At 41.6% G+C, this 144,179-nt stretch overlaps 3 protein-coding genes across 3 annotated transcripts; 2 read left to right on the forward strand and 1 right to left on the reverse strand.

Annotated features, from left to right (window-relative positions):
* The first annotated feature begins 22,091 nt into the window (after positions 1-22,091).
* Positions 22,092-82,224, forward strand: LOC148021886 (uncharacterized). The gene is made up of 4 exons (XM_087697405.1): positions 22,092-22,497; positions 80,983-81,032; positions 81,158-81,210; positions 81,304-82,224. Exons 1-4 carry the CDS (start codon positions 22,259-22,261, stop codon positions 81,772-81,774), a joined length of 813 nt encoding a protein of 270 aa, XP_087553531.1. The 5' UTR covers positions 22,092-22,258; the 3' UTR covers positions 81,775-82,224.
* On the reverse strand, positions 73,045-74,170 carry LOC148021887 (uncharacterized). Its single transcript, XM_087698064.1, has 2 exons — positions 73,626-74,170; positions 73,045-73,120 (listed from the first exon to the last, which is right to left on the reverse strand). Exons 1-2 carry the CDS (start codon positions 74,168-74,170, stop codon positions 73,045-73,047), a joined length of 621 nt encoding a protein of 206 aa, XP_087554190.1.
* Positions 82,225-140,120: 57,896 nt separating the features above from the next.
* Positions 140,121-143,099, forward strand: LOC148021888 (putative cysteine protease RD19B). The gene is made up of 4 exons (XM_087697406.1): positions 140,121-140,675; positions 141,590-141,709; positions 141,903-142,149; positions 142,588-143,099. The coding sequence occupies exons 1-4, from the start codon at positions 140,175-140,177 to the stop codon at positions 142,860-142,862; spliced, it is 1,143 nt and encodes a 380-aa protein (XP_087553532.1). The 5' UTR covers positions 140,121-140,174; the 3' UTR covers positions 142,863-143,099.
* Positions 143,100-144,179: the final 1,080 nt, after the last annotated feature.

The raw sequence follows: 144,179 nt of genomic DNA on the forward strand, positions 1-144,179 counted from the left end.
GGACACATTTTGTACTGCTATGTGTACAAATATGCTCAAGAATGGGCTAAAATTGTCTAATGTAGAGGGTACACTCATGATAAAGGATATTAATAGGAAGAATGTGGATGTTTCTCATACTTATCACGCTTTGACTGTTCGAGCTCGCCATGATAGTAAGAGCAAGAATGACCGCCATGGTAGAGACTCGCAGAAATTTCATTCTAAGTCCCGTGGGCAATCTCGCAGTAAGTCCCATGGACGTAAGTCCGATTTGACATGCCAGTATTTTGGGAAAGCATGACATATCAAGCCATAGTGCCATAAAATGTACAATGACAAGCACAAGGAAAAGTGTAGGACAAGTCTGATGATCGCAGCATTATCCCTGTTAAGTCTAGTGTTAAGATCAAAGAGATCAATATAGTACAACAACCTAACTCTAATGATGATTACATACTTGCCACTTCTTCTTTGGATGAGTCACAGCTGTCTGATGCTTTGCTTGGTTTTACTCAGTGTTAGTTAATGGATTCAGGGGCTTCCTTTCATGTGACCCCTCATAGCAAGTGGTCTCACTCCTCTCGTAGTATGACTGCATCTATCCATTTGGGGAATGACTTGGCATTGCAGATAGTTGGTATTGGTGATATTCGAGTGTAGTTTGGTTTAGGTAGTATGTTCACTTTGCATAATGTTTGACATGTACTGGCTCTCACAAAGAGTCTTATCTCTACTGGCACACTAGATGATGAGGGTTACTTTGTTTCCTCTGGGGATTCTTCTTGGAAGATCACATGTGAGAACTTTTTTCTGGCACATGGTGCCAATTCTAGCACTTTATACCCCTTAGTTATATCTAGATCCATAGATCATGTTTTGTATGTGGCTACAGTTCCATGTGTATCTCTTTGGCATCATCGCCTTGAATGGCACATGTCCTTAAAGGGAATGAAAATGCTTACTCATTTACAGTATCTTCGACCCCTTGACTATAAGTGTTTTGAGTCATGTGATCATTGTTTGTATGGCTGGCAGACACGTAGTATGCATATGAAGTCTAGCACTCTATGCATGGATGAGCCTTTGGCTCTTGCTCATTATTCTAATGTCTATGGACCTATGCCCTATTAGGCATTAGGAGAGGTGCAAAGTACTTTGTCACATTCATTGATGATTACTCACATAAGGTCTGCACATATCCCATAAAGCTGAAATCTGATGTTTTGTCTACCTTTCAACGTTGGCTTGCAATGATTAAGAACCAATCTAGGTATAGGCTGAAATGCCTATGGTCAAACAATGGGGGTGAGTATGCTTCTAAAGCCTTTGAGCAGTTTTGCGATGAAAGGAGTATTAAGCGTCAGTTGACTGCCCCGTACATCCCACCCCAAAGTGGTATGGCTAAGTGCATGAATAGGATAATGGAGGAAAGGGTCCATACTGTGCTTAGCCAGGCAAGCTTACCATAGTAGTTTTGGGCTAAGGTAGTGACTACTTCCGTACACTTGATCAATCAATCTCATTGCAATTCTATTAACTTTCAGGTTGAAGAGGAGGTGTGGTCTGGGAAACCTCCCTCATATGATCATTTGTGTGTCTTTAGTTGTGAGGTTTTCTGCCATGTACCCAAGGACAAGCACACAAAGCTGGATCCTAACTTCATGAAATGCATCTTTCTTGGTTATGGGGATGCAGGTGAGATGGGCTATCACCTATGGGATCCACGGGCTCAAAAAGTCATCTATGGCCATGATGTAGTTTTCCATAAGAGGAAAAGATCCATAAGCAGCCTAAGCAGATAGTCGAGATACTTAGGATTATCTTTCAGGAGGAGCCTCTTTCTCTCTACAGCCAACAAGACAGCATGCAGTAGTAGCTGATGCTCTAGTAGCCCATGAACATGATGTTACCTACCTTGAGATGCTCTGCTAGAGCTAGACATCCTCCTGAGCGATTTGAGCCCTTTGTTGATTATGTGATAGTGACAGATGTAGGTGAGCCTCTTACTTATGATAAGGCCATGTACTGTGTTGATAGTCACTCTTGGTAGAGGGCCATACAGTCAGAGTGACTCTTTACAAAAAAAATCATACAAAAATCGTACATGGGAGTTGGTTCCTTTGCTTGGTGAAAAGTGTGCATTGCCATGCAAGTGGGTATACAAGTTGAAGAGCACCCCTAGACACCCTAAGCCTACCTATAAGGCCAAATTAGTTGCTAAAGGTTTTAAACATGAGCATGGTGTTGACTTCAAGTCTTTTCTCTTATAGTTAAGATGACTAGTGGTACTAGCATTGGTTGCTTAGTTAGATCTGGACCTTTATCAAATGGATGTTAAGACAGCTTTCTTACATGGGGACTTGCATGAGGAGATTTATATACAGTAGCCTAAGGGCTTTGAGGAAAAAGACAGGGAACACCTAGTATACAAATTGAGAAAAAGCCTTTATGGCCTTAAGCAAGCACCTAGGAAATGGTACCACAAGTTTGATGCAATTATGCATTCACAAGGCTATACATGCAGTGATATGGATTCGTGTTTATACAAGAAAAAAACTCATAATGGTAGCCTTTTGATTTTGGCACTCTATGTGGATTACATATTAATTGCTGTGAGAGCTCCTAATGAGCTAGAAGCTCTGAAAAGTCAGCTCAAGAAGAGCTTTGAGATAAAAGACATGGGACATGCCTCACGTATTCTTGGGATGTGCATTATGTGTGACCACCCTCAAGGATTTCTTTACTTGTCACAAAAGGAGCATATCCAGAAGGTCCTTAAGCGGTTTCATATGCAGGATGTTAAGCCTATTGGTTGTCTTTTGCCTTCTTATGTGAAGATGAGCCAAGTTGATTGTCCGTAGTCCTTTGTCCGCAGTCCGATGAGCAAAAGGCAGAGATGGCCAAGATTCCTTATGCATCCATAGTGGGAATTTTGATGTATGCCATGATAGCCACTTGTCCTAGCATAGCTTTTGCAGTGAGAGTTGTGGCACGCTATATGGCTACACCTAGCAGACGGAATTGGGATGCCATCAAGGGTATTATGAGGTACCTAAAGGGCACAACAAATATGTGCATATGTTATGGTGGCCAGGATACATGAGTCATGGGGTACACTAACTCAAATTATGAAGGACATGCAGACAATAGGAAATCCACCTTCGGCTATGTATTTACCTTTGCTAGGGGTGTCACTTCTTGGATGTCTAGGGTGTAGAAATGTACAACACTCTCTACCACAAAGGCCGAGTATATTGCAGCCACATTAAGGCTTGCAAGAAGGCTCTCTTGTTAGGTCATTTGGTGGCAGATCTTGGTATGATTGATGTGGTTGCTATACTACATTCAGATTCTATGAGTGCTATCCAATTAGGCAAGAATCAGGTCTTCCATGTGAAGACCTGATTCTTGGTTGCTATACTACATTCAGATTCTATGAGTGCTATTCAATTAGCCAAGAATCAGGTCTTCCATGTGAAGAATCGGGTCTTCCATGTGAAGACAAAGCACATTGAGATGTCGTACCACTTTATCAGAGAGGTCATTGAGGACAAGTCTATTGATCTTGTCAAGATCTCAACTAACCAAAATTCTACAGATTTGCTCACAAAAAGTCTCTCAACAGACCATTTTGCCTTCCTTAGGAAGTTGATGGGCATTGGATGAGATGACCTCTATTCCTCATCCTGTTGTACTCTATGTATACATTATACTTTGTCACTTTTTTTTTCCTTATTTCCTCTTCATTCGAGGCACATTTGTCTTTAAGTGGGAGGTTGTTGGGGGTAAAGGTGCATGTGCCTAGCCGCCCGTGTATTACTACATTGACAATTGCACCTACACATTGCAACAAGCGACAGGCGCCCATCTTTGTCACTTCAGTCTTTATTCTTTCAGTGACATTTGAATAAAGGGAAAGCCAGTCACACATTGTGATTGTTGGAGCTCCCACCTCTCTCTCTCTCTCTCTCTCTCTCTCTCTCTCTCTCTCTCTCTCTCTCTCTCTCTCTCTCTCTCTCTCTCTCTCTCTCTCTCTCCATCCACCATAGCTCACATCTCTCTTGATTCCACTTGCTCATGCTTCCACTTGGGCTTCTCCCTTCAAGGTTTGAAAGGTATGCCTAGGTTCAAATCAATCAAGTTGTTCAATATTTTACCAAATCAACAGTCAAAATAATACAATAGTATAGATGTATGAGATGTGGATTTAAAGAGGGGCTTTAGGCAGACATATAAGATGTCTATGAGAGCAAAAATGAATATTTTAGACTCCAAAGTGGTCCATGGTACAAAACGGTCAAGGCACAAGAGATGAAGCATTTTGAAGATTGAGATGCAGCAAAGCGCAAAGTCGAGTCTACAAATAATGAAGAAGTGTCCAACCACTTGGGCATTGATTCCACATATTTGGAGCACAATTTGAGGCCACAAGACTTTAATTTGTGGAGAAATATAATACGAGCAGCCTAAGAGGTTGAAAATTGGCCAATATTTGAAGGGGTGTGGACCAATTTTAATGGGACATGGGCCAAGGCTAAAGGGGTGCTTCAATTTAGGCAATTATTGATGAGAGAATTGTGGAGAGAGAGGAAAGCATGCAAAAAACATGGCGCTGTCATTTTGAGCTTTTGATGATCATCTCACGCAAAATCTTCATTATCTCTTGCATCATCATGTGATGGATGAAATGAAGCCTCCTTGCTTTCCTCTATGCACTCATGTAAGTTTCATGGACTGATTTGAAAAAATGGAAATATTGAGTTTTTAGTCTTTCCCTCTCCTCCCTCAAAATAGTGTTTCTCTCTTGTCCCTTTCCTCTTACATAATGGCAATTCTTATGAGAGAAGGGGGATGGGTAAAAGAAAGGGAGAGATGAGATTTATATCAAAGAAATGGTTTGTGGCATATTATTGGTCTATACGGAGGGCTCCTCAAGCACATTAGTAGCCATGGTAAGTGCTGGCAACCTTGGAAACCATTCGACATCTCGTTTGTGCTACAATGTGTGAATTGAAAAACTATTTTAAAAGTATATAAAGGAAGTTATGAAGATAAGTATCAACACTTAGCATTGGTTATTCTAAGTTTTTTTAATGAATAAAATAGCCAAAATTTAATAAAATTAACCAAAAAAATTTCAAAAAACTAATAAATAGGAGAACACTAAGAATGGTCTAATAAAACCTAGAAATGCAAAAATATTACACTTTCTTTTTAATTTTTTTTAAAAATTAAGATTTTTAAGTGTGAAACATGTATATTTGTAGCATGGGGTTGGCCCTAATATCATGCGTAGTGATCTAAATGGAAGAATATATTAAATTTTGATTCAGAATGTTGAGAATGCTATTTTTTTGTTTGTATATTATATTTAGGGAAATTTTGTGTGAAATATATACCCAAAAATAGCATAAGTGAGGAACACTTGGTGCTTTTGGGATGTGTACAATATCGATAATACGTGGTTGAAAATCATTAAATGATATAAAGGCTTGTTTGCTACACCCACTTCTTATTTTCTCACATAAAAAATGCTTGTGCACTCTCATAAACACTATGCATTGAAGGATTTTTATGCACATATCAGTTTATAGCAATTGGTTCCTATATATGATCGAGTGGGTTAGAAGATCCAATCCAATTAGTCTTAAGGGTTCAAAAGGATTTCTAGTGAGGATTAATAGAGAGTAAGTATTACGTTTGTGCTAAAAGACAAGGAATGGAGGGGTCAAATCCCTAATCGGGTAGATCACTCATATTTAGAGGTTGCAGCAATCAATTGAGCAGATGTATTTATGACATTTGCATGATGTATTAGACACCTTCAGTGTGGGTACTCTTGCTTCGAGTTCGAGGGAGGTAGTTAGGAGATTGGACTACAATGCAATGTGTTAAGATTTAGAGAGAGAGTTCCTAGTCTATTGCTAGTCACTCATGGCTGCAAGGCCATGGAGCAATGGTCTTGCAAGGTTCATTATTGAGCTTGATTGTGTGTGAGCTATTGTCAAGCCCATTTTAGGTCCTTATAAGTGGTGTGTTTACCAAGATTCCTTTAGGATTCCCAAAGAGGGCCTAAAACTTAGTTCTTGAGTATATGACTCTTTGTACAACAATGAAGAAAGAGCTATTAGGGTAAGAACATGAGCGTAGGGTAGAGATCTCTCGAATTAATGAAACTAATATGAGGAATGACTAAGAAAATGTATAGAATTTTTTTGCAAATACTCCTTGGACTGTACTACTTTTGTATCCCTTAAAGTTAGGGGGCTTACAATCCCTCGTTGTAAGAGCAGTCCTAGTACTACATACAAAGGTGATAGTTTACCCTTAAAACCTAAAGCTAGGCAATCTACTCCTTTGAGGACTAGCCGAAGTGGTGGATCGACCCCACCATCTAGTGTGCCATTAGTAGCACCATAGTTTTCCATCCTAAGTCTACTCCTATATTCATAGGGATGGCACAAGCACCCTTAATACCTCCTCAAGCAATTAAAATTCTAGCTAGCATGGTGACTCTACCCACTTTAGGGTACCCATTGCCTATTTTTTGTGAAAGTCCAAAGAAAGATACAAAATTACATATCAAAGACTTCCAATAACTTATATTTAATTGTCAAGTCAATGAGGAAGCACGTCATTTGATGTTCTTCAGTATGACTTTGAAGGGAAATGGATCCCAATGGTACTACCAACTTGCCGCAAATTTGATTGCCACTATGCAAGCATTCTACATTATGTTTCATAGGGAGTTCTCTCTTGAAAAGGAAAGTCGATATTGGCTACGTGTCCCAAATGAGACTCTCAATAAGAATCTGACTAGAGCATGAAAGCATATGTTCAAAAGCTACATAAAGTTTTTTGTTGTTTGGGTAACACTATCCAGTTATCCCCTATCGCTTAGCTATAATTCTTCTTGAGAGGGTTGGATTTCATGATCCAACTATACTTGAGTAACACTGCACTTAATGATTTAGATGCAACAACATAGAAACTGAGGGTGTTGAGTCAAAAATTTAGGTTGTCCATGTAGTAAGAGGGCAAGCTCTCTCAATGATTGGAATGGTGCCAAATGTAGTACTAGCAAGATATAACTCAATATTTGCACTACCTAATAATACTATGGGTCAAAGTCAAGGGATTCTAAATCAAGGGTTGCCTCAATTACCCACTCTTGTGTTGAGATGGCAAACTCAACACGTGCGGACATTGATGATGGACCGCCTGGCTAGATGAGTCCGCACATTTACACTTAGCATGTTGGTGGTCATTATGACACTCACATGGCCACTAACTTATCACTTATTATATTTAGTTTGTTACACCTACCTACAATTGGCAAAGATATAACGCTAGTCGATTAGTGTAGTCGGTTATGCACTGTTTGACTTAGAAGGCCACTTTCCTTTATGTTGTATCTTATCTATACTACTTTGTGTACATTGTATAGTGTGTGGAAGAAGAAGAAGAAATCAGCAAGAAAACGTTTTGGCCTCCATCTCTCTTCTTGTGTTCTTGAGTGAGCTTCCTCTTGTGTATACAGTGTGTGTTTGGCGCAGCACCTCAAGCAAGTCCCCCCACCACGCGATTCTTGACATGGTATCAGAGCCGCGCCACTGAGAGAGGCTAATTTCGAAGGCTGAAGTGAAGGAGAAGAAGCAAGTCTCAAGCAAGTAAGCAATGGGTAAGAAGCTCTCCCATTCTTCCACTCTCTCTCTTGGATAGTGCCACTGGAGTCACCGAAAGCAGGGTCAAGCAAAAATCTCAGATTGCTATGAGATTTGGTATGCGAGCAGATCACTGTATATTTTGCAGACAAGCTCTTTAGGACTTATCCGTAGTTATTTTGGGCGTCTAAGGCCGTTTCAGGCCCCGTTTTAGAGCCGCAAGGTTGTGAGCATCAGTTTTAGGGTACACTGTGATTTTGGTTGTATTGACTGGAAGTGGGTGCACAGGTTACAGATTGCGAATCTGTAATTTTCAAGGTGTTTGTAGGAAGCAAACATAAATTTTATCTGCAAATAGGTTGCAGATTACATGCATTATTGAGCAATCAGTGAAAAAGGTTACTTGGTGTATTGTTGTGCACGTGTTGTGAAAGATTGCAGAAGACCAGCTTGTTGTGTTGTATCCTTGTTTGTGATAATGGCTGAGAACAGTGGAAATCCCATTATTGAGAAGCTCGACAAGAACAACTACCCTTCATGGAAGTTCCGTGTGATGAACTTTCTCATTAGAAAGGGCCTTTGTGAGTTTGTCTCAGGTGAAGAAAAGGAGCCAGAGCTGGGTATCCCTCCGACTGCAGATGAGTTAAAAGCATGGAAAGAGTGGAATGCGAAAGACAAAAATATGATGTACCAGCTATCTGCAGTCATTGATAATACTATGCTGGGACATATTAGGAATGCAAAAACTTCACATGCAGCTTGGACAATTTTTGAGATCATGTTTTCAGTAAATACAAAGGCATGAAAGATTCAACTCAAGCAAGAGTTGAATGCCTTGAAGAAAGGGAAAATATCTGTCCATGAGTATGTGTTGAAGGTGAGGAGCATTGCAGATGCTTTAGCAGCGATTGATGCAATGCCGGATGATGATGATTTGGTTTCATCCACTCTGAGTGGCCTTAACAATGAAAAGGCATGGAAATCATTTGTTACTTCAATATACGTACGGAAGCCATTTCTAGATTTTGATGAGCTGATCTCTCTCATGATTACTAAAGAGATCAATATGCAGGGTGATTTGTCTGAAAGAAATGGTGAACAGGTCCAAGCATTTTACTCGAGTTCAGGAAGGGGACGTGGTAGATCCTCTTCGAGAGGCCGTGGTATGGGACATGCTGGCGATAACCAACAAAATAGGTTCAATCAGCAATTTGGTGAAATGCAGGTTTCAGGAGGCCAAGGAAACTTTAGAGGCAGGGGGAGCCCTAGAGGAAGAGGTGGATGGCATAATAGAGGTTCTAGAAATTATGCTATTGTTTGCCATTATTGTGGCAAAATAGGCCATGTTGCAGCCCATTGCTATGCAAAGAAGGATTATATTCGCAGTGGTAAATTGTAGCAAGAAAACTATGCATCATCTTCACGACAAAATGAAGACAAAAATGAGTGTCTGTTTGTTATGTAGCATATGATGAATGCAGTTATAGGAAAGGGACACATGATGATGTATGTTATGTCGATTCACGTGCATCTAATCATATGACCAATCATGTTGAATGGTTTGGAGAGATGCAAGACTTACAAAATCCCCAAGTTATGTGCAGACGGGTGATGACTCATGCCACCCAATTTTACACATTGGAAAGGTTCCCTTGTCCTTGTATGATGGCTAGACAAAGAGTCTGACAGATGTATTACATGTGCCATCAATTACAAAGAATCTAGTGTCTATTGGCCAAATGGTAGAGCAGGGGCTGCAGGTCCGATTCAATGCAAAAGGTTGTTTTGTAGAAGACTTTAATGATAAGTGTAGGTTGGTCGCAAAAGGAAGTAGAGTTAGTTGAATGTTCACTTTAGATGTTGGAATTCCTGCAATGGATGCTGCTATGTATGCTGAAGGAAAAGGAATAGTTGCAGATATTGAAATATGGCATAAACGTATTGGACATGCAAATGTGCAAAGGCTGAAATTAATGTAGTCTAGAGGATTGGTTACAGGGTTGCCTTCATTTAGAGTTGCAGAATTGTATAAAGTCTGTGAAGCATGCCAATTTGGTAAGCATGCAAGACTACCCTTCTTGCATGACAAAGAAGTGAGTAAAAAAATACTTGATGTGGTGCATACAGATGTTTGGGAGCCTACACAAAATGTATCTCTTGGTAGTAGCAAATACTTTGTCACATTTATTGATGACTGTTCAAGGAAGTTATGGGTATAGTTCATGAAGGAAAAAAGTGATGTGTTTGAGCACTTCAAATCTTTTAAGGCAGCTGTTGAAACAGAACAGGCTTAAAAGTAGAGTGCTTGAGATCAAATGGAGGGGGAGAGTACCTCTCTAGTGAGTTCAATGGCTTCTTGAGGACTCATGGGATAAAGAGGCAATTTACTTGCAAGTATACCCCACAGCAAAATGGTGTTGCAGAAAGAAAAAACAGTCATATTGCAGAAGTTGCAGGGGCATTAATGGCTGAAAAGAATATGCCCAAATATTTTTGGTCTGAGGCTGTCCATACTACTATCTATATTATGAACAGAACTATGCTCAAACATATGGCATAGATTATGAAGAGACATTCAGTCCAGTTGCTAGGATGGCAACTGTTAGATGTGTGATTGCCTTGGTAGCAGCCAAAGGTTGGAGTTTGCAGCAAATGGATGTTAAGAATGCCTTCTTGCATGGTGAATTGTAAGAAGAAGTGTATATGGAGCAGCCAACAAGTTATGAGGATTTAGAGCATCCCACATATGTGTGCAGGTTAAAGAAGGCTCTCTATGGGCTGAAGCAAGCACCTAAAGCATGGTCTGACAAGATTGGAGAGTATCTTGTCAATATTGGATTTTGTATTTCTAATGCTGATCACTCACTTTATGTGAGAAAGGGAGATGCAAGTTTGGTCATCATAGTCATCGATGTGGATGACTTGATTATTACAAGTGACAGTGACAATGGGATTGCTGAAGTCAAGGACTTCTTGAAGAAGAAGTTTGAGATGAAGGATTTGGGTGAGCTGAGATACTTTCTTGGTATTGAGGTGATCAGATGTGATGAGGCTATATGGCTATCCCAAAGGCAATATGGCTTGGATATGTTATCCAAGTATGGTATGACAGCATGTAAGCCTCTTTCAGTACCATTGGAGCAAAATGTGAAGTTGATGTAAAAAAAAAAAATATACACAGCGCAGCGAACAAAATCTGAAAAAGAGATAGAGAGTAAACAATAAATAAAAGGAGAATCAGTAAATTCTTTAGCTCCAAACAACTGATACAAAGATGGCTCTATCCACCCATGCACTTCCACAATGTGAAGCTTAGATGGCGATCTAGACAGAAGATAGGTGAAGAGCTTAAAGCTAGCTGGAACAACAACTTTGATTGGGTGAAAGATGAATGATGGATGGCTATGAAGGGGTTTAGCTTTTATGGAAGACCGTTAGGTCGGCCTGACCGACCTACCATATAAGCCTCCACTAGTCGGCCAGGGAATATTCCCTTTACCATAGGGCTGAGGGCGCTGCCCCCGGATTCCCGCCAGGGGGGACGCTGGGCCCCCTGGGATCCCCCAGCCAAGAGCCGCTTCCGTGGCCCCCGGACCCTAAAATAGGGGCCCCTTTTAACTCCCTTACCCGCAACTCGATGCAATGCACCTCGAGTTGCTACCAGCTTAACCACTCCATCTAACCCAAAGATTAGACCCACAATGGTCACCTTTTTTCCATCCAGTCACATAGACCTCATCTGATATACAAGTCAGGACTCAACCAATGTCCGGGCTCACATTTGGCTTCTCCTCATAATGGAGGCCTTACAACCTTGAGCATCATGGATCATTGGTGGCACCTAATGAGGGTGGGGCATTGATCATATCTAACACCCCCCCTCAATGTCCACCCATAGGTGAACTATCTCCTTGGCCCAATGCCAAGTCTCTGAAGATGAACTTGAAGCAGATCCTTCGTAAGTGCTTTGGTGAAGATATCTTCTCCATTCTCCTCTGTTGGACAGTAGACCAGTTCCACTATCCCATCCTCCATCAAATCACACAATAGTGATACTAGATCTCTATATCTTTGGTGCGTGCATGAAACATTGGATTTTTGGCAATGGTGATGCAACTCTGATTGTCACATCTCAGCAAGTTGGTTCTTCATCCTGCACTCCCATATGCCATAGAATCCTTCTCAACCATACTGCTTCACATGCAGCAAAACAAGCTGCCTTGTACTCTGCTTCGGTAGAAGACAATGCCATTGTTGGCTGCTTCTTACTAATCCAAGAGAAAATTCCTGAACCCAAAGAGAAACAATAACCAGAAACTGACTTCCTAGAATCACTGTCTCCTGCCCAATCTGAGTCACAGTTCCCCACAAGAGAAGTTACAAAACTGTATGTGATACCATAGTCAAGCTTTTCCTTCAAGTATTTGAGCACCCGCATCCCAGCCTTCCAATGACTCTCATGAGATTTGTTTGAGAACCTGCTCAAAACACCAACAGCAAAACTGATATCTGGTCTAGTGTTACACAAGTAGATCAGACTGCCGACCAACCTCCTGTACCTCCCAATGTCTGCTAGTGCTGATGTATCCTCGACGGATAACTTTACATTCACCTCCATAGGTGTAGCTATCTCCTTGCACTCGGTCATGCCAAATGCCTTCAAGATCTCCCATGCATACTTCTTCTGAGAGATGAAGATCTTTCCTAGCTCTTGCCAGACTTCAATCCCTAAACAATAGTACAGCAAGCCCAAGTCTGTCATTTCAAACTCAGAACTCAAAGCCTTTCGAGTTTGGTTGATCATATCTTCATAGTCACCTGTGATAAGAAGGTCGTCCATATATAGGACAATCACTACAAACTTTTTACCATCCCTGTAAACATACAAATTAGCATCTGAGGCACATCTTTTGAAGTTTAGGTTTAAAAAGAACTTATCTATCCGCTGGTACCATGCTCTGGGGGCTTGTTTCAGCCCATACAATGCCTTCTTCAGCTTACACACTTTGTTCTCAGAATGGGGGGCCTCAAACCCTGGTGGCTGAGCCACATACACCTCCTCCTTGAGGTCACCATTTAAGAACGTTGACTTAACATCCATTTGGTACATTGGCCACTTCTTATGGGTAGCCACTGTAAGTACCGTGTGAATATGGTCATTCTGGCAGTTGGGGAAAATGACTCTTGAAAATCAAACCCTTCAACTTGTGAAAATCCTTGGGCAACCAGCCTAGCTTTGTACTCTTCTAAGATACCATTAGTCTTGTATTTTACCTTCTAGATCCACTTGGTGCCAATAACCTTCCACTTTGCTGGTCGATCCACTAGCTCCCAAGTGTCATTCTTCATTATGCTGTCATAATCTACTTGCATAGCAGCCTTCCATGATGGATCTGCAAGTGCTTCTTCTAAGTCAGTTGGCTCCTTTACTTCTCTCATAATCTCAACCATCAAGGCCATATTGACTATGTGAGCAGAAGCCCTCCTTTGCTCCTCTATTCTCTGAGACCTCCTTGGTCCATCTGCCTTCTCCTCAACAGATGCAGGCATATGATTATTGTGGTCATAGAGCTGCTTCACCCAGCGCGGCAATGGCTTTTCCGGTGGGGTGATGTCAGGTTGGTGAACTTTTTCCTCATCATCTGAAGATGATGCTTCCTCCTTCTTAAGGATAGGGACAGCTCTCGGGATAGGTTCATAGTGGACTACTTCTTCACTTGATGATAAAGTGGAAGAACTTGCATTCTCCTCCTCCACTGTATGCGGCTCCTCCTTGAACACCACATCACGGCTCGCGAAGATCTTCTTTGCCTCTTGGTCATATAATTTGTAAGCCTTCTGCTCATCACTATAACCTAAGAAGATACATTTTCTGCTTTTTGGTTTTAACTTGTTTCTCTTCTCATCTGGAACATGTGCATAACATTCACATCCAAAAATTCTGAAGTGTGAGACAGATGGTTTCTTACCTGTGTAAGCCTCATGAGGTGTTTTTCCCTTGAGAGCCTTTGTGTAGCTCCAATTTAGAATGTAGACTGCACTATTAATAGCTTCAGCCCAAAAATGGTTAGACAATCCCTTGCCCTTTAGCATGCATCTCGCCATCTCCACAATGGTGCGATCCCTGCGTTCCACAACACCGTTCTGTTGCTAAGGTGTGTGAGGCGTCATCAATTGACACTTGATCCCTTTGCTCTTGCAAAAGTCTTCAAACTCCTTTGAGTTGAACTCACCACCACCATCTGTTCTAAATTTCTTCACACTTTTCCCTGTTTCATTCTCAACAAGTTTTAGCCATTCTTTAAACTTACCAAAAGCTTGAGCCTTATCATGAAGGAAGTACATCCACATCTTCCTATTGTAGTCATTGACAATCAACATAAAATAAGAAGATCCCACCAAGGCCTGTGTAGGCATCTTACCACACAAGTCAGCATGCACCAACTCTAGAGGAGCCTGTGATCTATTCTTGCTTTCTTGTGGAAATGCCTTTCTCTGTTGCTTGCCCATCATACAAGCTTCACATGGTTCCTTCAATTCAGTTATTGTAGGTAGGTGAGCAACCATACCTTGCTTTTGCATCTCCTTCAACACTGCAAATCCGATGTGTCCAAACCTTTCATGCCAAAGCTTACTTGTGCCCACTCCAGCGGTGGCTGTAAGAGCACTTAGCTCATACAGGTTGTTCCTTCTTTCTCCTTTGCCAACAATTGTGCCAGCACTATCACGAATTTCTGCACCTGTCTTCTTGAACCTCAGTTCATGACCAAGATCAGTTATGGCAGCAATAGATTCTCCTGATTTCGGGAACATACAACACATTTGAAAGCTTTTTGACTTCACCATTTGTAGTAACAAAAGAAATAGTACCTGTGCCTACATCAGGGCATTTAGCATCATTTTCAACCGTTACAGTGATGGATTCTTGTAGAGGCTGCATAGAACTGTATAGACCTTTCTTGTTGGTCATGTGATGGGAGGCCCCACTATCCAACACCCATGAGTCAGTGGTAGATTCTTCTTGCGCCGAGGAGTACACTTCCTCAATGGTCCCCATGAATAATTCCAACTCTGCTTCAGCCGTATTGGCTGTCTCTTTCCCTTTACTTTTAAAGGTACCATTCTTTTCATCTACCTTCTTGACACGACAATTTGCGATTGAATGTCCTTTCTTCTTGCAGTAGAAGCACTCTCCTTGAAACTTCTTCTTGCCGCCCTTCTTCTTTTTGTCACCATCATTTTTGGTGGGGAAACCACCTTTGCCTTTTGCATTGGCAAAGAATGCAGCATCTCCATTGTTGCTTCCTTCTCGGCTTTCAACCTCAACTCCTCCTCCATCAATAATGCACAAAACTCCTCAAAAGTCAAAGCTTGAGGTCTCACCTGAGTATTAAGGACAGTCACTAGTCCAGTCACTAGTCCATCAAACTTTTGTGGACAAATCCGAAGACACCTTCGAGCTAGCTCTTCGCTAGTCTTTTGTATCCCAGCGCCAGCCATGTGGTCACGCAGATTCTTAATTCGAGTGATGAATGCTTCAACCATCTCTCCTTCAGTAAACTTCTCCGCTGCTAGTTGATTCTCCAAGTTTTGAATCCTAGTTTGGTTTCGTGTTTCATACTGACTCCTTAGTACATTCCAAGCCTCTGACGCTTTGGTTGTATGCTAAATCAAAGTCAAAACACTGTCAAAACAGCTTGTAACTAAGGCACGCAATGCATCTGCATTCCTTCGTTTCCAAGCTCGTAGAAGATCTGCATTCGAAGGAATCATCACACTAGAATTTGATGGTCGGGGTAGGCTATGGTTCTGCGTCAATCCCTAGCACAGACTCTCCAGAAGCTCATAAGAATCAAGGATAGTTGTAATTTTGAACTTCCACAAGGTGTAGTTTGTACCATCTAACTTGCCTTCGCTGAAGGTTGGTGGATGAATCCTCAGTGTTTGAATAGCCGGTACAGTAGCACCACCTCCTACACCGCTTCCTGATGCGCCAGAACCACTTCCGGAAGTTGACATAGTTTCTCTTTGCTGTTGAAGCCTTTGCCTCTTGCACACTCTCCGATCTCTAGAGCCCCCTGGGCTCTGATTCCATGTAAAAAAAAAACTTACACAGTGCAACGAACAGAATCTGAGAAAGAGATAGAGAGTACACAAAAGATAAGAGAAGAATTAGTAAATTCTTTAGCTCCAAACAACTGATATAAAGATGGCTCTGTCCACCCGTGCGCTTCCATTGTGTGAAGTTTAGATGGCGATCTAGACAGAAGATAGGTGAAGAGCTTAAGGCTAGTTGGAACAACAACTCTGACTGGGTGAAAGATGAATGATGGATGGCTGTGAAGGGGTTTAGCTTTTATAGTCCGCGAAGGCCATTAGGTCGGCCTAACCGACCTACCATATAAGCCTCCACTAGTTGGCCAAGGAATATTTTCTTTACCATAGGGCTGGGGGCGCTGCCCCCAAACCCTCGCCAGGGGGACTGTTGGCCCCCCTGGGACCCCCCAGCTAGGGGCTGCTTCCGTGGCCCCCGGACCCCAAAATAGGGGCCCCTTTTAACTCCCTTAACCCGCAACTTGATGCAATGCGCCTCGAGTTGCTACCAGCTTAACCACTCCATCTAACCCAAAGATTAGACCCATAACAGTCACCTTTTTGCCATCCGGTCACAGAGACCTCATCTAATATACAAGTCAGGACTCTCAACCAATGTCGGGGCTCACATTTGGCTTCTCCTCATAATGGGGGCCTTACAACATTGAGCACCATGGATCATTGGTGGCACCTAATGAGGGTGGGGCATTGATCATATCTAACAATTGAGTGCTGACATTGGGGATGAGATAGAAGACCCTACTATGTTCAAGAGGATAGTGGAGAGTTTGATTTACATGACTATCACAAGGCCAGACTTGAGCTATGTTGTTGGTCTTGTCAGTCAGTTTATGCAAATGCCTAGAAAGCCTCATTTGGATGAAATTAGACGTATATTGAGGTATGTGAAGTCCACTTTACATTATGGACTTTTTTATGAGGCAGGTAAGGACGTACATGTCTTTGGATACACAGATGCAGATTGGGCTAGTAGCATGTCAGACAGAAGATCTACAAGTGCATTCATGTTTTCCCTTGGTAGTGCAGCAATTACATGGAGCAGCAAAAAGCAACCTACAGTTGCTTTATCGAGTACAGAGGCTGAGTACACAAAGGTGCTGCTTTGGCAACATGTGAGGTGGTATGGTTGCAAAAGCTATTAGGTGATTTGGATGTGCAGGGAGATGGTCCAGTTGTCATTCATTGTGACAACATGAGCAGCATACACCTAGCTAGGAATCCAGTGTTCCATGCTAGGACAAAACACATTGAGATGCACTACCACTTAATATCTTTATAAAAATTTGACAATGAGCTTTAAGAAAGCCATCAAAATTGCAAGGAATTATTGAATGTTTAGTAGATTTTAGTGAGCCTAAGGAAGAGTAGACTAACATCAATGATTATTGTGAAATTTAAAGTTATGTAAGATTGATACGCCCTCAATTCTATCATAGTATGCATCTATTATGCATTATCTATCCATAGGTAACTCGACAAAAGCTCTTTCTAAATCTAAGAAGAGAAATATTAAGCAAGTAGCACTTCACTTTTCCATTACAGGTGGTATCTTGCACAAAAGGGGAGTGGATGAGGTGTATCATCATTGTGTGGTGCTTGATGAGATACCATTCATTTTAGAGGAATGCCATGATTCAATATGCATGGGTCATTTTATTAGATAGCTTACTGCCAAGAAGGCTTTACGTGCTGGATATTGGTGGTCGATGGTTTTCCAGGATGCTTTTGAGTATGTAATGCATTGTGATATCTGTTAGCCACACAATTCCAGGGAAAATCATACAAGGCCAGTAAACCCATTCTATTGACCTTGCTCTTTGAAATGTGGGGCATTGATTTCGTTGGACCTATACATTCTTCATCTACCATGCAAAAGCATTATATCATTGTGGTGATAGACCACTTTATGAAGTGGTCTAAAGCTCACATTATGATGAAGAATAATGCCAAGGAGACAGCTAATTTCATTTTGAAGCAGATGGTTTGGTGTTTTGATCCACCTAATGATCTCGTGTCTTATCATGGGACACATTTCTTGAATAAAGAGATTGAGGCTTTGATGAAAGCTCAAAAGATTAAACACAATAAGACTACACCTTATAACCTCAAAGCAAATGGACTAGTAGAGAGTACCAATAAGCACCTTGTGCACATTTTATCCGACTGTATCCGAAGGCAAGTGTCATTGTGATAAAAGGTTGTATGTAGCGGTTTGGGCTTATAATATGACATTCAAAAGAGCTACAAGCCAGACCCCTTTCAAATTAGTATATGGGAAAGAGTGTGCTTTGCCTTTAGATATTGACTTGCCTAGAGTAAGGTTCACTCTAAATCATTCTTCAAATGATGAGGAAGCATTTCAAGAAAGGTTCACTTCCCTTGTATATCTTGATGAGACCAAATTGCAAGCCTTGTTACATTAGGAAGTGGGAAAGAAATGGATGTAAGTGCTTCATGACCTTTGTGTTAAGAAGTATAAATCTACCAATGGTCAATTGGTCTTATATTATGATGCCTATCGTGAGTTATTTCCAGGAAAGTTAGAACCCAAGTGGGATGGCCCTTATAAGATTGTTCGCATAGGAAAAAATGGTGCTACAACCCTTTTCGTAGTTTTGCAAGGGGTAGAGTTCAAGACTAAACTTCAATAAGTTGAAGCCCATTATGTGTAAGGGCTGATGTTAAAGACTTGGTGCCTTTGCAGGTCTTTCAAGATCCAGCTCAAACTTGCAGAGAGTACCAAGATTGCTAGATGGGAAAAGTTTTTACTTTCTGAAGCATCCATATTTAAGCTACATGACCACCAATGCAAAGTTGTTTGGTGGAGTAAGGGTTGTTGCATTACTGAGTGGCAAGATGGATCTTTCACATGGGACATTCGAGTCTATTGCCACCATTGCCATCGAGTTCTTACTAGCATTCCCATTAAGCTTTACTAAGGAAGGAGGGATTGTACCCATTTTACATCCCCTCTCTAGGTTAGACTTTGATGATCATAAGTACAAGTGAATTGATTGTTATGGTGGGTTGCATCAATGAAGCCTTGATTTATACATTATATATTGATGGAGCTTCTTGAGGACTTGCTAAATATGCGAGTGTAGGGGTTATCATTAAAGACCTCATCATCATCAAGTGGTTTAAAAAATGGAAGTGTATTAGGCACTACTTTTACTAATAATATAGCAAAATACAAGGCCTTGCTTACGAGGCTAAATCTAGCCAGACATGGTGATATTTGTCAATTATTGGTGAAAGGTGACTCGTAGTTGGTGATTAACCAATTGAATGGGACCTATACTATAAGGGATCCCATTCTGCAAATGTACCATTGTGCACTCTTGGATATACTTGAGATCTTTGCAAGAGTGACTTGCCAATTGATTTCCCATCAATGGAATCGCTTTGCAAACTCCTTTGCTAATTATGCCTTCATTGAAGATATATTTCTCAAATGTGTTCTAAAGGGGTTTTTACAAGTGTTTTGCTAATATCAATCCGCGCTATTATGGTGACTACTTGATGACATGTCTTGCTTTGGCCACCGATGTGGTTAGTGTGGGTTATGAGCCAAGTTGTGATCGATCATCTTCATATTCTTTCATGGATGCATCGGGTAGTTCAACAACATATTCATTGTACATCCCTTGCCATTTATGTAGGAATTTAGTCAACAATTTGACATATTTAGTATAGGGCATGAGTAAGCCATCCCTTTATCTAGGTTCTGTGCTTCAATAGGCCTTATGTGGGGACCAAGGTTTTAGTTTCAGTAATAGTAGGTTGCTAAACGATGGGCTTTATGGAATGATGTGCTTTATGATTATAGTTCATTAGGCTAAGAGGGCCATTTTGTTTTCTTTCTTGGTGCGAGTGCTTCCATTGTCAAGGAAGGTGTGTTGTGCATCAACCTGGATGCTTCTTCAATGCTGGGTGTCTCTATCACCTTGTCCCTCATTGGTTATTGAATTTTGTTTTGTAAGACGAGGGTTTGAATCACTTGTGTATGTCTTTCCATGGATGTGAGACTAAGACTTAGGCTAGGGTTTGAGTGTCCTTGTCGAGTGAGATGCCTCATTTACTAGGTTTTTACTTGATGGTACTCATAAGATGACTTTGGGTGTCAAGCCTATCATGTTGCTAATCAATAGGGGACTGCCTATCTTTTGTAGGATAGCTAGTCTAGTAGGAGTGTTTAGTTCAATTCTTTGTCATGATAAAGTCCCCTAGTGAGTGAGGGGTTGGGGCTTTGAGTATGGCTATGGGGGCTGATATTTGTTCCAACTCCAATCATGTGGTAAAAGAAAAGAGTAGTGCTAGAAGATAGTTGTTGCCTCGTGAGGGCTTGGTACGTTCATGAGTTCAAGTCAGACTAGGGCCCATGCCCTTTCTTCCTTGAGATGAGACCTAGCTATGGGATTATAAGAAAAAAGAGAAGAGAAAATGAAAAAATTTGGGTGCCACCTTGCAAGTTTTGGTAGGTTCTTGGGTTTGAGCCACACCCAAGACCGATACCTTAATCTCCTAGGGGCACTACAGTGCAAAATGACCGACATGCCATCCCCACTAAAGAAGAGAGAGAATATATATACTATTGGACTGATGAACAAATTTCTAAAAGAAAAAATGGGATTAGTGTGTCATTAGTGGATACTAAGTGGTAGGGAGTTGGCTTGGGCCTCTTACTTGTGCTGGTGAGCCTTACGCAAGGTTAGGTTGTTCCCTAAGTGGCTTTGTGGCTAGGTTGGGTTGTCACCTAGGTCAACTTGTGAGTGTTGAATGGTAGAGCCAGTTATTGAGTGTCATTTCCTTGGAGAGACCCTTCTCTATTGGTCCTTGCTTTGACCATAGGATCCATGGCTATAGGGTTGAGTGTTTATTCTTTTCTATGTTATATTATTTTATTTTTACCTATTAGATGTACTTTCACATGTTATGTTTTCTTGGCAAGATTTTCATTGATTTGATGGGCTAGGTCACCTTATCCTATGGTCACTAATGAGAGGTGGATTTAAAGAGGTGCCTGTTGGGATTTTGGACAATTTTAGGCAGCTCCTCAAGGTTTTTGTGAGTGGAAATGGAGATTTTACTCTCCAAACTAGTCCGTGGTGTAAAGCAGTCAAGGCATAAGAGACAGAGCATTTTGAAGTTTGAGATGCAACAAAGCACAAATTCTAGTCTACAAATAATGAAGAAGTGTCTAGCCATCACTTGGGTATTAATTCCATGCATTTGGGGTGAAAGCTGAGACTTCAAGACCTTATTTTGCAGAGGAATACAGTTTGAGCAGCCTAAGAAGCTGAAAATTGGCCAAGATTTGAAGGGAAGTGGAACAATTTCAATGGGACACGGGCCAAGGTTGAAGGGGTACTTCAATTTAGGCACTGCGCACACACACACACACACACACACACACACACACACACACACACACACACACACACACACACACACACATATATATATATATATATATATATATATATATATATATATATATATATATATATATATATATATATATATAGAGAGAGAGAGAGAGAGAGAGAGAGAGAGAGAGAGAGAGAGAGAGAGAGAGAGAGAAGCATGTAGGAAACATGGCACCATCATTTTAGGCTTTTGATGACCATCTGGCATAATCTTCATAATCTCTTACATGTGAATGGAAATGTTGATTTTCTAGTATTTCTCTCTCCTCCCTTTCCTCTTGCATAATGGCAATTCTTATGAGGGAAGGGGGATTGATGAAAGAAAGGGAGAGGTGAGAGTTATGTGAAAGAAATAGTTTGTGGCATGTTGTTGGTCTCTGTGGAGGGCTCCTCAAGTGTGTTAGTGGTTGTGATAAGCATTAGCAGCCTTAAGAACAACTCGACATCTCATTTGTGCCACATCATGTACCCAATCAAAGGATACATGACTTAGTTTTTATAACAAATAAAATCCAATTGAAAATTTGTTTTAAAGGCATATAAAGAAAGGTATGAAGATAATTATCAACACTTAACATTTCTATGAATAAAATGGCCAAAAATTAAGAAAAATAACAAATAATTTAAAAATAAAGAATAATTATCTAAATAGAAAAACACTAAGAATGGTCTAGTAAATCTAGAAATGTAAAAATATCACACTTTCTTTTAGATTTTTAGAAAATTAAGGTTTGTAAGCGCGAACATGCATATTACTAGCACACGGGGTTGGCCAAAATGCCATGCATAGTGATCTAAATGGAAGAACATGCTAAATTCCGATGAAGAATACTAAGAATGTTATTTTCTTATTTGCATATCATGTCTAGGTGATATATGTGTGAAATATGTATCCAAGTAGCACAAGTCTCCTGACATGGAAGGACGCCCCTGCACCCTCCAAACCGACAGCCTAACGGAGTTCCGAATCTGCGCCTGACGGAACATCCTGACGTATTCAGAATCGTGCCGGACCTGGTTGGATTTCCGCCCATGTGTCTGTGCTAGCGCCCGTACTCGTGTATTCAAATGTGGTCGCATAAGCTTGCGTCCGTTTCTAGCAAGCTTATGCGACCGAGGCTTCAGGCTGCAGCACTCTTGTCATCGTCATCTGCACCACCGCCATTGTCATCGTCATCATCGTCGTCGTCATCACCACCACCACCATCAGTGAAGCCCGGCAGCCAGCCTCCTCAACAAGAAATGGATTTCTTCAAGGCAGCTGACATACTCTTTTCAGAGCAAACTGGCAAGAGGAAGAAGTTCGGGTATGTCCTTATTTAAGTCTCTGGTATATAAAGGTCAAGTAAGGTATCCATGTGTGCTGCACCTGAAGAGATGCGCAAATCTTTATTACAACTGTTCAATAGAGATTTGTACAAGAATCGGCTCTGAGAGCCCAAGCTCTGACCAATACTTAAGAGTCCTCAAAGTCGGTTAATCGTCCTATCCAGGACAGCCCTTCATTCTGTCTCGATCTACCTCAAAGAATCTTCACATCAATCAAGCCATGAACACTTGGCTCGAGTCGGTCTCGTGCACACTTCAACACGTGGTTAGACTTGGTTGCTGCTCTTTGCAACTTGACATGTACAGAAGAAGAAGATGCGTGCCTGTTGATTGCCACGATGCACCACCATGATGATCTCATAAGTTGCCATCAATCCATTTTTATCCATGCCTTGGAGTTCGTCCAACCAACAGGTCAATTTGCAGTCGATACCTTAGTTCATCGTGTCTTTTTTATATTATAAAACTAGTCGTTTCTTCCTTTGTGAAAATTAGTCGACTAATGTATTGTTGTCACGCTACCATCACTTAAAGATGCCTTTGCACAAAATATCGACGTGCTTGTAGGATCTACAAGGAATAAACTTGCTATCCATTGTTAGCAGTCTTGTGTGTCATGCACAGTCATCTCCTGCTTGTGAGCCTTAGTTTGAGTTAGGTGGGGACATTAGGACTTCTGACACTCCGTCTGTCACGTCTTTTGACAGAGGAGGCAGCTCTTGCTAAAGCATGCATTTTTTTTTTTTTCATTCCAATTTAGGAGTGTTCACATTGGTTGGTTATTTTCCAGCTCAATACATTTCTTTTTTAGTGAATCTGGACTCCGTTCACACTGGCCAGGATGGGGGTGACCAACATTTATGATGGTGACCAGCATTTATTGGATTATTTTATTCATGTTGATCAGTTGGCCAGCATTTATGGCTCCTCCAAGTAGCAATTGGTGAGGTTTTGGCAAATTAGCTATTTATAGCTGTGCCTCTTTGTTGGCTGGTCATAAACACTTGCAGGTTTCAGCATACTCCGATGTACACAGATTCTTCTCCATCTTTTTGTGTTGCCTTCCATCATTAGCTTGATCCGGTGCCCTCATTGGCACATTGGGCTGCGTGCAGGGACTGATAAGTCCTCTTTTCTATTCAGCTTTCATTCAGTTCATTGTAAATTTTCTCCTTCCATTCTCTTATTTCATTGCTTGACCTTCCCCCCTCTCTTCTCTCCCTCTCCCTCTCCCTCTCCCTCCATTCATTCCTCTCTCTCTCTCTCTCTCTCTCTCTCTCTCTCTCTCTCTCTCCATGTTCATGTTTCCTCTTCTATTGCGCATTCTCACATGTTGTCATTACCAAAGTGAGGACTCCGAGGTTCTATGAAGAGAAGGCCACACTTAGCTTGTTGTTTGGAGCAGATTTGTCCCTAAGAACATATATTTTTTGACTTGTTTGGGCCTTCTGTGAAGTGTATGGGGCAACTACAACTTCCTTTTATAGGGTATAGTTGGCTTACCCTCTGTTCAGACATCTTGACACCAAAACACAAATTTCTAGTATGCTTGCAGGTTCTTTTGAAGAGTTACGGACCATCCAGTTTGACAGGTTTGATGAGTCAGATGCGCAGATTATCCAGTTTTCACCCATAGGCAGTCACATTAGTCAGGTGGTCCTAAGAGTGATGTGAAGATCGACATTCAGAGCCGCATTCACACTCTAATAGGTTGAGAAGATTGGAGCAACCGTCTCCCTTTCGGCTTCTCTACATCTTTTTCACAAGGCCTCTACTATTGGTCCATGATGGCTCCATCTTTTCAAGTGCTAGTGCTTCCTTCTTTTCCCAAAGGAGATCAACGATGGTGCCAACTACTTCCTGTAGTCCTACAAAGTGGAGTGTATCCTTGACATCTTTGACTTATGAGACTTTGTTACTACCCCAAGTAGCCCTTTGGGATTGACTCAATCCTAGAGCATGATCTTTCTCTTTATAAATCTGCATGATTCTATCCTTGTACATGTGTGCAAACTTTGGATCACAACAGAGGTTTGGACGAAGCTTTCTCCTCTCTACCATCAGAAGACTTTTGCCCACCATATTACCATTTCAGTTGATGATTTCCTTTCTATGTAGGATCATATTAACAAGACGGAGGACATGCGAGATGAGCTTGCATCCCTTGGCAAGACGGTTTCATGAGAAGACATGGCAATGATTCTTATTACTCAGTTGCCATTTCCCAAGTATGATGCTTGCTATACTAGCTTGCTTACCTCTAGGGTTCGAGAGACTCTTCTATGGGAAGAGCTAGCTCCGCTTGTTTTGTAGCACAAAGAGTGACTCAAGGAGATTGGTACTAGTGGATCTAGCCTTACTAAGGCTTTTACTACAAGTTCGGGATGGGGCAACAAGAAGGATAAGAAGGCCAAGAACAAGAAAAAGAAGCATGTTAAACATTTAGAGTCTTCCTTAGGCTTTGACACAGATTCAAAGAAGCCTAAATGCTCACACTGTGGAAAGGGTGTGGAGATATGCTAGGGTTTGTAAAAGAAAACATTGACAATGACCATGATTGAAACACAGAACTCAAACACAAATGCAAAAACACAAAAATACAATAGGCAAACACAAAAACTAACACAAATAGAGAAGAAAGATAACTTTGAAGTGAATGAATAAATGCTGAAAATGAAGGAAAGAGTGTACAAGATGCTCAAGGGTCCTGTGGGAGTGGGATAAGAGAGATGCCAATGTGTGACATGATACATCCATTGGAGAGGGATCGTGAGAGTTGTAGCCACAAGTTTGCGATGAGGGTGAAAGTGGAAGGATAGTAGGCTAGAAACCAAAACGTAGCACCTTGTGGGGCTGAAACTCGTAAATGTAGCAATGTAACAACTTGAAGATGATGATGGCTGATCATTGGAGGTTAGAAAGCTGGGCGATAGTAGAGGAAGGTGTAGACGATGATGATTGGGCATGCATTGAATTGAACACAAGCTGTAGCATGCATTGGAAGTGGCCAGATAGCAGGGTGGTAGTAGTGGACAGGGTGCCAGGGGTTGGTGATGACATGGCAGTAGCCACGATGGGCTAGACTTCCACTAAAGGGAGATCTAATGGTTGAAACTTGCAAGACAAGGAATGAGGCTGAGTGATAGATAGCTTGTGTATTTATAGGTGAGTGTATTTATAGGTGAGTGGATCCTCCCAAATTAGTGTTTGGCTTATGGGACACAAACACTCTCTAGTATCGTGTGTCGTTTAATAAAAGTTTGGGTAAGTTTCATGTTTTGGGGTTGTTTTAAAGAGCTGATCAGTTTATGATGCAATTTCTAGCCCAACACCCTCCTCTCACGCCCAAAACTAGAACTAGAAAGGGATTACAAGTATAAGGCTCTAGCCCATAATCACCCTGATGCATCCCACCTTAAAATAGTTAGGGCATCGGACAAAGTTTGCATGTTGGTTGCTCAATACCCTACCAAGACTATAGAGGTGATGGTCATCTTACATTGAGAGCTCAAAGGTTACCGCAAAGAGGCCAAGGCATTGGACAAAGGGTGCTCGACGTGTGCCCAGTGGCCTACCAAGACTTGCAAAGGCAGATGGAACCACTTTGAACCTTTTTTTTTGATCAACCCCAGACGATTGATTGTTGTTCTCCCTTCCCTCCCATCCCATGTGGCACTCCCTCTCCATAAATCCAATGGCACCCTCCTGTGGGCCCCACTCTAGATAAGGATGATAGCAACCCCTAACTAGTTCTTACCGGTTTTGTAGGGGCTTAGTTGGTGCTCGTTCTCGACTTTGTGATTGGCATGGTCGGTTTTGAGCGGGGAGTAGTCAATATTTACCTTGCTTTCTTTTGTCCTTAATGTTCCATGTTTATTTCTTTCAATTTTGATGATCCACCCAAAAGCATTTGCTGAAATCGCAAACTAAAGAAAGGTAGATTTGACAGCCCTTATCCGGAATAGCCAAAGAAGAATCAGCCATCTAGGTATGCAGAACATACTCGTACTTGAATTCTTGTGTTGACCAAGGGGCATAGGCAAGCTTAGATCTCAACCTCAAGAGAGGGTTCCATGCTAGTTGAGAAGTGCTAGGGTAGTAGTCCACCATGTAGATGGATCTAATGGATGAGGAAGAAAGACCTAACACTCTCCAGTTGGAAGAGCAGGGGAAGAGTCAGCTACCAAGGCAAGTGGGATATGCTTGTACTCGATTTCGAGAGATGGCTCCAATGTAAAGAGATGCTCGTCTACAGAATACAAACACAATTGTATGACAAATGTGCAAATTGATAAAGAAATAGAGTTAGGGTTAGGGTTAACACAGGGATAGTGAACATAGAAAATAATGAAACTGAATAGTGAATGAATAGGAGACAATGCTCACTATGCAAGGTGAAAACATACCCGTGAACTCCTGTGTCTCAAGGACTAGGGTAGAGAGTATGAGCAAAAGAGTGTGTTGTATTCTAATAGATCCCGAGACGTAGCAGGCAACCTTCAAATGTGTTTGGTAGTAGCAAACATAGCCTGTGTAGGCTGGATCAGTGTGACAGACGAGCAGCAATGTGCAGAATCTGCAAATGCAGATGATGCTGATGATGTGGCAGCTCTATGGAATGGCCGAACAGAAAAATGCAAGCCAGCAGAAGTTGACAGGAGGATGCGCCGCAGTAGGGACTGCAAATCACAGTAGTTTTGCTGACATCAGCACAGGGCATTAGCTAAGAAGACTGTACAGTAGCTTTAGTTGATCAGTAGACAGCAAATGCAGGCTGTGATAGTTTCTGGCGGCAGTCACCTGGTTGGACAGCAGTCTTGAAGTTGATGATCAGTCCTGAACAGCAGCAGATGGCTGGACAGCAGGTGCCAAATGGTAGACAGCAATGGTGGACAGCTCTTGCTCTCGCTGAGGTATCCTCTGCATATGGGGCGTGGATAGTAGTGAGAAGGCACCTTCAAGGTGCAAAAATGAGATTGAGGTTGAATGGAGGGTGGCTTGTCTATTTATAGAAAGTTTGGGTCCTCCCAAATAGGGTTTGTACTTATGGGACATAGACACTCTTAATAGAAAGTTTGGGTCCTCCCAAATAGGGCTTGTATTTATAGGACAGAGATACTCTTTAGAAACACATTTCTTTGTAACAAAAAGGTTTAATTCATTAATTAAGCATGTTTTGGGGCTGTTTTAAAGAAGCTAACGCATTTTTAGCTCAACCCCTCTTAGGCCCAAAACTAGAACGGCAAAGGGACTGCACTAATCCAAGCTCGTATCTTTTTGTTTTTGCCTAGGTGTCCCACCCCAAAGCAGTTAGGGCATTGGGCAAAGGGTGCATGTTGGCTGCCTAGTGACCTATCGAGATTACAAAGGCGATGGTTATTTTACCAAGGGAGCCCAAGTGGTCACCTAGAGAGGCCACGACATCAGACAAAGAGTGCTCATCGATTGCCCAGTGGCCTACCAAGACCTACAAAGGCGGATGGAACTACCATGGACTTTTTTTTTTTTTGAATGGCTTCTAACCTTGATTTGATTTAGCACTACGTATGGGTTTTGAAGCAGGTTTCATCCTATTGAGTAATCTGTGCCCCAAGGGGAGAATAAAAGGATGGTCAGATCCAAGACCATCATAAAATAGACAAGCTATCTTGGCCACCACTGGGTATTGATGAAGAAGAAATTTATGGAGAATATATGTGTCAGAAGTGATGTAGCAATGGAAGCATAAACAACATCCTGAAATAAACTGCCGAAACACAAGACGAGAAAGAATGAATGAATGAACACAAATACAGATGAGAACTCTGATGTATGCTTGGGAAACGGAATCCATATCGAACACGAGACAGCAACATACAACAGTGAGTCACTGGCTGTGTGGGCACCCTGACATTGGCTTCTCTCTCCCCTGAAGAATCCACAAGTGACTGAAGTACACAAAGAGGAGGAGGAGCTCAACAATATATAGGCATAAAATGGGGGAGCAATAAATGCAGTTGGCTAGCATTAAATGCTCCCCAGCCCTAAAAAGGGCACTAGAAAATGCTAGAAAAATACTACGTGAAATGCCGCAGCCTCTGCAGCACAGACTTATACCTGAGCTGACTAATCTACTAATACCCTCTCTTAGATCAGGGGGGATCTGATACAATACAATAGTACAATGATGGGGAATCATAAACTATACAACATAGAACCACCAGAAGAACCATGGATATTCAAGCAGCGAGTGGCCAACCCACCACCAAGATGCCTCGGAGAGTATGTAACGTCGATGTCGATCATAACAGTACCACCCAAAAATAGAGAAGAATCATAGCAGCTCTCTGTGTGTTATGTCACCTATGTCACTCGGGACATACAAGACCAATGTGCCAAACATGTCTTTGAACATGTAACCATGGAATCCCCGCCTTCGGCCAAAACTGCCAAAGTGTCCCCTCATGTGAGCTCTAGAGGAAAGCCTTGAGCTCTCTGTCAAGTAACCAGCCCATCACGAACTTGGATGTCAATCCCAGCTCTAGGATTTGTCCCTACTAGACTTCAGTCGATGCATCAAGGATGTCCGTCTCTAGATCCTGTGCATCTATATAAACTTATAGATGAGGCACGACTGTCCCATCTCACCACCCTCTCACACTCCCTCTCTGGCACTGGAGAGTCGTGAGGGATGTCCTCATCACCACCACTAGAAAGTAGCTGAGGAAGGGCCCACCAAGCCCTTCCCACGATCTGAAGAAGAGGATTCTTTCCGTGCCTTGGACTTTGCCTTGGCCGGAGGATCGGAATCAAAATCTGAGGCAGAGGATGACTCGTCGGAGGAGTCCACATTCCGCTTTGTCTTCTGCTCCTGTTTCTTCGTGGAAGCCGGTAACTCTTTGCAGTCCTTCCTTAAATGACCCTTCTTGCCATAGTGGTAAAACTAGGCCTTCGACTTCTTCATTTTCGAACCCCTCTCTAAAGCTGCAAGAGCCTCACCTAAACCTCCATAATGTGACGGAAGCCTCCCCTCTAGTCTTAAAGTAGCCTCATGCTCAAGTAGCATGGAGGACATGTGAAGAAAACTAATAAGAGTCGTAGATGTTTATGACTGTAAAGCATTTGCCACTCCATCAAATTCTGGATGAAGTTTGTAGAGTACTGTACCAACAAGATGTGTTAGAGGTAGAGTCATCCCTTGGACAGGCAGTCGGACACGTCAGTAGAGTACGGCAGTGCCACGTCAGCACGGCACGGCATAGGACACGTCAGTAGGTGCCACCTCAGCAGGTGCCACCTTAGCAGTGCAGTCGGACAGTTTTTTGCAGTCGGCTGCATTAAATGCAGCCGACCTGGTGCTATTATTTATTATTATTTGGCTATTTATGGCCACTGTGTGGCACACTCCGATATTCACATTTAGATTTTGTTCTTGAGATTTGTTGGTTGAGATAGATTGTGCTCGGGCTGACGGAGATCGAGATCATCAAGTCGGAGACACACGCAGATATTTCCTCTGCCCCTGTGTATTTTTCTGCACTCTTATACAGCATACTACGTTGCAGATTTTCTGCATTTAAATTGTCTCCTTCTGTGTGTGTGTGTGTGTGTGTGTGTGTGTTCACTCTCTCAGTCTATATCCTACGCTTCTGCATTGCTGCACTTTGACAAGATGTGCCTCTGATAGGGCAGACTGCAGAGTGCGAAGCTGGTCTTGGAGTTGGGTAACACGAAGTAGGAAGGATTAAATCGTATCTTTGGATTCAAACTTCAGTTGCTGGAGCCAGCCATAGAGAGTAACGGCCCTCATGGTGGAAGGAGCCTCGTACATCAACTGTAACTTCGACCATACGTCTGAAGATGTCGTACAGGAGGTGACCGCCGGTAGGACTTCTTTGGAAATACACCGAAGTAAGGCCGAATAAGCATGGGCATCATCCGAATCCCATGCAAGCACTGCCTCCTCATGGTTGTCTTTATCAAAATCAGATGGAACAGAAGGTTGTCGAGGACGTGCCACAGCTCCGCCAACCACGCACCATAACCGCTTCTGAATAAATCAAGCCTTCATCACCGCACTCCACATGTAATAATTAGGTCCATGGAGCTTGTCATCAGTGGATGTGCGTGGAGGAGCCTTCTGTAGAGGATTTAGAAAAGAAGTAGAGAAAAGAAGGGATTGGGAGAGGGAACATAGCCAAACCACGAGCATAGATTGCAAAAAGCAAGAGTTCACATGTAGTATGACCCAAAATCCGATCAAAATAAGACAAAAACTGCTGTAAAAAGCCAAAAAAGCTGTCAAAAACAGCAAAAACGGCTTGATTTAGTAAGTGCCCAGCTAGGAGGAGAAGCAGAAATACCAGAATGCAGGCTGAAATGGATGCGCAGTTTGTACGGATTTTTGTTGACGTTAGCAAAAAATGCAGGTAAAACTGGTCGCCTGATTGGAGTAGTAGCTGCCTGATCAGGAAGAGGGAAAATAGTCCTGAAATCAGCAAGAAAACATAGCAGAAACAAAAATCCTGAAATTTGATACCATGTCGGAAGTGATGCAACAATGGAAGCATAAACAACATGCTGAAATAAACTGCTAAAACACAAGACGAGAGAAAGAATGAATGAATGAACACAAATACAGATGAGAACTCAGATGTATGCTCGGGAACGAAATCCATATTGAACACGAGACAGCAACATACAATAGTGAGTCACTGGCTATGTGGGCACCCTGGCACCGGCTTCTCTCTCCCCTGAAGAATCCACAAGTGATGACTGAAGTACACAAAGAGGAGGAGCCCAACAATATATAGGCATAAAATGGGGGGAGCAATAAATGCATTCGGCCAGCATTAAATGCTCCCCAGCCCTAAAAAGGGCACCAGAAAATGCTAGAAAAATACTACATGAAATGCCATAGGCTCTGTAGCATAGACTTACACCTGAGCTGACTAATCTTCTAACAATATGGTGAAGCAAAAAAGATAGGTGGTAGCAAAGGGAGATTGCCCTAGGAGACCACCATGTGAGTTGCCACGAATATGGTGGATTCAGAGTCGTCCCCTCCAAAAGATCGAGAAATAGATAAATGCACACTTATGTATGTTTACAAGAGTAGAATGCAAATGCATGGGATTATATAAGATGCAATGTAAATTAACATGCTTATGCAAAATGCTATGCAACAGTGTCACTTGGATAGTGCCCTTGCAGGGGAATTGTTTACTTAACCAAGCGCCCTTTTACAATCATAGTCATCTAGAGGATGCGGATAATAATATAATGTACAAATAGTCAATGTTTTGAAGCAATGAATGAATCAAAAACTTGTCACCTCTAAGAGAAAAAGGCCATCCCCTCTCAATGTGGAAGGGAAAGCTAGAGAAAATGATAAATCACTCTCTCCCCGTCAGTCCAAAGTAGTAGGGAAGGGCACACCCATGCTAATACTAGGTAGTAACTATTGAAGAACTAGGCGATTGACCTCTTTGGTCAAAAAACCTACAAAATTGTTTGATGTACACACAAACCCTACGTGGATGGTGCCTAGCTCAATGTGCTCTTTGGTGGAATGGTAGTGTACACCAACATGCTGTGTTCGTGGATTGATGATCGGGTTACTAGCTAGTGTAATGGTACTTGGTTGTGGTAAAGGATAGCTAGTGAAACACATGAAAACTGAAGAACTTCTTGTAATCCACTTAGGTAGATGGTCTCTGTGGTGCCATATACTCTGCCTTGGCTATGGAAGCAGCCACTGTCTCCTACTTATGGATTGACCAAGAAATGGGAGCCGTACCTAGAGAAAAGATGTAAACTCTGTGTGTTGGATGTTGGGACCTCTACCCAATCCGAATTAATGTATCCTTGCAAAATCAAACCATGACCATATGTTAGACAAAAAAAAGTACACCGAACATATCTTAACACACATATGCAAGCAATCCAATGGGACATTTTAGGTGTATTGAAATATTGACTATTGAAAGAGAGAATATGCAAGGTTTGGCCCATTGTGAATCAACCAAAGAAGTTTTCTACAATAGATCTATTGATTGTTTCAATTTAGTCCTAAAGATCCACTTGGTCCTGTGATTTTCTTGTGGCTCGGACGATCCATCAAGGTCCAAGTCTCGTTTCGGTCAATGTTTGCAAGTTTCTTTTCCATGACCTCTCGCCATTGGGAAAGCTTTTAAGTCTCCTACCCACTCTTTGGCTCGTAATGCTCTATATAATTTGCCATAAAGACAGACACAAACGATACACTAGATGCAAGCCGGACAAATCATCTAGGGCCCTTCTTTCCAGACTGCAATTTGGTGGAAGGATCCTCCAATCATGCATGGTCTGTTGGTACTAGCGAGGTAATGGGTCTCCAATATAGGAGGGATTGGCTCAAAGTGCTATGTACAATATCTGTCTTATAGAAAAGGGCTCTCTCTGGACAATCACTTGGTTTGTTCAAGGGTCGAACAAACAATAGGATTTCACCTTAGAAGAGCCTACAAAAATCAGGAGATTAGCTGGAGGAGTGAGCTTTTCTATCTTATCGTTAGGAGTGTGCATGGATGCACAACACCCAAAGACTTTGAATTAGGAAATGATAGGCTGAGTACCAAAAATGCCTTGAAGAGAGTCCTCTGAGAAACCACCCAGTTGGGCACCTATTGAGGATGTACATCGAAGTGTTAGTGCATTCTTTGATATGTTTCATGAAGTTGCAGATTTTATGCAAAGATTAGAGTTAGAGATTGGGATAACTCAGCAAACAGAGTTCGTGGCTGATCATTTTCAGCCTACAGAGTTTATTGCTAAAGTATTTCAGCATCTAGTGTGTGGGGCTGCTCCTATGCAGTCCATAGTGCATAGGGCTGATCATTTTCAGCCGAAAGAGTTGAGGGCTGATTATCTTCAACTGATAGAGTTACAAGGAATCACTAAACCAGTGTGAGAGTCTATGATCTTGATTGTGATCGTTGTGAAGAAAACTACTTGCCCCAATTGGCGAAGCTACTAAATAGACAATAAGCTCATCACAAGTTGGGGGACATAGTAAACATCGTCTATTGAAGCGAGATTGCAGCCCTTGTCAATATTAAACTTGATGCAACCTAGACCATGAATCTATGAGGATGCGTGTGACATTAATGTGACATTAAAAGTGATATTTAATGTCACATTAAGGTCATAAATATGGAATGACATTAAAAGTGACATTTAATGTGACATTAACGTAAATCTAGGGGAACATGCACGAGAATGACCGTCCGGGCTCTTGGGCGCCCGAACGGGGTTAAGGGGAGCCTAGAGAGTAAGAGAGTCCAGGAATAGTAGGACTCCAGGAAGTTGACGGCTGGCAAAGGAATCCGAGTGAAAGGGCCAGCATGGATCTAGGCGTGGTTGGGAGGAGAAGAATCACTCGTGCTCAGTGGTTTCAGGGGTTTTTTCCTCTGTCTTGCCGAAGCCATCTTTCATTGGTATCAGAGCCTATGGTTCAACGATCAGATCCGTCGTCTATCAGAAATCGTCAGTTATTCGTCAGATTGTCAATAATACGTCAGGTTGTTAGTCGCCCGCCAGGTCGTCAACTTTTCGCAAGGTCGCGTGAGTATCAGGCGCCGTGAAAACGCGACGGGCCGTGAAGGAAAAGAAAGGTGAGACGTGCCAGGCGCCGTGAAAACGCGACGGGCCGTGAAGACAAAGAAAAGTAAGACGTGCCACGTCACATTAATGTGACACGTTACGGGCAGGGAAAAGATTAAACGTGGGGTCGCGAGGACCAGACCAGGAGTGGGGTCGCGAGGATCAGACGTGGGGTCATGAGAAAACGTGACTTTGTCACGACTGCTGTTGACGGGTAACTGCGACTGCTCCTGAGATGGATAGGACTGCGACTGTTGTGAGAGGGACAGAATAATGTCATACACGACTGAAATCAGGAAATTGAATTTCCAGCAACCACAGCCTGCCATTAAAAATCAGGGAAGTATTTTATCTTGTATGCAAATTTCTTATTTTTGCTTTCCAATTCCAGTGTATTAATGGTAGAAAAAGGGAAAGAAAGGGTAATGGAAAGTTCTAGTTCCGGGGACCAACCTATGGTAGATCCCCATGAACCAGAAATACAAGAAGAACAATGGGAAGAATTTTTTCCTACGCGAGAGCAATTCGATGATCTTACTGCTCGTGTGCAAACTCAGGGGGTTCAAATAGAATTTTTAACTCAAACACTTACTGAAATAAAATCTCAATTAACTTTATTGTTGGAAAGAGATAAAAATAAAATAGAAATCTCAGATGTCCCATCTTCATCGAAAGATTTAGATGTGACTATGCGAGATCCTAAGGAACCCCAAACTTACCATAAATTGAGGGATAATCCAGTTCTAAAGGATATGAAACCACCTCAATTTTACGGGGAGGAAAAAGATAGGAATAAAGACACAATCTTTAATTTCCTCCAAAAATGGGAAGATTTACATAAATTAAAAAATACCCCACCACATCTCCAAGCACTGGAGGCTAGTTTAACTTTGGGGCCCAAAGCATATAAGTGGTGGCGAACTTTAAAGGAGGCGAATAAAATACCTGAAACTTGGGCTCAATTTGAATCCGTCTTTTTGAAAGAATTTCTTCCTGAAAATGAAATGGAAAGAAATTGGGAAGATTGGGATTATGTCAGACAAAAGGGAAGACCCCTGCTGACATATTTGGAGGAATATCGTGAGATAATCCTCAAACTGGAAGGAATAGATGAATTCCAAAAAACAAGAGGATTCATTAGGGGACTAGATAAAGCCTGTAAAAAGGAAGTAAAACGGAGTTTACCTAAGACGCTGGAAGAGGCAATTAAATTTGCAGTAATTTATGAAGATAGTATGCGTCCAGGTACACTCACTAGTCTCACTGATACGGAGCCCAAGTCTAAGGAATTGGAAACCTCAAAATTTGTGGGCAAATTTAAAAGAAAAATGCCATTCTTTAAGGGTAAAAAACAACCTTTTGAAAAGAAACCATATATGAGGCCAAAGTTAAGTCCTGATGACTTTGATAAGGCCAAAAAAGAAAAGTTGTGTTTCAATTGCCTATCCCCTAACCATGCTGCTTGGAATTGCCCTCAAAAGAAAAAGGGGGAAGACAAAGGAAAGGATAAGGACAAGGGCAAGGGAAAAGAAAAACAAATCCATGTAGTGCAGACCTTAGAATTAAAGGGCCATGAAAAGTATAAATCTTTAGAGGTCTTGCACATGGATATACAACATAAGTGTTGTATGTCAACTTCTATGTGGCAGCCTACTTTTGGGCCACATGATTTACTTAGAGTACATGGATTGATAGTTGGAAAAAGGTTTAGAGTCATGATTGATGACTCTGCCACACATAATTTTATAAATTATGCACTTGTCAAAAAATTGAAACTTCCCCAACAAAACAGTGGGCATCAATATGTTGTTCGTATGATGCAAGGCCAAGACAATAAAATATGGGATACAATGGTATCCAATTTGGAAATTGAGATTCAAGGATATAAAGATAAGCTTGATTTCCAAATAATGAACATGGAAAGAGCTGATATTGCTCTAGGGAGGGAGTGGCTATGGGGATTAGAACCATCCTTAAAACGTAGCTATCACCATAATACACTGGAATTTGAAAGGGATGGTAAGACTTTTGTCATTCAAGGTGAACATGAAGTATCTGATAATCCTTTGCTGTATTCTACTGAAGTTCAGAAGCTGATAAAGAAGGAAGTTTGTGAGGTATATATGTTATGGTCTCTTCCTGTACAGAATACTTTTACTTTCTGTAATATAAAGCAACAATTTTCTTATGTTTGTGAGTTGAATGTGTGAGAGTGCGCAACGGAAGAGGAAATACGAACACGGAGGGAGAGAGAGAGAGAAAGCAGAAAATAAGGAAGAGAAATCTGCACTGACTGAAATGAATGCTGAATACACTGAAATGGACTGATCAGTCCCTGCACGCAGCCCACAGCGTCAGTGAGGGCACCGGATCAGGCTAATGATGATGGCAGCACCACCACGGGGGAGAAGGAGTGTCGGAATCTGCAAGAAGACAACTGACAAAGTGGGGAGGGGGGCTGCCAATAAATAGGCAACGGACAAACCCTAACCCTAACCCTAAAATGGGCGCAAACCCTAAAATGGGCACAAACCCTAAAAGTGCCCTAAAATGGGCGCCCCACAACAGTGACCAAAAAGTGGCCGGGCAGCCAGTGGCTGCCCACTAAAAGAGGCCAAAAAGAAATACACAACCTAAAACAGCCAGTCGAGAGTGACTAGCCTCCCCCATCATAATACATGACAGACATGTCAGAGCTCCTAATGTCCTCGTCTGACTCAGACTGAGGCTCACAGGCAGGAGATGACAAGGCATGACAAACATGACTGCTAACAGAATGTTAATAATGAATTGAATAGTTTGTTAAATGATTTTAAAGATGTGTTTCCTTCTGATCTACCAAGTGGCCTTCCACCAGATAGGGGTGATATAAATCACTCAATTGATATAAATAAGGATACACACCCAATTTCAAAACCACCGTATAGGTTAAGTGAAACACAGCATCAAGAAGTTGAAAGACAAATTAAGGATTACCTGGATAAAGGGTTTATTCAACCCAGTAATTCACCTTGGGCTTCACCAATTTTATTGGTAAAGAAAAAAGATGGTTCTATGCGACTTTGTGTTGACTATAGAGCACTTAATAAAATAACGGTGAAGAATAAATTTCCTATGCCCAGAATGGAAGATCTTTTTGATCAATTGCAAGGGGCAAAATTCTTCACAAAGATAGATTTTAAGATCAGGCTATCACCAAATAAGAATTAAGGCACAAGATGTTTCCAAGACAGCATTTCGTACTAGATACGGGCATTATGATTTTTTGGTGATGCCTTTTGGCCTCACTAATGCACCAGCTACCTTTATGAAGCTGATGAATAGTGTTTTACGCCCCTATCTAGGACATTTTGTAGTAGTCTTCTTGGATGATATCTTGATCTTTAGTAAATCAAGAGAAGAACATTTGGAACACTTACAATTAGTATTCCAACTGTTAAGAACACATTCCCTTTATGCGAAGAAAACTAAATGTGAATTCTTTGCACAAGAGGTCAAATATTTGGGGCATATTATCTCGAAAGAGGGAATCAACATGGATCCAGAAAAAGTAAGGGCAATTATTGAATAGCCACCTCCAAGGAACCTGGAAGAGCTGCAGATCTTCCTAGGTTTATCTGGATTTTATCGTAGATTCATTCGAGATTATGCCAAAATAGCTGTTCCAATGACAGACCAACTTAAAGGGAAAGGGAAAAGTTTTAATTGGGGAACAGACCAAAATGAAAGTTTTCAAAAACTTAAGGTAGCTATTGCTACAGCTCCAGTACTATTAATAGTGGATCCCAATAAACCATTTGTGGTTGAAGCTGATGCCAGTGATAAGGCAATAGGCGCGGTCTTATTACAAGAAGGTCGACCAGTTGCTTTTGAAAGCAAGAAATTAGATCGTGCAAAACAGAATTATTCTGTTTATGAGAGGGAGCTGTATGCAATAGTACATGCAATGAAGAAATGGAGGCACTATTTGTATGGTGCCAAACTTTTGATTTTATCGGATCATGAAAGCATTAAGTGGCTTAATGATCAACCAGATTTACACGGGCGTAAAGCCAGATGGGCCGAACTCCTCCAAGAGTTCGACTATGAGATAAGATATAGAAAAGGAAAGTATAATATAGTAGCTGATGCACTCAGCAGAATGCCCATCATTAATGAATTGAGTTTTACTCAGTTCACTTCCAATTTGCTTGAATCTTTAAAAGGGAAATGCTAGGTTGATCATATTCCAACATATGGGAAGCAATAAAAAATGGGGATCCAAATGAAAGTGCTTCTACTGAGGAAGGAATATCTGAGGATGTTCAACAAGGAAATGGAGCATCAGGGGTTGCTCAAACTGGATTCAAGTGGAAGAATTTTACCATTGATAATGGTTATTTACTCTACAAGGGTAGGGTATGTGTCCCGAAAGATACAGAAATAAGGCGCCAGATACTCTTTGAGTGTCATGATATCCCTAGTGCGGGACATCCAGGAGTTAATAAGACTTATAGTCTTATTAAACGGTAGTTCTATTGGCCTGGAATGAATAAGGACGTCCTTGACTATGTGGTCAAATGTAATAAATGCCAGGTTAATAAAGCTGAAAGATTAAAAATGGGAGGACTTCTCCATCCACTAGAAATTCCTTCGGGAAAATGGGAGAGTATCTCCATGGACTTTATTGTTGCTTTACCTAGAACACAGAGGGGGCACGACTCTGTGTGGGTGATTGTAGATAGGTTAACCAAAATGGCTAGGTTCATTCCAACTTCAACTGATGTTAAAACACCAGAATTGGCTAGATTGTTCGTAGAGAACATATACCGATTGTATGGCCTTCCGGCAAATATAGTTTCTGATCGGGATAGAAAATTTGATAGCCATTTTTGGCGTGCGGTATTTAGGAAATTGGATACTAAACTTAGCATGAGTACGGCGGACCATCCGCAAACAGATGGGCAAACTGAAAGGGTTAACCAAATTCTTGAAGATATGCTTAGGGCATATGTAAGTAAAAGGCAAACTAATTGGGAACAGTATTTACCGATAGCAGAGTTTGCATATAACAGTGCCAAGCACTCTTCCACCGGATATAGTCCATTTATGTTAATGTATGGGTTTCAGCCCAGAGCTCCTTTTGCAGGAGGACTGCATAAGGAAAAGGTTCAGGCAGCTAAAGACTTTTTGGAGGATATGAATAGTAAATTAAAATTTGCTCAAGAAAATATTAAAAAAGCTCAAAATCGAGCTAGAGCATATGCAGATTCTCACCGAAGAGACATCTCCTTTGAAGAAGGAGAATTGGTCTATCTTAAGGTGCCTGAACAAACCAAAACTATGAAAAAGGGACAATGTCCAAAGCTTTCACCAAGGTATTGTGGTCCTTTCATAATACTTAAAAGGGTGGGAGAATTGGCTTACAAGCTCCAACTACCTGCTGGTAGTAAAATACATCCAATTTTTCATGTAAGTAAATTAAGGAAGAAGCTGGGTGATTTGGATAATTTAATCTTAAATGATGATATTGAGGAGCTATTCAATGACCAATCTAATCCACATGAACCAGAAAAAATATTAAATGTTCGTAATAGACGAACAAGGAACACTATTTATCAGGAATGTTTGGTTAAGTGGAAAGATTGTTCAGAAGAAAGCTCAACATGGGAGCGAGTAAGTACTTTAAAGAAAATGTTTCCCGATTTACAGTTAGACCTTCCAAGTACCGTTTTCGAGGACGAAACCGATTCTTAAGGGGAAGGAAATGTGACATTAAAAGTGATATTTAATGTCACATTAAGGTCATAAATATGGAATGACATTAAAAGTGACATTTAATGTGACATTAAGGTAAATCTAGGGGAACATGCACGAGAATGACCGTCCGGGCTCTTGGGCGCCCGAACGGGGTTAAGGGGAGCCTAGAGAGTAAGAGAGTCCAGGAATAGTAGGACTCCAGGAAGTTGACGGCTGGCAAAGGAATCCGAGTGAAAGGGCTAGCATGGATCTAGGCGTGGTTGGGAGGAGAAGAATCACTCGTGCTCAGTGGTTTCAGGGGTTTTTTCCTCTGTCTTGCCGAAGCCATCTTTCAATGCGCGAGAAAAAGCAAAGTGAATACGGAGAGAGAACGCAGGAGAGAGAAGGAACAATGCAATTGCAATGATTGTGATTGAAGGTATAAGGTTGCAACAATCAGCCCGAACATGTAGCTCTAGACTTCTTGCAATCCGCATGCCAGTATAGTCTGCATCTGTAAAGCCAACAACATATGCCTTCTGCTTCCCAAAGCAGATGCACAACTCCTTTGTGCCTTTGAGGTATCTCATAATACCTTTCACTGCATCCCAATGCTTCTTGCTAGGGGGTTGCCATGTATCTGCTAACCACTCCCACTGCAAAGGCAATTTCAAGACGTGTACGTAGGGCTATCCTCTGCACTGAGTTTCACATGTGGAGGCAATCGAACCCCAATCGTTTTCCCCCCTTCCATATTGAAACATTGCAAAACCTTGGAGATATACTCCTGTTGAGATAGTTAGAGTAATCCTTTCGACTATCTCTGAGTATTCGCATGCCAAGAATGTGATTTGCATCACCAAGATCCTTCATGTCAAAGCTGCCATGAAGACTTTGCTTCAGTGTGTCCAAGATATGAGTATCCCTGCCAACAATCAGCATGTCATCTACATACAAGACCAAGATAATCAAGCTGCCATCTCCTGCCTTCTAAGTGTACAACCAGTAATCCACTTGACTTCTATGGAAACCTTGAGATTGCATAAATGTATTAAACTTACGATACCATTCTCTTGGTGCTTGTTTCAGCCCATACAAACTCCTTTTGAGTTTACATACCATCTTTTCTTTCCCTTTTTCCACAAACCCTTCAGGCTACTGCATATATATGTCTTCATGCAGATCACTATGTAAAAACGCAGTCTTTACATCCATCTGTATGAGCTCCATATCTTCACCTGCAACCAAGCCCAAAATGGTTCTCAATGTAGTCATCTTGACTATAGGAGAGAAAATCTCGTCAAAGTCAATTCCATGCTCCTGCTTGTATCCCTTTGCAACCAATCTTACTTTGTACTTTGGTGAGAAACCAGAAGTGACCTTCTTATAAACCCATTTGGATGGAAGTGTTTTTTGCCCTTTAGGCAATTGCACCAAGTCCCAAGTGCCATTTTTCTCAAGAGATTCCATTTTTGACAACATGGCTTTATACCATTTCTTGCTGTCTTGTCTGTCCATTGCTTCCTTGAAGCAAGACGGTTCACCACAGTCTGTCAACATAACATAATTAGCCACATAATTTGCATCAGGAACAAATCTATCAGGTTGTCTAGTAGCCCTAGACGATCTCCTAACCCAATGATCATTGTTTGTTGGTTGTTGAGCATTTTCAGCTTGCTGTCCTGGCATTTCAGCTTGCAAATCAGCATTAAGAGCTTGCTGTCCTAGCTGTTCTTGCACATGTAGTGGCTCATTATCATGGGCAATAGCTGGCTGATCATTTCGAGCATCATTTTCTGCATTTACAGGTTTATTTGCAGCAGGTATTTGTTGCTGTACAATGGGCACATTTTGCTGTCCAAAAGGTATTTCTTCCCGGAATACAATCCTACAGACCTCCTGAGTCTTTTCGGGTTGTTTATACATGCGATCTTCCTAAAAGATAACATCATTGCTGTGTACTACTTTCCTTTTTTGGGGATCTCACAATCTATGTCCCATTTCACCCTCGTCACCATATCCTAGGAAAATGCATTTACAGGACTTTGGCTCAAGTTTGCTACTTTTTTCTTTACGAATGTGCACAAAAGCCTCGCAGCCAAACACTTTCAGATGAGCATATGAAGGTGGCTTGCTCGACCACACTTCTTGGGGAACCCCCCCCCCCCCCCCCAAAAAGACTTGTTTGGTGACCGATTAATTAAGTGAACGACTGTCATAATAGGCTCTGCCCAAAAACCATGGGGTAATGCAACATGAGTCAACATCGTACGGACCTTATCCTGTATGGTCCGATTCATACGCTTTGCAACTCCATTTTGGGGCGGATTATGAGGGGCAGTGAGCTCCCTCTTTATCCCTTTGCTGCCACGAAATGCGCAAAAGGCCTTGGACACATATTCCCCACCATTGTCAGAGCGAAGACACTTAAGTGTCTGATTTTCAGCCAATGCCAAGAATTTTTTAAACTTGTCAAGCACTTCATCCTTGCTACGAATAGGATAAACCCATACATTCCTTGTAGCATCATCAACAAAGGTGACTAAATATTTCTTTCTCCCTAAAGATAATCCTGGCATCTGACATACATCTGAGTGTACTAACTCTAGAGGAGAAGATTTTAAAGAAAGAGACTTTTTATGAGATGTCTGTGCATGTTTGCCATAAATACAATGTCACAATGCTTAAAATCAGCATAACGAAGGCAAGGCAAGTAACCCAAACGAGAAAGCACTTTCATTCCTGTTTGACTCATGTGTCCCAACAGGCCATGCCACAAAGAAATGTTGGGTTGCTTGGTCACGGCAACAACATGGTTACGCTTGGCAATAACCCTAGATCCCTTACAGATCAGGTGGTATGAAAACCATAATCATCTAGTTGCCCTGTGCTAATCAAGCTCTTCTTGAGCTGAGGTACATGCCGTACATGATGAAGTGTGAAGACATAGCCATGCTTAAACTGCAACTGCACACTGCCAATACCTGCAATGTTACATGCATAGTTGTTTCCAAGATGGACAACACCATGTCGGCCCCATGTATAGGCAAAGAACCACTCATGATGAGGGGTGACGTGAAAAGAAGTACCTGAATCGAGAATCCAGGTATGCATGTCATCATCTGTATTTGCAAGTAAAGCATGTGCACCAAAGTGTGAAGAGACAAAGAGTACGTCACTCCCACTATTACTGTCATGAGTGACTACATTTACCTCTTCAATTTTGACAATGCTCTTCTTAGGCTGACTGTCTTTGGCTCCTACCAACGAGCCGCTGCCCCCGCCCTCATGCCTCGTCGAACTGCCCCTCGCTGATTGGCCATCGCACCTCCCTCGTCCTCTCGCTTGCCTCCTCACCATTGCACTGCGTCTCCCCCCCTTGCTTGTCATCAAGCTGTGTCTCCCCTCCTTGCCACCACATTGTGCTTGCACCTCCTTGCCATCGCCATCACGTTGCCCCTCGCCCTATGACTCCTGCCATCACGTGTGCCCCTTCCCCCCCCCCCCCCCCTCCCCCCTTCCCTCCCTCCCTCCGGCAGTACAGCAGTGTGTTTGGTAGGTTCTCAGCAGGGAAGTGCAATGGAAACCTCTGGTCAGACGCCAGTGCATTCTGCGAGTGCCCCCTAGTCAAACACCTCGCGCGTTGTCCTCTCTAAGGAACAGCTCTTGGCCGTCCGCGCCATAGAGCTGGAGCTTAAAGAAACAATGATTTTCGGTCAGATAGTAGGACACTCTCCAGCCAGGGCCCAGCTTCGGGATTGGCTCCACTCCATGCTGCGCATTGGCACAACGCAAATCGTAGAGGCAGTCCTCATGGGCCGTGGGATCTTCAGGGTTCGTCTCACCTCTGCGGACACAGCTCGGGAGTTAGTGAAGAGCTCGCCCTATGCCTCCACGAAGGGGGTCATTCACATGGTTCCTTGGTATAGCGGCTTCACAATGGAGTCATTTGAGCTCCATAATAGATTTCTTAGACACCCAGTCACTTTACTTTTTCTTGGACTGGCGGTAGAGTACCGCCAGTTAGTGGTAGGCTCTTCGGTACAGTTCTTCGTACCTCCTTCGCGGATGCTGTGATAGCTGTAGGAGTCCCCAAGGTACGAGTGGCCGTGAAATACATAAAGAGTATACCCAAGTTTCTGGAGATAGAGGCAGGAGGTCACTCCTTTAGGCAACAAGTCACTGTGACCAGGCAACTAGGGCAGTGCTTGCGCTACCATGACTTTGGGCATTAAGCAGTAGATTGTACGCGCTTAAGAGCCAAGGTGGCTCCATCGACAGGTCCACAGGTGGATGTTGACAGCTTCACACGGGTCCAGAGATGATAGAGAGGGAGACGGTAGGGGAAACCGCAGTCAGCTCCGCAGATGTAGCCTCGATAGTAGGGAGTAGGAGGACGAGCGACACCCCCTCGGTAGAGCACTCCGCAACTCCCCAGGAGGTGATGAGCCATACACGCCTACATCCTTCTCGCACCAGCAATTTTCCCCCTCCCACACAGCCACTAGCTCATCTGCCCCTGTCGCCCGTCACACTTTCCCGAGACATGCACAACTATTGCCACATGAGTTCTTCCACAGTGGCCCGTGGTCCTACCTGAGAGTTGCGGAGCGCGGAGAGTTTCCACTTCCTCTAGAGGTGGGGATGGACCAAACTATGCCTTTTTCTTTCAGTCCTCTCACTCAGGGGTTTGGACAACGACACAGATAGAGGAGTTGAAGAGTTAGGTGGAGGACCATATCTCCCAGTGGATGGGAGATGAAGGACTAGCACTTCGCGCAACAGTGGCCTAGTTGTATGATGGACATTAACTGGTGGGCTGGTACTGAGGTCCCGCACTTGAGCATCATCTTTCGAGCCCCTCCATAGTGGAGAGCTCCGCGGGATGTGATCGAGTGGCCCCTGGCACAGGCGGCCCGTTTCTACCAGTGTATAGAGTCACGACTCTCAGTATGGTTGAAAGATGCATTGATAGTACCACCTGGAGCATCTATCACCCCTATGGTCCCGATCGAGGGCCACCATGGGGGATTGGAGTTTACCATCCAAACCTGCGGCAAAGCGCACCTGCGTGCCTCATAGTTTTTTCTCCTTATCAGCAGCTTCCACACTGAATATGTCATGAAGGAAAATACAACATTAATATTTGCACCTTAGATTAATTCCAGCTTTTGTAAATTCAGCCCTAGCCTATGTGTACATGTGTGAACAGCCCTTAAGTTTGGAAAAAGGGTTAGAATAAAAGGGACTAGAGGCCAAAGGCAAGACATCTTTTGATCATTCAATAATCTTGGCTTTACCATCTTCTTGGAGTTAGCTTCTTCTTAGCCTATGAAGCACTCAGCCATGGCCGTCATGTATTCTTGAATTCCCAACCATTAATACATGATGAGGATGTCTTGGTGCAATAGATTTGTTAATTCTTTGTTGTAGCTTAGTTAATTTTCAATTTCAGTTAGATTTCATTCCATCGTTGATTGCTTTCTTACATTGGTATCAGAGCAGTAGCTTAGATCCTTGCAGAAGTCATTTTCAAGTACTAGATTCAGTTTCCTAGGCTAGGGAGAGCAAACCATAGTTAGGAATTTGAGTGACAGGACTTGACAGGACATGAAGGCTTCAAACCGGAGTTACATGTGAAGGTCTGCTACAAACAGGGATGAAGATGGTGATTCTTGGCATTACTAATGGAAGAAATGGCGGGCTCCAGCCAAAATAGCAGGACGTGATCAAGATTTGAGCCAAAAATTGGGGTAAGTGGACAAACTAATGGTTACAGGACTTAGAGGAAGGAAAAGTTAGAGTTACTTTTCATGAAACAAGGGTTTCTTCTCTTTTCCTTCAAGCTGTCCACAAGAATCCATGGCCAAGACAAGATCAGATCTTCTCTTTCTCACTCCTATCATGAGAATAGATTACATGACCTTCTTCCTTGCTTCAGGAGCTTCATTTGGAGTAGCTAATATAGCTACTTAGCATTATCTTGGACATTTCGTACATGAGTATGTACTCACGCTGTTTGCGCCGCCTGCACACACTCCCCTACTGCGTGGAAAATTCAGAGATATGATGGCCTTTGAGCATTGCTAATGATCCTACTAACCCTGGGCAAGAGGTCTCTCACAAGCTTCTTCAAGATTCTTACCATTTTGGAGTTTTCCCTCTTCTTCAAAACCCTAGCTATGGCAGTTTGGGACAGCATCAAAGATTCCTGAAATTTTTGAAGCAAATCATGGGGCTTTTGTGGGCAAAGCATCTCTGAAGCTTCCTCAACCATTTCCCCTCAAGAATCCATCAACATTAGACCGACATTGAAGGAAATTGAAGCCAATGGAGGTCTAGGTATTCAATGGACAGCATGAAGCTTTTATGCCATTAAATTTTGGCATTCCCTCTCAAATTTCGGGATCTCTTGGACACATTGAAGCCCTCTCTATTACCTATTGCAACCTACTTCAAGTAGAGAAGGTAATCGGTCTTCATCAACCCTCATTTGGAGCATTCATGGAGTCATGGAGCTTTCATGGGATTAATGAAGCTGAAGCTTATCAAGGAAGGGATTATTCTTGAAGATTGAAGATCTCTTGGACTGATTTTAGAAGGATTATCAAGCTCAACTCACCTATGTCAAGCATTATGGATTGAAGGTTCTAGGCAAACCTCCTGGCTGTCTCTGCACTGAAAAATTAGTAAAACCCCCTCCCTTTTTTATTTACAACTCTTCTCCAATCAATCAAATGAGGTACTCTAATCACTCTTAATTTCTCTTTACATCCAATTGCTGATCTCATTTCCAATTGTTGAAGAGAAATAAGAGGATTAATGAAGCTTTCATTCATAGCCTAATGCATTACATGAAGCCTATAGGTTATGTTAGTCATTGTCTTTACTAAACCTCTTCAATTTACTGAAATGACTATCTCTAAATGTCTCAAACTCTTCCATAATGAATGAGCATTACCCATCTACTTTCATTCACTGAAATCAGTAATTTCTTGAGCTTCATTACTCAATCTTTATTGCCTAACCCTGACATGAAATTGATTGCCTATTTTGCCTCTTGATCATAAGAAAATCATTACCCAATTGGTAAGTGAGAAAAGCTTTGTAAGCAGTGAGTCACTGTTGAGGTAATTACCTCTCCATTTCTCATTTACATTTCAGCCTTTTCAATTCCAATCTTGCATACCATGAAAGGGCAAATGAAAGGCAATTGTATTTCCTTCCTATTCCATGCATATCATACTGATTTTTAGAGCTAGAATTCACTTGCCATGTACATGCCCACGAGGAAAAGTGGATGCCGGGCGAGTTGGTAGGACAAAAGAGAGGTGACCCTCCCCTACCGACGAGGACCCTGAAGGGGAGCGCAACCCGGCTCGAGAGGGAACTTTGCAAACCCCTCGGGTCTCGGATCCCACGCATTTTCAAATTTAGGTGCAGGTACAAATCTCAAAGGCACTTGAAATCAGCCTACAGCATGAGTTTATGGGCAGTGAGTTCTTGAGATATTGGCAAATGTATGGTACTCATGAATGTATGGCAAATGTATGAAGACATATGGCTACAGTAAAATGTATGCATCCTATGGTAAAGACACTATGGTTCAGCATTAAAGTTTGGGACAGAGTATGTATGCATACCCTCATTAAAGATTGCAGTCTACATTGAGTTAGACAGCCATTTTACTGATTACAGAGGTCATTTTCAGTATGGGCAGATGTATGAGACTCTCCTACAGGGTTATGAAGTTGGTACATGCTTGGTATTGATGGTACAAGTCATTAATTGACTAGAACAGGGTATTCACTGCCTGCAGGAATTTTCAGACAGCAACAGAAAATCCCTTACGGAAATTTCTGTACTCATCCATTTTCTGCACTTGATAGCTCGTTGGATAGAGGACTCTTCAAGCTTCGAACAGAGCCAAAGACCTCGTAATTTGGAGCTCTAGAAGTGAAGATAATCAAGTTTTTCTACTGCAGGAAATTCAGGACAGAAATCAACCCATGGCTAGGAATAAGAAGAGAGACCCTGTTTTGGATACTATCAATGAAGAATTGAAGGAATATCAACAGGAAAGGGGTGAACATCAACAGGAAAGGGGTGAACATGACACTTCTCAAGATGCCATTTACCGAATGCATTATGAGAACGAAGAGGTCGATGCAAGTTCCACCCACTCCCCTACCAATCAACCCATAGAGATGTCTCATATCTCAATGAATTCAAACAGTTTTCAACAATTGTCAAGTGACATAAAGGATATGAAATCAGGCTTCGAGGGTATGAGGTTGGGCATTGACAAGCTTGTAGCACTTCTTGGTGAGAAAATGTTGCCTACAGCTGGTCTTAAAGTCCCACATCCTCATATGGCTGAAGAACCACCTAAACCACCACTCCTAAGGTGGTAGGTCAATTTGAAGTTGAAGAGTCATCTAAAGCTAAGGATTTTGTTCAGCCCACTTCACTTCAGCCACAATTCCATCAACAAAAGGGTCACTTTCAGCCACATGGGCAAGATCCTCAAGAGAGAGTGCAAACAAACTCAAAGCATGATGAAGACATCCACGGGTGCAACTCTTTCTACAAGCAATTTTACCCTCAAGCAAATGTTGGTGGCTATGAGCAAGGGCATGTTAATTCAGCCCCAAACTCTTATGGGCAGCCACATGGACATGTGAATTCAGCCCCAAATGCTTATGGACAGCCACAACATAATTTCTCTACTCAAGTGCAGCCCAATAGGCCAAGTCCCATGTCAAATCATGGTTGGAATCAGCAAAATAATGGGCAGCAACCACCTTTCAACTCACCTATGCATGGACAACCTCCCAATGTGAGCAACACATACTTTCAGCCTCAAGGACATTATTTCCAGCCACAAAGTCATGGTATGCATTATGGACAGCAAACTCCTTATGCACAAGGGCATGGAAATAATGAATATCCTAGGCAAGGATCTTTTGGCAATTCTTTTGGGCTACAACACCATAGTGAGCAGCACCACCATAATGGACAACCTCCTCAATACGAGAGAGAGTACAAGGAGAAAATAATTATCTCAAACTTCAAGGGAGAGAACCCTTCACCCACGGAGTTGGAGGAGTGGTTTGACAAGTTAGAGATGTATTTTTCCCTTTACCCAAGGCCCGAGAATGCCAAAGTAAAATTTGCAGCCCTTCATCTAGAAGGCTATGCTCACACTTGGTGGAGATATATGGCGAGGATGGGACATGACTTCTTGTCTTGGGATGCATTGAAAAATGCTATGATTGAAGTCTTTGTTTCCCCTATTGAAAAAGAGCGGTTAGAGAAGAAGTGGTATGCACTTGAGCAACGTGGTCTCTCGGTTAGAGAGTACTCAAATCAGTTTCTGAACCTTTCGATGTTTGTTCATGGGGTCTCCGATAGTGCCAAGTTGAATAAATACATATTTGGTTTGGAACCTATTCTTTCTTCCGAAGTTGGAGCCATGAATCCTACATCCCTACAAGCTGCCATTCAATTGGCTGAACGTTATGGGCAGAAATACAAGGGTTTTCAGCCAAAAACAGGGCATTCTTTTCAGCCTACGCAGTTCCCAAGGACATCAGGCCATTATGGGCATGCTAAAACTGATTTTCAGCATATTGGGAAGCCATCAAATACTTTCAGCAATACCTACAGCAAGATACCCACTTTTCCTACTGTTTTTGGGTCAAAACAAAGCAGTAATTTCAGACCTAATGCTGAAAATAGATTTGATGGAAAGAGGACTGATATAAGTGCCAAAACTTCAGCCCCTACTCAAGGCAAACATGTATCGAATGACAAGCTCAAAGATATGTATGCTAAAGGACTTGTGAGAGTGCGCAGCGAAAGAAGAACACGAACACAGAGGAGAGGAGAGAGGAAGCAGAGAATGAAGGAAGAAAGTCTGCATTGACTGAGATGAATGCTGAATACACTGGAATGGACAGAACAGTCCCTGCACGCAGCCCGGAGCGTCAGTGAGGGAACCAGGACAGACTGGAAGCAGAGGCAGCACCAATGCCGGAGACGGAGACGGAGGGAGCAGTGCTGAACCTGCAGAGCATGAATGAGATGAATGCTGGACTGACTGGGGGGGCAGCTATAAATAGCCCCCAGCCAGAAAACTGGCCGACCAGCTAAACTGGCCGACCTGGCCAGATCTGGTCCGACTGGCCAGATCTGGTCCGACTGGCCAGTTCTGGTCCGACTGACCAGAACTGGTCCGACTGCCCAAAATAATGGGTAGTCACCCCAAAAACAGCCCAGATCTGGGCTGTAAAATGCCCAGGGCTACATGCTGACTAAAGTAGACTGAAAACACACTGACAGAGCTCCTCTGTCTCCTGTCAGACTCTGACAGGAGCTCACAACCAGGAGATGACAGACTGAGACTAAATAAGAGCAGGCTAACACCCCCTCTCAACTCCTGGGAGAGTCTGAAGACCCAAGAACCGCATGTGAGGAAGCAAAGAAGCCTGAGGCAAAGGCTTCGTAAAGAGATCAGCTGGATTGGCCGCCGTAGGACAATAGACCACCACCAGCTCCGAATCCACGATCCGCTCTCGAACATAGTGATATTGAACCTCAATGTGCTTCGTACGAGCATGAAACACCGGGTTCTTGGCCAGAGCAAGAGCACTCTGGTTATCCACGCGCAGCTCCGTAGGTCCGGTCTGGGAAAAGCCAATCTCCGCGAGTAAGCGACGGAGCCAAACTGCCTCCATAGCGGTCGAACATAGGGCCCGATACTCAGCCTCTGTAGAAGAAAGTGCCACAGTAGGCTGCTTCTTGCTGCTCCAAGAGACAGCACCAGATCCAAGGGTGAAAGCATAACCTGTAGTGGATCGTCGCGAATCCACATCACCTGCCCAATCAGAATCACTCCATCCAGAAAGGGTAATCCCATCTCCATACATGATCCCAAAGGATCGAGTCCCCTGCAAATAGTGAAGAACCCGCAAGGCCGCCTGCCAGTGATCCTGGGTAGGAGTCTGCATAAAGGAAGACAATAAAGCCACCACAAAGGAGATATCCGGCCGAGTGTGAAGCAGCCAGATAAGAGAACCGACAAGGCACCTGTAACGGGTGGGATCGGTAAGAGGAACTCCAGCTGTCAAAAGCTTGGACTCAGGGTCCATAGGGCATGAGATAGGCCGACACTCAGCCATATCAAACTCCGAAAGAAGCTCGGAGATGTACCTGTGCTGCGAGATAAAAATGCCCTGTGCCATCTGATAGATCTCCAGACCTAGAAAGAAGTGAAGGATCCCTAGATCCGTCATGTCAAACTCCTGTTGTAGAATGGACCGTGTATGCTCCACCTGCTGAGTGTCGCTCCCTGTAATAATAAGATCATCCACATACAAGATGAGGAACACCGAAAGAGAATCCACAACCCGTAAGTAGAGGTTGGGATCATAAGTGGAGCGCGCAAAGCCACTCTGTAGAAAGAAGCGGTCAATCCGCTGGTACCAAGCACGAGGAGCCTGCTTTAGGCCATAAAGAGCCTTCCGCAGCCTGTAGACATGATCCTCCTTCCCCTGCACAAGAAAACCAGGAGGCTGTGAAACATAAATCTCCTCCTCAAGAACGCCATTCAGAAAAGCAGACTTGACGTCCATCTGATAGACAGGCCAATGGTGGTGAGTAGCAAGAGCCAAGAGCACTCGGATGGTGGACATCCTAGCTGTAGGAGCAAAAGTCTCAAAGTAATCCAACCCTGCACGCTGGGCAAAACCCTTGGCAACAAGCCTAGCTTTATGCTTGTCCAAGGAGCCATCTGCAAGATATTTGGTCTTAAAGACCCATTTCACACCAATCACCTTCCGTTTCGCGGGACGCGGAACAAGCTCCCACGTATGGTTTCGCTCGATGGAGTCGAGCTCGGCCTGCATAGCCTGTCTCCAAATATCCTGTGCAAGAGCCTCCTCCACAGTGGAAGGCTCGGAATCCTGAAGAATCTGTGACATAAGAGCATAGTTCACACATAGTGAACTGTCCCGCTGGGCCTGTAAACGGGCTGATCGACGAGGACCTGTAGAAGAAGCAGGAAAGTGAGTAACACCTGAATCCTGCATGAGCCGGCGATACCATAAAGGAATCCTGAGAGACTCCTTCTGTGAGGGAGACCGGGGGGTCTCCGGAACCTGTAAAGCACCCAAATCGGAGAGGGACTCCCCCTCACCGAGTGAAGGTAAATCCTCCGCATCTGAAGAAGGCTGTATATCCCGTGAAGATCCCGAAGAGGCGGTAGAAGAGCTCGTAGTAGACGAAGGCACATCCACCAAAGGAGAAAGGGAAGCCGAAGGAGGAGGAGGAATAGGGGGGGTGCTAAGGGTGATCCTGGAAGGAAGTGAAGGGAGAGAAGGTGGGGGGGGGTCCGTCGATGATGAAGAAACATCGGAAATAGAACCATCAATCGGATCCTCAGAGGCTGAAGCCTCATCAAAGATCACATCCCTGCTCACCTCAACCTGCCGCGTCGTCGGGTCGTAGAGCCGATATCCCTTCGTGGTCGTACTATAACCAATGAAGATAAGCTTTCTCGACTTAGAGTCGAACTTCGTCTTCCTCTTCTTCTTGTCCACATGGACAAAAGCATCGCACCCAAAGATGCGAAAATGGGACACGGAAGGCTTCTTTCCAAAGAAAGCCTCATATGGAGTCATGTCCTGTAACACCGAAGTCGGAGAGCGGTTGCGTATATGCACCGCTGTAGCCACCGCCTCACCCCAAAGGAAATGAGGAAGACTCCTATGCTCCAGCATAGATCGGGCCATCTCAATCATGGTCCGATTCGCACGCTCCACCACACCATTCTCTGATGGTGTGTTCGGATGGGAATACTCCACCCGAATACCATGATCCCTGCAAAACTGAGAGAAAAGGTGAGAAGTGAACTCTCCACCGTGATCAGCTCGAACACCACGGACTTTGGAAGTTGTTTGGGTCTCCACAAACACCTGCCACTCACAGAAACGGGAGTACGCCTCGCTCTTGTACTCCAAGAAATAAGGCCACACATAACGACTAAAGTCGTCCACAATCAGCATCAAATACTTGGCCTTCCCAAGGGAGGCCGTGCCCATAGGTCCGCAAAGGTCGGTATGAACCAACTCAAGCGGTGAAGTAGCCCTCCTAGAAGCAACCTGCGGGTGAGGCTGTCGGTGCTGCTTGCCCCTCAAGCAGCTAGGGCACAAAGTGTGAAGAGGAGGGAAATCAGGAAGTCCCTCCACCATCTTCCTCCTAGAAGCCCGGCGAAGAGAATCAAGGTTCAAATGACCATACCGAGCATGCCAGAGCAGCCCAAGCTCATGGGAAGTCCGCGCAGCCAAGGCTGTGAGCGTATAAAGCCCACCCTCCTGTGTACCTGTCCAAAGGGCATCACCTGTAGAAGCATCCTCCACTGTGACTGCATCCTGAGTAAAAATGACTCGGGTACCTAACTGAGTAAGACCATGCACAGATAATAGGTTAAAACCCAAATCAGGCACATAGAGAACTTTGGCGGAGGAAGACCGCCGGTCTGAAAACATAGGTAAAGTCCCCACTCCATGAACAGGAACTGTAGAATTGTCACCAATGGTGACTGTACCCCCTCTGGAACAAAGATCCTGAAGCCAATCCTGACGGAAGGTCATATGTGAAGATGCTCCACTGTCGACGAGCCAAGGCTTCTCCTGTGTGGTAGAAGCTAGGGTAGTGTCTTCCTCAACAAAGAGATGCACAAACGCAGATTCTGTTGTGGCTGGGGCCGCCTTTGAGTCCTTCTCCTTAGGCTTCAAATGGGGATACTTCTGCCAACACTTCTCCTCGGGATGAGTGCCCTTCCCACAATGGGGACACTTGGGCTTCTTCTCCTTTGCATCCTTCTTATCTTCCTCCTTCTTGTCCTTGGACTTCTCCTTCTTTTGTTTCTTCTTCTTGCCACCACCTGTGGCAGCCGTAAATGCCTTGGTGGAACCACTGGCTCCCACCTCTTTGAGTCGCTCGTCATGCTCCAAGACAAGCGGAGAAAGCTCCTCCCATACGAGAGTCTCACGGGTTCTCGTAGTGATGAGGCTGGTGTAGAAGACATCATAGCGGGGTGATGGCAGCTGAGTCAACAGAATCATCGCCATATCCTCAGACGATATCAGACGACCAAGAGAGGCGAGCTCGCCTCGCATATCCTCCATCTTCGTGATGTGCTCCTTCATGGAAGAAGAACCATCAAGACTGAGCATCCGCAACTTCTTCTCCAGGGAAATCTTGTGGGCAAATGTCTTGTGCTGATACAAAGATGCAAGCTTTGTCCATACTTCCGCCGCGGTCTTTAACCTGTGAACATGTACAAGAACAGAATCATGGAGACTCATAAAAAGAAAGGAACGGGCTCGAGAGTTGAGCCTATCCCATAAGGCTGCACGGTCCATAGAGGTGCCATCGGACGAATCCACGGGGGGTCGGTCGATGGGCGAAGCCAACTTGTCTTCCTTCGGAAAGGAAGGGAGAATCGGCACCTGGATAGAGGGAATCAAGGAAGGCATCCGCACAGTTGATGCAGTCTTCACTGAAGAAACCTTCGCAGTAGATGGAACCCTCTGAGATGCATGGACTGAAGAAGGACGAGTGCGAGGAGGGTCATCCCGTTGTCGAACTTCACGATAGTCCCGCCTCCGCTCAGAGGAATGATGAGAAAGAAGCTCATCCTCTGAGTCTTCAAAGCCTGAAAACTGGTAAGACATCTTCCAATCTGCAAAATACCAAAGAAAGTTGTGCCGCTGACGAAATAGGACCAACAGTGGGGTCACCAACCACCAAGATGCAGGCAGAAAGTGCCTACAGCCACCTGGATCTGCAAAACGCAAATAGATCTGATGGCGAACACCAGAAACGAGACCACCAGCACCGGGAACTTGCCCAGACAGAGGTCGCCTGCAGGAAAGGAGCAGCCAGGGTAGAAGCGACCTGCAAAACAGCAAAACGCAAGCTGTAGGAGGGTCACCCTGCAGCAGAGGAGGTCGCCTGGCAGCAAACGCAGGCTGTACAGCCTTCTGATGCAGTCGCTTGGCTGAAATAGACCTGTTGGCAGCCTCCTGAAGGAATCGCCTGGCTGTTGTGGGACTGTGAACAGCAGCAGTAAGGTATTTCTCTCGTCCTCCGTGCTCTCAATCAGGCGATGATACCATGTGAGAATGCGCAGCGAAAGAAGAACACGAACACAGAGGAGAGGAGAGAGGAAGCAGAGAATGAAGGAAGAAAGTCTGCACTGACTGAGATGAATGCTGAATACACTGGAATGGACAGAACAGTCCCTGCACGCAGCCCGGAGCGTCAGTGAGGGAACCAGGACAGACTTGAAGCAGAGGCAGCACCAATGCCGGAGACGGAGACGGAGACGGAGGGAGCAGTGCTGAACCTGCAGAGCATGAATGAGATGAATGCTGGACTGACTGGGGGGGCAGCTATAAATAGCCCCCAGCCAGAAAACTGGCCGACCAGCTAAACTGGCCGACCTGGCCAGATCTGGTCCGACTGGCCAGATCTGGTCCGACTGACCAGAACTGGTCCGACTGCCCAAAATAATGGGCAGTCACCCCAAAAACAGCCCAGATCTGGGCTGTAAAATGCCCAGGGCTACATGCTGACTAAAGCAGACTGAAAACACACTGACAGAGCTCCTCTGTCTCCTGTCAGACTCTGACAGGAGCTCACAACCAGGAGATGACAGACTGAGACTAAATAAGAGCAGGCTAACAGGACTATGCTACAAATGTGGAGAGAAATGGTCACCCGATCATAAGTCCGAATGCAAGGCCAAAAATATGAAGATTAGCATGATCATCGAGGATGATTCCGATGTTGAATCTATTGAAGGAAGCTTGGCTCAGCTTGATGTCACAACAACTCAAGAAGAGGCGCATGAAAATGAAGAGAATGTCCATGATGAGTTCTATGATCTGATGGATGAGTTTCCTTTCGACCCGGGCGGTCATTATTTGGATGATTCATGGACTGATTTACATCCATCGCTATGTGCCATATCAAGTGATGCATGGAGTGGTTCAAGAGGGGATAATACCCTACGCCTTAAAGGTCAAATCAAGGGAAGGACCGCTCATATACTCATTGATACGGGAAGTACACATAGCTTCATTAATGCTAAGTCACTCAATGGGCTGAAATTGAATACGCATGAAATGCCTACATCACTCAAAATCCAAGTGGCAAATGGAAATTTTGAGAAGAGCAATCAATGCTGTCCAAATGTACCTATCACCCTTTTCCCATTGTGCACTACATCGGTGAGCCTAATTGCATTAGAAATGGGTCCCATTGATATAATACTTGGCTGCAATTGGCTGAAATCTTTGGGCAGATTTACCATGGATCTCAACAACATGGAAATGGAGTTTAAATGGTGTGGACAACAAGTAACACTACATGGAGTTGAAAAGAAAAGAATGGAGATGATCAGCCCCAAGAAGGTTAAGAAAGAGATAAATGCAAAGGCATGTATGTTCACCATTCTTCTTTCCAAGATTGAAGAGGATCAGCCCTCTTCTCCTACCAACAATATGGACCCATGTCTTTGTAAATTGCTGAAAGAATATGATGATATTTTTCAGCCACCTACCTCTCTTCCTCCCAAAAGAGAAGTGGATCATCCCATTGACTTGCTGCCCAATACAAAGCCCATCAACAAACCACCATATCGCCTCTCCAAAGTGGAAAGAGAAGAGGTAGAACGCCAAGTCAAAGAGCTTTTGGAAATGGGTCTCATTAAGGCAAGCCAATCACCTTTTGCTTCTCCAGTCCTTCTTGTGAAGAAGAAAGATGGCTCCTTTCGAATGTGCATTGATTACCGCGATCTCAACAAGGTCACTATCAAGAATAGGTATCCAATACCTAGAATAGATGATCTCTTAGATGAATTGAAGGATGCCAAGGTGTTCTCCAAAATTGACTTGAGATCGGGATATCATCAAATACGCATGAAGGAAGGGGATGAATTTAAAACAGCCTTCAGGACGGAGAGGGGTCTTTACCAGTTTATGGTTATGCTTTTTGGGTTATCAAATGCTCCAGCCACATTCCAGTCTCTCATGAATAAGATACTTCAGCCATTGCTCTTTAAAACAGTTTTGGTATTCTTTGATGACATTTTGATCTATAGCAAGAATAAAGAAGACCATTTGCAGCATGTAAAAGAGGTCTTTGACATATTGAGGATACACGAACTGTTTGCCAAGGCCACTAAATGCTCTTTTATGACAAAGGAAGTTGAGTACTTGGGTCATATAGTGGGAGAAGATGGAATCAAAGTGGATCCTAAGAAGGTTCAGTGCGTCAAAGAATGGCCTACGCCAACCTATGCCACTTCATTAAGAGGTTTCCTTGGTTTGTCATCCTTTTACCGACGGTTTATGAAGAACTATGCTCATGTTGCAGCTCCTCTTACCGATCGACTGAAAAAGGAGGTCTTCTTCTGGGATGAGATCGCTGACAAGAGCTTTAATGAGCTGAAGCAATTGCTTGTTTCAGCACCCATACTAGTTTGCCCTGACTTCTCCAAGACTTTTACCATTTATGCAGATGCCAGTGGCAGAGGTTTGGGAGCAGTTTTGGTACAGGAGCATGGTGTCATTGCATTTGAGAGCAGAAAATTTGATGACAAAGAGAGAGAGATGCATGTTTATGAGCAGGAGATGCTTGCTATCTTACATGCAATCAAGAAATGGCACCGCTACCTCTATGGGACACACTTCAAAGTCAAAAGCGATCATAGGGTCTTGAGATATTTTCTCTCGCAGCCCAATCTTTCTCCCAAGCAAAAGAGATGGTTGGCCACTTTGCAATCATATGATTTTGAAATATCATACATGGCTGGCAAGGATAATGTGGTGGCTGATGCGTTATCAAGAATGTGGGCATGCAGTCTATCTACTGTGTCTACCATCTATAAGGATTGGATTGAAGACATTCAAGAGGAATATGTGCTTGATGAGCATGCTGCCCATATTTTACAGAAATTACAGCAAGGGTGTGATGCTGAATTTCCTAATTTTAAAGTGCATAATGGCCTCTTATGGTTTAAGGGTAAAGTGTACTTGATTCCCAGCAGTAAATTCAAGCTGAAGGTGCTTCAAGAGATGCGTTCATCGCCAATGGCTGGTCACTTGGGCCTTTTCAAGACGTTTGATAGAGTTCATCAAAGCTTCTATTGGAAAGGTCTATGGAAAGATGTTAAAGAGTATGTATCTCAGTGCTTGGAGTGTCAGCAAAATAAGGATTCCACTCTATTACCAGCCGGCTTACTTCAGCCTTTACCCATACCTACAGGCAAATGGACAGATATTTCCATGGATTTCATAACGGGATTGCCTACTACCAGTCATGGATGGAACAGTATCTATGTGGTAGTTGATAGATTGACCAAATCAGCCCACTTTATCCCAACTAAAGTCCAATTTTCAGCAAGGCAAGTCGCCGAGCAATTTATGGAAGGTGTGTTCAAACTACATGGTATGCCTATGAGAATAGTATCAGACCGTGATTCGAAGTTTATGGGCAACTTCTGGAAAAGTCTATTCTCATCTATGGGTACTTTCCTCACTCCTAGCACGGCCTATCACCCTCAGACTGATGGGCAAACGGAGAGAGTCAATCATTGGGTGGAAGTGTACCTTAGGCATTATTGTCATGACACACAAGCTTCATGGGATCGTTGGATCCACCTTGCTGAATTTTGCTATAATAACACGCACCACATGAGCATTGGGATGTCTCCGTTTGAAGCTCTTTATGGGTATAAAGTCCAACTTCCATCAGTTTTATTCCATGAAGACATCAACCCACAAGCAAAGGAAGAGTTGGAAAGAATGGAGTTGCTCATGAGGCAATGCAAGGACAGCATAAGGAAAGCACAAGAGGTAATGAAGGTCTATGCAGATGAGAAAAGAAGACATTTAGACTTTAAGGTTGGAGATTGGGTATTTCTCAAAGTGCCCAAGATGCATTATGCTTCATTAAAGGGTGGGAACAATAAGCTTGCTCATAGGTTTTATGGGCCATACTTGATCTTGGACAAAATTGGAGAGCTTGCTTATAAACTTCAGCTACCATCTTCTACTAGAATACATGATGTATTCCATGTTTCACAGTTGAAGAAGTATGTTGGGCCCAATGTACAAGTATTGGAAGAGTTACCACCATTGGATGAGGCAGGACTGATCATATATGAACCTGAAAGCATTATTGGAAAGAGAGAGAAAGTTCTCAGAAATCGTACTCTCATTGAATATCTCATTAAGTGGAAGAATTTGCCCATTGAAGAGTCTTCTTGGCAACCATCCACTTATGTCAGTAACTTTCCTTGGTTATTACAGGATGATATATGATGCAGTATGCAGTGACTGTGCAGAGACAGCTTGCTGTATGAAATTTCTACAGACAATAAAACTGTCCTGACTTCATCAAAATTTGATTTTGATGTTATGGGGTGATGCTTGGGAGTGTATACTTTGTTTCTACACCTCGTACGCCTCATTTGGACCAATATATCAAAAGTTATGGCAGTTTTAGTGAATCAGCCCTGTTTGGACGGCAGCCAGTTTTCTCACGGTTTGGCATGCAAAAAGGTCTTCTTTTCATGGACAGTACTTTCTTATCACTTGGAAGATGAATGGACATGATTACTATCATCCTTGACTTGGATTTAGTCTATTACTTCTTGGTTTTGAGGACAAAACCATCTTCAGGACGGGATGGTTTGTCATGAAGGAAAATACAACATTAATATTTGCACCTTGGATTAATTCCAGCTTTTGTAAATTCAGCCCTAGCCTATGTGTACATGTGTGAACAGCCCTTAAGTTTGGAAAGAGGGTTAGAATAAAAGGGACTAGAGACCAAAGGCAAGACATCTTTTGATCATTCAATAATCTTGGCTTTACCATCTTCTTGGAGTTAGCTTCTTCTTAGCCTATGAAGCACTCAGCCATGGCCATCATGTATTCTTGAATTCCCAACCATTAATACATGATGAGGATGTCTTGGTGCAATAGATTTGTTAATTCTTTGTTGTAGCTTAGTTAATTTTCAATTTCAGTTAGATTTCATTCCATGGTTGATTGCTTTCTTACAGAATAGATGGCTATTCGGTCAGTCACAAGTCTCCCCATGAGCTTACACCTTGCATCATGGAATGTGAACAATCTTCACTACAATGGGGCACGTGGTTCTAGAAAGTTGATTGTTTGGTAGGAGCTGCAGCTTGCCCTTGCCGGACGGATCGACATCCTACTTCTACAGGAGAACAAGCTTACGCCCACCCAGGCCTAGTGGGTAGGAAAGGTACCTCCCGCACTTACTAGGAGCATGCCATAAGTGCCCACGGCAAGAGTGGAGGTGTATGCACCTCTATCGTTCCGAGTCTCATTGCCTGTGTACGAGATCACGAGACGATAGTGGCAGGGAGGGTTCTATGGATTAGACTGGACATTGGGGACTCGTGCCTGGGAATCCTTAATGTCTATGCCCCTACAAAGGTTAGGGCACGCAGCAGGTTTTGGGTGGAGATCGTGGATGGACTCCCAGAGGTGGACTTCTGGATCGTTGGAGGAGACTTCAACAACCTGGAGGCATTGGAGGACCAATAGGCAGAGGCAGAAACTACCAGGGTATGGCCGGGGAGGAATAAGAGGCATGGGAGGTATTTCTATTGGCAGTAGGTGCATGCGATGCTTGGAGAGTCCTTGCCTTTCACAGGAGGGAGAGGTCGCTGGACTTTTCTTGGGAATACAGGCGGCTAGGTGGAGTCCTGCTATAGCGGTTGGACAGGTTTTATGTGGAAGAGTGGGGAGGCTCTCGTGGCAGTTGGCGGGCACTACGTTGTCCAACCATTGCTCGGTTCTCCTGACAGTAAATCCCCCAGCATCTGCCCTACACATACGATCCTGTTGGATCCTTGACTCGATCTATAGGAGGGAGGAGGTGACGAGACAGATGGAGCAGCTTTGGACTAGGGAGTGGGGCAGGAGGGACCGGATCGCAGAGGAGGTTGCAGAGGTCCTAGCCGAATCGAGCAGAATCTGCCAAGAGGCAGCCATCTAGTCCAGGCAGCAAAGTTGGGAGGAGGAGAGAGCACCTCGGTGGGACCTTGTAGCCATGCAGAGATTACTATAGGAGGCACCAGGGGATCCCACCCTCCATGCACAGGAGGTGCGAGCGCGAGCAACCATTGTTGGCCTAGAGGACAGGCGCTCAGAGTTCTCTTTCCGCACCTCAGCAGCTTTCTGGGCGCGGAAGGGGAATATGATGTGCAGGGAGTTTTTCCATGTGCACTAGCCTCGCACCTCAAGAGAGCAGATACGCAGCCTTCGAGATCAGTATGGGAGGACTCATTCTAGCCCAGACGAGGTGATGGAGATTGCCACTGACTACTACAGTCGCCTTTTCCAGCAGGAGACAGCCTCAACTAGAGGACAACGATGTAGGCAGCAGGTGGGCTCAGCACAGTGGGCAGAGACTAGCCGTACTTCTCTTGGATTTCGAGAAAGCTTATGACAGGGTGGATTGGGATTTCCTAGAGGGCACCATGGTGAGGTTGGGTTTCCCCCAGGCTTGGATTCGTGGGGTCTCCGCACTTTACAGATCAGCCACAAGTAGGGTTCTCATAGGTGATAGGCGTGGGGAGGAGTTTTGGCTGGAGAGACCGGTCCGGCAGGGTTGCCCCTTGGCCTCGTACCTGTTCCTACTCTTTGCAGAGGCGATGTCTTACTTCCTCAGGTCCCGTGTGAGCGGATTACGTGGCCTCTGACTTCCAGTGAGAGAGGAGACTGAGTTTCTAGACTTAGAGTATGCGGATGATATAGCACTCTACATAGAGGACGATGATTTGATGTTGGAGAGTGTGGGGTTGGCTCTTGAGGTGTTCTGTTCAGCAGTGGGAGCGAAAATCAACTGGTGAAAGTCGGTTGGTTTCCTCACAGACCCAGACTCTAGCACAGAGTGGGGCGTCCACCTTGGATTTAGATGGGTGAGCAGAGAGCAGACCGTCCGGTACCTAGGATTCTAGGTGGGACTCGACATCACTTCCGCCCAGCAGTTTCTTCCAGTCCTCGATTCTATTCGGAGGAAGCTGACCTACTAGAGCACGGCTCGTCCTCACTAGCCGGCCAAGCCCTGGTGGTTAACCAAGTCCTCCTAGCGGTGGCCTGGTACATCGCCTTGTGTTGGTGCTTCTCCTCGTCTTGCTGCGTAGTGCAGCTTCGCCGCCTAGTGCGGAACTTCCTTTGGTCCGGGTTTGACGGCTCTAAGGATTCCCGGGCCAAGGTGGCGTGGGCAACCATCATACAGTATCGATCAGAGGGAGGGCTTGGGATTATAGACCCAGAGTTTCAGAGTGTGGCCCTCTTGGGCAAGCTAGTTGTCCGCGGCCTCACACCGGGAGGGCAGACCTAGAAGGTCCTACTGCAAGAGGATCTTCAGGATTGTAGACCGAGGCTTGGCGGTGAGTGGAGGCTGTCCCTGAGATGGATCTTCACGTCAGCCTAAATCACCTTTCCTACGCAGCTTACTCCGCGTGTGGCAGGGCCTCCATAAGGCCCTAATCTCGAGCCCCCCAGGCTGCCGGGAGGAGATAGACCGTTAGCCGGTAAATTGGAACCCCTAGGTCAAAGATCAGGAAGGGGCATAGATTGGCGAGTGCCTCCACATCCAGTGGGCTGGTTGGGAGGCCGGCCTGGCTCGTACCATCAAGACGTGGCGGGAGGTGTACAGGATGGCGGACGAGGAGGTGCTGCAGTGAGTATCATGCTGCCAGAGAGGAGTGGAGTTGAGATGAAGGAAGATAGACGCAACAATACCTCTGGAGTGGCTTGCTCCCCAGATATGAGTGCCGATAGAGCCCGGGGAGGTATGGGGTGCTAGGTTCTCACTAGCAGGCATCCCCCTACAAGTGGCAGGTAGAGTGGGCGGTGCCCCGCAGGGGACTTTCTTCACCGTTCAGGAGGGGGGGTGTCTGGCCCTTGATAGAGGGCAGCAGGATGAGGGGATAGTTGCCCTTTCGTGGAGGAGGATTCGGATGGTGGGCCTTCAGGGGAAGACATGGCGACTGGACCCTTATGTTTTTTGGAAGGAGCTCAGGGAGTGGCGCCTTTGGATTTGGGAGGGCAGACCACTTGATGAGCTAGAGTGGGATCTAGGAGAGTGACTATGGTTGGCCACTGCAGTCACCAAGAAGCCACCAAGGTTCCTAGAGTACATTGCCAGGATTGGCAGACACGTACTGATGCAGGAGGACATGGATTGGGCGTTGTCACGTAGCAGGCATTGGACGGAGCACGGCATTACGGAGCCGTTCCGACGGACTTTCTGGCACCACCTATGGGATAGCTGGAGGCCGAGGAGAGTATTGTATTTCTTATGGTTGGTGGCACATGGAGGCTTGGCGGTGGGAAGTTGGCTTGCCCAGATGCAGGAGGGAGGTCGCAAGCGCTGCACACAGCAGCCTCTGGAAACCCCAAAGCACTGCCTTTGGTCATGTGAGGAGGCGCAGCTCGTGTGGAGAGGAGCACGCCACATCCTTCGCCGTATAGCACCCAACCTTGGATGTATCTTATGGGGAGCTTTTTGCTGGCAGGCAGATAGCCAGGGCTATCGCCTTTTGTATGAGGTTGGGATGCAGGACATGATATTCATCATTGAGGTAGGGTCATGCGCAGTGGTCGGTTTGGAGGCTCTACCCATCCGTTAGGTACTGGAACCCACAGCAGATCGCTCTGAGGTATGGGAGATCATAGGGAGTCTTACTGGATGGCATATCTGGAAGGCGTGGTATGAGGAGACTTTCGGTGGAGAGAGACTTTCAGCATAGGTGACCTTAGCAGAGCTCTGGACCTCCATCATCCACTCCCTCCGCGGCCGTTGGGATCAGGTGCAGGGCGAGTCTAGGGCTCGTCAGGAACTCCGTAGTCATTTCATGCATACTTGGGGTGGCCAGGACCTGTTTTTCGTGATGCAGGCAGGCAGCCCCAGATGGCGATACACCCTCCCTCCATGGTTTCTTGCCCCCATCCCCTCCAGACCGCCTTGAGAGGCTTGTATTCATGATGTATTTGTGACTTTGCATCAGCTCCAGCTAGTCTGTTGAGCATGAGCACTCCGTTGTAATTAGTTTTTTTGAGTAATATAATCCGGTACATTTTATCGGGAAAAAAAAAGGTTGACTGTCTTTCTTCTCTTCCTTGCTATCATGTGTCTTCTTGCCCTTTCCTTTCTCTTTCTTCCATTTGTAGTAGTCACGTTTAAAGTGACTCTTCTTGCCACAATGATGGCATTCAACATCTTTGCCATGTAATTAATTTACTGTGTCCCTTGCTATCATATTTGCCTTTCTGCTATGATCTACCCCTAGTATGCAAAGCACTGGAAGACTTATTGGATGCATTGTTCTGCTGATTCATTTCTTCCATGAGTAGAGCACTCTCTATATCAGCATACAAAAGGATCACATTAGAATTGCTCAGAGCAGTCCTGAATGTATCCCAACTCTTTGGTAGAGTGCAAAGCAAGAAAGTAGCCTTAAATTCCTCATCAATCATGAACTTCAAGGCAACTGGCTGGCTGAAAATGGAGTTAAACTCACTCAAGTGAGTAGACATTGCGGCACCTTCTTTCATACGCAAATCCATAAGCTTTTTCAGCCAATACACTTTGCTTGCAACACTCTAGTGCTTCTGTGCATATAGTTCTTCTAGTCGAGTCCATATAGCATATGCAGAATCCAAACCTTCAATATTAAACAACGAGGCATCAGAAATTGATAGCTGAATGGTTGAGCGTGCAAGCTCATTTAACTCATCTCAATCTTCCTGTTCCATGTCCGTGGGCTTTGCCCCTTGTGTTTTGATCGGCTTTGCTTGCTTCTTTTGCAATAGGATATTGTAGCACTGCTTTTGCCAAACTGCAAAGCTATGTGCTCCTTCAAGCTTCTTTATGTGCATTAGATTACTGATGTCATTGCTACCAGCCATGTTTCTCAGCCCAAAAGTGACAAAAAGACGGCAAATGCAGGCCCAAAACTGTCACCCAAGTGACCAAGGTACAAACAAGTACCAACCAGCAATAAATGATCACGTAGAAGCACATATTTCAGATCTGTAATTAAATTTTCAGAAGCACCAAACCATGTGCTACAGCATTCCACAACTGATTACAGCTTGGGTATATGCATCACATTACATGAGAAATCCCAAATTTTAGCTGCAATTTCTGTTGTACATGTACCTTCGGGCATAAAATTTGACACGAATGTTCAAAAGCCCCAAAATTTTTGTGCTCAAAGCATCAACCACACATCTGCATTTTCTCTGTCATGCATAGAACATGCCAATTTTGCCAAAATAGAGCAATTTCAGCAAAACCCCCAAAATTTACCAAGTGTTGATGTCCAAATTGCATGGAATTTAACCTGCATGTACATAAAATGACCAAATGTTGCACAGATTTTTCCCAAACTGCAAAAGCCCCAAATTGCACGGGGTCCAATGTGCATCAATGTCGAGAAATCGGGTAAATTTCAGCCCAATTTGTGCATGTACATTAAAAGCCCCAAATATCAGAGGCAAAATGTCACAAATTCCTGCAATTTTTGAGACAAATGGTATTTGCTCTGCATCACAATCCCCAAATCTGGGAAAAGCCCCAAATTTTTGAGCCAAGATTGCACAAATCTGACCTTTTGTGCTTGTGTGCACGAACCTTGGATAGAGAGAGAGGAATTTCAAAAGATTTTGAATAAAAAGAAAAAAAAATGGATGACGGGTCCGTTGATCCGTCAGTTGTGCGCCGTGAGCCCCGCTGCCGGTTCTGTTCGTCGCATGCCTGCCGTCGCGCGCCTGTTCGTCAGTCGCCACATTGGTCAACACACCGTCCGTTGCTGCCTGTCGCATGTGCCCGCTGCCCGCTGCCCGCTTGTGTCTTCAGCGCTGTAGTCGTCTCCTCGTCGCGTGTGCCTTGTGGCGCCTAGTCGTGGCTGCCTGCTACTGCTGTCATGTTTGCTACAAGTCGCGCGCCCCTTGTGAGCTGTCACCTGTAATCGAGCAGTCTCGTCGATTGCCTGCGACTTGTCTTTCACACTTGCTTGACTGCCCTAATGACGTTTTGACCTGCTCGCTACTTGGAAATGTTGCCTGCTTCTGCTTGTCTACTACTCGTTTCTTGTCTGCCGACGGTCACATACTCAACAGCTATACGTGAGCTGTCTTTGACCTCGAGGAGTGTGCACTTTGCACTCTGATACCAATTTGTAGTGACTAGGCACGAAGATCGAGATAGTAGGTATTACTTAGGCGCGGAGAGAGAGAGTGTGTGAGAGAGAGAGAGAGAGTAGAGCAGAGAGTGAGCACGTTTTTAGGTACAATGACAAGTGTGTACCTCTAGGTTTTTAGATAGATATATATGTGTAAGTACAAGTGCTAAGGGTGTGTTCACACTCCAGCACATTTAAAGGCATGAGGGCTTTATTCCCAACAATTGTACTAAAGTGAAAAATACTAACAGGGTGGAAAGTGCAAAGGCCACTCAACATTGATAGGCTTCGCCTGATGCAAAATGCAACATGACCTTGCAAATTGCAGGTTGAAGTGGATAGTAACAGACTGCCTAGTAGTTGTGGATTCCAAGTGCAAGGAAAATTGCACCTGTAGATGACGCTTATTGAGCAGAATGGTGGATAGACTAGTCGTCTTCGTAGATCTCTAGCTCCCACGCGTGGCTCTGATACCATGTGGGAGTGTGCAATGGAAAAGAAAGTGAACATAGAGAAATAAGATAGAGAGAGAACACAGGTGAGAGAAGAAGCAATATGATTGCAATGGCTGAAGGTATAAGGTTGTTGTCACGAGGATGTAAAATTTATTGCTTTGCTTAACATTTGATGAAAAGTTAAGCAAATGTGCAGATGTGACTTGCACATGTGAGCTGTATGTTAATTATTTCATAGCGTGGGATGTAGGATCCCTAGATATCAATTGATACCAAAGGCAAAAGTTGTAATAAGCTATGTATGATAGATATTAGTGATACCTTGGGTGAGATTTTGGCCTAGACCAATATATTGGCCACTAATATCAGTGGTGATATTAGAGACTAGGTATTAATTAATTAATTAATGCCAGTCTAAGGGCAAGTAACTTCTAAGGGATACTCAGAAGAAAATTGGCATAGCCAATTTAATTATTGACTGGTGGAATTTATTTTTTGAGTATTAGAATAATCTAAAAATTAATTTAATAAGCTGGATAATGTTGAAAAATGGAATTAGATGGTTTTCACTTGGCAAAACTTGCCTATGCAAGTGGAAAAAACGTTTTTGGGACTGGTGGAAGTCTATTTCAGCCATTGAGAGAGAGGAGGAGGAGGCTATTAGAGAGCAAGATGTTACTGATGTGATTTGCCACCATCAGGGACTAGTGCTATAGTAGGCAATAGCAATTTGGAGCCCTCTAAGTGTAGGTAATAGCAGCCCAAGGTCCTTTTGGTATAGATGATAGTATACAGGAGGGGGAAACAATCTTTTTTGGTGGTTCTAAGCTATAGGTGATAGCTTTTATTGCTATTTGAGGAGGGTAGCAACTTTTAAGTGTTTCTTATGATGAAACTTTGAAATTTCTCTTTCTACAGCATTCTCTCTTATCCCCCAGCCATCTCTCAAGTTATCTCAATATTTTCTAGTAGCTTGAGCCATCAAAGGAAGAGATTTCAATGAATCTTTGCTCTAAACTCTAATTTACAGCAGAAATCAGGGTTTGTGCCAGGCACCTTGGGATGTGTGCACAGAATTGAGGACCTAGGACTTGAATTCTAGCGATTGAAATTAAAGAATTTTAGGGAGATTCAAGAGGTCAGCCAGTCAATATCAGATTTGTGGCTAAATTTGTCTTTCAAGGAGCAAGATGAAGGCCGATCCCTGAGCAAATCAAGGGACAAATTGGTTTGGAGGTTGTTAGTCAATTTTGATAACAAGAGGCACTTGGATTAGCAAAGGAGATCAGAGGATCTCACTTATGCTCCTTCTATTTGTAATATAAGATAAAGAAATACTGCAAGGGGCACTAGTTTTGGGGCCAACAGGGTGTCCAATGTGCAAGATTAAAGTAGTAAAGTGTGCTTTTTGAGTTTATTTGAATTTTATGCTTGTTGTAATTAGTGCTCAATCAGGTTATTTACCACCCTATCCAAGCAACACACAGCTCTACGTGATAGTGTGGGTGCTAAACAGTAGCAAGGGGGATGAGAGAATGAGAAGGGCTAGGTGATCACGAAGGATCAATGATGGATAATTAGTTGGAGGGTAGACTACCTATAAACTGGGGCCACAATTGGTAATTGAGTGGCCAAGCCCAAAATGTGGGCACTTAGGACTACCAAAAGTGCCCAAAAAGAAATGTACTAATGTGCCCCTCATTTGAAGTGCCTAAAGCACATAAAATGACAGACACACAATATCAGAGCTGCCAATGTCCTCGTTTGACACAGATTGAGGCTCATAAGCTGGAGATGACCACATAGGAGGGGATCAGGAGACAAAAATGTCCTAGATGGGGGTTATATGATGGGTGGCTTCACTATCCACCATCCAAATAGGAGATAATATGCTTGGTCGGGTAGAGTGGGCCTTTGTGGGTGCCTTGTTAGAAGGTAACTCCAGAATGTGGACTAAGCTTGAACCCTCTGATGTCTCCATGGAGAGGAGATGAGCGTCATGCTGAGTAGACAAGGCAGGCATGCCTTTTGGAGTTGAGAACGATATTGTTTGTGATGGCTGATCGGTGGGATTGTTGCCTGGCGATCCCTCTCCACAATTGGCAACTCCTTCTAGACCACTTCCTGTTGTTGGCAACCATCCAAACATTGTCGCCTTGTTGTTTTTGCTATCACCTGGTTGGGAGGACCACATCAACATTTGTGTTTGTAGTTTTTCTGATGTCGCCTAGTTTCTCTCTCTTCTTAAGTACCTACACTTTTAGTCTTTCTCTCTCCTCAATGCCTATTTGCATTAGATCCAGCTTGTAGAGCTGCATTTGCTGGTGCTTGACCCTTGGAGGTTGCCTTGTTGCGTTTTGGGATCCATTCGAAGTATGACACACTCTATAGCTCATTATCACTACTTGAGACAGTTTGAGGTTCATTATTCATTCATTCCATAATGTGTTTGTTGCACGAGTACTGTATTTTTAGTAGACATTCACTTCAATATTCTTGGTGTTCATTTTCTTTGAGTTACACTAACCCTAAGTGTGTTCTATCAATTTGTGCTTTGTTGTACAATTGGTTTTGTGTTTTCTGTGTTTAGAGCATTTCTTCACAACCTGCAAGCTACAAAGACGAGATTGCGGCTGAATAGTGGGCAGCCTACCTATTTATAGAAACTTGAAAGTTTGGCTCGTCCCAAATAGGGCTTGTGCTTATGGGACATAGACACTCTCTAGGTGTGCAATTTTTTCTAATAAAGAGGTTTAATTCATTAATTAATCATGTTTTGGGATTGTTTTAAAGAAGCTAATGCATTTTGAACTCAACATCCAATGCTAAGTTTCATAGACACGCTTGAAACGCAACCTTTGGAGATGGCTCCTATGCTAGTCAAGAATGCGAAGGCACAACCACCAAGGTAGTAGTCCATCTATCATGAAAAAATAGACTAGAAAGTAGAGAAAATTATGGTTAAAAAATAAAAATACCTCAATTGAAAAAAAAAGACAAATGCCAAGATAAGGAAAAAGGATGTCGGATCTTGAGAGAGAAGATACTATCTTTGTCTCCATGTTGATGGAGACAATACAGCAAGAACCGAAAAACCAAACCTTCAACCCAAGTAGGACCTGCAACATACATGCAATGTTAGTGCTAACAAAAATACAAAACCTAGAATGAAAGGATTAAGAAATCAACTTGTATAGTGGATGTTTCATATTGAGATGCTTTGGATATTGTGTTGAATGAAAAATAGAGCTAAAAGAGTTTTAGATGCAATGGAAGTAAATAGAAGAAGGAAGTGTGCAAGGTAACACTTGAAAAAGTGCGTTAAGTCTAAAGGAAACTAGCCTAAGGTCCCTAAGGATGACCTACGATGCCTAAGAAACTAGCCTAGGGGAAGATAATGATTGAACTAGTCAGAGATACCATGAGGCACTAACTAAGGGGGAGATCTAGGATCCACCACATCAATGGTGGCCAACCATTGATGAGCATGGATATGAGGGGGTGGAGAAAATGCACTACCTCCTCGGGGAAGATCCCCTTTCAACTTCCTTGGGGTGACACCACCATCACCGAAAGGGCTGAGGTTGGTTTTGGTAGATAGAGTGCTGTCCTCCAAAGCAAGACCATAATGCCTCAACAGAGCCTCCATTGAAGTAGCAGCTTGAGAAAGCATTAGAGGATCTGAAGATCAAGTGATATGAGCCATGGTGAATCAACACATGAGGTATAGTGTAATTAGGAATAAGCCAAAATCCATGATAGCCTTAGGCATGGCCATGGCTAAAACACAGAGAACTCAAACACGAAGGCACAAAATGCAAACGCAAACACAAACAAAGAAGAAAGATAACTCTGAAGTGAATGAATGAATGCTGTAAATGAAGAAAAGAGTGTACAAGATGCTCAAGGCTTGAGCTGTCTAACATCTGATGGCTCTTGTGGGAGTGGGCTGAGGGTGTTGTCGATGTATGATGTCCATAGGAGATGGATCCCCAGAGTTGTAACCGCTAGTTGGAGTTGAGATAAGGCTGAAGACCGAAGGTCAGCAGGCTGGAAACCAAAACGCAGTAGTCTCTGGGGCCGGAACTGGTAGATGCAGCAATGTAACTGCTTGAAGATGATGGCAATTATTCATTTTGATCATTGAAGGCTATAGGAAGCCGGACAACAAGAGAGGAACATGAAGATGATGCTGATTGGGCATGCATTGTAGTAAACACAAGCTGTAGCATGCACCGGAAGTGGTTTGATAGCAGGGCGGCAGCAGTGGATACGACGTAGTTGGTGATGATGTGGCAGCAATCCTAATGGGATGGATAGCCACTGGAGGGAGAGTTGGTGGCCAAAACTTGCAAGACAAGGGATGAGGCTGACTGTGGGATGCCTGTGTATTTATAGATGAGTGGATCCTCCCAAATTAGGATTTGGCTTATGGGACACAAACACTCTGTAGGACCACACATTGTTTAATGAAAGTTTGCATAATGTACACGTGTTGGGGCTGTTTTAAAGAACTAATCAGTTGATAAAGGGCACTTATACCTAGGAGAAGTGTTGGAAGAAATACCCTCACCTTGGTTCGGGAGCGAAGGATGGAGCTAAAATGTTAGAGCCCTCCTCTATTTCTACACCAGGTGTTACACGTGATTTTGTACTCCTCCACATGCATGAGATGGAGGAGTCTTCTTCATCGGTTGCAAAGCAGCCTTGGCTCATTGATAGTGGTGCTTCAAGTCATAAGACTCCTCGAGGAGAATTGCTACAAGATTTTCATCCATCAAAGGTTCTAGTCACTATTGGTGCCATTTGCTTGGTGCCTTTTAGTGGTGTTGGCACTTTGCCATTATTTCTTGACCATCCATCGAGCTCCGTTTCAAAAGTCCTACATGTTTTAGACTTGGGCTTCCCACTCTTTATTCATGGCCTTATTTGACTCGATATCTAGGTTGTCTTTGCTGAGCAAGTCACATGCTTAATTAATGAAAAAGGCAAATTTGGTACGCGGGTCCTTATTCCTTTTGTGCATGTTCTCACTCCTTTGTTGTGTTCGGTCCATTTGCCATCACCAGGCCATAGATTGCCTCCTTATGCTTGTGTTCGATACTCCATGAGCCATGCGACAAGTGGCAGCCCTCCCTCTTCATCAAGCGTCAATGTATAGCATGTGTTTGGCCCTTTTGAGTCGTATAAGCCAAAACCCTCTTTTGTTTCTCCTTTTGGTGTGTGGGATCCGGATGGTTTTCAATATGTTAACTTTAATTAAGGAGGCTCTTGAAGCAGATACCCTTTATCAGGTGTATCTCTACCATCTGTTTCATTTGAGCAAGTAAACCACACTTCTCAACTCCCTCCCATCCCACCACTATCTTCTCCATATTCTAATCTACTCACATCTTTATTCCAAAATCTTGAATAATACTCCGCTTTTGCTCAAAGTACACTATGGGTTGGATCTTCCATCTCAGCCAAGGTGGTTTCATATGTTTAGTACGATACGATTCGTACGTGAACTAGTGAAGTACAGAACATATACAAAAACTTCAAGAATAAAATACGTTGTTTTGCATGTTCATTAAAAAATATGCGTAAACTTATATATATGTATATATAATAATACATACAAAATGTGCAACTTAAAGATAGATCAATCATCACAAAGTTTCATGAATCAGAGACTAGAGTTTGGAAAACAATTGCAATGCCATATAGGTCTAAAGAGTCGAAACTAGAGTCATGTATAGAGTTTTGCAAAAAGATACATTAATCGCAAATATCCATAAAAGAACTCAAAATGCATAATGAGAAATGGACTAAGGACAAAATGTCTAGATTCATGAGGATGGCTCATCATCAGGCTCAAACACATTGGAAGGTGGAGAGTAGTCCTCAATAGAAGAGGCCTCAAATGGCTCACCAAAGTCACCGTCACTTACAACATTCCCATCATCATGATACTTAAGCTCCCTAATTGGAGCATCCTCTACACCAACTACATGTGCAGTAGAGGAACTCCTAGAGTCTCGCCTCACATAGGTCTTGATGGTTGGTGTAGGGCCAGTCCTAGTGCTCGCAATAGCAACAACTCGACGGCCCCTATGTGTGTGACTTGACAGTCGATCTCCTCTAGCTCCATGTAGAGATCCTTAAAGATGGTCTCATGCTCCTCATTTCGCTCCTTGTTGATACTTTTCAAGATATCCTTGCTTAACTTGATCTCATCAACATTCACCTAATTGAAGTAAATTGATAATTTGCATGTAGAATCTAACTCGTTATTTCAAATACGTAATAATAAGTGGAATACAACTTGTTGCTTTCAAGTTCTAACTTTACCTGTCTAGCCATGGGCATCTCATGCATAGTTCGAAACATATACAAGTTAGAGCGACGATAAATTAGTCACTCTAATTGCCATATGCTTAACTTGATTTGGATCTTGGTGTGAATGAGAGAATATGCTGACCAGTTTCTTTCACATGCACTAGCCGAACAATCCTACATTAGACAAAAAATTCAAATTGTTTCAAAATTTAAATTTAATGGTCATTAATTACATAACAATTTAGCTTTAGGTGACAACTTACAAGTGGGTATTTACAACTTACTTGTGTGAGTAATTTAAGGGTAATCTTTTGGATAGTGGGTACGTGATATCCAAAAGATTCCCACAAAAAAAGAGGCTTGACCAAAGAGACCCTCTTTTAGCTTGCATAGAGTGCTGGCAAAAATAGTTCCTCTTTGGTCACTATAATTGATGATTTCTTGTAAGATGGAACTTTATAAGTAGGATGTAAGAGGGCAACCAATTTGTGGATGGGTTTTCTCATCCACTTCCATCTTTTCTCCACTAAGTAAAGGATGTCATCACGCCTTGGTGTGGCATCCAATATGTCAACACTACATTAATAAGAAAAAACATTTAATGTAGTCACGGAGAATGTGGAAATTGAAACTCTTTACTTTAAACTTAATTAACTTATGAAAAAACAAGTGTAGTTACCTTGGGTCCTCCGCATCTAGTACTTTGCTTGCCTTGATCTCCTCAATGGCCTCTCTCATGAAGTGCACGAGAAGCCCCAAGGTGGCGCCCTCCATGTGAGTTATGCATAGAACCCTATATAAGGGGGTAATAGCAATGACTAGCACTCGTACATCATTCCAAAATGCCTCTCTCAAGCAAAGCCTCTGAATGGCTTTCCCCTCCTTCATACTTGAGAGTGGCTCCTCTTGTAGCCATGCCTTGAATTGCTGCAAAACCATGGCTTGATGAATTTTGTTGTGCACGTCATATAGTCGCTTTAAAAGCAACCACATGGCGGCAAAACGGATCTTGGAGGGCTTCTTTAACTCTAGATTACTATAGGCGCAATAGATAGCCAAGGCTTTTACCTTCTTGGCGATGAAATCAATTATGAGACAACCATCCCCAACAATCTTCCTCACCCATTCCAATAACCCTATGTCTTTCATGAGGAGATCAATGCAATGGGTGGCACAAGGGGTCCATACAATGAATGAGAACTCCGCTTCAAGCAAGTGGTCCATCCTTCGACAATTGGAAGCATTGTTGGTGACCACTTGCAGCAGGTTGGTCACACCAACCTACATGGCACAAGTGAAAGAGGGGATAGGTTTGAGTTATAATGGAGTCATGGATCATGGAGATAGAGATTCATGAATAATGATGGAGAATGAAGAGGTAGAGGTTTATGAAGAGAGAGAGTAAACTATAATGTATGAATATTGAAACACAAAATGAGTAACGAATCATTGAATCATAAACAAAAAATAGATTATCTCAATGATAGCTTGGCGAATATATGAGTATATGAATGCACCTGTAGTTCTTCGTTCTCTTTGCCCCACATCCACAGCCCGCAAAAAGAATGTGCCAAGAGGTGAAGAAACAAGGATGTTGATGATGCCTTGTTTCTTCCAATTGCTCCATCCATCGGAAAGTATGATGCAACCATACTTTGCCCATCCGGCACGCACATGCTTGAGAGATTTATTGATTCTCTCTCTCTCTCTCTCTCTCATCGAGCTTCTTGGTCTGCATGTCATTGTAGCTAACACCATACCACCCCTTGCATGGGCCAACCGTAGCAATGGCTTTGACCATTCTCTTCCACCTATCTACTCGAAGCAAGTGGAATGGGAGATTGCACTCAATGATAGTGCGTGCAATCTCTATCTCCTCATTCCTTTGCCTCTCTTTGAGAAAAGACAAAGGACCAGAAACACCACCCGTGGCTTCTTGTAGTGAGGCTTGCCTACACGGCCTTTTACTCCCAAAGGTGGTGGTGGAGCCTGAGGCCGTTGAGGTGTATGGGCTAGGTGAAGGTGTAGGAGTAGGTGTATAAGAAGGTGTTTCGGAAACATCCATTTCCATGTCGGGGAAAACCACCTCTTGAGCTTTTGCCATACTCAATGACACATGGCTACTTTGACGAGAGAGGGGAGAGTACTTCATGATCCCATTTGCTATGGGTTGAGGGATGGAAGGGCATGGGCCACATTGACCACCCACCTGGGTTAAGTGGATGATGAGCCTTGTCATGCTGTTGGCCATCATCTTCCCACAAAACTTCCAAGTCCAACAGTAGCAATTTGCATTGCCTGAGGCCTTCACAAGATTTGTGGTGTATAGACCAACGGCTTCATGAAGAGGCTTCGGCATTGTGGATAGGGATAGGAAGAGGAAGAGGGAGGTGGATAAAATGAAGAGAGAGGGCAAGAGATAGGGAGAGGAGAGGAAGAGGAGGTGAGGGAATGGGATAGGGAAAGGGAGAGCAAGACTCATGAGGAAGAGGGATAGGGATAGGAGAGGGAGATAAGTGGAAGAGGAGAGGGAGGGAAAGGGATAGGGAAAGGGAGAGCTAGAGGTAGAGACCTGAGGGATAGGGATAGGAGAGGGGAGAAGACTTAAGAGAAAGATAAGGTATTGGAGGTGCTTCAAGCTTGAGCCCAAGGGGGCAAGATTGAAGGAGGTGGCTGATTTTTGGATGAAGAGGTAAGAAAGGGGGTTGCCCTTTATAGTGGGCTGAGGTGAGGGAGAGGAGAGGAGAGAAGTTAGAAAGAGGAGAACTTTCAAAAGATCCATAATGCCCATGTCACATAAGCCGTTAGCCAAACGGCTAGAAAAACAGGCAGAATAAAATGAGTAGAAATTCGAAAATCGCGCAATCTCCAACGGTCACATCCAGTCGGCACCTGCTGCAACAGAGGGAACCCTTCATGGAACCATATGGAACATCTCTACGGTACGGTACCACACGGAACATTTCGTGCTTGCACGGAATGCAACCCTGATTTTAGCTCCTAGCATTTTCTCTTTCTTCATCCCACCATCTATCCATTCACTATATCTCTTGTTGCATTGTGAGGGGGAGTGCCACCCTTTAACACTATACCTTCCACCTACCCTCACTTTATCACATCCTTACACTTGGGGATGGCTATGATAGGGATCCCCCTCACTAACCCCGGACACTTGCAACCTCCCCACACGACCTTTTAGATGCAAGGATATCCATCCTCTGCTTATGGACTGTCGTTACACATTCCTTGGGTTACTCCTGCGCAGGGATTTCCATCCTCTGCTTCACGTGTCCCTATCTCTCTACCTTGGGCTCCTCAGGCAGTTACTGTGCCCATACCAAGTTCGGCCATGCCCACATTTGGATCTGTTGTGCACACTTCTCGTATGCATGGTGGGCACTTTGGATTCCTTTCCAAAGTGTTGAAGGCTGAGAGGAGAAGGGGATGCCATGTCATGAAGAGCCAGTGAGTTTACTTGCAGCTGTGGCTATTAGCCAGTAAACCAGGCTATCATGTCTAGGAGGAGCTATTGTTGTAGCAATAAAGAGGCCATAAGAAGGCTTTGAGGGGGTGGTCCCACTGTTGTAACTCCCATCTTCTATTCACCGTTTCATATTTGTATGAATGCAAGAGGGACTATCTTTATGAAGGCAGGGTGCAGGGGTGCTGTTGGAAAGGTCAGGGTAGTTCTCTGGTGAGGAGGGTCAATTAGATGTGTCCTGAAGTAGTTTTGAAATACAGGCCAGATTCGCGCAGTGACAAAGGGAGATCTACTATGTACACCTTTTCTTTCCTTCATATTTTGCTGTTCAAGTAGGTACAACAGGCTCAGAACTGATCAGAGGCATACGTGTTTACTTGACACGGATTACTGCTGAGGATTGGCAATTGAAATCACTATGCATGCTGTCATATGCAGAATAAACAACATGTCTGCTCTCCATGGGATATGCTAGAGCTGCCATACCTGTCCATAAATGACCTGGGCCATCATTGTGAAATACAAAGGCACTAGCTCCAGGCTGCTGCTGTAATTCAACTGCTGCAAAGGTCACAAAGACAATCTAGAAGAGGTTTCTTTATGGGGGCTGCTATTAGCAGAGGTAGAATGCTTTTAATATCATCTATGAGGTACATTTTTCTTCCTTTGTGTTAATGAGGGTCTGAAGATGGAGGCTTTCACCAAAAGAGTTTCCATATCCCTGAATGGAAAGAGCAGCAGAATTACTGCATGAATGACCAGAGCTACTGGTAGCCAGATCAGTGCGAATGAGCAGATGTTGCTTGATGGGTACTAGACCGCAGACACTGTTGATGCTGTTGGAGAGCATCCTCCAGAACTATTTTTTGTATGTATTAAAGGGTCATTGCTGTTGATGAAGACGAGAAAATCTTTGACCTGTTTTAGCCAGGGCTCAGTAGGGAAAATTGAGAATCAATTTGCTATAGCAGTTGTATTATAACAGAAACATTTAGAGGGACACCATGATTATCAATTTGGAGGAGGTTGTTGAGAAACCACATCATTCAATGCAGTTTCCCTTCTTCATTTCCATTTTTGGTTTCCGTGTCCAGCCCCAAAAAGGCTTTCTAGGGCCGTGCAAGAGAGTCGGAAGGCCACTCCAAAGACTTCAGTGGGAGAGACTTGAGATTTTTTTGTGCCTATATATTTGGTACCACCCATTCGTTACTCACTCACTCATTCCTTTTCATGAGACCATCATCTCTCTCTCTCTCTCTCTCTCTCCTCTCCTTCCACCATTGCCATCTCCTATTGCCAGATGCCAGCCTTCACCATCATTTGGGCTGTGTTTTGGCGGCAGCCTCCCTCCTCAGTTGGTACTTCCCTTCCATCATTGGCAATAGCTCTTCTATGCTCCTACACCTTGCATTTGGATTCTACACCCACCTGGCGTCAACTTTCACTTGCTTGGTGTGATCTTCCGCCTATCAAGCATCATCCCTCACCTTGCATTTGGCAGCCTAGAGGTGTTTTTTGCATCTTGCATCTTCATCCATCAATAGGTGTCATCATTAGAGATAGTTGGAGTTTGCGTTTTGCAGCTCGATTGTCCCCTTCCATCAGGCAGCATCACACCTTTAATTGGCTTCATCATCATCATCAAAGGCTGTCTTCATTTGTGTTTTCAGCTTCTAGGTCATCCTTACCATTTGCTGTCACATCCACCTATTGGTGTCAGCTCATTAGGCTTGCGTTTGCAAACTTAGAGGCTCCTCAACCTTCGACAATAGTCTCCCTGCTCGAGGCAACTAGTCTTCATCCTTGGGCTACAGATTTAGAGAGTTTTCTTCGACAGTCTTCTTGCTCCAGGCAACACCTTATCATCCCTCCATTTGCAGACCCAGAGGCTTCTTCAATAGTCTCCCTGATCCAAGGTATAGACTGCAAAAAAACAAGAGTTCACATACAATATAACCCAAAATTTGGCCAAAATTAGACAAAATTTGCTGCAAAAAGTTCAAAAATTAGTCAAAAACTGCCAAAAACAGCAAAAACGGCCTAGTAATGCAAGCACCCAGCCAGGAGTAGAAGTAGAGGCACCAAAACGCAGGCTGAAATGGACACGCAGGCTGTACGGATGTTGACGTCAGCAGAAAACATAGGTAAAACAGGTCGCTTGGTTGGAGTAGCAGTTGCTTGATCAGCAAGGGTGTTAACAATCCTGAAGTCAGCAAGAAAACACAGCAGGAGCACTAATCCTGAAATCTAATACCATGTCAGAAGTGATGCAGCAATGGAAGCATAAACATGTGCTGAAATAAATTGCTGAACACATGACAAAAGAAAAGAAAGAGAGAACACAATACAGATGAGAACTCAAATGTATGCTCGGGCAATAGAATCCATATACCAGGACATGAGACAGTACAGAAGCAATGTGAGTCATTGGCTGTGGAGGCATTGGCACATGCTCCCTCTCCCCAAGAACTGTTAGGTGATAAATGAATGAGGAGGGAGCTTGAGAATATATAGGCCAAATAAATGCCATAAAATATGACTGGTCGGCTGGTTGCAAATAATGCCAAATCCCAATAAATACTAAAATATCTCTAGTGCCCAACCTGCTGTACCACATTACAAACTCAGCCATGAACTGACTAATCTGCTAATAGTTGGTTCCATGGTTTTGTTAGTGTGACCCTCAGAGAAGTGGTTGGTCTATGGATGGAAATCATCCTGAGCACCTTTGTTGTGCCCATTCCACGGTTCCCTTTTGTCATTGTAGCCCTTTGTTCTTTGTAGCCTTTTGTCTTTGTGTGTTCTTTTCTACCTGTCTTTGACTCCACCTTGGTTGGCCATAAGGCCCTTTGTAAGTATTTCTATTTGTTAATTGCAAAATCCCCCTCACACACACGCGCGTGCAGAATTGTTCATCTGAGAGGGCTTCTTCATTGGCAGTTTATCATCATTCAACTTGTAGACATTCTTTTCAATAATGATTTGCTTTCTTGGCGCTGCGGTTTCTTTAGTCCCATTGTTAGTCATATAGTCAAATTGTAACTCTTGTAAAGTTAGTTATATAGTTTGCTTGTTTCTGTAATTCTAGTGATTAATACAATTACCCTTTCACACAGAGAGAGAGAGAGAGAGAGAGAGAGAGAGAGAGAGAGAGAGCATAAGCATTCTCTTCGGCAAGGTTGTCCTCTCAGCCCTTTGCTGTTTGCTTTATTCACTCATCTGATGCTTTCATTGTTGGACAAGTTAGTCGATCAAGGTGAGATTGTTGGTATAACTCTTCCCAGTGGGGTCAAACTTTTGGGGCAATCTTTAGCAGATGATTCCTTCATGTTTCTTAAGGCTGATCGCTCAAATGTCAATTGAGCAATGGTTGCATGGAATATTTTTGCGATGGTATCGGGACTTCATATTAACACTCAGAAATCTACATTGCTTTCTTGCACGGAAAATGATTTGCAGGCCTTGGGCTGGCATGGAATTGTGATTCCTAAGGGAAACATAATCAAACACTAGGGTTATCCTATTGGCGAGGATGTAGCTCCTCGTGCATTGTTGGATTGGATGTCATCCCGTATTCATGATCGGTTCATGTACTGGAAGTACCAAGGTTGGCCTCTTCATGTGAGACTTAAGGTTGCTCAACACATCATGATCAGTATGATTTCGTTTTTCTAGCCTCTGCTTCCTTGGACCAAGAAGTCTCTTCTGGAATTGGTTCAACCTATCCAATTTCTATTGTGGGAAAATAAAGGGAATCACTTGGGCCAGTTGTGGATTTCGTGGCAGTGTATTACTACTCCTAAAAGGATGGGGGGAGCAGCTTTGTTGGATGTTAACTTGCATATGGCAGCCTTGAGGCTAGCACTTTTGCGGGCACTATGTATAGAGAGTCATCCATGGTTAGATATTGCAAAATGTTTTATAGAAAATACTGGAATCTCTCATGGCAGCACGGTTATTCATGCTTCTTGATGGCATGTGCTTAATTCCACAAGACTTGTAAAGGTCTGCCAATCTTTTCTCCTTTCTCATTTCATCTCATCTTGGCAGGCGATGTTACGTTTTGCAGTTTGAGCATAAGCATTATCACAAAACATGAACAATGGTAGTGACAATAGAATGAAGAATTTGGACAAAGCAAAATAAAAGCGCCTAGTCAAAATGAGCACCAATTCCAATGGACTGGTGCTCGATCTTGTCAGGTCCACCTACAAACACTTATATTTTAGTCAGTTTCTTGTTTTTTTACAGCTGTGACATTAGCAGCCTGCTTTTGTACAGTTTCACTTTGTGTTAGCATTACTGGTAATAACCAATTGGATCAGAGAATCACCAAGCGGGGTGGTGGTGTGTGCATATATGTATTTATGTACTTATGCAGCCGATTTTAATACACGATTCATTGTCTGAGAAGTGATGTGGCCTAAAATTGTAGTTGGTTACTCTTTGTATCCTATTTGCCAGCAAAGCAGGGGTCCATGAAGGTTTTCATTGTTCTTAGAGTAATTAGTAGTAATTCTTGCTGTTTCTTAAGAAAAATGCTGTGTCTTTTCAGGTGGGACTTTCACTTGTGGCAGTGTTTCATTGCTTGTTTACCTCCGTTGGGTAAGTCTACTAGTTATTTATAACCTTTATGTGGCACGCATCTGTCTGTCTTTCTTCTGTATCTACATTTGAATACACATAATTAGCTGAAGTACAGCTCATTCCAACATTACCATGCTTGGCAGCTGTTTATTTGATAGCACAGTATGCAAGGCGTGAGGCAAGAAGAATGGCACAGGTGACTACTCTTGATCTAACGTAGGAGGTTGCATGCTTTATTTTAACATAGATTTAATTGTCTTATCTATGTGAGTTATTTTGACTTCAACAGGAGAAAGGAATCCCTCTAAAAGGAGAGGAATCTAAAGATACGGATCAGAAGCCTATTGATGGAGCTGGTTCAAGTGGGGATGGCGCATCAAAAGAAGAAACTGTAAAGCTGACAGATATTCAACTATTGAAAGAGCGTCTGGAAGCAATTGAGAGAAAATTAAAAGAAATGGAAGTCTCAAAAGATACAAAAGAAAGTACACCGAAAGTGCAAGAAAACACTACGAAAGTGCCTAACACAGCATCCCAAAGCTTGCCTGACAAGGAGTCTGCGGCAGATAGCTATGCCAGTGCTGCATCACAAAACACAGCCAAGGCATCTGGGGAAAATAGCCGTGCTAGCATTGCATCACAAAGCTCAGACAAGGCATGTGGGGGAGATAGCCATGGCAGCACTGCATCACAAAGCTCACCCAATGTGGAGGCTAAGATTCCAGAGACAAAACAAGGAAAAAGTCTCGAGAGAAAATGAGATTTCATGGAAAACTGGAGTGGCATTGGAATTTGCGGAGTCCCAGTCACAGGTATACCCCCACCAAGGCATTAGCTTTATTTGGTGAGTGGTGATGGACTAGTGCGGAGCAAAATTGAGGAGGGTTAAACTTGCAATAGAGTCTGCGATGCAGCAGTTGTTGGAAGCTTTCACTGAGTTCTTGACTGCTTGTCGAGGCTGGGTAAAGCTTTGTCCTGTAATGTTAATGCTGCAGGTCAGCAGGGAAGGCATGCCAAACCATATCTGAGCAATTCTTACTACAGTGGCTTGGCTCTCTAGAATTGGGAGGAGTTTTCAAGTGATTGGCCTTTCCAATAGCATCCTTACTGGGTAGATTAGTTTCAAGAGAAATGGTGACATGAGTGAGGAAGGAGACATACTGTGTAGACTTTCATGGCCAAGATTTCTGACGATGAGCTTTTAATTTTTGGTACATGAGTGTTTCCTTCTGTCATAAAGTTTTGACTTATGCAAGATTCAATGGGCCAGGAGGCAGCATAATACCATCTCATTTACATTTCTCTATGGGTGTAGAATTCGTGACAATCCCTTCACTGAGGTTGCAGAGTGAACCTAAACATTTTGAATATCTGGAGTTTACTGAGAATTTATTTGTTTAGGATTTTCTGGACTGGTGCCTGCATTTCTTTTTGATTACAAACTGGCTGCAGGGGTAGTAAGATACTTTTGGAAGACTCCTTGATTTAAGCTGTGTTGTCGTGTCAGCATTCTATTGGTTATGAGTTTGGCTTATTTCTACTCTTTTTTAGGTCCTGCTGAGAGATTGTTGTGGAGAGAGAGAGAGAGAGGGGGATTGGTTGGCACTGAAGGGTAGTTGCACTTGGGCATTCAAAACAAAACTTGGTGGAAATATGTGGTGTTTATTTGGAGAAGGTTGGTGGGTGGTTTTCCTGCTGCCGTAATATTTCCAATGGCTCTGCTTCTTTTGCATTTCTAGTGAAGAGACTTCTCATCATCGTTTTCTTTCCTGCCCGTTGGCAAGAATGGTATGGTTGCTTCTGTTTGCTATTTGGTGTCGTGCGGTTGGGCCTGCCATGTGTCCAATAGATTGGGCTTTTGGAAAACCATGATTGACAGATTTTGTGCAGCCATATGTGAATGCTGTTTTTCATTTTCTGCATTTCTGGGGTTATTGGCATATCTAGACTATGTCCGAATTGTGTTTATTTTCGATTCTGCTTTTGGAGTGCACAGTCACATTACCCACCTGAGAGGGCTTCTTCATTGGTAGTTCAGCATTGTGTGGTTGTGGACATTCTTCCTAGGGATGATTTGCTTTGTTGGCATGCTCTGGTTTCTTGTCTCATTGTCAGACATATAGTTCACTTGTGACTCTTATATTCCCAATCATATAGTTCACTTGTAATTTGTGTTTTTGGTAATTAATACAATTACACTCTTTACCAGGGCGGGGAGAGAGAGAGAGAGAGATAGAGGGGGGAGAGAGAGGATTTCACTTTTTCGGGAAAAAAAGAGGATTTCAATTTTTGCATTTGCTGTACGTTTTCATTTTAGCATGATGCGGAACCTCTTGCCCATGTGTTGCAACCATTGTGAAGTACCCAGTTAAGAGGAAGCTTCTTGGGAAGTGACAAGGCAAAGAGAGAAAGTAAGCCGAGAGAAAGATATAAGATGAAGAGAAATTTGGGTATGTTATAGGTTAAGTATTTTACTATCTATAAATTTGGGCATATCATGCATTGTACATAATATCGTTTGATATATGCAAATGTTTTTAACTTGTTCGGATAGGCAAAATAGCCAAAAATGGACACGGCAATTGTTAAATAGACTTTTGAGTGGAGGTATTTGTTATTGGCCAAAGCTTGGTTTGCCATTCCTTGGTGATTATTGTTGAACATGTGACATTTGGTGAAGGCGTAGGTCTTGCTTCTGACTAGAAGGTGAACCGCCCAACATCACCACACATGTTCTACTTCCCCAACATAAATAGGTCCTCTCATGTATTCAAAGTTTTAGTACCTAAAGCATCTTAGAAGAGATGCTACAAGCCATTTCAAATTTGGTGTTTCAAGTAAGTCACATGAATTAATCCTTAATGAGTTTCATGACAAATCAAACCAACAATAGTTAGAGATATGTATAGTGAAGACATGCCTTAAACATTTAGGTTTCCCCATTGAGGACACTTGGATTGACCATTTCGAAAATGTTTTTTAAGTTATCATTAGTGGACTTTTGAGTGTGCCAAGCATTAGAAGTGTGCATATCATTGGAAGGAATAATAGACAATCATGTGAAATAGAAATGGTCATTGACAAAATAATACAAAATTATGTACAATAGAATGACAAGAATTGAAATAGAGGCCTAAAGAACTAGTAGCACAATTTGCACTAAAACTTAATGAATTGCTTAGAGCAAATCCCTCCATGATTGAAGCCATGAAATTGTTTTTTTAATGACCATGCATTCATGCAGAATTAAAGTACAAGGTCAAGGTCCAACAACATTGCATGAGGCTATGTAAAGAGCCAAAATAATTGAGGGTAGTAGTTGAGTCATCAATTCAACTTTCCAAGCATGTTTATGGACATTGATGTTTGAAATATTCAATGGCACAAATATTGATAAGGAGCAAATAATCAAATTGTAGATGCAATGTCAAGAAACCAGGTACAAAACACGGAACTACAACCAAAAGATCTAATAAATTCTATGTAGATCCACAATTCAACTTAACGAATGATATGTACTCTTCCATAAACACTAGATATAACAAAAATTTCATGATAAAGGATAATCTTTGTTATATACAAGGAAAAAGTTGGATTTTTACATGCCTCAAGCACTCACAAAACAATACATCAAATATTTTCGCTCACACACTTTGGTCAATCACATGGTAGTTCAAAATGTGTTAAAAATTGAAGGAAGATATATAGTTTTCCAATGTATTTAGAAGTAGATTAACATCACTTTACATTAGTGCATTGAAAGTCAAGAGACTAAGAGCCCCAAAACAAAGGTAGGACAATTGAGACCAATACAAGTGTAATAACCAATCAACTTATTTGGTTGGGATATAACATGACCATATCTAGACTCTCACAAAGAAACATGCACATTGTAGTATTTACAATATCTTTAACCCATTGATGTGAAGCCAAGGTTGGTTTGGATATCACAACAAACACCATAACAAAGTTCTTACTAAAATAGCCATTGCACATGTTGTAGAGCAATTGTGTTGATTAAAGTAAATAGCTCATTAGCTAACTGATTGAAATAGTCACATCAAGTTGGGAATTTTCACAGAGGTTTACTTCACTTTACCATCCACAAATGAAAATCTCATTAGAAGCATGTATAAGGCAATAAAGCAAATGCTAAGAATATACGTGTATCTTGGTTTAAAAAATTGGGAACAACACCTCCAATATATTATATATGCCTACCATGCATTAGCCTAAGACTCAACTAGATTAGGCCATTAAAGCATTGTGTGGAAAATATCCATAGTTCCTACCTCACACCTACATAAAAATGATGGAGCCATATTGAAAAGATGTAGTCCAATGGGCACATAAATTTAGTAAAATAACAAGTGAAACCTATTATATCATCAGTACGATGGCTATCTTCTATAGCCAAATACTTAGAACAAGCCTCCAAAGGAAGCTCATGAATTGTGTGCATTGCTTTTCTTTTTGATGCTAGGAGAGGAGGCATATTCCATGATGGATTCCGTGAGACCATGGTGGATTCCGTGAGGTTTTGCAGTGGATTCCGTAAAACTATATCTATTTGCCGGGGCTCGTACACAAGGTGAATTCCTTGTGTGAGAAGTTGATGGGGACGCTTGTCCTTCTCGGGCGTCATGTTAATTTAATATGTAAGTGGGTGATTCCATGGTAGGTGATTCCGCAAAATACATATTTAAATTAATGGGCGTTTATGAGTTTAGAGTGCACTTGTATTAAATTAAGGTTAGGACAGAGTTCCAACCTATTTATTTATTTTGTAGTTAAAGATTGCTAGGTATTCACTTTTGTCGGTTTAATTTTATTATTTTCTAACAATTGTGAATGCTTTAGTTGGTGTGTAGAGCAAGCAGTGGTGGCGTTGGGAAGCACTGGTGGGCGATAGCGTATATTCAAATTACCTAGAAGAAATTATCATTTTTGATGGACACACGTCTTATCATTAAAGGCATGGTGGCACTAATATTTATTTAAGCGTGCTTATTTATTGAAGTACTTGACAAATATTTATTATTTTGTATGAGCATGGACGCACAGTTTAAATATTTCATTATTGGACATTGTATTTGGACACAACCCAACTTTTGGGCCGCCCAACCGCTTTATTCTTTATTTGGACAAAAGCAAACATAAAAGATAAATCATGCTTATTGTAAAAGTAGATTATTTTTGAGCTTTGAGATGAATAAATTTATAAATACATGCCTTGTGAAGCGCTCACACAAGGCATGGGGGGAGATTGTATCCAATTTATCTTTTTGTCTCATGTTATGCAAATCTTCTTTCTTGCTTTTTGAGCTTAAGTAGAGCTCTTTGTTCTTGGGGACCTTCTGGTGCTCGCTACGTACGTATGCAGCATCCGATTTGTGCATCAGTGGTATCAGAGCGAAGTTGAGATCAAGGGCTTCCAATCGCTTACCATCTTGCACGAAGGCGAAGCTCCTGGAACGAACGGGCTCTATAGTCAGACTTGCGATGCGAACTGTCAATACCAGCATTGTTCCTAGCGGTGAAGAACCCCCTGCTGTGCTATTGAATCGCGAAGGGCCACTCTCTATCGATGGAGGACCACCTGAGAAGTTCCTTTGCAATACATTTTTTTTTTTTGGAAGACAAAGAAGAAAAACTTCATTAACATTAATCTTTAAGCCTAATAAAAGCTTAAGAAAGAGCTTAAGCTCTTAATCTCATTATCAGCAGTGTCAGTATGTACTGACAGGCGTTGAATCCGTCATTGTCGAAGTCCTCCTGTTCTTGCTGATTTCAAAAATTTTTCTTGAGCTTTAATAAAGCTTAAGGCTTAAAAGCTTACTAAAGCTTAAAGATTTTTATATTTAAATTTCCCTCTTAGCGAGTGTTCACATTGAGTTCTTCTCCAAATCAACCTCAAACCAGTTTTACAACTCAAGCAAGCCCCTATTCGTACATGTACTCTGACAGAGACAGTTTCTAGCAAGCAAACTGACACACACAGTCTATTTCCTGCTTGAAGAAGACATTCATCAATTACCGTACCCGCAAAAGAAGAAAGATCGCAAAAAGCCATATAAACAAAAAAGAAGCAAGCCTTGTAAACCCAATCTTGAGCTACGCTCATCCCACTAACAAGATTTCAAGTGTGTGAGGTTGTTTAAAATTTTGCAGGATGTTCGATCAAAATATGGAAGATTTTATGGCCGAAGGTGATTTACCGGAACCAACGGTGGAACAAAAATTGGACCTAATTATGATGCAGCTTCAAGAGAAACGAAGAGCACGTCAAACTTTGCAAGCTCAATGGGCTACTCTTCAACGATCTACTGTCGATCAAGTTGGACCACAACCCGAAGATGTTATATGACGTACGATCAATGTGACACTCGAAGCCAAAAATTAGGATGTTTACTGCAGTCCATAATTCAACACTTGGTTAATCTGGTACTCCCGACTGACAATAAAGAATGAAAGAAGATTCAAGTGTATAATGGCTAGGAAACTTCATGTCCTGAGAGGTAGAAGGAGATCTTGACTAAAAACTCCATGAAACCTATAGGAGAGCTTCAAGAAAGGGGAAAGAAAACCCTCTCTTTGAAAAGTAACCACAATTTGTTTCTTTTTCAAGTTTGGTTAACTCTATTTGACCAAGTTACCTTCAAAAATTGTATGAAAATTTGATGATGACCTGCTATTTTATCCATTCACTACCATATCTATCTCTTCCATCTTCAAAGATATCCATATTTTGTCTTCTTCTAGCTGTAGATGTCTTGCAAGTCACTGTCCATGTCTTGTACTTGTAGTACTTGTTTGAGATTGGTTTTTATGATGAAAATTAGGATTGAATATAAAGAAAAGAGGAGAAAAAAATGGATCAAAGACCAATGCTTTGATACCACTTGTCAAGGAGAGGATTGGAGAGAGAAAAAGAGGAGGGATAGAGAAGACTATAGAAGAGAGAGAAGAAGGAGTGCAGAAGAGAGAGAAAGAGAGTGATGAGGAGAGAGAAAGACTAGGAAAGGAGAGAGAAAGACAAAAAAAGAAGAGAAGCAATAGAAGCTGTAAACAAGGAGGTGAGGTAAGACACAGTAATATATTAATGTTCTAAAAAAGATGTAAAAAATTACGTCTCTCTCTTTTATACATATGCCAGTGTGACAAGGAATTATTATTATTTCTACAATAAACATCTCTTCTTCCTAGCTTCTTACATCACACGTCTCCATATGAGAAAATGTATGAAAGGGCACCTATAGTTACATACCTTAAGGTGTTTGGTTTGAGGAAAAAGATGAAACCAAAGGCTGTTAAATGCATCTTTCTTGGTATCTCGATGAGAAGAAGGGTTACAAATGCTATGATCATATTACCAAAGAGATTCACATAAGCAAGGATGTGTGATTTAGTGAGTATGAGTCTTAGGATCAATCGAAAGCTATAGTTGAGATGGATGTTTCTGAGAGTCGTGATGATGATGGTTATGTAAAGAAAATTGCAACAAATAATGGTCAAAGTAATCATCATGTTGAGGTTTTGTTTGACCTCAAAATCATGAAAAAAGATGTGGTACTTATAGTCCATGGAGTGGGAGGTGGAAGAGTGCACAAGCGAGTGCAAAATTTATACAAGGAAAGAAGCCCATGGGTGAAAGTTCTGAGGATGAGTCTATGCGTGATGAGTTTGGCATACCATATGTAAGAACTCTAGGGATAAAGAGTGCATGAAAGTATGTTCCACAACATATGAGAACGGTTGAGACACCTTCTAGTGTACCTCAAATGAGGAGATCTAATAGAGTGAGGTATCTAGTAGACAAATTGACATATAATGGCTTTATGAAGATGCACTATGCATACGTAGTATCATATGTTCAACATGTAGAGCCCACTTTTTTGAAGAGGCAGTTGGAAATAAAGATTGGAATAATTCTATGGATGAGGAAATCGATGCATTGTCAAAGAATAAGACATGGGGTTTAGTTGAGTTTCCTTATGGCAAGAAGGCAATTGTTTGTAAGTGGGTGTACAAGTAAGTGCAAATCATATGGCTCACTGGAGAGATACAAATCAAGGTTAGTCACAAAAGGTTATGCTCAAGCGTATGGTTTGGATTATGAAGAGGCATTTAGGCCAATCTCACAAGGGGTCACTTTAGTATATTCTCTATATCATGTATATTCAAGGACTATTTATAAATACCTTTACATGTGAAATTTTCCTAAATATAAAATAAAACTCTTTTCTATTCAATCTATAAATAATCCCTTTATAGGATACCCTTATGTATGTGAAAAATATATACAATTAGTATTTTAAAAATCCCATGTTTTGAATCCATGTGATCCCCCCCCCCTGTAAGGGCTTTGTAGCTATACCATGCCGTTGCTACCGATTGCACCTATATAGGGAGTAGTAGTGACTCAAAGCCCTGCCTTGTTTCCACTCTACGTGTGATTCCCTATGCCCAGTGGTGAACCCTCTTATGTGCGGCGTCACGAGGGTGTAGTCCTGGGATGTGTCTATGTTGTCCCGCTTTTTGGATTGAATAATACAAGAGTATACCTTGAGCTCATATCGTGTTACCTTTCTGTGTCGTGTTGAGTGCGTAACGAGTGCAGGTTTATCACACTTGGTATCAGAGCAACTCTTGCTCGGAGTGAAGGAGTGCTCACGGAAGCAGGAGGAAAGATCCAGTGCCCCGAAGAGATCGAAGTCGTAACGACCCACAGCGCGACGCCCCGCGTCGTGTCGCCCCACGTCGCGTCGACCCACGTCACATCGCCCCACGTCGCGACACCCCCGACGCGTCGCCCCGGCGTGACGCCCCAACCTCGACATCCCACCGTCTGAAGACGTGACGCGGCTTCCCCGGGGCACGACCCACACCACCACAGGCGAAACGCGGCTTCCCCGCATCGTCACCACCACCAACCACATGGAGGACGAAAGGGAGAATGTCACCCTCCCAACACTGGAGGAGAGGAAGAAGAGTAGGGGGCAAGAATGGAGAGTGGCCCAAGAAGAGAAGGTGGCCGGACTAGAAAGACAATTAGATGGTATGTCAGGCATGCTAGAATCAATATGGAGGAACATGCAGATGAAAGAAGAGGAGGAAGAAAGGAGAAAAAAATAGAAGTAGAGCAGGGCCATAGAGAATGGGTGATTCAACAACAAGAAGAGGAGAAAAAACACCGAATGCAAGAGGAGATGGATAGAACGGGTAGAGAGGAGACATCTAGGAGGGCGCAAGATACAAGGAAGGAGAAGGAGAAAGTAGTAGAATTAGGAAGCAAAAAGAAAGACAAGAAGAAGGAGAAGAAGCACCATCTCAAAGAAGAGGAAGATAGCAGTAGTTTAGAAGATGATTATGGAAAATTCAAGATGCCCCAATCCACCAAGTACAAGGGAGAGAGGGATGGGTTGGTTCTGAAGAAATGGATCGCAGAGGCGGACAGAGTACTTAAAGTATTCACGAATTACCAAAGACAGGAAGGCGGAGGTGGCAGCCATTTACTTGGAGGAGGACGCTGCCAGTTGGTACCTGTTAGAACAAGAGCACGGCCACACAATCTGTTCGTGGGAAGAACTCTAGGAAGAATTGAAGGACTACTTTATTCCAAAGTTGGAGAAATTCAAAGTGAGAGATGAATGGAGGAACCTCAAGCAAACACAAGGAAAGATGAAAGAATATGTCAGCAAATATAGGCAAATCATGCTGCATCTACCAAACATGGATACAGACACTAAGCTACATGGATTTTTGTTTGGGATGCAAGAATGGGCTAGAAGAGATGTGGAGAGATAGGAGCCAACAAGCTTAGCAGAAGCCATGAGAATGGCTGAACGACTGGTGGACCTGGAAGGCAGAAGAATAGCACAAGGGAATCAAAATAGGTTCAACAACAACTTCAACAACACATTCAACAACAACAACTCATGGAACCAGAGGCCCAATGCTCCTAGAGGGGCATTCACAGATACAAGGAGCCAAAACACCACTATCACCATGGCCGTATCACAAACCGCATTAGTACCAAGAGGAGCAGCAGGATGATGGGGAAACAATCACTACAGGCCAACCCCTAGCACATCATATGGGCCCGCAGGATCAAACACATCATGGTGGAGACCCCCAGGCCCTTCCACCGGCATCAGATGCTTCAAATGCGGGGGTCCACACTACCAAAACAGATGCCCAATAGAAGATACAACTTCATCGAGTGGATCAAGGGTGAATGCAACTTGTGCATATGGAGGAGAAGAATTACAACCACTGCGTATCCAGGAAATTCCAAATGGGAGTAAAGAAGCATGGACCACCCAAGGGTAGGGTCAGTTAGTGCCCGACCCCAATGCATGGCAGCCAGGGTAGCGGTAGTCCACCATCTATACATCAAAGGCCGAATGGGCAAAGGAAACCAACCTATCATGGTGGACACAGGAGGAACACACAACTTCATGACACCAGAGTGTGCAGCAAAACATGGATTGAAGCTATCAAAGGCCCCAGAAGGATTAATAGTAACATTCGCACAAGGAGAAGCCAAGGAAGTAAAACAAGTCTTTGCAGTCCAAGTGGAAGCCGACAAGTGGAAAGCGAAACTCAACTTCTTAGTAATCCCCATGGATGATTTTGAAGTGATATTGGGCTTAGAATTCTATGACAAGTATGTCATTGCAATGTTTGGTAAGGGTGTGAATGAAATGATGCTAGATATGCAAGGAGAAGGCGCCAAAGTGCCATGCAAAAGAATGCAGCTACCTGGCAGGACCCCAATCAAGGTGCAAATGAAGGAGAATAAGCCAGGAGTATCATGCCAAACAGTAAAACCAACTGCAAACCAACCAAAGGGCCAGACCCAAAAAGCACCGGTCTAAGGGACAGTGATCAGGCCACGTATCATGACATGCAGTGCAAAGCAAGTCGAAAAATCAGTCAAGCAAGGAGATATGGTCTATCTGTGTATGATTCGACCAATTGAAGAAGAAGAAAATGGCAAGAAACCCAAACAACAGAATAGGAACATAGAGGTGGCAGAAATACTTGAAGAATTCAAAGATGTAATGCCAGCCGAGCTACCCAAGGGTCTACCACCCAGGCGAGATGTGGATCACAAGATTGAGCTGATTCCAGGGTTTGCCCCACCGGCCTGAGCTCCCTATTGCATGAACCACACTGAGCTCATGGAATTGAAGAAGCAACTACATGAACTAGAAGAACAAGGATTCATCCGCCCTAGCAAATCCCCCTTTGGTGCCCTAGTGTTGTTTGTAAAGAAGAAGGATGGGGGACTTAGACTCTGTGTAGATTATAGGGCTCTTAACAAAATCACCATTAAAAAAAAAAATCCTATGCCCCTAGTGGAAGACCTCTTAGATAGACTGCACAGGGCCAAGTACTTCAGTCGGATTGATCTTAGATCAGGATACCACCAAATCCGCATAGCCGAAGAAGATATCCCAAAAATAGCCTTCTGTACCCGATATGGTAGTTTTGAGTGGTTAGTCTTAGGGTTCGGCCTAAGCAATGGGCCAAGCACCTTTTGTGGCTTCATGGATGGAATTTTTAGACCGGAGATAGATATCTTTGTCATTATCTACATAGATGACCTCTTAGTCTACAGCAAGACCTTAGAAGAGCACAAGCAACACTTACACCGAGTTTTTGAGAAACTGCGGCAGCATCAGTTATACGACAAGCCGGAAAAATGTGAGTTCGCAGTGAAAGAATTGGAGTTCTTAGGCTTTATTGTAGGAGCAGATGGAATCAAAGTGGACCCTAAGAAAGTGGAAGCTGTCCAAAGATGGCCTGTACTGAAAACTATAAGAGAAGTGAAGGAGTTCCTCGGCTTCACAGTATTTTATCGAAGGTTCATCAAAGATTACAGCCTTATCACTTCCCCCCTCTCCCACCTCACCAAATAAGATCACTCTTTTACATGGGGGAACGCGCAACAGGAAGCCTTTGAGCAGATGAAGAAGTGCATGAGCCAAACTCCCGTCCTAAGGGTGCCGAACTTCACCAAACCCTTTGAAATCTCTACAGATGCATCCAATTATGGCATAGGGGGTGTACTGGTCCAAGAGGGTCACCCCATTGTGTACGTGTCAAAGAAATTTACTGATGCTGAAACAAGGTGGAGCACACATGAGAAGGAAATGTTGGCAGTCATCCATTGCCTTAGAAAATGGAAGCACTATGTTCAAGACAAGCATACAATAGTCTTCACCAACAATATCTCCCTCAAATACTTCCAATCCCAACCCAAGTTATCAGCAAAGCAAGCCCGCTGGCTAGACTTCCTAGCCGAATTTGACCTGGAGATTAAGCACAAGTCTGGCTCTACTAACAAGATAGCAGATGCCTTGATCTGGAAAGCTAACCTGAAAGCTGTCAATGTGGTCAGCAGCAACTTCATAGAACTTGTCAAAGAGGCCCTAGAACAAGATCAAGAAATGCACAAAATAATCAAAGATGTGGAAGCAGAGAAGACACCACGTGGAATGTACACCTTAGAAGAGGGTATTCTATTTTTAGGCAAGAGATTGTATATCCCCAACAATGTGGAATTAAAGAAACTCATCCTGCATGAGATACACGATGGTAAGATTGGAGGCCACAAAGGGCAAAGCAAAACCTTGGAGGCCCTTAGGAAGCAGTTCTTTTGGCCGAACATGAAGGAAGAAGTGATAGACTACATCAAAACTTGCCCCACTTGCCAAATGGTCAAAACACCAAGATCAAGACCAGCCAGACTACTACAACCATTACCAGTACCTAACCGCCCATGGGATGTCATCAGCATGGACTTCATTGTGGAACTATCGGAGTCCCATGGGTACACAATCATCTTTGTAGTGGTGGACTATTTCTCCAAACAGGCCCACTTCATCCCGGCCAAACCACCATTGAATGCCAAGGAGGTAGCATGCCTCTTCTTCACACATGTATTCAAAATGCATGGCTTACCACTGGCCATTGTATCAGATAGAGATGGAAGATTCATGAGCGACATGTGGAAGGAACTCTTCAAGACTCTGGAAACCCAACTTAGATTCTCATCATCCTTCCACCCGGAGACAGATGGACAGACAGAACGAGTCAACCAAGGCATCGAAGATTACCTCCGCAGCTATGCTCGACTGGACCAGAAAGATTGGGCCTTGTACCTTGATGTCTTGGAATTCCACTATAATAGCTCCATCCACTCGGCAACGGGGTACACTCCCTTTGAGTTAGCCACAGGAAAAGAAGTCATTACACCACTAGCCTTAGCATCCGGAGCGGCCAAAGCGGAGGATCAAGATGCAGAAGAATTCTTGAAGAAATGGAGAGATCGCAATGCAGCAGCTAAGCAAAGTCTCGAGCAGAGCAAGATAACCATGACAGAGCAAGCAAACAAGAAGAGAAAGGCTGTACTATTTGCCAAAGGAGACATGGTCCTAGTGAGCTCTAAGAATATGTCACTTCCCAAAAACATGACCCCCAAGTTCAATCACTGCTACTATGGACCCTACCGAATCACTCAAGTGCTGAACGAAGTCACCTACAAGATGGACCTGCCAGACAGTGTTTGTGTTCATAATGCATTTCATGCCCATCTTCTGTGCAGGTTCTATCTCAACAACCAATGGGGACGGCGCATACCAATGCTCCATTCAAATGGTCCCTTCGAAGTAGAAGCATTCCTTCGACGCCGGGAACAAAGAGGCTTCCCCGAATACCTCACCAAGTGGCGTGGGCGTCCACTCAAGGAGGCCACTTGGATCTCAGAAGCGGAGGCCTGTGAACGCGGAAAGGATGCCTTTGCCCTTTGGCTCGAGGAGAACCCCCCTGCTCCTTCTACCGACCCTTGAGCCACCCCAGCACTCCAACAAATAATGCGATTCTCAATCATAGACCCCAAATGTGCCTCCACTCCTCAAATGTAATCAAGTCGAGGGTGGACTCGCATGGTAGCAATCATCACAAATAACTCCATCAAACGAAAAAGGCCCAACGTCTTAGTGCGGCAGACACTGGCCAGTCTGATAGTATAGACTGTGTTAAGACCCCGCGGTTCCCTTAGACCGGCAGACACTGACCAGCTTGCTAGGAAAAGCTGCGTTAAGACCCCAGATGAGTCAAATAACAAACGCTACCCTTAGATTGCTGAGGTCAGCAATCCAGTAAGCGGGGGTGAGTGTAAGGGCTTTGTAGCTATACCATGCCGTTGCTACCGATTGCACCTATATAGGGAGTAGTAGTGACTCAAAGCCCTGCCTTGTTTCCACTCTATGTGTGATTCCCTATGCCCAGTGGTGAACCCTCTTATGTGCGGCGTCACGAGGGTGTAGTCCTGGGATGTGTCTATGTTGTCCCGCTTTTTGGATTGAATAATACAAGAGTATACCTTGAGCTTATATCGTGTTACCTTTCTATGCCGTGTTGAGTGCGTAACGAGTGCAGGTTTATCACAAAACCCCCCCCCCCCCCCCTCCCAGTCTTGTGGCTAAGATGACCACTATGAGACTCGTGATTGCATCAGCTTCTATCTATAGCTAGAAATTATACTAAATGGATATGAAGAATTATTTTTTGAATGGTACATTTGGAAGAGAAAGTGTATATGGATCAAGTAGAATGATATGTACATCCAAAATATACATTGTGTGCGCAAGTTAAGAATGGCAATGTATGGATTGAAGCAAGCACCAAGAGCTTGATGTGAGAGAATTAGTAAGTCCTAATGTCACATGGATCTTCAGCAGAGCATGGTTGATTATTCAATTTATGTTTGACATATATAAGATGGAATGGTTGTTGTGGTCATCTATGTTGATGATCTCATCATTATAGGTACTCTTGAAAGAAAGATTGTTGAAGTAAAGTATGGGTTGCACAAGGAGTTTGACATTAAGGACCTTGTTATATTGAGGTTCTTTCTTGGTGTTGAGGTGATTGACACTCCACATGGAGTTTGGTTAGTGCAAAGACAATACTCATTGGAGATGCTAGAGAAGTATGGAATGACAGCATGTAAGCTATGTTGGATACACCATTGGATCAAAACATTAAGATGATGGATGATGGAAAACATATAGAGGATGTTACCTTGTTCAAAAAGATAGTTGATTGCCTAATCTACCTAACCATAACAAGACTAGACTTGAGTTATTCAATGGGGGTTATTAGTTAATTCATGAAAAAATCATATAGGTCACATTTGGATGCAGTGAAGAGAGTCTTGAGATATGTGAAGAAGACAATTAGCTTTGGCTTGTTGTGTGAGAAAGAGATCAAGCCTACATTACATGGATACACAAATACAGACTAGGCAGGAAGAAGTATCATGGATAGGAGATCCACTAGAGGCTATCCATTTTCATTTGGTTTAGTAATGTGAGTTGGAGTAGCAAGAACCAAATCCATAGTTGCTTTATCTAGTAAAGAAGCTAAGTATAGGGGTATTGCATTGGCAGCATGTGAGTAGACATGGCTTAGATTACTATTACATGATATGGGATAGATATTGATGGTGGAGTCATTATATATTGTGATGTCTGGACCTAAAATGGACCTAACATTGGATCTGAGGGCCCTAGTTAGGCTCCTAAACATGCCAAACGACCCCCCCACATGGTCTGATGGCTAGGAGCATCTGGGTACTAGAAATGATTCCTCTAATTATTGCATTTACATATACAATTTTAGATTGTAGTCCAACTAATTTTCCCTCTTAGCTTCAAGCAAAGGAGTTTCCTGCACATAGGTGACTCACACCTCGAATCACATACATAAAGGGCACCCCTTGATCGACTACTATCGCCCCTATGGATCTCTTACATCCATGGGATTTGTCCCAAGATGCACCGTGTTAAACATATAAAACATCATAATATGCTCTTTCTTGATATTTATCATTCTAGGAGACCTTTGATAGTCTCACATAAACCTTCCCCAAAGAATAAGTGCACTAATCTATGATTAAACATCCTCTTCCAGTCTGTGTGGGTCAATGGGTTTTTATTAAGCAATTGCTATGCATGAAGGAGGTTTATTATGATACTATGCTTTTATGCTCTTTCCAGGCAAGGTGGAATGCTCTATAGTACATAAACAAAAGAAAAATAATATCGCATTCCATGTGCACAATCATATCTTTTTATGCTTTTCATTATACGTATTGTAGCGATGTAGAAGACATCCAACCTATATTACTATCTTTCTTGCATAAAAAACTAATCTATATGCATATAAAAAAGGTAAAAAAATCAACATATTTAATCTCATTTTTCCCTTCTCACCATCCCCTATAGAAAAATTTTGCAAGCGTTGTTATATTCTTAGGTATGTCGTGAAATGAGAAAAACCACATAGGATGCATCTTAACACACAATATGAGTCCATGCTGAAGTAATCTCCATGCCCTAAAACCCATACAAACATTGCACAAACATATATTTATTCTTCCACAACATCAGGATCCATTTAATCATTCAATTCCCCTCAAAAATCTATTTTTTGTACTTTTTCTCAAATTTACTCACATGAACATATTTTAAAATCCAATTATCATTATAGAAAGCATGCTAGTCAAGCATCTAGAAAATATTTTTCTGATTTTTTCTTAGCAACAACACTTTATATGCACATACACCATTCATTTTTCTTCATTTTAAAATAAAATGAGGCTTACCATAAATTATTTTATAAAATCACTTTATTTTTTATCATTTCGAGATCGCTTAGGCAACACACTGATGCTCCACACACCACCTTCATGGTCCCTTGCTCCATTGCTCACATCATATCACGTTCTAGCATCCCTTTCTCCTCTACAACATCGTTACTGCCATTGTTTTCTACTGATTTATTCTCTTGAGGATGCTATTTTTGACCTCTTGATCAAGTAGCTACTTTGTAATAATAAATTTGTGTATCTTTAAATGAGCCACCTAATGAACTCCCATTAATAAATGGATGCTTCCAACACATTTTTGCCACCTGCATTTGCTCAGAAAACTCTAACGCCTCTTCATTTTTACTGTAAGTGCTTCATTTTTTGCTTTAGTTTTGGTGCTTAGTCGCACCTTTCATTGGCAACCATAGGATAGCATGACTCGGATTCTCAAACCCGTAGATTGATCTACATACAAAGAAAACATAGCAAGCATCAAAATGCTTCAAATAAAATACACAACATAATCAGAGCGTAGCTCTCACCCTACCCCTTGACAAAGATCAAGGCATGAATACCACAATGTTGGGGGTAAAGGCGCCTTTGCCTAGCTGCCAGTGTATCACTACACTGATAGTCACCACCACTGCACACTGCAGGTGGCGGGCGCCCATCACCGTCACTTTATTCTTTATTCTTTTAGTAACAATTTGAATAAAGGAAGGCCCGGTCACACATTATGACTGTTGGAGTTCCCATTTCTTGTCTCTCTCTTTCTTGCTCTTGCTCTCCCGCCATAGCTCTCGAGTGCAAGCTTGATTCCTTCTCACCTTTCAACTGGTATCAGAGCACGGCTTCCCGATTCTTGAGCTTGGCTCGTGGTATTCTCAGCTTCCCATTGACTCCCAACTCGTATTGGGTCTCCTTCCCGGCAGCCATAGCTCATTCTCTTGAGCTCCCGAGTTTCCCGAGCTTCCCGGCTTCCCGAGATTCTTCCCTTCCTATTGAGGCACCACCAGGGCATTGACATTGAGGTATTGCTTCATTATTTCAGAGATTTATCTCAATCCATAGGTCTAGGTAAACAAGGTTTTCACAGGTTGTGGGCAGCCATAGCTCACACCTCTTGGAGCTTCCTTCACCTGGATCTTGCTTCCAACCTATCAAGGCTTGCTGAGGCTTGGTATAGGCCTTCTTTGGCCCCCATTTGTGTCCCCTTTGGATCTCATTGTTGACACGTGGCATAGCAGACCCCCCCATCCAGTTCACGTTTTTTTTGCGCCCGTTTCAAAATCTTGCCCAAAAATCACTCTTTTTGTCATATCTCGGCCATTCGGAACCCGATTCAAGCAAAGTAAGAGTCTAAGTTGGGGTTTTGGCACGCTCCAGATGCGATGGTGATGTTGGATTTGCCAAATTTTGAATTTTGCAACAGATTTCAAGGCTGGAAATACTCAGTTTATAATAGTAAATGCATTTGCTATTCCAAAATTTTGTACTGGTTGTTATTTTGGTTGTCAAAGATATTTATTAGGATGTATGTCTTGCTCATGGATGCTACCTATACTTGCTTTGTAGCCGTCATGCTCTTGGGATGCTATTGAGGCATTGTCTTGGTTACCTATATTTGGTGCTCTGACTTGGTTTGATTGAGCTGTTGAGCTCATTTATCTGCCTTTTGTGCCAGTGGGAGCATCTTGTATGCTTGACCGACATTGAGCAGAAGGTTTATGCTATTTTGAGCATTTTGCAGATACTTGAGACTTTGGGATCTCTTACACTTAAATGATGCATGGTCCATGCACTAATATCTTGGATTTGCTTTTGACCTGAGCTTGGGCTTTGCATTGTTGTGAGCATACATCTACGGGTGTCAGGTCTTGCCAGTGTTATGTACACTTTGCCCTACTGAGAGATCTCTCTTGCTCTTGGTCATTACTCAGCTTGAGGCTTGGTTGTTGGCCTTTAGCATGCAAAAACTTCAATAAATTGCTAACAAAGTTGGCATTCTCTTCTTCCCCAATTTCCAAGAAACTCTAGCTATGGACAGCCATGAAAGCTTCAGCTCAAGCTTCAAGCTATCATCAATTTCTTGAAGATTCTTCATCAATCCATCCTTGGGACTTATTTCAGTAAAGATTCTTAAAGAAATTACAAGGATTGAGCAATAATGGTCAAGTATTCATCTTCAAGAGCTTCTATGGAGTCAAAATTTGGGGGAAACTGGCTTAATGCACAAGTATTGAAAATGATTTCAGCAACGTTGAGCAAGTGGAGGCTTCATTAAGCATTTGGAGATCATTCAAGCCTTCATCAAGCTAACAAAAGGTATTCCTCTTCAATTCTTAGTCTCTCTCATTTATCCAATTGCTAACCTTCATCTCCAATTGATTGAGAGATTAAAGAATTGTAAAATTTCCATCAAATTTCAACCATCATTGGTTAAATCAGCCCATTCATAGAATGCATTATTTACTTGATTCATACTTGATTTAATCAGTGAATTAGAAGCCCTTGCTTGAAGTTTCAACATAAGATTCAATCCCATTTATTAAAGCTTAATTGATTGATAAGATCGCTTACTCTAACCATTGATTTTTTTATGATTGTTCATTCATAGCAAAGTATATCATAATCCATTGTAAAAGGGTAAGTCAACGTAGTGAGTCACTGCATGGTAAGACCCTTTCCCTATTCATTTTTTCCAAATTTCAATCCTCTTGCATTTCATGGAAAGAGCTATCATGTTGATTGATTAGAGTAGCATGTTATTGCCATGTTAATATTCCCATTGAGGAAAAAGGTGGATGCTAGGGGAGATAGTGGGACAATAGAGAGGTGACCCTCCCCTACTATTAAAGATCCCGAAGGGGTGCAACAAATTGAACCAAGGGGAACGTTGTGTTCCCTAACCTTTGTATTAGACTTAAGAATTAGGGTCAGATATAAAAGGCAAGAATATGCCATTATACACATCTTTTGATATTCACTTGTAAATCTCCTTTGTGGAGTTCTTAAGAATTCTCCTACTACAATCATGAGGGTACATTCTCATGACCACTATGCATGAGATTTGCTTCATGCAAACTTTCATTGTAAACTTCTTCTTAAATATACTAGTCTTGTAACAAACAAGCCACTTTTGTGGCAATTTAGACTCTATAAAAAATTCAATTTCTCATCAATGAGAAATATTAAGAAGAAAATATTTTAGGAAAACGTGACCAATACAAGACAGCAGTTGGAAAAAAAATAGAAAGGTTCTAAACAAGCTAGGAAGCATATATTTCTACATCCATCTTTGAGATCATTTTTGTAGAAAATTAAATATTCTTAGTGTTTCCAATCAAAACTATATCCAAAAAAATTTATAATGCTAAAAATTTAATGAGAAATACTTTGATATGTATAGTATATATTCCTATTAAGAGATTTGGAATTATATAAAACTATTAACTTTTTTAAGAGCTTGAAATAGTGATGTTGAGTGTTGTTTTGACCAATTTTCATGTATTTTTGAACATCCAAGCTTCATAGAAAATGAATTTCCACTTAAAACTTGTTTCAAATCTCTTATTTTACTATCTTATAATATTGGTAAAGTCCCATCCAATTTTGGCATCATAGGCACATGCTATTTCAAATATAATGGAATAGGACATGAGGCACAAAAGTGGCTTGCGGCCACTTTTGTGGCAAATTACAAGACTAGTGTTAATTAATCTTAGCTATAGTTACATTGTGCCATGAGCAACATGTTAATGTGAGTTATGGCTTTTCGAGCGATTCTTGTCTTTACTTGGTCTAAGCATTTTCTTTCACTTAGAGTTTCCTCTATTTTAGTTAGTATCAGATAGCTTTGTCTTTTATTGATATCTAGTGTATTTTCAATAAAATTCCATATTAGAGGAGGTGAAGTTGGTCCAAACTTGTGGATGGGACATTTTTTAGCCATGACTAATTCACGCATCATTTAATAGATATTCATGCAAGAATGGTAGAGTTTTGATGTATTTGGTAGGTCATCACCATTTTCTTGCCATTTTGAATGACATTTTGAACAAAATGAGGGATAGATGGCTTGGAGACAATTAAATCTCTTCTACTTTTTAAGAGAGGCTCTTTCCCTTCCTCCTTCCAAGCTTCCATTGAAACTGCAAGCTCTCCAAGCCTTCTCTTTCCTTCATTCATCACATAGGAGCATCAAGGAATCATTTAGTCTTCTCCTATTCATCATTTGGATGATGCTGATAACTAATATGCATAGTATACATGAAAACTCCAAAGAATCTCTAAGATTCTTCAAGAAATCATCAATACTTAACTCCAAGGATTCTTTACATCAAATAAAGGTTCACATAGTACTGAGAAAGGAAATATTGAATACTCCTCTTACAAGTTGGACACAATGAGCTCTATGACATCCATTAGAGCTTCAAAGGAGCTTTAGAATCTATTATGAAGGATTCATTTCTTGATCCATGCCTTCTTCTTATCAATTATGGTTGAAGACATTACGAAGATTGCAACATTGAAGAACATTTGAATCAAGATTAACTCATAGAGTTGAAAAATTCAAGGAAATATTCTATTCGACCCTATCTTGACTAATGTATTCTTGCGCATTCTAGAGCTATTGAAGGACAAATGGGAGTATTCTATAAAGTGGAATCATCGATGGATAAATGATTGGACACATTATTGTCATCGATCAATATGATGTATGAGGTATTCCTTCTAATTGCTCGTTAATCTTTACCTTATCCAATTTCTAAGCCATTTACTTCATTGAAAGAGTGATTAGAAATACTCATACACTCGTGTTTGCATGAAAATTGATTAATAGTCTACATTGATCTGTATTTAGATCTGAATATCAACATCCATAGCTCCTGTAAGGAGCCTACTCTATGATTTTATCCCTCACATAGATATTCATGGATGGAGCTTTGAATATTGAAGTTTTCTTGAAGATTCAAGGTGTTTAAAGGTAGTTCAAATTCATTGCATGTTCTAAGACAGTTATAGGTTCAAACAAGGGGCTTATAGGTCATTTGTAGGTACCACATGTATTGAACATGATATTTAAAAGGAGGCTAACATGATCCTTACATATTTCTATATAGTTTTCACAAGTTTTATAGGGCAAACATGATAAAACAAGGGTAAAATAGGGTCTCCACAAGTCTAAACACATTGTAATACTATTTTAGACAACCCCAAAGAAGTTGCTACAAAATTAATTAAAATCATACTAACAAAAAGTACAAATAATCAATTCAAAGATGGCTTGTTCCCTTCCATTTGAACCAAGCAAACATTGAGAACAAAAGATATAGTTATTTTACAAACATTGGGTGTCCTAGACAGCGTGTGGACAGCTTGACAAGAGGTGTAGTTTGTGTAAATTTTACTCATCTACTAATACTTAAATTGAGAATGCATTAAATCCACCTTTTATCCATCTAATAAGCTTTGTTTGAATCCACTCCACACTTCATTTGGTGGAATAATTAGCAAAATACTACCCTTTTGTCGATCTACCATTTGAACTATTTTGTCCATACAAAGTTTGGCAAGAAACAAAAGGAAGAATCAAGCAATGGACAACATGAATGAAGATTTGTAGATTTACCATGCTCATGTAAGTCCTTCTATTTATGGTATTAACCAAGATTAAGAGAATGCAAATGGAGAAGGAGATTCATTTGTGACTCCTATTTTCAATCAAATGGATGATGATAATGTCTCTCATGGTTCCAATGAGTACCTACAAGTATCACATGAGTTTAGAGATATGAATGAAGGAATTGATTAGCTTAGTTGTAATATGGATTCTAAATTTGATCAATTAATAGTAGCCAATAAAGACATGAGTTCAAAGTTTGATCAATTGATTGCTTCATTCAGCCTATTCAGCTAGAAATGCACTCCTATGTCAGCTCCTAATTGTTATATTCCAACTCCTAATGTATCTACACTAGCAAAGCAATCAAATTAGCATGGTCCATCAACCTCTAAAGTTGGGGAGACTTCAAGAGTAAATATACATATCAACCAGTCCCTATTCGCCCCAAGGAATCATGATCAACATGAAGAGTCTTAGGGAAGAAGATGTACATGGATGTGATCCATTTTACAAATAGTTTTATACTTAACCCATTCAAACTCCTTATGCAATAGTAAAATTTTAACTACCTTCACATGAAGAGCTTCCTAAATATGGAAAATTTTAGTCTATTAATTCAAACCAACAAGAAATAAGGCACAAAGATGAACCAACTTTTGGATAACATAAGCTTAATCATCATTCATATGGATACTCTTCATTTGGGCATCACTCTTTTGGTAGTGATTCTCAAAGGCCTTATTTTCATGGATAGATTTGGAACAATGGAAAACCTGATTATTATAATAAAGAGTACAAAGAGAAGACAAATATTCCAAATTTCAAAGGTAATCATCTATCCCCAATGGAATTGGATATAATTGATCAATAAACTAGAAATGTTTTCTTTCTTTACCCACACATGAAAGAGGCCAAGATTTGCTATGCAACCCTACATTTTGAGGATTATATACATATATAGTGGCAATACATGAATAAGATTAGCCAAACATTTTTGTCATGGGAGATTGTAATGAATGAAGTTGAGAGGAGAGAGGAAAGGGGATGATGAGAGAGAAAGAGAGTAAGAAGAAGAGGAAAGAAGACTAAAAGAGGAGAGAGAAAGATAGAAAAGAGGGGAGAAGGGAGGAAGAAGCCATGGAAGCTAAAGGTGAAGGTAAAGAGCATGTTCTTGATAATAACTAGTTGCCCTAATCTGGGACTTTTACAATTTATATACCCCGATCAGTGTGATTGGGTGTCAAACCCCTAGTTTGTATGTATCCCGCTTGTTACAATCCATCCCCACCTTGAAATTTTTTGCCCTAAAAAACAAAGAGAACTAGAGGGGAGTGATGGGTGGGCTAAGGGAGGGTTGCAGAGTACTACTCTGAGCCCATTTACGATGAAAAATGGGTGGGTAAAGACTAGGGACATCATGTTGTCTAGGACCGGTCTACTGAGGTAAATGGGTCATAACTTTTGATAGGCTGCTCCAAATGGGGCGTGGCACATGTCAAAACGGAGCTTATGACAAGTACTTTCAGCTATGTAGGATGCATATGGCTGTAATGGAGGGGAAATACTTAGCTCAAGTCGACCTAAGTATAAAAGGTGTAAGGGACACTGCATAGGAGCATATTTTGATGAATGCACATTTGTCCTTTCACCTTCTTCACCTTCTTCCCTGTCCTTCCATGGCTGCCAGCCATTTCTCTCTCCTCTTCTTGCCTTTCTCTCTCTACTCCTAGTCTTTCTCTCTCCTGGTCACCCTCTTTCTCTCTCTTTCTCTCTCCTCTCTGCAGTCTCTCCCTTCTCTCTCCTACGTCTCCTTCATTACAGTTGGTATTAGAGAGTAGTTTTTAGATCCTTCCTTTCTCTCTCCTTCCTTTAGATTTAGTTCCTTTTTCAGTCTCAGGAAACCCTACTGTGCACAAGTACATCATTAAAGAACCCCAACAGCCAAGAAGTACTATAGAGGTGATAGCTTTCTTGGGAGTCTACACAAATATGGCATGAAGCTTGACCGAATTTGGAGGCCAAAAGACAAAAATGGTAGGTCATTTTTCAACATTGAGGTAAAAATTCTAGGGTTTTAGTGGAGGAGGACACTGCAGTACTTAGAGGGAGCACTGGAGTGACCAGTGGGCATTCCCAAGAAGAAGACAGGCAGCATTGAAAACTTTTCAGAAGAAGACAGGCAGCATAGATCCTTCCTTTCTCTCTCCTCCTTCCTCAACCCTTGCACTAGTTTTGTTGGGTCTGAGTCAAAGTAATGGCTCACATCTGTGAGTGATATCTCTGAAGAGTCCAGATTCTGGAATCTAGCCACAGGTTTGTTGTCGTACCCCTTCCACAGCCGCCATTGTTCAATTTGCTTCTGCCTCCCTCGCAAATTGTGATGGAAGAGCGGTTAGGGTATCCCAACTCCTCGAGTCAGGGGGTTCATGTGGCCGCCAAACCGCCTGTTCTATGCCTTGAGGTTACAGGCCCAAGTGGCAGGGGAATCAATATCCATCTCCGTTGAGTACACATTGTGAGGATTCTAGGCTTCTCGCGGTTCGATCCATGGCATCTCTCTCTCTCTCTCTCTCTCTCTCTCTGTGTCTAGAGCTTCTGGGAGGAGCATGCACAGATCCGCCCTCGCTTGAACCGCGATGAATATGAGGTCTTCAGCACTCTTCTGGCCCCTCTGAAGCTCGGCATGATACCACAACCCTTGCGCAGAAATGGTTTTACATCCTGAATAGGAGCCACAGCACTTCGCCTTATCTTGGTCAAAGGAGTACTCTCACCAACTGCATCCCTTTGCTCTCTTAATGGTGCTAAAACCCCTTCCTCATCCTGTACTTCCATTACTTTGGGATCATGTGCCACATAGCCTTTTCTTGTTACCATATTTCTGTTCTTTTTGTCTTCTTTTGCAATCCTTCTCTGAGACACACTATGCACTATAAGGTTGCTATCTGATCCAAAATCAGTAGCATCATTAGCAGGTCGAAGCCAACAAGTTCCTTCTCCAGTCTTAACGAATGACCGAGTGGGAGGCTGGCCAGAGACTGGTTTTGTATTTTCCTTCCTCAGGTCCCCAAAGCAAGGGACTGAGTGCGCCAGGGGATTGTCTGTTACACTAAGGGTGACAGATTGACGTTGAGAAGCTCCTCCTTTTCTTTTGGGTATAGACCTGGACGGGACTGTTGAGGAGGCTTGACTAGAAATGTGGCTGTGTTTCTGAACCACTCTAGAAGCTTTCTTTACAGTGGTGATTTTTGAAGTGGAAACCTGTTCCTTAGCTGCACAAGATGTCAATGGAGAAACAATGTTGCTGCTTGTGTTCCTTTTATCTTTGACCTGTTCCATCCGCAGTGTGCCCACATCGGCGATTATGCCCAAAGAACAACCCCTGGTGGCCTGCCCATTTCTGAAGCTGTAGTAGTCTCTCAACAAGGCATTGAGTTTCCTCATTCCCCTGGAATTTGGAATGATGAACTGTGGAAGCACAAGGATCAATTTCATCAAAACCAACGGAATGTACATTTGCTGGTGAAGCTTTAGCCACAATTGTACTTTCTCCATTTGTAGCTTGGGCAGTGTTGGATTTTGAAGCTCGAGCAACAGTTGCAGCAAGACCCCCTCCATCTCTTTGTTCTTATGTTGATACATATCCATAATCAAAACTTCCCAATGCCATCCTATCGATCCAGTCTATTGGCAGACCCTTGACGGGTTAATGACAGGATGTTTTTGACTGGCAATGCTCCCCAGATATGAGCATCAATGCTATGATTGTGATTGCCCCCTTAAACCCAAATGCAACCTTTAGGGATGCATGTTGGGGCTACATATCGTAAGCGATCGGTCTGCCTCTAAAAGCTAAACTATCGAGTATGTTGGCCTAGATAAGCGGCCTGTAGTATTTGGGAAGTACTTGAGGATATGGATATTGTAAAGCCAATCGAGTCACAGGAAACAAATTGCATGGCATAGACCTGAGAAAAAGTGGTGATAGCTAGTTTTGGTGTCCTTCCATAAGGTGCTGGTATCTGTGGGTGACCTTGCCTCTTACTCTCAAGGCCTTTTTGGGAAATTTTTGCAAACGTTTCTTCTTGTGCCCAAAAGTGGAGTTGAGCAAAGCCAGGAGTACCTTGTCAGCACGACAACAATTTAGGGACTAAAGAAATAGCACAACTACAATAAGATTCTCAAGGATTTCTGCTACAATGGTACTGTAGTTCAGGATCTAGAGCTGGGTCAGGTGATTCAGCTTCAGGGGGATCAATGGAAGAATGTTTCCTAGTTCTTGGTGCGGGCAGGAATTGTGAAAAAAGACCACATTAAGATCCATGGGTTTTGGAGACTGTTGGCATCCTCAAATCTGCTGATGACAAGAGAGTGCATTGTTAGAAACCAACTGGGCTGCAGGTTTGAGGAATGGTCAGTTATGTGTGCAAAGACTACTCACTTCTCATCAAGAGGAGCACCAAATACAGTGGCCCTAATCATGTAGTGGATGTGGATGGCATGTGAAGGCTCTTCTTCCCTTTCTGATGGCCATGGGCGGAAGAAGTGGCATCTCAAATTTGCAGGACCTATTTATCACAATCACAGGCCTGGGGGAACAGACAAACCAATGATGGTCATTTCTGCAAGGATCCATACAGAAACCCATGACAACAACAAGCTCCCAACTCCGCAGGTCCTGCATCATCATTAAGATAAAGAGAAATCCTTCAGCTTGGACCTCAAATCACAAGTGTTTAACACAGTGTTAGTCAATTATCTCTACTTCTCAATATAATCCTTCACATCTTCTATCCCTGCATCTTCCAACTAGCGGTAAGGATCAGCAATGAGTACTCCATGATAATCATCAAAACACAGATTCATCTCTTTTGAAAGCAAGGTATTCGAAGCTTTCCCCGTCAATACACAACAGAAGAGAAGAGGGGGTTCTTTGGGCCTACTTCTTTTCATGGCATTTGTTTCGCAGAACGCTCTTTGCTTGGAGTATTCATGACATAATTTGGATCTGCTCTCCCATAATCATGACTAGTTCTAGAACAGTGCTTCAGATAGACAAGCTTGGAATTGTATGGTTTTCTGTGCTAGCTATGGCACTTTTGCAGGCTGCTCTTCTTGTTTGAGCAAGTGACCAAATATCGCATGTGCTTCAGATGTTGCTTGTGAGATAGATGAGAATACAGGAGCAGAAATTCTATCAAAGGTAGGTTGAGTAACTAGCTAAACCAAATTGGTTGCAGGGAAGAGCAGATGACATTGGCATATGGAATGGAGTTTGGGATGTCATGACAATAAAGTGTAATGCTTGTTGCATTTCAGAATTGAGGCTGCTTATTGATGTGTGTAAAATCAGCTGGTAGACACTGCTATTGAGATCTTTGAGAGCTCGATTAAGAAGCAGCTGTTGTGTGTCTGACAGTGACCATCTTGACTTCCTTGTTGATCAATTGGTGGTGCAACTCTTGCAATCATCTGCAGTAGAATTAATGCCACAGGGAGGTCCATTATGGAGTCTACTTAATTGGCAGGTCAATTAAGTAACCCCATTGGTAGGTTTACTTAATTGAACACTTGGATGGAATTCCAGTTACTTAGAGATGTGCTGTGAGGCCAGTTGCCGGTGCTAAGCTAAATCACATATGGGCAATTTTGATAACCAAAGTATTGTATTTGACTTTGAGCAACACCTAGGCTACGTACCTTATCATGAGGGTGGATCATACTCTAATAGATTTGATCAGCAGTATGGCTATCATGGACAGCATGACTATGCTTACAAGCATCCCTTTATGCAGCAACATAGTTCTTATGCAAGTCATGATCATGGACATGTAAATGGTAGCTCATACAACATTGGTCAACAGCATGCATATGGAGATTCTTATGCAATGTAGGAGCAGCAAGCCAGTGATTATGACCAGCATCATGCCGTTACCTATGCTCATGGACTTGCCACTTATCATACTTATGGTCAGCCTAGGATGCAAGGACACCATTGTAGTCATGTTGAACAATCATCATGCAATTTTGGGCAGCATGTTTATGGGCAACAATATGACCAAAGTGTTGGTAGTAGGCAACAACAAATAGATGTATTTGGGCAGCAGCATGCACATTTTTGTGACATGCATTCTCATAGAGATTATGGACAGCATGACCAATGCTGTGGGATCAATGATCAAAGGCAGCATGCTTATGACGGTTATGCGTGTGATGCACAGCAGGGCTATTATCACCACATGCAGTATGGACAGCATGAGTATCATTATGAGCAACAGCCACATTGCTACGACCATCCATATGGACATCATGAGCATTATGGTCATGAGCACGAACATCCATTTGTTGTATATGAGTAGCATGCTTATGTACGTGAGCAGCAAACATCAGTGGAAGCAAATGCATATGCTCAACCAAATTGTCCCTCTGATGCACAACAAGGCTATTATCACCATATGCAGTATGGACAGCATGAATACCATTAAGAGCAGCAGCCACATTGGTATGACCATCCATATGGACAGCATGAGCATTATGGTCATGAGCATGGACAGCCATCTGTTGTACATGAGCAACAAGATGACTATGAGCAGCATGCCAAAAGTATTACTGAGCTAACCAATGGTGATGAGCAGGTGTGTAAATTGCTATCTAAGGCTAAACACATTAGACATCTTACTAGTGATACGATACGAGAATTGCATGCTGCGGGCTTATGCTATCGATGTGCCAAGCCAATATCTTGTAATCATCAAGCCACATACAGGGCAAAGACTGCCAAAATACTCTTGGTATTAGAGTATTATGATGCAAAGGATGGAGAAGATCTTGTTGAAGACCATTTTGGTATGGGTCCACAACAAAAACTTCAGCTCAAGAAAGAAGATCATGGGCAGCATGTGTCAAGATTGTGGGAGAGAAGGAAGGAGTCTCACTTGTAGCTTTCTTGCTTCCACAATGGGGGAATACACACAAAGGTGGAGGCTGAAAACAGTTTTCCTCTTCTTAGTTGTGTAAGCCAAAAGAACTCTAGTACATAGAAATAGAAGAAACCTATATATGGGTCTCAAACCAAACTCAACTAACTAAGGTGGCGTACTAACTGAGCCACGAACTAGAGTAGATAAGGATAGCTGTCATCTAGCTATTATTCATGGGCAGTGTACCAACCGCATCTGCAACTGACAAGTTGGTGACATAAATGCACAACGGTCACCCTGGCATATCACGAGTGGAGCTCGATATCTCAACACTCCCCCTCGAGCTCAATCCCAATTCCTGCACACCAAGTAGGTCTCTGAACTTGCACAGCTTCTCTGCGCCCAATGCCTTCGTAAATATGTCAGCTACCTGATCCTCTATGCTGACATAAACTAGATTAATAAGACCTAGTAAAACCCTCTCTCGCACGTAGTGATAATGCACCTCAATGTGCTTTGTTCTAGCATGATAAACTGGGTTATTTGCCAAGTGTATACTACTCATGTTGTCGCAATAAATGACAACTGGCCCATCTGTAGGCTGATGCATATCATAAAGTAGCTTATGCAACCAAGCTACCTCACATGCAGCCATTGCTGCGCCCCTGTACTCAGCCTCTGTGCTCGACAAGGCAACTGTAGGCTGTTTCTTGCTGCTCCAAGTGACTGCAACACTTTCAAAAGAGAACACATATCCACTGGTAGATCGTCTATCGGAAATACTACCAGCCCAATCAGCATCAATGTATCCATGCAACTGTATCTGAACCCCAGTCTCATAAAATAGTCCATACTGCAATGTGGACTTCACATACCTGAGTATGCATCTAGCCGCATCCAAATGTGGTTTCCTTGGAGCCTGCATAAATTGACTTACAAATCCAACAGCATAGCTCAAATCTGGCCTGGTTATAGTCATATAAATCAAACTTCCTACTATGAGTCTGTACATAGTAGGGTCTTTGAGAAGCTCACCTGCATCTGCGCTCAACTTCACATTCTGCTCCAAAGGAATTGAAATAGGCTTACAGCCTGTCATCCCATATTTGGACAGCATGTCCAATCCATACTGTCTCTGCAAGAGCCATATCCTACTTGGTGATCTAATCACCTCAATGCCCAAGAAATAACGCAGCTCTCCCAAGTCCTTCATCTCAAACTTTTGCTTCAATAGCATTTTCACATGAAGTATATCTTCATCACTATCACTTGTGATAATCAAATCATCAACATAAATAACAAGCAGCATAATACCTTTCTCTGTTTTTCTCACATAAAGTGAGAAATTTGCCTTGGAAATCTGAAAGCCAATAGTGACAAGATACTGTCCTATCTTGTCAGACCATGCTTTAGGTGCTTGCTTCAAGCCATACAAGGCTTTCTTCAACCTGCAAACAAACTCAGGATGAACAGCATGCACATAACCTGGCGGCTGCTCCATATAGACCTCTTTTTGCAAATCACCATGCAAGAAGGCATTCTTTACATCCATCTGATGTAAAGACCATCCCTTTGATGCAGCCGTAGCAATGACTACTCTTACGGTTGCCATCCTTGCAACCGGATTGAATGTTTCTTCATAGTCAATGCCATATGTTTGTGCACAGCCCTTGACTACTAATCTTGCCTTGTATCTGTTCACAGAATCATCTATGTTGTGCTTCACCTTATAAACCCACTTACAGCCAATTGCATTCTTATCTTTAGGCACCCAACTCATCATCAATGCTCTGTTCTGAGCCATTGGATTCACCATCCACATAAGAGTGACCTGTATTCACATCAAACATGGGCTGATCTACCTTCTCTTTTCCTTTTCGTGATACCTGCATACCACTATCTGCATTGCTTTGAGAAGATTCTCCTAATCTCAATCTGCCTGTCCATGGAACAGAATGTGAACCACTGCTAGAGGACGCTCCAGGTCCACTAATATCTTGTGACTACTGCTGTGAATTCTGTGCAACATTACCATTTTGTGCATCTACATTATCAATCACATTTACTGGTTTATACTAACTACTCATCTCATAAAAAACAACATCTCTGCTCATTGTAAACTTACGAGGAGAAGGGTTATAGCATCTATACCCTTTCTGCTGCAAAGAGTAACCAATAAAGATGCACTTCTCAGCTTTTGGATCCAACTTGGATCTCAACTCATCTGGCACATGAACATAGGCAATGCAACAAAAAATTTTCAAATGAGAAATATCTGGTTTCCTACCAGTATACCTCTCCTCTGGAGTCATCCCATGTATTGCTGCAGTGGGAGTCCTGTTCATTATGTAGACTGTTGTAGCAACTGCCTCAGCCCAATAGAAATCTGGCAGGTCTTTTTCATTGAGCATGGCACGAGATACCTCTCCAATATGCCTATTTTTCCTTTCTACAATTCCATTTTGTTGTGGGGTATGACTGCATGAATATTGCTGCTTTATGCCATGCTCCTGCAGGAACCTTGTAAACTCATTTGAGAGGTACTCTCCCCTCCATCTGACCTTAGGCATTTTATTTGCAGGCCTGTTTCTTTTTCAACCATAGCTTTAAAGAGTTCCGAAATGCCCAAAAAATTCACTTTTCTTTTTCATAAAATACACTCAAACTTTTCTGCTATAGTCATTAATAAAAGTGACAAAATAATGCCAGCCTCCAAGAATGCAGCTTTAGTAGTCCATACATCAGAGTGGATTAATTCCAATGGCTTCTTACTCTCTTGAACATGTCTAGGAAATGGTTTCCTTGCCTGTTTTCCAAACTGACAGGCTTCACATACCTTATGCATTTCTGCAACCTTGAATTTAGGCAATCCTGCAACAATATTTTGGGCCTGCATTGATTTAAGTCGCTGTACATTAACATGACCAATGCGTCTATGCCAGATATCAATATCTACAACTACCCCGGTCCCATGTGCAAACATTGCTGCACTCAATTCAGGCATGTCTGCATCCAATGTAAACATTCTGCCCTTCTTCTTTCCTTTTGCTATCAAGTGACCTTTATTTTTCATATCCTCAACAAAGCATCCATGAGGATTAAATTTGACCTGCAAGCCCTGCTCAACCATTTGACCAACAGAAACCATATTCTTGGTGATATTCGGGATATGAAATACATCTGACAGGTATTTCTTTTTTCCATCTTGCATAGACAAAGGAATTTTTTCAATCTGCACAATAGGATGTGCAGTATCATCACCAGTCTCCACAAATCCTGGTTTTTGCATTTTTCTTGCATCATGCATCCATTCTGTATGACCTGTCATGTGGTTTGATGCACCTGAGTCAACATACCACACTTCGTTGCTTTCTTCTGCAATTGTCACAGAATTGTTCATGTGCTGCACCATAAACAAATGCTCATTTCTGTCATCACCCTGTCTACTAGAAGAGGCATAATTTCCTTGTTGCAATTTCCCATTCATGATGTCATTCTGCTTTTTATAGCAGTCTTTAGTCATATGACCCATTTTACCACAATAGTAGCATTCAACATTGCTGTTTGCATTTTGGCCTCTTTGCCATCCACCATGACCTCTTTGGCTCCCCCTGCCTCTAGAGTTACCACGTCCTCCTCCATAGGACTGGTTTTCTTGAGTCTGCTGCATATTCTGATTTCTACCACGGCCTCCAGATCGGCCTCCTCTACCTCTGCCTCTACCTCTTCCAGCATTTGAGTAGAAGATAGTTTCTTTTGAAGTTCCTCCTGAAGAAGATGCACCACCATTTCTCTGCTCCTCAGAAATTAGAAGAGCAATCAACTCCTCAAAATCAGGAAATATTTCACGAACTGAAATGAATGTCCGAAACTGTGCATAATCCTTTCCTAGACCATTCAGGGTCACAGAAACTAAATCATCATCTTCCACTGGCGATCCAATAGACGCAAGTGCATCTGCAATCTTCTTCACCTTCATGTGGTAGTCATTGATGCTCATACTTTCTCTTTGCACATTATGCAACTCTTGCTTGAGCTGCATTTTCCTGGCTTGCGTATTTGTGCTATACATTTTTGACAAAGTATCCCATGCCTCCTTTGGCGTACTTGCATCCTGAATATGCACAATCATAGAGTCTGAAATACTGATAGACAGCCAGTACATAACTTTCTTGGCTCTCTCATGCCAGGCTTTAAATGCCTGCATTTGCTGTTGATTGGGAATATCAGGAAGAACTGGTTCTTCTTTATTTCCTGCAACAAATTCCCAATATCCTTTGCCCATAAGGAAATTCGTCATTCTAAACTTCCATGTTTGGAAGTTGTTCTTGTCAAGCTTTTCAGTTACAATCTGTGAAAGAGAATCAGATGCCATTATAGAACACTGCAAAAAATTCTGTCACTACAAAAAACACAGCTTCACTTTCACAAGGGCAAATCTGCAAAACTGGCGAAATTGGTATTTGACCAGACAGTCACTTCCTAGTGACGATTTTGCATAAACAGGAACCAAGGATGATTTTGTAACTCCCAATGTCTCTGCACATAAGCATACGATGCAATTTCTGTGGTAACTTTTCACCGACATGTGGAACAGTGGTCGCACAGCATAAAACAGGGCCTTTTCCTGAGTGCATGCAGAAAACTTCCGTCTCCAAAATAGACCCCGAAATGGCCTCAAATTAAAAAAACAGAGCAACCACGGGCTAAAGCCCTCTCCGCAGCATATACTGCCCTCTTGCTACACCGTGAAGGGCGTCTCAATCTGAGACAATGCACTCTTGCACTTTCCGGCTGTGCTACTTGTAGAGACTTGCTCCCAAAACATAAAAATGAAAGCAACACTGGTCCTCTTACCAGAACACCGTGAACTTGGCTTGCTTTCTTGAGCTCCTTACCACGAACAAGGCTCTGATAACATGTCAAGATTGTGGGAGAGAAGGAAGGAGTCTCACTTGTAGCTTTCTTGTTTGCACAATGGGGGAATACACACACAGGTGGAGGCTGAAAACAGTTTTCCTCTTCTTAGTTGTGTACGCCAAAAGAACTCTAGTACATAGAAATAGAAGAACCCTATATATGGGTCTCAAACCAAACTCAACTAACTAAGGTGGCATACTAACTGAGCCACGAACTAGAGTAGATAAGGATAGCTGTCATCTAGCTATTATTCATGGGCGGTGTACCAACCGCAACTGACAAGTCGGTGACATAAATGCACAACGGTCACCCTGGCATATCACGAGTGGAGCTCGATATCTCAACAGCATGTGGATTTGGATGATCATGACCCCATGCGGGAGCCCCTTTAGTCCACAAACTTGCAGTTTAAATGCTGGGACATCACTAAGAATGCAGGGTCCATGAATATGCAGCACTTAGGGGCTGATGCAATCCATGCAATGGTGACTTCAGCCTCATATGTGGGGTTGATAGTGAAGGGATGCAGGGTTGTCCAAAACCTTACTGAAAATATTCATTCTTACAGTACTTTCTTGCATATCTCTTAGCTGTTTCAATTACATCAAACAATGTGGTGGGTTTTTGGGCCATGACATCTGCCGATAGGCTTGATTCCAACCCATAGATATACTTGTGCAATTTAGCATCATTGCTAATGCTCTCCACATACATGGACAAGTTCATGAACTGATTTGTGTACTCATGTACAGTGAGGTTACGTTGGTCAAGAGTGTACCATCGTCATGGCAACCGCTCTTTTTCCACAGGAGACACAAAGACTTGGACCATATGTATTTTAAAATCTTCCCAGTCAATGAACTAATGATTCTCTCGATTGATATAGCACCAACATGTGCGGGCAAATCCTTCCAAGTGAAGAGAAGCAACAATTATTTTCTAATCATCAATGCGGGGGTAGATATTGAAGCAGGACTCCAACTTGGACGTCCATTTCTCCAAGTCAGATGGTGAGGGAGATTGCCCATTGTACTTTGTTAGGATGATCTTGTCACGCAGATCATGAGGGCCATGCTGCCCATGAAACCCTTGTTGCCCATACATCCCATGAAGGCCATACATACCTTGTTGTCCATACATCCCATGTGGTGCATTTATCCCATGTTGCCCATTATAGCCAGGATGCCCATGATTGCCATGCTGGCTTTGGTACCATACTGTCCATGATGGGGCTGATTCATATAGGGTGCATGGGGGCTCCTAGGGAGAGTGGGGGAATTTTGACCAAGGGTGGGAGAGGGCCTCAATGGAGTGTTGGCTACATGGTTGACAAGGGAGTTCAATAGGGGCTCATCATGCACATGAGAGGGTTCACCAATATCGTAGGTAGAAGGGAAAATTCCCTAAGCACCAAGTATACCCTGTGGACCATGCAATGGCTCTTGATGTAGAGGACGTCTAGATTCATGCCTAGAGTTATTGACCTTATCTTGGGATGAAGCAGTAGCTAATTGAGCAATAAGAGTAGTGAGCTACTCCAAGGTTTGTTAAGTCCTCAAGTTTGAGAGGGCCATATGCTTGATTGCTTCATCAAACTTGGACATCATTTGGCAGTGGTTGGTGACCATGTCATTATGTTGTTCCATGTGGCGAAGCTCATACTGACATGGGGTGTGATTGAGTAGGGTGTAAGGGTTCGTGTTGAGCATTTTCTCTTGCATATCACCATGGTAATCTTGCGTCGAGCTTGGTTCATCATTTATGGAGGTCTTGGAGTCTCTAATCTCCCTCTAGAGTTCCTCATGGGCCTTACTTTTGCCTTTCTAGATAGCCATCTGGATGCAATCCACAGGACCTACTATCAGTAAATGGGGCATAAATTTTTGTAGGAAACTCTGATTGATGAGATTTTTGATTCAAGTTGGAGGGGGCAAAGTCCTCTTCAAGATAAGCTATTAATTTTTGTGACAAAAAATGATCAAAATTTTTTGCAATGGAATTACTGTGCCTGATGTCCTAGAGTTCTATCCTCCACAGTGACCCTAGTGCACAAAAATGGGCATAACTTCCAAACCATAGCTCCCATTGGGGTGATTTTTTATTCAAATCAGAGGGGACAAAGCCCTCTTTGAGGTGAGCTATAGGGTTCACTCCCAAATTCAAAGAAAAATTTTATGTAATAATAGGATCTTTGTGACTGTTCTACAGGACTATGACCAAAAACACTACCTATTTGTTATTGCAAAAGCTTATACAGATGGAGCATATTTTGAGAGGCCTGATTAGCAACATGAATAGCATCCTAAGCATATTGAGCATTATCCCACGCATCATTGCACACCCATTTTCTCTATCATCAATGCATAAGTGAATTTAATACCATACATCTCTTCTAATTGCATGCACTTCAAGTGTCATATATGGGTGCCATTAGCATTGAGGAGGTGTCCAAAGGAGATCATTGCATCAGAGGAAGTGGTGAACATGGGGAAGTACCTACACCTGCATACAAGTATCGGGCTCCAGATCATCGAGAGGTGGGCAACGTTCCCCCCGGACCGGGTTGTGTACCCCTTTAGGGTCTTAAGTGGTAAGGGAGGGTCACCTCTCTTTTGTCTTACCACCTCGCCTCACATGGGCCTTTTTCCTCGGCCAGAGTATACATGGTAGATATTTTTATTAAGCAATTAGCATGAAATTCATTAGAAATGAGACATTAGATCTTTTCATGAGATGCAAGGAATGATGGGGTAGGGGTTACCTTGGCAGTCCAATGACTCATTGGCTGCTACTTACCCAATTACAATGGCTATTACTCACTTTGAGACTTATCCAAGGTCACAAGACAAGATGGGGTTAAAGTCAGTATTGAAGACATATCACAATCAAATTTTGAAACTCATTCTTTGTGACTAAGCAGATATTAGTTAACTCCTTTATCTTAACTAGGTTGACCTCAAGATCCATGTCCCTTGAATGTTCTCCTATAACCATGCCAAGAGACACAAAAAAAATCCCTCAAGCTTTAAGATTCATTAATCTATGAGCTGTGATTATTCCAGGGGCCATTGAAACTAGTACACACACCCTTTCTCATATTTTAAGCATGAAAACTTCATCACACTTTACATTCCCTTTAGTATGTCCATTTTCTTCATGATCTTCCACTTCATTTTCTCGAGCAAAAAGATAAGGAATAGCCTCTATTCCTTCCATAGCATCTTCTTCATCACATTCTTCTTCCTCTTCCTTGGCATTATAATCATCATCTACCTCCAAAAGAGCTTTCCATAAATCACACAAACTCAACTTTGGATATGGTAATCAATGTCATCGGCACCAACCTTTATAGGAAAAATCTCCTTCAAGATCAATAGCTCTAGCTCATGGTAATTTCTTCCCCTTGAGTCTTCACATTCAAAGATTGATATTTTCTTCATATGTACGTGATTAGACCACTTTCTTGAATGCTTGTAGTCTTCAAGTGAGCTATTTCCTGCTACTCTTGGACTATAGAAGGATCTAGTGTAGAACTTCTTTGCAAATTATGTTGCTAAATATCCTTGTTAGAGAATCTCCATGACCAACCCTTAGGTTAGGAGGTGAAGCACTAAGTCCAACTACACTTGGCTCTAGTGAAGGAGTACAACCCCCCAAGCTAGGGATAAAACCTCATGATTCTACCAAGCATTGAGGAGGGCAGACTTATGTCAAAGAAATCTATTTCTTTGCATGCCATGGTCTCAAATCTTAGCAAACTCTGATTTTTTATGTTAGAAGATAATGTCTCCAATTCGGGGGGTTCACTATATATATATTCTCTATATAACATGTGTTCATGGCCTATTTATAAATATCCTAATTTGTGATTTTTTATTGAATAAAACACAACCCTTTTCTATTCAATCTGTAAGTAATCCCTTTATATGACACCCTTCTGTATGTATAAAATGTATAAAAATGGTATTTTAAAAACCCCTTATTTTGAACTCACGTTATATATACATATATTCATGAGTGACCCCCCTGAGGTCTCCAATACTTGTGCCAAATTTGTAAGTGCCCAAGCTCTATTTGCAAAGACTTTATCAAAGCAATGATGCAGCAAAGCTTCCAAACGTGTCATTCCCCACCATACTTTCATCCTTAGGGTGCTTGGTGATATATTATTTGTCCATGTTTTTCCCTATGCCTCACCATCATTAAGTACTCTCCAAGGATAGCAACCACAAGGTTGGAAGCAAAAAGATGATGATAGGTTGTAGGAGTCTTAATGGTTTCAATAGGATGTAAGATAACATTGGCGAAACCCATTGCAATCCCACCTACCAAACTGCCAATGCCAACCCTGTTCAATGCTAAATCTCAGCATATATGGTGGTAATTTTGAGAAGTGCAAGGTTGCAAACTTGCCAAAATTGAATCAAAAGCGATTGAGGATCTAGCACACCAATGGCACAAACTAATTTTGAGAGCAATGGAGGATTGAGCATGCACTTGTTCACAAGCAAATTTTGGGTATTAAAGGGCTAAGCAAGCACTTTCTCACAAGCAAATGTTGAGTAGTGAAGGACTCAATGTGATGCATTGCTAATCATTCCATCAAACATATATGAAAGAGACAGAGAAGCCATGAAGTGAGCCATCCTTGACCTTGAGGGCAAGCATAAATGTACAAAAGTAGGGACTCCCCCTTCTTCAACTATTTGCCAAGAATTTCCTATAGCTAAATGCAAGGTTCCATAAAGATCTTGCTACAGTCTCATGGATATCCTCACTCTCCAAACAAGAAAGAGTTATAAAGGATGCCACACCTCCCTCCCTTCTAATCACTATGATGTTTGCTTCTAAAACTGATAAGCCCCAAATTGCTTCTGTAGACCTTTCTTGTAAACCCTGAGATCCATTGCTACAACTTTGAGCAATGAGCTAAGCATGATAGTAGCCTATAAACAAAAGAGACCTGGTAGGGCATACTATAGACCTTGTAATGCTAATCTGGAGTTACTTTGTGATATTAACTAGTAGATTTTTGTTGGATTGGGGCTAACACATTTCTAGAATCTTACTACAACATCTCAACACTAAAACATTATTTTTTTATGCTAGCCAACTTAGGATACACTTGCCTGCTCCATTAGGCTCTAATATAGGTCCTTAATACTTAATATGTACCAATTTTGAGCATGGGATATCTCTTGCAATCAAGTCCAAGTGGTTGTATAAGGAGAAAAAGTATAGGAAACCCTCTAACAGTGAGGGCCCATGCATCCATGAAGCCAGTTGGGCATTATTGCTATGCATATGAATGTTCCTTCTCCACAATCAAGGGCTATACACCAATTTGGATAGGGTTTGGATACAAGCACTAGAATTACTATGTATAGCTAGGGACTAAGGTTGTGTAACCTTGAAAGTACTTGTTGTCAATTTTAGAAGGTATGGAAGCACTATTGGTGTACAAGTTTGTGCTCTTTGGATGGCATTTCCACGACACGTGACCCATAGCCACTAGTATGATCATCAGAGGCAGCATACAAATATACTCTTGGGGTGTATGATGGGTAGAACAAAAGAAAGTGAAATCCCATTTCTTGCATGTATTTGAGAAAGTCAAGATAAGTCAATTGCCTAGTTATATAGGTTGACAGTTTAGAGAACTAATTGTGATTCTTCAAAAGAAAAAATCAACACTTGTGTTTTATATCAAAAGTGGTTAGATTCTTGTTATTTTGAAGTAGTAATTGAAGAATAAATTAGTAGATTTTGGGAAGTAATTGTTGACAAGTATGAGAATTTAAGGCTCTACTATCTCTATGTGGAAAGTAAGTTTTTAAAAAATATTATCTAGTTTGTGGTGAAGTTCAATCCTTGGCTATAGCATCAAACATATTGCATATTGTCAATGATGGCTTTACTACTATCTACTATATGGAAAAAAAGGGTTCATTGGGTCAAATTATCAAGGGGTTTTGAAACACAAGTCAATAATAGTTATTTGGAAGTGTGGTGGAAAGATGCTTACTAGTACTTGATAAAGCTTACATAAGCTTTGATGTTGAAGTACACAGCCTTGTCTTCATCCACAAAAGGTTGAATCATCTCAAAGGTGCACTCTTGTTTAGGGTAGATCGACCTACAATCGTAGAAACACCTTCAGGAAGACCACCACTAGTAGAGGACAAATGAATCTCCTTGCCTCGATGTTCAACCACGATCTCAACTTATCTAATTGTAGGAGATTAGCTTTGAGATAAAAAATTCTAGCTAGAACTCTAATCAACTAAGATAATGCAAGACTTGCCATAGAACTACTCATTTGCTTCCAATGAGCTAGAACTTGTGTTTTCTGAGTTTTCTAGACATGATCATGTTGGTAAAGTTACTAGGATGTTTTTGGAACTTAATCAACTAGATCCATATGCAATCTGTAAAGAAGCTAATTCCCACTGGAACAATTAAACTGGAAATACAAAGAAATAGACTATTTACCAAGAAACCATACCCAAGGTGGCAAGGCATGAAATGATATTACCATGAATGGTTGAGAATCAAGTGATGAGAGGTTGCAGCATGGTATGCACCCCAAGCTATGGTGGCCAAGAATATGCACCCTCTTAGATGGTGGGAGATTGAGACCTTAAACATGAAATGTTACAAAATGGCAAAAATATCATTGGCTAGTTACAACTTAGTCTTTTGTACTTAACCCTAGTAGGCTAAATATTGGCTAATGCATTAAGGCACTTTTACTCTATTACAAGCCATCCCAACGGCCTAGAAAAGCTTTGTCTTGAAAGCTAAATTTGGGACAAGATACAAGGATGAGTACAAATATATCTTGAAATAGATGAGGTCAATGCTAAAATAAGAGTACATGTTGAAGAAGACCAAATAAGTCGATGAAGAAAGAGCACATGTAAGTGGAACAAACTACTAGAAGCGTGGAATCCTTATTTTGTTGGCATGGAAGACAACTCATGACATAGTCTTTAGCATTTTTCCAAATACCTTTCCAATAAAAGCTCTTATGGATATTATCAAATGTTTTGAACAAACCATGATGTCCCGCTAAAGATGAAGAGTGCATCTCTCAAAAAATGTAGTCTTTGAAATATGATTGAGGAGTCAAGAAAACACATCCTTGATACCATAAAAGACCATTTTGCCATTTATAATTTGGATACTCTTCTCCTTTGCCTTGCTGAAATTCCTTCATCATTTTATATGCTTGCTCATCAAGCAAATACTCTTCTTGAATGTCATGGATCCAATCCTTATGCATGGTTGAAATGGTAAAGATAGAACATGCCCACATTCTTGATCAGGCATCCTCCACCACATTGTCTTTTCTAGCCATATAAGATATCTCAAAGTCATATCCTTGAAGAGTAGCTAACCATCTTCATTGCTTGGGAGACAAACTTGGTCGTGAAAAGAAGTATTTCAGTACATGATGATCACTTTTGACCTTGGAATGGCTGCCATATATATAATGATGCCATTTTTGAATAGCATGCAATATTGCCAACATCTCTTGCTCATAAACATATAATTGATGCCCCTCATCATCAAGCTTTCGACTTTCAGAAGCTCTGACTCCATGGTCTTGACATAAAACAATCCCAATTTCTCTTCCACTAGCATCTGCACATATGATAAATTCCTTAGATAAATCCACACATACAAGGATAGATGTTGAAATTAAAAGAGATTTCAGCTCATTGAAACTTTGATCGATGTTGGAGTCCCAAAAGAAAGCCTCCTTTTTAAGCCTATCCATCAATGGAGCTGCCACATGAGCATAATTCTTGATGAACCTCCTATAGAAAGATGATAACCTAAGCAATCATCTCAAAGAGGTTGCTTTCGTAGGAGTAGGTCATTCTTTAACACATTTCACCTTGTTGGGTTCTACTCTAATGCCTTGCTCTCCCACAACATGACCTAAGTATTCAACTTCATCTTCCATGAAAGAACACTTTGTCATCTTGGCAAAGAGTGTGTATCTTTGTAATGTGTCAAAGACCTTTCGTATATGCTTCAAATGCTCATCCTTGGATTTGCTATAGATGAGAATATCATCAAAGAAAACAAGGACTATTTTGAATAAGAAGGATTACAATATTTTATTCATGAGGACTTGAAAATTAGCAGGCACATTGGAAAGTCCAAATGGCATAACCAAGAAATGGTATAACCCTCTTTTAGTCTTAAAAGTTGTTTTGAACTAATCTCCTTCCTTCATTCAAAATGATAGCCTAAATGAAGATCTATTTTGGTAAAGACATTTATATCTTTAAGTTCACTGAGAAGATCATCAATTCCTGGAATAGGATACTTATTCTTGATCGTTGACTTGTTTAAATCCCGATAATCAATGCACATGTGAAATGATCCATTCTTCTTCTTGGCTAAGAGCACAGGAGAGGCAAACGGTGATTGACTTTGCTGAATTAAACCCATTTGCAGCAATTCTTTGACTTTTCACTCCACTTTTTCCCTCTCTTCAAATCCCTAGAAAGGCCTTCATTCACATGTTCCAACTCTTTTGATAGTAATAGATAATCACTCACTGCATGTACTTCATGTGTGTCACCCCTTTCTTGGTGTGTGCTATAAGTGATTCCAATGCTTAAATATTCATCTATTTGCTCAAAAATTTTGGCTTAATTTGAGTAATTTTGATCTAGTTGGAAGTTCTTGACACCATCATTCAATGCTTCAGTAATCGGGTCTTTCTTCTTATTCCTAGCCATTAGAAGATAGTGTTGTAGTAGTAGACAGTTTGTCAATAAATCCCATGTTTCTCTCAGAATATAGCACCAAAACCAATGCTTAATAACTCTATGTGCATCTTATTATATGGATATATAGAAGATTTCAAAACATAACTTGGATTGGAGACTTTGGGTGGAACAATGACAAACATTGTCCCCCTATATGTTGTCTGGGTGCTGTCTCAGTATACCTACTTACAGTAAATCAGCAATAACTTGAGCTCCCAATATGAGATCAACAAAATTTTTGATTTGAATTGAACCTTAGGATCCCCTCTTTGAATGGAGCCATGAAGTTTCCAATATGGATTAAGAGAAAATTTTATGTAACTGAATCTTCAATTCTAAACAGAAGTTTCATGCACCCTATCTGCAACCTGTAAGTACCCTGGTTGACCCTGTGGGAGTATCCTGAGTGGAAGAAACCCTTTTAAATATCTCTAGTAACCTGAAGAGGGCTATGAAGCACCTGTAGGGATCAAGGATAACCTGTAGATTGGTAAGTAGTTGCTATAAAGACCTATAAAACTGTGAGATCACATGTAGGTATCCAGAGAATAGGAGATGCCCTGCACCTCTTCCAATTTTGTTCCAATGGAACCTTAACTACCTGTGGTACTCTGAATAGGGATAATCAATGTTGTGCTACTATCAAACTCTAACAATAGGGAATGCACTTGCACCTAAATTTGAAAATTACATGGGCTCCAAGACAAGAGGGGTGTGCAAAGTTCTTTCTTAAGCTGAGCTGTGCACCTCTTCAAGGTCATAATCGAGAAGCAAGGGTCACCTCACTATTGCCTTCTCGACTCACCTGGCATCCACTTTTTCCTCATGGAAATCAACATGAAAAGTACATTCTAATGGCTAATCAAACAAGGATGCTATGCATTGAGTGAAAAGGCCTTTAAATTCTTCAGTGAAATGCAAGTGGGTATTTAGGAAATGACTAAATTGAAAGGGATATGGATAGGGCATTACCCTTTTGCAGTGACTCGCTACTTTTACAATATCCCCACTTACCATTTTCATCATTATTTCAGTCACTTAGCATCAATATTCAATCATTCAACAAAAATCCAAGTTAAGTAGGTAGAGAGTAGTATTTTTGCAATCAATTTGGCATCAACATTTGAATGGGCAGAAAAGAGAATTCATCAAGCAATCATAATCAATCCTAGGTTGAATTCTATATGCCCTTCAATGGAGAGTAAGAGGATCTATTACACTCAATCTCTCTTTATCAATAGTAGAACTAGTTCAACAATTGGATGAAAAGAGAGATTTAGCTTAAAGCAATAGAATTACCTCTAATATTGATGAAGAGAAGTAGATGAACCCCCAACCAATCAATATTCAACATAATCCACCATCCATGGATCAAGATTGAAGATCGTAATGCCAGCTTCAAGAAAAATTTATCCATGATGATTGCTCCCATGTAATTTTCAGCTCCCGATTAATAAGATTTCTCCAGTGTATCAAGAGAATCCAATGCTTTAATAGAAGTCTACAATGATTTGTTAGAGAAGAGGCTGAAAATGCCTTCAATCTTGAAGGAATGCTTCAATTAAGCCCAATCTTTATGGAATAGCTTCAATTAAACCTTCACGAGGTTGTAGACAACAAAAACCCCATGAATTGAAGCCTCAAGGAAGCAAAATTTGATGAAGATTGATGGCTGCCCTGTTTTTCCCCAATTTGATATGAGGAAAATGCTTCGATCTTACTCAGAAGCTATAATCTATGCCCAATGTCAATTGTAGCCTTTCACCTCTTGAACCTAAAAGGCACCAAGATTGACTCCAAACTTCAAGAAATTGCTGAAATCTTCATGTTGTCCACTTTCAGCCATAGCTAGGGTTGTGAAGAGAGCTTCAAGGCTAAAGGAGAGTAACAGATCAAGTAGTAGGAGGCTAGTACTTCAAGTTAGGGCTGCATTTGATCATGCAAGAGAGGTCATATCCTCAAGATGAATCATGGACTAATCCAGGAGGACATAAGCATGCTAAAAACTGGCGCAAACTATCTTGGGCATCTTCTTACATCATGTGGTGATAATTAAGTGTCAAAGATCAAGCATAATGGTAACCTACAGGTTGCTTGAGACATCAAGAATCATCCTCTATAGGTTACATGAAGAGATATGGCCATGGCAAGGAGATATGAGAAGAGAATTCCATGGAAGCTTTTAGCAAGCTTAGAAAGAGGAAAGAGAAGCTTGCTTCAAAAAGTAACCACAGTTTAACTCTTCTAAACCCAATTTAGACTTCAATTAAGTCCAAGAACCTTCAAAATGGCCCTAAATTGACCACAAACCACCAAAATAACCTTGAATCCGCCATTATTTCTTTAGACGTTCTTCAAGATCTTCAAATTTAGTCATGACTTACTATAGAGAACCTTAACTAGTCACGATTTTAACTGTGTCAAATCCTGTGACTAATTATTATCCTCCAATTACCTTGTGCCTAATCTTGTAACCAGATTCACCATGAAAATGACCTTCCCATTGGATCAAAGATATGCTCTGATACTAATGTAAAGAAGTTAATTCTCACAAGAACAATTAAATTGGAAATACAAAGAAATAAACTATTTGCCAAGAAACCATAGCCAAGGTGGCTAGGCATGAAATGATATTACCATGAATGGCTGAGAATCAAGTGATGAGAGGCTACACCATGGTATAGACCCCAAGATATGTTGGCCAAGAGTATGCACCCTCTTAGATGGTGGGAGGTTGAGACCTCAAACATGAAATGTTGTAAAATGGCAAAAGGATCCTTGGCTAGTTACAACTTAGCCTTTTATACTTAAGCCTAGTAGGCTAAATATTGGCTAAGGAATTTAGGCACTTTTGCTCTATTATACAATCAAAGCTACTAGAGTAGCGAGTTTCCTAATTGTTTGACCAATGTACCTTGCTTGGGTAGCACTCAATTGTGGCGTTGCTAATGATTATATCAACAAATCCATGGCTTCAAGAAAAAAACATAATGGATCTCATCATATGAATATTTTGAGTAGAATGAGTGAACTTTCTCATTTTATTATGCACAAGTCAAATGGTTGGTATGACCAATTTACACCTCAGACTTCAAGACATGATGTGTTCCACTACCAACCTACACATGGTTTGGCAACACAAAATTCTTTGCATAATGGGTCTATAACTCTTGATGCAAGGCAAGATAACTTACACTATTGGTCCAAGATTGCATGGGAAAAGATGCAGCTAACTCCTCAAGTCAACAAACTAGTTGAGATGTTGAGTGATGAAGAGATTTATGCATCAATTGAGAGTGGAAGGGACCATTTAGAAGAATTATGGAGCCCCAAGTATTATGAAAATTATAATGAAAAATTGGTTGCTTGTTCCCTTTTATCAAATTTGGAGAGAAGTGGATTTTATTCGGCTTATGATTCAAGCATGGGATATCAAACACTAGATCTCTACACAACAGATTCTCCAAGTGTTAACCCTGCTGTAGAAAGCACTACATAAGATGATAGATATGAAAAGTGTATTATAGAAACACCGTAGTATGTCTGATGTAAACATCAAAATCACAAAAGAAATTCAATTCAACAAGTGAAATGCTCAAATGGTTAGCATGATTGGTGTATTGGCCTATGCACTCATGAATTTTAATGATACCATGAGGGCAGTAGAAGTGGTAGATATAGTAATGATAGAACATGTACTTGTATGGCACCTAACACCTCATGTTGCTATGTTGATATAGCAATGCATTATTGAGGTTCTCATCAATCTTTAAGACAACATTGTTTTGCAAGAGTACATAGATTACATAGAACCCAAGCAACTATTCATTGGATTGATACCAATGGTTAATGCAAAGTTGTAAACTAATCTAATTAAATCACTCAAAGATATGTGTACTAGTGACATAACTCTTTTGCAATCCTTTCAAGGCCGAGATGCAGTTCAACCACTCATATCATTATTATCACAATCCTCTTAGCAACAACAAGAATATGTACTGGCACTACTCTCCATTCTTATTATAGAGGTTGCTACTAATAAGTGGAAAATGGTAGCTTGTAGACATCCATTGGTCTTTTATGTGAATCCTCAAGCTAAAGAAGGGCTAGAGAGAATGGAAGCACTAATGAAGCAATGCAAGGATAATATTCACAAGGAAAAAAAGATTGTAAAATCATATATTGATGAGTGAAGAAGACATTGAGACTTTGGTGAGGGAGATTGGATCTTCTTGAAGGTTCCCAAATCTCGATATGATTCTCTTAAGGTTGGATACAATAGACTAGCTCTCAAACTTTATTGTCCACACAAATCATAAAAAGAGTTGGTGATCTTGCCTATCAACTCAAATTGCCTCCTTCCACATGCAAGAAACATGTATTTCATGATTCTCAACTCAAGAAGTGTATGGGTCCTAATATCCAAGTTCTTGAATATGTACCTCCTATTGATGAGGATGGTTTTTAGTTGTGGATGAACTTGAGAAAATCATTGTTAACATAAAAAAGGTATTTAGTATTGAGATGGAAACCTTAATATATGCAATCATTGATGATGGATTGCTTAGTTAGATAGGTCTACACATTTATACTTAGCACGTTGATAGTCATTATGATTCTCACATAACCATTGACTTGCACTTATTATATTCGGTTAGTGATACTTATCTATAAGTAATATACTTATAGTACTAATAAATTAGTATAATCAATTATGCATTTTTTCACTTAGTAGACCATTTTTCTTTATGTTATAACTCATCTATAATTTGTATTCATTATATTTTATGAGGAAGAAGAAAGAAAAACTGGCAAGTAAGTGTTTTGTCCTCCGTCTCTCTTCTTATGTTCTTGAGTGAGCTTCTTCTTACATGCATTATGTGTGATTGGCTTAATAGCTCAAGCAAGTTCCCCCGCTACATGATTCATGACATAGTATCAAAGCAATGCCTCTAAGAGAGGCTGGTTTTGGAGGTTCAAGTGAAGGAGAAGGAGCAAGGATTCAAGAAAAAAAGCAACCAATAAAGGAGCTCTCCCATTCTCTCACTCTTTCCCTTGAATAGTGATTGTGGAGGCACAAGAAGTAGAGCAAAGTAAAAATATCAAATTGTTGTGAGATTTAGTGTATAAGCAGACTAGTGTATATTTTGTAAATAAGCTCTTGACGGCTAGTTTGCTCTATTTTTGGCCATCTAAGGCCATATCGGGCCCCATTTTAGCCCCACTAGGTTATAGATAATAATTTCAAGGTATACTATAATTTTGGCTATGTTGGACATTCTCACGACATAGGTTACAAAATTTGAATCTATAAGTTTTAACATTTTTGTCAAGAAGTAAACACACATACAAACAGATTGTAGATTATATATATTATTGAGTAGTCTTTAGAAAGGCTACCATATTTTTTATTATGTATATATTATGAAAGGTTGAAGAAGAGTTAGTTATTTTTTGGTACTCATTTGTGTCATAATGGCTTAGAACAATAGAAATCCAATTATTGCAAAGCTAAACAAGAAGCAATTACCCATCATGGAAATTCCATGGAATAAATATCATTATTGGAAAAGGCCTCTAGGACTTTATTTCAAGTGAAGAAAAGGAACCATAGCTAAATGATCTTGCAAATGCATAAGAATTAAAGGCATAAAAAGAATGCAATGCAAAAGATAAAAATATAATCTATCAATTTTTTATTGATAACACTATGCTAAGGCATATCAAAAATGCAAAAAATTCACATGCAGCTTGAAAATATTCAAGAATAGGTTTTCAATAAATATAAAGGTACAAAAGATTCAACTCAAGCAAGAGTTTAATTTTTTGAAAAAAGAAAATATATCTACAAATGAGTATGTTTTAATAGTGAGGAGCATTATAAATGACTTAGTAGCTATTGATGCAATGCTTGATGATGACAATCTAGTTTTATTTACTTTGGGTGGCCTTAATAATGATAAGGCTTGGAAACCTTTCATTATTTCTATGTATGTATGGATGCCATTTTCAGATTTTGATGATTTGGTCTCTCTCATGATTATTATTGAAGCGATCAATATGCAAGATGAATCATTAGAAAGATTTAGTAAATAGATCCAAGCATTTTACTCAAGTTTAGGAAGGGAGACATGGTAGATCCTCTTCAAGAGACTATAGTATGGGTCCTACTAGTAGTATTCAGTAAAATAGATTAAATCAACACTTTAGTAGTAACTAATAAAACAAGTTAAATCAATAGTTTGGAGACATGTAGATTTTGGGAGGCCATGGCAATTCTAGAGGCAACGGGAGCTCTAGATGAAGAGGTGGATGGCAAATTATAGGTTTTAGCAATTCTAGTTTTATGTATTATTATTACTATGGAAGGACAAGTCATATTGCAACTCACTGTTTTGATAAGAAGGATGATATTCCTAGTAGCTAATTGCAATACAGAAATTATATATCATCTTTAAGAAAAAATGATGATAAAAATGACTATTTATTTGTCATGCAGCAAATTATGAATGCTATTACAAGAAAGTGGACATGTGATGATGTGTGGTATGTTGATTCAAGTGCATCTAATCATATAACAAGCCATATTGAATGGTTTGGAGAGATGCAGGATTTACATGTTGAAAATAGCAAATGATGCTTGGTATGTATGCCCATAGAGGCTGAATGTGTGCCTAAAAGAGGCTTTCCCATAAGTGGCTTTGTATGAAAGATATAACAAAGATGTATGCTCTAAAAGCTCTAGGAAGAGATGTCCAAAATCCCATATGCATAGTGAGTACAATTGTACTATCCAAAATCTATAAAGGCATGTACTTGTTGACACTCATTTCAATGTAATAGTACTATCATTCTATATCACTCAAGATTGTGTTTATGAGTCCAAGTTAATCTATCTTGGAATCTAATTCACTTGAGTTGCAATTCTTTATCCCAATCATGTTTATATTTATAACCTTCGTCCACCATAGCTAGCATAGCTCTGATACCATGATTCACACTTGAAGCTATAAATCGCATTCACATTGCAATGTTTTATGTTTCATTCTTGGCATCCAAGTGATTAACCATTTTTCCATCAAGTGTCTTTAGACACTAGCATTGCATGTCTTTCTTAATATATGTCAAAGCACTTATAAAAGGGATTAGACATTGCCCGAGTATACTCGCGGTAAGACCTTCCCACATTCAAAATGAGTTGTATGCACCATGCTCAAACAATCAATACCAATGTAATGATGAGCCATGATCCCAAGCCAAATAAATCCCACAAATCATGTATCCCAAAATCTATGACATGTATGCCAAAAGAGAGCTTGTCAAGTCAAAGCAATCATAAAATCATGAAGCAAAAAGACTGTGCCAAGAAGACTAGAAGAGAAGTACCATGCATCAACAAAAGGGACGAGGGCACAAAAACCAAGAAGGATTCAAAGAAGATCAAAGACACCAAGAAGATCGTGATCACCAAAGGTTGCTAAAGAAGCAAGAAGAAGATCAAGAAATTTCCATTGCTGATAAAAAAATAATTTTCCATAATGGATCTCCCTTAGTGGATCTTGTTTCCCATAGAGGATTTTGTAAAAACCCTTACCAAAATGTAAAGTGCCTTAACTTGACTAGGCTACCAAAGAGCTAGTCTCACGGGTCATGTCATCATGTAGGGGGGGCAAAAACCAGCAAGGGTAGAGACTCATCATTTGAGGGGGGTGTTGAGAATGGCAAATGATGCTTAGTATGTATGCCCATAGAGGCTGAATGTGTGCCCAAAATAGACTTTCCCATAAGTGGCTTTGTATGAGAGATATGACAAAGATGTATGCTCTAGAAGCTCTAGGAAGGTATGTCCAAAATCTCATATTCATGGTGAGTACAATGGTACTATCCAAAAGCTATAAAGGCATGTACTTGTTAACACTCATTTCAATGTAATAGTACTATCATTCTATATCACTCAAGATTGTGTTTATGAGTCCAAGTTAATCTATCTTGGAACCCAATTCACTTGAGTTACAATTCTTTATCTCAATCATGTTTTATGTTTATAACCTATGTCCGCTGCCATAGCTAGCATAGCTCTAGATCCGTGTTTCTTAGTATTACAAAGTCAAGGTAATGTAGAGACAAGTGATGATTCATGCCATCAAATTTCACATATTAGGAAATTCCCTTTGTCCTTGCATAATATTCAGACAAAGTGTTTGTCAAATGTTTTACATGTAGCATCTATCATAAAGAATTTGGTATTTATTGATCAAATGATAGAGGAAGGATTATAGGTTAGATTTAATGTAAATGGCCATTTTGTTGAAGACTTTAATAATAAGTGCAGTTTGATTGCAAAAGGATGTAAAGTTCGTCACATATTTACTTTGGTTTTGCTAGGATTCCTACTATAAATGTTGCTATGTATGCGAAAGGCAAAGGTCTGATTGTATGCATTGAAATGTGGCACAAACATATTGAATATGCATGTGTAAAGGTTGAAATTAATGTAAACCAAAGGGTGGTTTACAAGTTTTCCTACATTTAGAATGGTAAAATTACCTAAGTTTTGTGAAGCATGTTAGTTTGGAAAGTAGGCAAGGCATATAGATGTTTCTATCAAAAGTTATGTGCCTTTTACTACAACATCCCTGTTTATAATTGTATACAAGATATAGTTTTTAGTTTATGATGGTAGTTACTTTGCTTGGAGGGTTATTTCCTATTTTTTCAAGTATATTTCACAATGTTCCTTCATGCTATGAGATCTTCTCACGCTTCTCATCATTGTATTCTTAGAGTCTCAATTTTTTAGGATAAAACTTCTTCGAGAAAGGATGGTCTTGTAATAAAGCAAATTTTCCCCAAGCCTTTGTATTACTACAAGAATGTGTCATTATACATCTCATTTAACATTCCTTTATAGATCTCCATTTTGGAGTTCTTGAGGATTCTCCTTCCACCATCACAAGGGTGCATTCTCATGACCATATGCATGAAGTGTGTTTCATCCAACCTTTCATTGTAAGTCTTCTTATTGATCTTGCCTATGGCTACATTGTGCCATGAGCAACATGCTCATGTGAGATATGGCTATGGTTTTTGGAGGTTTTCTTGAATTTTCTTGGTTTGAGCATCAATTTTCTTTCAATTAGAGTTTTCTCCATTTCATATGTTCACAATTAGCTACATATAGCTTAAGTAGAAGCACATAATATACATTATGTGCCTTGAGTTCTTGTGCTAGCTCAAGTCTATATCCTTTCTTTTCCATCACTTTAATTACTTCATAGTATAGAGAATACCTAAGAGTGAGCTTCTTGCACTTCCCTAGGGATAGTGAGCTCTTCTCATGACTCACCCTTAGGAAAACCATGTCTCCTTGCTTGAAGGTGCAGAGTGTTCTTTAGGGATTTGAGTAGGACGACCTATGCCAATCTGAGAGGTAGCCTTAATGTTGAAAGTAAATAATTCTATGATAATAAGATATGCGAGATGAATCTGAGAGATGTCATGGACACCAACTTTTCCTATAACAAAAGTGGAAACATGCACTCATATTTGGTGCCGACGTCCATCATGGTTTCAACTCTCATCTTTTAGGTTAGTAGTATGACAATTCTTGTATACAATATTACAACTCTATTTTATTAGTGGGTTTCAACATGAGCATTACATATGAGGATGGTCTAGTTTGGATATAAAGATGTAGATGTCTATGCCAATGGTGGATATCTAGCACTAATGTTGAAAGACTAATATAACATTAGCATTGGGAAACATCAGCCAAGTTTTCCTATTTATAAAGGTGGAAACATGCACTCATTTTTTGTGCCAACATCCATCATGGTTTCAACTCTTATCTTGGGTCAGTATAGTGAGAATTGTGTTATAGACTATTACAATTCTATTTTATTAGTGTGTTTTAGTGTTAGTATTACATATGAGGATTGCTTGATAAGATATAAATATGCATATGTGTATGCCAAGGGTGGGTGTTGTCTATGCCAAGGATGGATACTTACAAATATAACTATGATAACACACTACTCAATGCCACTAGTATAATAGACACCCTAGTTTAATTTTTATGTAGAAGTTGAAACATCCATGATCTTCGAGGAAGAAAATTGAAAATCAATTCAAACAAGACTGTACCATCATAAAATACTTATATAAGCAATGGTATACATAAAAGAACAATGCAAGAATGTCACCTTATGATACACAAGTGGTAGTTTCAATCAAGTTAGATGGGGCTTTTGCATGCTATAGAGTATGACTACTATAACTACCCAAACAACAATAAGACCATCAAGATAATACTAGTACATAGAAACATAATGAGTAAATATATTTAGGAGGACCAAGATGGTTGTGTTATTTATAAGCTTGTCCTTTTTATATGTTTGGCTAAACACACAAGAATCAAAACATTGGATGGATTCTTATTATTTCAAGAGATTCAACCTTATTGGATCAACGATCTCTCACTTATTTATCTCACCCTCCAAAGAAACAATGCATCCTTTGTCTCTACCCCAAGAAAGCAAAGAATACGAAACTGATTTGAGGTGTAGCGAACTCATTGACTTATCTTCCCAAACTTAAAGACTCAAACATGGTTTTATCATCTGAGTCATACCCTCTCCACAAGAAAATACATCGACTCCTTTGAATCCGCATTGAGAGTTCCCAACACTGAGAGAAGAAGATGGAGGAGGAGGAGGAGGAGGAGGAGGGGAAGTAGAAAGCTTTGCCTTAGTGGGTTCTTGACTCTCTTACAACTCTTCCTCACACACAACCTACCCAAGTTTTTACCAAGATGGGTGTAGCACTTTGCTTCATCGAGTTCCTCACTTATGCATACACTCTCACTCTCTCTTTGTCTCTCCCTAACTCTTAAGCACCCACCCACCCACACACACACACGGATATATATATATATATATATATATATATATATATATATATATATATATATATATATATATATATATATATATATATATATATATATATATATATATAAGGTTCATGGTTTCAGGTCTCGACTCAAGTTAGTAGTGTAAATAGTGTTCAGGACTATCATAACCCTTTCTTACTAGCATTAGTGTTATACATGGGCATGGCTTATTTAAGATATCAAGATGTAGATGTCTATGCCAAGGGTGGAGTTTACCAAATTGCTATGACAACACACCTCTCTCTCTCTCTCTCTCTCTCTCTATATATATATATATATATATATATAAATGTGTGGCTCATGGTTTTAGGTCTTGACTCAAGTTAGTAGTGTAAATAGTGTTCGGGACTGTCATAACCCTTTCTTATTAGTGTTTCAACATTAGTGTTATACATGGGCATGGCTTATTTAAGATATTAAGATGTAGATGTCTATGCCAAGGGTGGAGTTTACCAAATTGCTATGACAACACACCTCTATGTCAATAGGACATCATTGTAACATAATCATATTCACACACACAAAGCACTCAATCAACTCATTAATCAACATTGCATGCATCACATGGCTAGAAAAGATGTGATTGCCATCGAGTTTTTTAAATTATATTTGTATATTAGCATATTAATATGCAAGTTAATAATTTCTATACAATACAAGATGCATGGAAACATTCTTTTCTCTAGGCTAGACAAATATTCCAACTCTTCTAGTATTTTTGGAAGAGACTTAAAAATAACCAAAATACACATGAATATTAAGATGGTCTCTCCCAAAACTATATGCACAAGTAGTTATGTGCAAGGATAAATCACAAGATGAAAATGAACTCCATGTTAGACATACTTAGAGGCTTCAAACCATGATCTACATCTACAAAGCTTCTTTAGTTGTACTCATACCTTTGTATAGCATTTAGTTTTACATGACCAACTAATGTTGTGGTTGATTTGATGATGCATCTGGCACGCTTTTATCTTGGCATACATTCTTCATCATCTCACTCTTTCCATGTTTTCCCTCAACTTGCTATATTTTGTTTATACATTAATAGTAATAGAATGTAATTTCATCATGTGTTTGCTTTTACATATTGGTAGGTTTGCAAAACATTATTAATTGAACTTCTAATATCACTACCTTTATATTGATGCTCAAATGATGTGCATGTCTAATTTTATATTAAAGCATTATTAGTTGAACTCTTTGTATCATGATCTTTATATCAATCCACAAATGTTGTGCATGTCCATTTGATACCTAGTCAATAGCTTTTTTATATCTATCACATAATCAATGTGTGCATTGTATAAATTAATTTATTGTGTTGACATGTATGTGTGCATATATCTTATACAACACATAGTTTTATCTATATTTGCATGCCAATATTGCTTCATATCCTAAAAGAGCTACATTGGTGTGTGCATATGTAAGTCAAAATGATATGGACAAGCGTAAGCCACAATCTCTTTCTACTTCTCAACAAATTCTTAAAAGCTAATAATAACACTTGTTCCCTTGGTCTCAAAACTATTAGCAAGGCTAAGACTTCCTCTTTGCATGTCTTCACAACCTTAACTATCATGATACCCTTTTCTTTTTCCATGAGTACCCAATTCCTATTTATCCACATGTTTCTAATTACCATTGCCTTATTAAGTTCCAAACTTTGAAAGTTTCCTCAATCATCAATCTTCCCTCTATCTCCTAAAATGCCTGCGTGCATATCAATTTCTTCATTGGGACTAACTCTTCTAATCCATATACTCATAATAACCCAATTCCATGTGGGCTTACAATGCCAAAACAAGCGTATCACTAGTTCAGTGTGAATATCACAAAATCAACATTATGGGCTCAATCTCTTGTACTTGGCAATCTCATCCTTGGTGGGTAGCTTTTTTTCTATCACCTTCCACAATTCTAGTTGTCTAATCACAATGGCATGCCTTGCTAAAATATGTCTCCTATTCCAAGTGCACATAAGAGTTTTTGGGTAGTTGCCTTTCCAACCATTATGAATCTTTACATCTATCTCTATTTTGGGCCACTAAAAATCCCTTCTTTTCTTGAGTATGCTTATAGGTTTGCCTCTATGGTTGATAAGACACTTCATTGCTCTAGCACAGCCAATCTTGGCTCTAACCAACCAATTCTTTTTCTTCTTGTTCATTATTGCCTCTTAAACATATTAACTTCTTGCTTTCTCACTTCAAATTTCTCAATCACCTTATCTATGGGGTAATATCTCATTATTCAAGACATTCCAAATATCTACTCATCAAATAAGACATTTCCCCTGCAATTTAGTGGCTAGCTTAAGGTTGGCTCAGGATGCCTTCTAGTCTTCAAAGGAAAATGGACATCTAGAAGGATCAAAAAAGTTGAGCATTTCCTTTCATGCCAACCTCTTTGCTCCAGTCAAGATGAATCAATCGATTCCTCTAGGCTTCAATCATCTTTAATGATCAAAAAGTAGCCCTAGATTTTGATTGTTGTTGAGTCTATAGCCAAAACTTTGTCCTCCCAATCCAAGGTGTCCCGATTTCCACCTAGAAGCCTTGCCCCATTCAATACATATTTGGTAATGATTGCCCATAGTTCTTCAATCTCTAGTCTAAGGAGTAGCTCCACAATATGATTGTCTCCCATGAGATGTTCTGACTTGTTTCATTTTCTCTAAAGCTCCATACAAAGGCCCTTGTGATTCTCTTAGCTTTTTCCCATTGGGATCAGCCAAGGATGTGACTACAACCATAAACATGAGCATTCGGATTTGATAGTTGATGAGAATACATGAGGATATAGAGCTTGTAGTGATGAGGCCGAAGGAAGCTAGGATAAAGAATAAAGACATTTGATAAGAAGCATAGACTTCATTCGAGAGCCATGAAAGGAGATTTAGTAGTTGGATAATCAGCATAACACCATCAAGAAGGTTTTGAAGAGATGGTTTGGACCTTACATTGTAAATCTTACAAATGACAATCCTACCTATTCTCTCTGAGAGCTTGATGGGATGAAGTTGAAGATTCATATAAGTGGAAAGAGGATCAAGTTGTTCAAAAGAAGAAATTCTACCACCTATGAAGAGGATAAGCATGGCATTGAGACTACTCACACGATAACATAAAAGAGGAAGAAGAGGATTGGCAATGAAGACAAAGAAGACGACCTTGAACCTGTCGGAGATCAACAAATGCGGCACATTTGGAGGATGTGCAAGTTTAGAGGGGGTGGATATTGTGTGGCATTAGGTCTAGTATAGGAAAGCAATGAAAATGTCCATTTATGCTAGTGTTTTATTTGTATGCATATGAGACACTAGTTGCATCTATGTATGAAGTGTTTAACCTATTAAATAACTGATTAGAGAGTCTTGGCCAAGTATCCAGCATGCCAAGAAAACACTAAGTCTTTTACATATCTCAAACCATCGATATGCATAATTCCTATACTTATAATTCCTATACTTAGACAAAAAGAGGACTTTACTTGAGTGTCAAGCATGCTTTTTGGGGTTGCTTCAAATCTTATTGGAGGAAAGAATGTGGGCAATAGTTTAGGGCTATTTTGCACTTGCTTTATAGTTTGCAAATGTGGAGCTGGAAGAGGGAGATTGCATGGAAAGGGTTGCTCTTGGTTGGGATTGAAGAAATAAGCATTTTACATTATATACATTACATGCATGAAGCTAAACATTATGTGATACTTTAGGGCTGAATAGGGGCTGCTTTGTAGTCTCTTGTATGCCAAAATATATTGATGTATACATAGGAAAACATGGCATCACTATTGTTATGCATGTCCTCCTACAGTCACATCCTCATAAAAGCCTTGTTTTGAGAAGAACAAGTGGATTGTTTTGAAGTCTTCTTGTATGTATGCTATTTTGAATATAAAAGTAAGGATTTGGGAAGATTTGGAGGGTTGACCTTGTTCTTATGCAAGGATTTTCACATGTATGTGGATTGTTATAGAACTTGATTGTTCTACGGACTATTCTTAAAGGATAGAAGCATTGTATGCTATGTACTCATAGCTAATGATGTTCAGGGCTTTCAGGCTGATATTGGCCATGTCCACGATGATATTTATGAACCTTGAAAGCTTCTATGAAATATAGATTGGTTTGAGCCCTACTTCTTAAACCTCTATCTCATAACTATTCTTTTTTTTGTTCTTTGTTACAAATCTAAAACTTGTTTGTCCCTACTTTGAGCTCTTCTTACTTGAGTCCTTGTGACTTTGGCCATACATGAAAAATTCCCCTAACAACGTGTTGTTAGTTTTTCTTATGTCTCTCTCTTTATCTATCTTTCTGTCTATTGTCTCTCTTGCCTAACACACTCTGCCAATGCTCTCCATCTCTTTCTTTCAACATGTGTGTTCTATCTCATGCATGCGCTCTTAAGGGTCGGTCACCCCTAGCTTAGACTAGACTTTGTTGAAGGTCCTATAAGTGAAGTGAAAATGGTGTGGCATGTTTGTTTGCTTCTTTAAACACTAAAAATATGGCTACCTCCACTTTGAAAGTCTGATAAAGACTATAGGTGTGACATTACCTTAAACTTGCCTCTCTCTACTTGGTGCTCTTGCTACATGTAAAGTGACAAAACCTTTATAGGGTACACATGCCAGTAGCAAGTCGCCCCCCCCGAACAGAATATCACTCATACTGTCAAGTATAAGATTATTGTTGCTCATGCTATCTTTCAACTTTTGGACCTCTCGGTCATCGTATACCATAATGCTTGCCTCTAATTGGCGGATTCAAGTGATTGCCTTCTCCCTGATGATTGATCCTTGTTTGACAAATAGTGATTGTTGACTAAACCGATGGTTCTTTAGTAAAATTACTTACATATACAAAGTTTCAGAGTAAACAAGCAAAGAAAATTTTCACTTGGATGCCTCAAATAATATGTGATGCATAGGTTGACACAACGAGACATGCTAGCTGGGCTAGATCTTCTTCTACTACATCTATTTGGAAGTGTGGGGTGGAAAATGAAGAGGAATAGAAACATTATAGGTATAGTCGTTATTATTATTATTATTATTTGTATTTCTTATTTGGTGGGAAATTGGAATGAGAAATGGTAACACTGGAGGAGATTCCATGGGCAAAAGATCCGGTGGCCACGTAGGCATGACGTGGCACGTAGGCATGACGTGGCGGGTGTCCACGTGGACGACCAACAAGGACAGAAGAAGCAGGACGAGGAAAGAAAAAAGAACAACAGAAGGAACGAAGAAGAAGCAACAACAGCAGAAGAAGAAGGATGCGAGGGAAGGTGAAGCTGGCTGCCGCAGAGGCCTGTGCCTTCCTCCTGCTCCTCCTTTCTCTCTCATGGAGCACCTCTGCTCAAGAGAACCCTGACATGATCCGGCAGGTCACAGACCCCACCCCTCCCGGCCACGGCATCCCCATCCACGGCCACGGCCTCGCCTCCGCCTCCCCCGAGGCCCTGTTCCAGCGCTTCACCCAGCTCTACGGCAAGTCCTACCCCTCCCTCCGCGAGAAGGCCCGCCGCTTCCGCATCTTCAAGGACAACCTCGCCCGTGCCGCCCGCGCACAGCTCCTTGATCCCTCCGCTGTCCATGGCGTTACTCAATTCTCCGACCTCACCGAAGACGAGTTCGCCCACCACTTGCTTGGCCTCCGCACCCCCCCTTCTTTCCTCCGCTCGGCGTCCAATGACGCCCCCCTCCTGCCCACCAATGACCTGCCTCCGGAGTTTGACTGGCGGGAGCACGGTGCTGTTACAGAGGTCAAGAATCAGGTGGGCACTGGTTCTTTCCTCTTCAACTCTTCTGACGTGCTTAAGGTGTTGGAAAATGGATCAGAGCTGTTATGATAATTTACTTAATTTATTGCAATGAAAATAGGGAGTTATTTATTTATTTATTTCGTGGATTTTCATGTGTCAGAGTGTCTATTCGCCGCAAAATAGCGACTTGTTATGCTCGGCCCCCATTAAATAAATAACACCTTATTTTCATCGCTATGAAATAAATGGTTTTCATGTCTAATAGATGATCATAACAAGAGCAACGCCATGGCTTTGTATTCCTGAGTTAATCTTGTTAATCACATCAAAGTTTGCAATTTAACCTCTTTGGAGAGAGGATTAAGTGCACCAACAAAGATGAGGAAAATGATGTGGTTAGAAAGCATAAGCTTTCTTGTTCTGCAAATAAGGCCATCATTTGTAGAACAGAAATATCAGGTTGTGTTCAGCAGCTGGGTGCTTTTTAAGGTCCGTGCATAATCGTACACAATTTTGCATAGTGCAATCATGTCAGTCCATTCTGCTCCTCTTTAAGTCAAAACTGATGTGACCTTGCAATAATTGGATGGAGCTACAAAGGTATCAATTGTGCACATGTGATGATTAGAGTAGATAAGTCTCTCTGTGATTCCATCCAGGATTCTGTTCTATTGTGCTGTAAAAGACTTCCAAATTCACCTTTTGGGGCGCTCAGACATTGAAGAGTTTGATCATGTCACACTGAATGTCTATTTGGCATCCATTTCCAGAGAAGTTGTTTTAATATGTACTTCAAATGCTTATGGCAATTGGTCACTTAGACAATCGGTCTTCTAATTTGCAATTACCTCAAATCTGTATAATTAGTGAATGGGGCAAGCACTTTACCATAGAACTTATTTATACACTGGTCTTTATATGACCAGGGCTTTTGTGGATCTTGCTGGTCGTTTAGTGCAACAGGGGCAGTTGAAGGTGCCCATTTTGTAGCCACAGGAAAGCTCTTGAGCCTGAGTGAGCAGCAGCTCGTGGACTGTGACCATGAGGTATTATGTCTTGCTATGTCCTGCACAAAAGTTCAGTTATATCCCTTTTATCATAGGCAAAATTAGAGAGGGGTGATCTCATCATCTCTGTAGGTTTAGCCAATTCTTAGAAACTTTGGATTCATTATTCATAGAATTGTGTTTTTCATGGTGCTCTGTAAGGCTTACTCACTATATCTTATTTCTTCTGAAGTGTGATCCGGATTATGGTAAGGATGGTTGTGATTTAGGGTGCCGTGGTGGTCTGATGACCAGTGCTTACAGTTACATTATGAAAGCTGGAGGCTTACAGCTAGAGGAAGATTACCCCTACAAAGGCAGACATGGGAAGTGCAGTTTTGATTCATCAAAAGTTGCTGCCAGAGTGGCTAATTTCAGTACAATTGTTGTTGATGAAGATCAAATAGCAGCCAACCTTGTGAAAAATGGTCCTTTAGCCAGTAAGTATTACCTTGCTGTTTGTTACTGTCTTATTACCAGGAAGTATGATCCTCTTTGTGAAAATGGTACTTTAGCCAGTAAGCCTGACCAGCGTGTAATCATCTTATTACCAGTAAGTATTAGCCTCTTTGTGGAAATGGTCATGCAGACAGTAAACAATAAATATCACAACTTTGTTTGTAACCTGCTTATTTCTCCCTTAAGAATGTTGTCTGACATTCATTTTTGTGGGGAGAGAGCACTCCTTGTGTTTCGGGATTGTTAATGATGATTTAGAGGCTAGGATACAAAGGTTTTCTTGCCATCATAGAGTTTGTTATGCATGCCATCTTCAAGTATGACAAGCACAACACCTGAAGTTTTTTTTTTACCCATATTTTTTCCAACTGATGATGTAGCAGCATAATTATATTCAGCATCCTTTCCTTGCTGTGCAGTTGGAATCAATGCCCTGTTTATGCAGACCTACATAGGAGGAGTATCCTGCCCTTACATTTGCAGTAAGCGCCGGTTGGATCATGGGGTCCTCTTGGTTGGCTATGGAGAGACAGGATTGTCTCCTGTGAGATTGAAGCAGAAGCCTTATTGGATTGTGAAAAACTCATGGGGGCCATACTGGGGTGAGAACGGCTACTACAAAATCTGCCGTGGTCTTAATGAATGTGGTATGGACACCATGGTCTCTACTGTGGCTGCTGCCATTGTTCAGTGAAGTTAGCTTAATTTGTTAAAATTTGTAAAATGCTACGCTGCAGATGACCTCTGTGTGGTAGTGAGGGCATTGGTATGTACTTGTTAAGCATTGTTTTTACATACAAGCCTTTGTGGTTAGCCTTCTATTATGCTCTATTATGTACAGGCAGGCATCCTCTGGAAGATCTCTGAGGATCTGCAATTGACATATGAAAGTTATACTTTCTATTGTATCTGTTAGCAAGTTTGAAACTCCTCCAATGTTCTAACCAAGGTGTTACTTTCTGGGTTTGTTACTTGGTAAGTATTAAATGAGTTCTAACAAAATCAGTTCTGCAGGTCCAAAAACATCTCAATAAAGTCAGTGCCAACTTTGAATTTTACAATTATAATTCATCTCTGCACTTTTTGGTTCTGGTCCCAGGTAGACACTGTTTGGAACAAAAAGCAAGTCTGCTGCAATTTTCTGTAGATAACTGTCCAAAGTAGGAGAAGAAGAAATGCTAAACACCAATAAATATAGTGCAGTAAAACGAGACGCAAATGCCTCGAATAGGTAGGTCCTAACTGTTAGCCAAACAGATCACAATGCGGACTGTCCCTTGCATAAAAGAGCTCAATTACCAATGAAGAAACAACTCTCTCTCATCTAGCATAGCTTTGTTGCTTGCATTGATTCAGGTTCTAACTATTTTGGCAGATTCCTATGTGGGCATGTTACCACCATTCAAAGATTGGGAAATTTGGTCTCAGCCTAGTTGCTCACATATTTAGGAATGACTCCTTCCATAAAGTCCTCTTGTTCCCCTAGAGTATATGTGGCAATTGCACTACACGGTGAATGTCACACAAAATATGTAGTGTATGCCTAGAAGTGTCAATAAACTGCATAGGAGAGGCAATGCCCTTTTTTAGCAAGGGTATGCACCTAATCTATAAGGGGCCTTATAGTTTTTAATTTGTAGTGGCTCCATTTTTTTTTCCTCAAGCTCACCGAGGGTGCATTAAGGGTGGTGCCTTGCTCGACACTTTACTGAACTTCCAAAAGTCTACTAAGTAAAAATAATCACATTTTTGCTAAGAAAGGAGGCAAAAGAAGGCATCACACCATATTGACTTAACTTTTCAAGACACCCACAAAGTCTAGTCAAAGCTAGTTGGAAGGACCTTAAGTGCATTAGAGTCTTAAAGGGGTCCATTGAAGAAGGTAAGGGATTGTTACATGGTTCTAGATTTGTGTTGGCCTCCATACCCCAAGGCTTGATGGATGTTTTATATACTCCCCACTTCCAACAAAAGTGTGATGAGGACATTTGAACGTGTATTGCAAAATTGT

Source organism: Lygodium microphyllum, chromosome 17 (genome assembly GCF_053477565.2).
Source record: "Lygodium microphyllum isolate KBCC chromosome 17, Lygodium_microphyllum_v1.1.10, whole genome shotgun sequence".
Taxonomy (NCBI): Eukaryota; Viridiplantae; Streptophyta; class Polypodiopsida; order Schizaeales; family Lygodiaceae; genus Lygodium; species Lygodium microphyllum.

What these genes read in the sequence shown, in the direction of transcription:
- LOC148021886 (XM_087697405.1), top strand. Translation starts at nt 22,259, where the DNA reads ATGTGGTCGCATAAGCTTGCGTCCGTTTCTAGCAAGCTTATGCGACCG. An exon ending in TGCTTGTTTACCTCCGTTGG is followed by an intron (nt 81,033 to 81,157) that starts GTAAGTCTACTA and finishes CATGCTTGGCAG; the next exon opens with CTGTTTATTTGATAGCACAG. An exon ending in AGGCAAGAAGAATGGCACAG is followed by an intron (nt 81,211 to 81,303) that starts GTGACTACTCTT and finishes TGACTTCAACAG; the next exon opens with GAGAAAGGAATCCCTCTAAA.
- LOC148021887 (XM_087698064.1), bottom strand. Translation starts at nt 74,170, where the DNA reads ATGGACCACTTGCTTGAAGCGGAGTTCTCATTCATTGTATGGACCCCT. An exon ending in CTAGATGCGGAGGACCCAAG is followed by an intron (nt 73,121 to 73,625) that starts GTAACTACACTT and finishes TGTCTAATGTAG; the next exon opens with GATTGTTCGGCTAGTGCATG.
- LOC148021888 (XM_087697406.1), top strand. Translation starts at nt 140,175, where the DNA reads ATGCGAGGGAAGGTGAAGCTGGCTGCCGCAGAGGCCTGTGCCTTCCTC. An exon ending in TTACAGAGGTCAAGAATCAG is followed by an intron (nt 140,676 to 141,589) that starts GTGGGCACTGGT and finishes TTATATGACCAG; the next exon opens with GGCTTTTGTGGATCTTGCTG. An exon ending in TCGTGGACTGTGACCATGAG is followed by an intron (nt 141,710 to 141,902) that starts GTATTATGTCTT and finishes TTTCTTCTGAAG; the next exon opens with TGTGATCCGGATTATGGTAA.